General features: G+C 45.6%; 2 protein-coding genes across 23 annotated transcripts in view; both read left to right on the top strand.

The window, feature by feature from the left end:
* The first annotated feature begins 17,290 nt into the window (after positions 1 to 17,290).
* Positions 17,291 to 59,592, top strand: AKAP1 (A-kinase anchoring protein 1). Its single transcript, XM_048824079.2, has 11 exons — positions 17,291 to 17,427; positions 38,883 to 40,611; positions 45,130 to 45,263; positions 46,116 to 46,242; positions 49,212 to 49,339; positions 50,972 to 51,149; positions 53,461 to 53,611; positions 54,920 to 54,987; positions 56,370 to 56,443; positions 57,671 to 57,736; positions 57,885 to 59,592. The coding sequence occupies exons 2-11, from the start codon at positions 38,907 to 38,909 to the stop codon at positions 57,945 to 57,947; spliced, it is 2,694 nt and encodes an 897-aa protein (XP_048680036.1). The 5' UTR covers positions 17,291 to 17,427; positions 38,883 to 38,906; the 3' UTR covers positions 57,948 to 59,592.
* A 38,947-nt stretch (positions 59,593 to 98,539) lies between these two features.
* Positions 98,540 to 121,896, top strand: part of MSI2 (musashi RNA binding protein 2) — a 383,853-nt gene continuing 360,496 nt past the window's right edge. For 13 of the 22 annotated variants that reach the window (XM_048823542.2, XM_075120743.1, XM_048823541.2 and 10 more), the window contains exons 1-5: positions 98,679 to 98,823; positions 99,146 to 99,186; positions 99,576 to 99,657; positions 100,290 to 100,374; positions 104,392 to 104,433. In XM_048823542.2, the coding sequence (XP_048679499.1) occupies positions 98,762 to 98,823; positions 99,146 to 99,186; positions 99,576 to 99,657; positions 100,290 to 100,374; positions 104,392 to 104,433 (312 nt within the window). In that variant the 5' untranslated portion in view covers positions 98,679 to 98,761. Of the gene's footprint in view, positions 98,648 to 98,677; positions 98,824 to 99,145; positions 99,187 to 99,575; positions 99,658 to 100,289; positions 100,375 to 102,181; positions 102,258 to 104,391; positions 104,434 to 104,813; positions 104,862 to 121,896 lie in introns of those variants that run through there. The other 9 variants (XM_048823550.2, XM_048823549.2, XM_048823546.2 and 6 more) reach the window with 5 other exon arrangements.

Here is a 121,896-nt window from a genome sequence, read left to right as displayed (position 1 = left end):
TCCTCACTGCCCCTATACATATAGCCCTCCCTGACCTCAGCCCCCGCCCTGCCCCTATACACACAGCCCCTCTGCCCCATGCCCAGCCCCCCCACCTTAGCCCCGCCCTGCCCTATACACACAGCTCCTCCCTGCCCCTATACACATAGCCTTCCCCGACCTCAGTCCCCCTCCCTGCCCCTGTACGCACAGTCCCCCTCTGCCCAGCCTCCCTGACCTGAGCCCCAGCCCAGCCCCCCCACCGCAGCCCCCCGCCCTGCCCCTATACACACAGCTCTTCACTGCCCCTGTGCCCAGCCCTCCCTGACCTCAGCCCCCTGCCCCTGTGAACACAGCTCCTGCCCACCACAGCCCCCCTGTGAACACAGCTCCCACACCAGAGAACCCTGCCCCATACACACACTTGCCCCTGTACAGCCCACCCTACTAGCACCCCTGCCCTGGTACAGCCCCTTTACCAGCACCCCCTGCCCCTGTACACACAGCACCCCTCCACCAGCACCCCCTGCCCAGCCCCCCAACAAGGGCCCCCCCGCCCCGTATACACGTCTCCCTTACCAGAGCCTCTCTTTCTGTGTACAGTTGCCTCACCGGAGCCCCCTGCTCCTGTACACGAGCCCCCTTACACATGCATCCCTTTCCGTGTACACATCTCCCATCACCAGAGCCCCCCAGGACCTGTGCATATGCACCCCATCACTGGAGACTCCCTGTGTGTATACACACACACACACACCCCGCCCCTGTACACACAGCTCCCCACCACCGCAGCCCCTTGCCCTTGTGTACACACAGTTTGAAAGACAATCATACTAATGGCTGCTTCACTGGGTTTCTTTTTGATGTGCTGTCTAAAAACCTGCTGTGTTTAAATATGTGCGTTATAATCGACATCTTAGGTTTCCTTAGGCATTTATGTTACTGGAGCATCTGGCAATACTTAAATCAAGCCTATTAAGGCCTAAAATGTGCACGAAAAGGAGACATTTGTATGTGGTACATCAAACGTCATTTTTGTAAGAAGGTGTTATGTGAACCACCAAAATTTGGAAACCACTGGTGTAATGAATTCAGGACACCTGGGTTCAAATCCTGCCTCAGCCACAGACTCTGAGAGACCTAGGCCAAGTCACCTAATCTGCACTGTCATAGTCCCCATCTGAAGAGTGGGGGGTTATATTTCCCCAGCACGCAGGTGTGCTGAGGATAAATCCATTAATGGTTCTGAGTTGCTCGGATACTACTGTGATGAGAGCCGTAAAGTACATAGATAGGAATATAGTGTTTGTTTTTATTCACAATTAGGCTTTCAGAAAAGCTACAGCCAATCAGTACTCTGATACTACGGGGAGTGGTAGTAACCGCTCTATTTCAAAGCAATTGTGTTTCTTTCCCCAGCTAACGTTCCTGATTTATAGGTGGTGCGTCCCATAAGTGTTGCAAGATGTGTTTCTTCAGCTGGCTGTCAGTATGTTTCAGAGGCTCACCAATGAAAATAAAGCCCAGGGAAACCGGGCGGTTTGGAGAGTTTAGAATAGTGTTTCTTTTTATGAGACTTGTTAGAACAAATAAAGGTTTGTGCTTCAAAGCTGTAAGGGAGAAAGACGTCTCACGACTGCAACCTTAGGGATATTGAAATGGTATGGGCAATAAGTGGCCAAGAGTAACTCTGTGTGCACCTCATCTGAAATATAAAATTGTATTTTAAATAGCTGTCTTAGATACAGTCCAAAAAAGAAAGCATCAGAGAAACGAGAGAGACTGGTCAGGTTGGGGGAAGAGCCACTGGAAAATTGTTTCCGTATAACAATAAGGGTGAGATTTTCATAATCACTCAAGGTTAGTCTAACTTTGCCATCAACTTCAGTGGGAGCACAGTTAGGGCCAATACTGAGTGCTTCCTTCTGGCTTTGTGCAGCTTGGTTTTAAATGTCTCAAACAATTGTCCGTGCCACAGGCCGTGGGTGTAAGTGAACTCTTGAGCAGCGAGTTCTTTTCCTGAGCTCTAGCGTCAGTAGCTCTCCTTAATGTCCACCTTTTCCTCCTATCATCCTAACTGACGCCTGTGAATGTTCTCCCCAGGCTGGCTCCCCGGGGACCTTGGTTCCATCGATCGCTGCATGAGCTCAAGTCATTTAACTTTGCCGAGTCTCAGTTTCCTCATCTATAAAATGAGGAAGGGTGCTACTTCACCCCCTTTGTTAAAGTGCTTTACAGTCTGTAGAGGGTTAAGTCTGTCTAAGGAATGTGGATGCCCACTATAACTGACTGATTCAAATTAATAGGAATTGAGCATCCCAATCCCCTCCAGGGCTTCGGAAACCCCATATCAGTATAACAGTCAAGTGCAGAAGAGGCAAGGCAGGGCAAAGCCCAGCTGGGGCTCCCTCTCCCAGGATATGTCTGGGGCATAACCCTCTCTCAAGGACCCTCATCTTTGAGGGGTACCAGATCCTAGGTGATCCCAGTAATGGCAACAGTAACAGCTCCAGATGCTAGAGGCGGAAGTAGGACTGCCTTGTCCCATTTAACGATGGGCATCATCCTCTGCCTGAGGACTGGCTGTTTGCTGTGACCTGTCTCCCTCTTGCAACCTTTCTTGCTCCCATCCATGTGTTTCCCACATCCCCCTTCCCCTTTTCTGTGCTGCTCCCCTGCTCACCCCCCTTTTTACTTGCTGCCTCCTGCCATTCCTGAGCCAATGGCTGCCCACATAAGTTAAATAAAGGACACTAAAAAGCCATCAAGTCTTCATCCTCCTCTGTGTTTTTGCCAACCCCTTCTCCCTTGTGTATTCAGCTTGTAAGCTCCTCTGAGTGGGAACCGTGTCTACCTCTGCCCAGGAGTCTTTGGGTGCTGCTGCAATACAAATAACAAAAGGACAATAGAGGAGGATAACTCGAGCCGTGACCCAATCCTGCAGTGAGCTCTGCACTAGCATTCTCTTGCCTGCCCTCTTAAAGCCAGTGGGACTCCCCATTGTGAAGCTCATTGTGCTAAGTAACAGGTCTGCTGAGGCATGGATAGGAAGATGCGGAGCTTCATGCAGCAGTAGACAGCAAGGGGAGGGGTTTTTAAGTTCTCACATAGGGATGTGTGTGCAAGGAAAGCCATGTGAAGAGCTCTTGGTTGTACATGTAAGAGAGACCCACCCACCCTTAGATAAGCGTCTACGTTGGCACACAGAAAGAAGATGGGACAGGAGCAGCAGCATTGTATCAAAAGAGGACACTAGTTCAGTGTTCTGTAGCAATAAAAAAATACTAACTGCCCCCAAAGTCATCTCTGTACAGAGGGTAGCCAAAATGCTGTCTACATAGAGCTAGACCCCTGAAGGCAGTAGGAGTAGATCAGCAAAACTGGGACAGAAAATTAAAACACATGTATTGGATTGACCTGGAGAAACTTAATTTCTAAGACTCCAATTCTGCAAGTGCACCTGCCTGGTTGGACCCCTGCAACCACAGAAAACACACTGCAGAATCAAGGCCTAATCAGGTAACGTGGTCCCTATTTAGCCATATTCACACAATAGAGGCCATCCTAGGGGTTGCATGTTCACCCCAACATTGGGAAGAAGAGAAGCATGCTTTGGCAGTGGGGAGAGAGCAATTGCAGGAAAGAAGGATTAAGTAGGATGAGCAAGGAGGGCACTGGGTGCTAAGACTGTTAGGATCAATACTTAGCTTTGCCACCAGCGGGACCCACATGGGCGACATTTTCAAAAGTATCCACTAACTTTGAGTGTGTGATTTGAGACAGCTAGATGTTGCTTTTCTGAGGTGCTGAGCAGCTGTGACTCCATCTGAAGCCCCAGGGGGGCACTCGAACCCTCTGCAAAGCAGCCACCTGGGAGATGGCCAAATTAGAGATCACACTGAAAAATGTGGGCCCTAGTGCTTTGGTGCATCAGTGGTGCGCTCTCTCTCTCTCTCTCAAAGAGGGGAATTATTGCCTCTGTAGAGGGAGGTTGAATTGTTCTATGTGAAGTGCCTTGTGGAAAGCCATAAATAACGGACTTGAGAGCAGATCTCCTTGGAAAAGGTGCAAGCAATGTTCACAGAAGGCTGTCTCTTTTTTCAGTATCGTGTTGGGTGCAGATTTGTGACCGGCTCTGCTCTGCACAGGAGTATTTGTTTGCCCAATATGTGCAAACAGAGCTGTGATCCCTGCTGCCAGGTGCTAGCTGTCCAGTGCAGCATGTAGGTACGCTCAGTACATATGTTCTAAGGGTTAGCGCAGCTGCCCCCGGGTTCTCTCATATTCTAAAAAGCACCAGTTCTCAGACTCTTTGATCATGGGTGCCGCATCTTAGCAGACGGCTCATCTCATGGGTCATCTCCCTAGCCATTTGATGTCACTTACATCCCTGGGCCAACCTCAGCTTCAGTGAAGTGTATTTAACATCTCGGCCAAATTGTGGACTCCTTATTCACGCTACTGAGCGGTTACTCATACAAGTAAGTCGATGGGATTGCTCATGTGAGCAACTGCTCACCAATGTGAGTAAAGGGGCCGCCGTCTGACGCTGTGTCTTTGCTCTACCTTCCCTTCCCCTCTCTCTGGCCTGCAGCACGTGTGTGTCTGCCACATGGTCTCCTTAGCTTCCTCGAACAAGGAGAGCCAGCACCATGTGATCTGCTGGCTCTCCTGCAACCGCAGCACACAAAGAACTGTGCAGCTATAAAGAAAATCCTCCCAGCTGCAGATACAGCTGTTGGAAGTGACACAATCGTCCCATCTGATCTCATTCCAGCCATGGCTATTCCCTAGGTACCATTAAGTATTCTGAGACAGGAGCCCTTGCTGAAGTTAGAAGATATCCTTCAGCATTCTGAGTAATGACCTGCCCAGACCCATCTGAAGAGCTGCAGAGAGCAGTACCTGCAGGCAGATGAAACCACTCTCACACTGAAAGAAGGGAATTTACTGTGTCAGCTCCAGATTGGAATCACGTGCTCTGCAAGGCAACTCCAGAAATTATTGATCTGATGCTTTTTTTTTTTTGAGATGTTAATAGAGAAATCTGTGCTTTTTCACAAAGGCATGTGAAATCAATAATTAATTGGTCTCAGGGTACTGACAGGAGTTAATCTATCACTGTTTGTTTTTGATTATCCAATTCTTTAGTACCATGTGTCATGGAGTCCCTGGGCAATGCTCTGGAACTGCTCCCCATGAAGCCAGTCAGGACTCTGGGGCAGTCGCCTTTCTGTGAGCAGCCTGTCTTCAGGACACACAGCTCACACAGCTTCCACCTTCCTGGGTCTGACCTCGGAGCATTCAGCATCCTCTGCCCCTCCGTGCGCTTCCCACAGCGAGTCCGCTCAGGCGGGGCTCCTGGGGAAGCCAGAGGGTCCTGCACCCCAACTTCGCAGTCAGACGTGACTCTCAGCCAGCCAGTAAAACAGAAGGTTTATTAGACGACAGGAACATGGTCTAACACAGAGCTTGCAGGTGCAGAGAACGGGACCCCTCAGCTGGGTCCATTTTGGGGGGTAGTGAGCCAGACAACCACGTCTGCACTTCACTCCATGTCCCAGCCAGCCCCAAACTGAAACTCCCTCCAGCCCCTCCTCCTCTGGGCTTTGTTCCTTTCCCGGGCCAGGTGGTCACCTGATTCCTTTGTTCTCCAACCCTTCAGCTCTCACCTTGCAGGGGGGGAAGGGCCCAGGCCATCAGTTGCCAGGAAACAGGGTGTCGGCCATTCTCTGTGTCCAGACTCCTGCACACACATGCCCTCTAGGGCTCTGCAATGATCATACACCCTTACTCCACCCCCTAGATACTTAAGAACTGCCTGGGGGAAACTGAGGCACCCCCACACTATTCAGAGGAAACATTAAGAACAGTCCCACTTCGTCACACCATGCTGGCTTGTTTTACCCAGGAATCTGTGCTTGCTTTGTAAATCATTACTATAATTGAACTAGCAATCAGAGGCCCTTTTCCCTCACTCTCGCAAGATCTCAGAGGCATGTATTAGTTCTGTGAGAAAAATGTCATTTGCCAGGCAGGTATGCAGTTATTCATTTTATTAGCATATTTGATTTGAGGAGAGCAATAACAATGATATAAGGTTTAGAAAACCTGACCTGTGAGGAAAAGTTAAAAAAATGGGGCATGTTTAGTCTTGAGAAAAGACTGAGGGGAAACCTGACAACAGTTTTCAAAGGGCTGTTGTAAAGAGGACAGTGATCAATTGTTCTCCATGTCCACGGAAGTTAGGACAGGAAGTAATTGACTTAATCTGCACAAGGGAGATTTAGGTTAGATATTAGGAACTTTCTAACTATAAGGATAGTTAAGTACTATAATAGGCTTCCAAGGGAGGTTGTGGGAATCCCTGGAGGTTTCAAAGAACATGAGATGTTACACCTGGAGTATTGTCAAGTTTGCTTAATGCTTTTTAAAGCTCTCTGAGATCTTCAGATGAAAGATGCTGGAACGGGAAAGTATTAGCATTGTTGTATTTTCCAGTATATGCAGCATAAATGTATTGTGTGTTTCGTAGCCTTAAAATATTAAAGAAATGTGATCCAGTTGCCTGAATTCTCACAATGCCTCTCTAGGCACTGTGGGCAAAACACCAGCACTGAGACAAAACTGTGCATTTTGAATCCTGCCCCTTTTTTACTCACATTAACAAAAAATAGAAAAACACTTAAGCAAGCGAGCAAAATAAATTCAGTCTGGCTGACCTAACAAGAGCGTAGTCTTCCACCGTCCCAATATGTGTGTGATCAGGACAAGCAATGCTACTCAGACATGGTACTGTGAATCTTCCATACTACTCATTGACACTGACCAACACAATTCATGTTTGCTGTGTTACAGCCGTAGAAATGTGTTACTTAAAAAATAGTTGCATAGTGAAAAACCGCAAGAACCAAATCTTGAATTAGATCTAACATGTGGTATTGCCTTTACAATGAAACATGTCTTACACCCTTTGAATAGGACTTGTTCTCGGGTGCTATGCCTTTAAGAGCTAGGCAGACTAGGAATTCTCTCTAAGGTAGGGTTTCTCACAACAAATTTTTTGATGGCCTCACAATGCGGCCACCAGCTCTTGGTGGCCGCTCTGACAGTTTTTCCTAAAATACTTTAGGAAAACCAAATTAATGTGCACATATGCATGTCCAAATCATAGTAATTTATTTATGTAGGATTTTTTTTACAGACTCAATAATAAAAATAATGTACAGTTGTCTATTCTTTACTGGAACTAAACAAAATAGTAACACAAAGAAGGTGCTTTGCACATTCTTGTCTTTTTTCTTAGTGTTTCTTTTGCCCATTTTTTTTTAGACTTGCTAGCTACTAAGTCTGCAGCGAAAAGTGATACTAACAAACAAACAACTATCACTTTTCACAGCAGACTTACTCAGCCCTGTCAATCCTGGGACATACTGAGCTCTGGATGGGGTGGTGGGTAGGGAGGCAGGGGGACCCGGGGGCAATGGGCTACTAGGAGAGGCAGCGGGGGCCAGAGGTAATGGGAAGAGTGGTGAGCTCAGGAAACAGAGCCCAAAGCCCTGTGGCTGGAGCCTGCCACCTGTACCCCAGGGCTGTCGCCCAACCCCACCACCCTTGGGAAGGTGGGGAACTCACTGGCTGCCTGCTCCTCCAGCTTTTGTTACTCCAGAGAGGGGCCACTGTTTCCCCCCTCCCTCACACCAATAACCACCCAGGAGGCTGTGACTGCAAGAAAAGCCCCTGGCGGCCCCATGTGGCCACGGTGGCTACATTTGAGAAACACTGCAGGTATAAAAGAATTGTCAATTGGAAGGAAGTCTAGTGGCGAATGAAAGACCCGTTAGTATATAACTTTATAACTTGCACATAGAATAAAGGATTCAGGGGTCTAGCCTGGTGATGAACTACAGCTGGTTTCACCCTATGTTTTATGTCAACCCTGTAGCTTAACACAGTTTAAGTTTGAGTAAGGGAGCTCAGTTGGGAGATCCTGGTTGCTAATTAATGGAGATTTGGGCCAGATTTTTAAAGGTATTTGGATGCCTAAAGCTGCAGATAGGGGCTTTGTGTGATTTACAGAATGCTGAACTCTTAGTGGGAGTTAGGTATCTAACCCACCTGGATTTTGTTAATCCCACTACTTGTCTATCTGCATTTTTAGATGCCTAAATAGTATTGAAAATCTGGCACTTGGTTTAGTATCCCATGAGTCCTTAGGCTCTGGAGTCCATATTCTCCTCCTTCATGGTACTCTTTGTCTTAAAGTACTTTACCCTAATTACTTCTTGCAATTCAGCTACCTCTTGGCTAGAGAGTGGTAATCAGCACACAACCTGTTGCATGAGAAGTGAAGGGCCGTGGACATTTTGACCAGGATACCAGCACAAGCCCCTAATCTTATTAAAAAGTGCTTCAGCCGCTGTAATATCCAGCAGACAAGATCAAGGTTGTTCAGGTCTCGGCTGAAAGAGCCACACCGGGAAAAATGCACTGAACTGATGCTTCTCTACCTTGGCAGGATAAAGCAACCATGCTGGAATTCAGACCTGTAGCCCCAGGCTACCTAAGCCTGTCAAACCTGATCCTGACACTGCTCATCTACTTTGGCTGTGAAGCTCCTCTGCTCCATCTGAAAGTTTCAGGTTTCATTTCTCTCTCTAGGCAACTCAGTCCTGCTGAGCCTCATGTGCTATCCATGCACTCTCTCCCATTTTCCTCCCCATTAAACTCTGCCCTCAACTGCAACATTGCCCCACCCTGCCCTTCCTATTTCTTTCCTCCCTCTGGGCACCAGAACAAGCCGGGAGTTGTCTAAGTAGCTTTCTTTGAAAGTCTGCAGCCAATCTCTTTGATCGGGCAGAGAGGCCCAATGACAGGTTACAAGTATTTCCCCGTCCATTGCTCACAAGGTAGCAGCGAATGTTGAAACAGAGAAAGCAAAGCCGGAAAAGTCTCACGGCAGACACAGTTGCTGTGTCGGCATCGGGAGCTGAGCGAGGACTAGCTACCAAGTCCTCTCTCCCTGTTCAGAGCCTGTAGAGAGGGAACATGGCAGTTAAAATGCCATTGGTTGCCAAGTGGGCACCTTACACTAGTTCTTCCACATCATCGGTGTTTGTGCAATGCTGGGAAACGTGAGGAAAAAATGCTCGTGTTGACAAGCCCAGTGCTGTTCGTTCCCAGCTGGAGACCGACCCTCTGTGTCATAGAATGATTCCATTTGACTTTACCGTCATTCCCATCGCTCAATTAACTCCCATTCCCCCCGTCACTGTTCTTCCTGGCTCCCAGACCTGTGCTCGTGTGCAGTAGTGGAGACTAGACTGCGAGGCTGCACCTTAAACTGCTTGCCTCTGAAAGAGTGACGGTCATTGCTGTTCCCATTCCCACTTCCTGTATTATTTGGAGAGGTGTATGAGCACATGTCATTCCCAACCCGCTCCTCAAATGCAGGCCACGCACTGGGTTGAGTCCAAACTCGTCCCCGGCCTCGTATACAGTTTTATGAATAGAGGAATAAACAGCAATCCAACATACAGTTCATATGTATGTTTGGTCCAAGGATCGCTTAGCTCTCACCCTATATTCTCTTTCCCTATCACACCAACATGTTGTGCAAATTTCTGAACTACTTAGATCTTTACATTTTTTTCCTCTGCTCATGGAGTTTCTGGCTTTGCACTTGTCAGTGTGTAAATATGACCCTCAGAGGGGATGCTTCCTGTATTATAAGGCTTTATCCAACATGCTCCTTTAAAAGAGGGCAGTCTAAACCAGGGGGCCAGCTTTGCTGTGTAAACATAGCTCTGGTTTTTCTGCACCTCTTGATAGCCCTTATGAGTATGACACAACTAAGCTGGTAACATATTTAACATAGCTGGTAAATCTGCAGCATTGCTGCAAGCAACATTTGATCAGTCACTAGTGCCATCGTGACAGAGCTGACACTAACAAATAGCTGATTGATCCCCACAATAACCCATAAGGTCCTGTTATTACTGGTATTGTTATTTCCATTTTATAGATAGAAGAACCAAGATGTGGAGTCGGTGCCTTAGGCTGCAGAGGGATTAATAGCTTCATTCATAGTTTTTAAGGCCATAAAGGTCCAGTGTAGTCATCTAGTCCAGGCGTTCTCACAAGAAATTTTTTGGTGGCCTCCGAGTGCGGCCACCAATTGCTGGTGACTGCTCTGACAATTTTTCCTAAAATACTTAATTAACTTTAGGAAAAACAAATAAATATGCACATAGACATGTCCAAATCATTGTAATTTATTTATGTAGGGTTTTTTCACAGACTCAATAATAAAAATGATGTACAGTTTTCTCTATTCTTTGCTGGACATAAACAGAATAGAAACAAATAATGTGTTTTGCATGTTCTAGTCCCTTTTTGTTGTAGTGTCTTTTGCCTTTTTTTTTTTTTTTTTGGTGCTTACTTTTTTTAGACTTGCTAGCTCCTAAGTCTGTTTCAGTGAAAAATGATATTTGTATTTTGTTAATATCACTTTTCACAGCAGCAGACTCGCTAGCTAGCAGGGAGGCACTGAAAAGTGATATTAAACGTACAATTGTCACTTTTCACAACAGACTTATTCAGCCCTGGCAAGCTGGAGGGGGAACTGGGTAGGGAAGCAGCTGAGGGGCCAGGAGAGGGGTGTGTATGGGGGGGGAGGGGGGGGGAAACCAGAACCCTGCAGCTGCACAGCCGGGGACTGGGGCCAGAGGACGCAGTGGGGACCAGGGGCGATGTGGCGGGGGAGGTGAGCTTGGGGCTGGCAGTCACTGCCGCACGGCTGGGGGCCGGATCATGTGTCCCCATGGCAAGAGTCTGAAACCATGTGGCTGGGGGTCAGAGCTCACTGCTGCACAGCTGGAGCCCAGGGCCAGAGGAGGCAGCAGGTGGGGGTTGGAATGTGAGCCTGGGGCCAGGGTCAGGGTTCAAAGCTCATGGCCAGGGGATGGAGCCTGCGGCCCACCACCCCAGGTCTGAAGCCCAAGCCCCACCACCAGAGAGGGACAGGGCCCAAACCCTGCTGGCAGCCCTGGGGGAGGAACTATTGCTTTGTCCCCGCACCCCAAATCAGCACCCAGGAGGCTGTGGCCTCATGAAAAGCCGCTAGTGGTCGCATTTGAAAAATCCTGATATTCTAGTCTGACCTCTTGCATAGCACACGCCAAAGAACCTCACCAAGGAATTGGTGCATCAAGCCCATAACTTGTGTTTGAACTAGAGCATCATGTATTGTAAAAAGAGATCCAGTCTTGATTGAAAGACTTCAAGTGCCCAAGAATCCACCACCGCCTTGGGGAGTTATTGATGGTGCCATAGGTGCTGACTTCCTCTCTACCTGAGGGGTGCTCGACTTCCTCTCCACACCAGGGCCGTCCCAACTCCACCCCTTTTTCCAAGCCCCGACCTCTTCCCCAAGCACACCCTGTCCCCTCTCCTCCTCTGACCTGAACGGCTGTTCTGGGGCAGGCAGGAGGCACTGGGAGGGAGGGGGAGAAAATGATCGGAAGGGCTACCGGTGGGCCGTAGGTGCTGGGTAGAGTGTGTGTGGGGCTGGCTGCCGGAGGGTGCTACTAAGCACCCGCTAATTTTTTCCCCGCATATGGATGATTTAGCCTTCCTAGCTCCAAGGTGGTTTTCCTCCCAATGAAAAAGTCTCTGAGAGTAAAAGGCCACTATTTTATACTTTTCAGAGTAGCAGCCGTGTTAGTCTATGTCCGCAAAAAGAAAAGGAGGACTTGTGGCACCTTAGAGACTAACCAATTTATATGAGCATAAGCTTTTGTAGCTACAGCTCACTTCGTCGGATGCATGCAGTGGAAAATACAGTGGGGAGATTTTATATACACAGAGAACATGGTAACACCCATTGTTTCATACACACTGTAACAAGAGTGATCAGGTAAGGTGAGCTATTACCAGCAGCACAGAAAAAAAACCTTTTGTAGTGATAATCAGGGTGGGCCATTTCCAGCAGTTGACAACAACGTGTGAGGAACAGTAGGGGCAGGGAAATAAACATGGGGAAACGACACATCCACTCCCAGTCTTTATTAAAGCCTCATTTAATGGTGTCCAGTTTGCAAATTAATTCCAATTCAGCAGTCTCTCGTTGGAGTCTGTTTTTGAAGTTTTTTTGTTGAAGACTTGCCACTTTTAGGTCTGTAATCGAGTGACCAGAAAGATTGAAGTGTTCTCCAACTGGTTTTTGAATGTTATAATTCTTGACGTCTGATTTGTTTCCATTTATTCTTTTACGTAGAGACTGTCCGGTTTGGCCAATGTACATGGCAGAGGGGCATTGCTGGCACATATCACAATGGTAGATGTGCAGGTGAACGAGCCTCTGATAGCGTGGCTGATATGATTAGGCCCTATGATGGTGTCCCCTGAATAGATATGTGGACACAGTTGGCAACGGGCTTTGTTGCAAGGATAGGTTCCTGGGTTAGTGTTTTTGTTGTGTCATGTGTGGTTGCTGGTGAGTATTTGCTTCAGGTTGGGGGGCTGTCCGTAGGCAGGGCCTGGCTTGTCTCCCAAGATCTGTGAGAGTGATGGGTCATCCTTCAGGATAGGCTGTAGATCCTTGATGATGCACTGGAGAGGTTTTAGTTGGGGGCTGAAGGTGATGGCTAGTGGCGTTCTGTTATTTTCTTTGTTGGGCCTGTCCTGTAGTAGGTGACTTCTGGGTACTCTTCTGGCTCTGTCAATCTGTTTCCGCCAACATGCACGGGCTGAAATTGTGGAAGAGCAGCATCGCTTGCCCCATAACCTCAGCTGTGGAGAACACAATGCCATCCACAGCCTCAGAAACAACTCTGACATCATAATCAAAAAGGCTGACAAAGAAGGTGCTGTCGTCATCATGCATAGGTCAGAATATGAACAAGAGGCTGCTAGGCAGCTCTCCAACACCACTTTCTACAAGCCATTATCCTCTGATCCCACTAAGGGTTACCAAAAGATCCCACCATCTGTTCAAGAAACTCCCTGAAAAAGCACAAGAACAAATCTGCACAGACACACCCCTAGAATCCCGACCTGGGTTATTCTATCTGCTACCCAAGATCCATAACCCTGGAAATCCTGGACGCCCAATCATCTCAGGCATTGGCACCCTGACAGCATGATTGTCTGGCTATGTAGACTCCCTCCTCAGGCCCTACGCTACCAGCACTCCCAGCTAGCTTCGAGACACCACTGACTTCCTGAGGAAACTACATTCCATCTGTGATCTTCCTGAAAACACCATCCTGGCCACTATGGATGTAGAAGCCCTCTACACCAACATTCCACACAAAGATGGACTACAAGCCGTCAGGAACAGTATCCCCGATAATGTCACAGCAAACCTGGTGGCTGAACTTTGTGACTTTGTCCTCACCCATAACTATTTCACATTTGGGGACAATGTATGCCTTCAAATCAGTGGCACTGCTATGGGTACCTGCATGGCCCCACAGTATGCCAACATTTTTATGGCCAACTTAGAACAACGCTTCCTCAGCTCTCGTCCCCTAATGCCCCTACTCTACTTGTGCTACATTGATGACATCATCATCTGGACCCATGGAAAAGAAGCTCTTGAGGAATTCCACCATGATTTCAACAATTTCCATCCCACCATCAACCTCAGCCTGGACCAGTCCACACAAGAGATCCACTTCCTGGACACTACAGTGCTAATAAGCGATGGTCACATAAACACCATCCTATACCGGAAACCTACTGACGGCTATTCCTACCTACATGCCTCCAGCTTTCATCCAGACCACATCATATGATCCATTGTCTACAGCCAAGCTCTACGATACAACCGCATTTGCTCCAACCCCTCAGACAGAGACGACAACCTACAAGATCTCTGTCAAGCATTCTTACAACTACAATACCCACCTGCTGAAGTGAAGAAACAGATTGACAGAGCCAGAAGAGTACCCAGAAGTCACCTACTACAGGACAGGCCCAACAAAGAAAATAACAGAACGCCACTAGCCATCACCTTCAGTCCCCAACTAAAACCTCTCCAGCGCAACATCAAGGATCTACAGCCTATCCTGAAGGACAACCCATCACTCTCACAGATCTTGGGAGACAGGCCAGGCCCTGCTTACAGACAGCCCCCCAACCTGAAGCAAATACTCACCACAACCACACATGACACAACAAAAACACTAACCCAGGAACCTATCCTTGCAACAAAGCCCGTTGCCAACTGTGTCCACATACCTATTCAGAGGACACCATCATAGGGCCTAATCATATCAGCCACGCTATCAGAGGCTCGTTCACCTGCACATCTACCATTGTGATATGTGCCAGCAATGCCCCTCTGCCATGTACATTGGCCAAACCAGACAGTCTCTACATAAAAGAATAAATGGACACAAATCAGACGTCAAGAAATATAACATTCAAAAACCAGTTGGAGAACACTTCAATCTTTCTGGTCACTCGATTACAGACCTAAAAGTGGCAATTCTTCAACAAAAAAACTTCAGAAACAGACTCCAACGAGAGACTGCTGAATTGGAATTGGCAAACTGGACACCATTAAATGAGGCTTTAATAAAGACTGGGAGTGGATGTATCATTACACAAAGTAAAACTATTTCCCCATGTTTATTCCCCCCCCACCCCCACAGTGTTCCTCACACGTTCTTGTCAACTGCTGGAAATGGCGCACCTTGATTATCACTACAAAAGGTTCCCTCACTCCTTCTACCCCCACCCCCTCCCTGCTGGTAATAGCTCACCTTAAGTGATCACTCTCGTTGCAGTGTGTATGGTAACACCCATTGTTTCATGTTCTCTGTGTATATAAATCTCCCCACTGTATTTTCCACTGCATGCAGCCGATGAAGTGAGCTGTAGCTCACAAAAGCTTATGCTCAAATAAATTTGTTAGTCTCTACCTTGCCACAAGTACTCTCTTTCTTTTATATTTGTTACTGATATGAACCAATGGAAACTTACTAATGTCAGATTTACCAAATAAACGCCTGTGACAACATTAATAATAATTCATATGTAGCATTTTTCAGCCATAGATCTCAGAGTGGGATCTCTATCCCTCTTTTACAATTAAGGAAATTGAAGTACAGACACGTGAAGTGACTTGCCCAGCTTCAGTGGCTGTAGTTGTTGGCTAACATATTTGACTGTTCAAGTTTCTTTACTTTTACAGTGCTTGTTGAAAGTTTTGTAGAACAGCCTCGAGTTGACTGTGATGGCTTGTTTGAAGAGCACAGTCATGTTTGACTGCTGTAGGTGATTGAGTTGTGCAGTCTGTGTAGAATTAGGGTATTTAGTTAGAATACAGACTACAGATAAACAAATAAATTAACATGAAGGAAAACACAATGACAGAGCCATTTTTAGCTCCTCCAAGGAAGTGATTCAGATACCAGTGGCTGTTTAAGAAGGCGACATGGGGGGTTGCACAGAAATTTCTAGTATTACGAGGTGCCTCTGGCATAAAGATCTAAAACAAGCAGCATACGCCCAGTTGTTAAAAGCAGATTGAAACAGCCCATGCACCAGCCAAAAAGAGGACATGCAGGGGAGCATTCCCCCCCAGCCAGGGAGAGGAGATGGGAGCTTCTTTCTTTGAATATCCCCTGAATATCCTTGTTATCCAGGGTGTCAAATGCAATAGGGTGAAGTGAGTAATGACAGTAACCTCTCCAACTCCGCGGTGTCAGAGCGCACACTCTGTGTGTGTTTAGACTTCAAGCTGGGGGTGTAATTCCCAGCTCAAGGATACACAGTGGTGTTGTCATCCAGCTAATGCACTAAAAATAGAAGGTAGCCTTGCCCTTGGCAGCATGAGCTGTGGGACGGGTTGGGTCTCCAATGGGCCTATATGTGAGGCAGACTTAGGAGCTCAGCCCAGGGGCCCGGGGTGAGCAACGCTGTGTGTGTGTGTGTGTGTGTGTGCGCACAGGGCCAGGATTGGGAGTTTAGGGTGGGGGTGGGCCAGTGTACAGGGCCAGGATTGGGTGCCATGGGTGGGTCATAGATAATGGAACTCCGGGTGCTGTTGCACCCCTGGCTTGGTTTCCAGCGTATCTGGGATTTACAGTTTGGTTCAATGGCTCTCAGCACCCCCACTGTACAAATTATTCCATCACCCCTGGAGTGGGGGGCAGGGGGTGATCAGGGCTGGGGAGGGGCGATGGGGGGGCAGGAGCAGGAGCAGGGGCGGTGAAGGGGCGGAGGGAGCTGACGGATAGAATCAGGGGCTGGGGCAGGTGGAGGGGCAGGATCCGGAGCTGGGGGGGGCGGAGTGGGAAGGATCCGGGGCTGGAGGGGGGAAGAGGGGGCCGGGGCGGAGGGGCAGGATCCGGGGCTGAGGGTGGGACGATGGGGCAGGATCAGGGCCGGGGGAAGGCGGAGGGGCAGGATCCGGGGCTGAGGGGGGCGGATCCGGGGCTGGGGGGGGGGCGGAGTGGGAAGGATCTGGGGCTGGGGGGTGGGGGGGACGGAGGGGCAGGATCCGGGGCTGGGGGGGGAAGAGGGGGCCGGGGCGGGGGGGGCGGAGGGGCAGGATCCGGGGCTGGGGGGGGCGGAGTGGGAAGGATCCGGGGGTGGGGGGGACGGAGGGGCAGGATCCGGGGCTGGGGGGGGGAAGAGGGGGCTGGCGCTGGGGGGGGCGGAGTGGGAAGGATCTGGGGCTGGGGGGTGGGCGGAGGGGCAGGATCCAGGGCTGCGGGGGCGGAGTGGGAAGGATCCGGGGCTGGAGGGGGGAAGAGGGGGCCGGGGCGGAGGGGCAGGATCCGGGGCCGGGGGAAGGCGGAGGGGCAGGATCCGGGGCTGGGGGGGGGAAGAGGGGGCCGGGGCTGAGGGGGGGACGATGGGGCAGGATCCGGGGCTGAGGGGGGGACGATGGGGCAGGATCGGGGCCGGGGGAAGGCGGAGGGGCAGGATCGGGGCTGGGGGGGCGGAGTGGGAAGGATCCGGGGCTGGAGGGGGGAAGAGGGGGCCGGGGCGGAGGGGCAGGATCCGGGGCTGAGGGGGGGACGATGGGGCAGGATCGGGGCCGGGGGAAGGCGGAGGGGCAGGATCCGGGGCTGGGGGGGGGAAGAGGGGCAGGATCTTAGGCTTCCTCCACGTGCTCTCTCTCTTCCCTCTCCGCTGTACCCTTGGGGCGGGCGAGGTGGGTTCGAAAGGCGCATGCGCAGCTGCCTCCCCGGCCCGTGGCGTCGGGGCAGGAGAGGCGCTCGCCGGCGGGCAGGTCTCGCGAGCTGTGGCTGTCTCGCGCAGGGGGCGGGGCGTGCGGGCCGTCGTGTATCGGTTGAATGTCTCAGTGTTCGCAAGGGGCCCGCTCGGGCAGCACGTGGGGACAGCGCGGCTCGCGGGGAGCGGCCGGGGGGGGCTGGGCACGGTGCGCACGAGGGCTCTGCACCGGGGGCGGCGAGCACCGGACGGATCGTGAGTATCGGGCCGCGCCGCGCCGCCCCGCCGCGTTCTCCGGGCGATGGTGGGGTGGGGGTGGGCCGGGAGCTGCGGGGGCTCAGCGGCCGAGCGGTGATGGGCAGGCGCCGTCGTGGGAGGGCAGCTGTCAGCTCTCCAGAGGGAGCGCCCCCCCCCCCGGGGTCACCCCTTCCCCGCTGCCCCGTGTGCTGCCAGTCAGCCTTCCCCTCCCCCCTGCCCGGGGTCACCCCTTCCCCACTGCCCTGTGTGCTGCCAGTCAGCCCCCCCTCCCCCTGGCCTGGGGTCACCCCTTCCCCGTGTGCTGCCAGTCAGTCCCCCCCCCCAGGGTCACCCCTTCCCCACTGCCCCATGTGCTGCTAGACAGCCCCCCCTGTCCGGGGTCACCCCTTCCCCGCTGCTCCGTGTGCTGCCAGTCAGCCCCTCCCCCCTGGCCTGGGTCACCCCTTCCCCGTGTGCTGCCAGTCAGTCCCCCCACCCCGGGGTCACCCCTTCCCCACTGCTCCGTGTGCTGCCAGTCAGCCTCTCCCCGGCCTGGGGTCACCCCTTCCCTGTGTGCTGCCAGCCAGTCTCCCCTTCCCCCCCCCCCCGGCCTGGGGTCACCCTTTCCCTGTGTCCTGCCCGGGGTCACCCCTTCCCCGCTGCTCCGTGTGCTGCCAGTCAGCCCCCACCCCTCCCCCCGTCCTGGGGTCACCCCTTCCCCGTGTGCTGCCAGTCAGTCAGTCCCCCCCGGGGTCACCCCTTCCCCACTGCCCTGTGTGCTGCCAGTCAGCCCCCCCCAGTCAGTCCCCTCCACCCCGCCCAGGGTCACCCCTTCCCCACTGCCCACTTGGGATCTCTCCCCCTGATATACCGTCCCATTCTGCTGAATGTCTCCCCATTCTTGGGAGTGCAGCCCCCTAGAGCTCCAGGGTCTCTGGCTTGTTGCTAATGTGTCTCCGGTTGGTTTTGGCAGCTTTTCCCCTAGCTGATCAGCCCTTACTGGCCAGCATGGTGCCTATAAGGGGCATTAAATAGCTCTTTTTCCCCATGGCACCCCTGTTCCCAGTCTCCCCTACATACATACTGAAAGGGAGGGGAATGCGTGATGCCTGGTTGTTCCCATTCCCCTCTGTCCGTGTGGGGGTTGCTTGGCTTTTCCTTTTCTGGACTATTTGCAGCAGGTTTGGCTTTTCCACTGTAAATGGGGCAGGAGGTAGCATGATTGCATGGTGTACTGGTGCTGAGAGTTAATTGCATGGTGCAAGTTTCCCACCCAGGCAGCTGGGTTGTCAGTGAGTCTGGCATTGTTATACCGAGGGTGTATTATTAACTGTCTTTATTTCACTCTAAGAGGGTGAGGTTGGTGTCAGGTTTGAAACCCCCATCCCCTAACAGGCTGTGTGTATAGTGACCCCCTGAACCTTACTATTTATGCGCCTTCTATGTGGGATCGCATACCTGTGACCATGAAAGGGGCTGGCAATGCCTCTTTAAAAAGTTAAGATGAGAGAGCCTCCCCTTACAGTCCCTGCCTTGATCTCTGGGAGCTAGAGGGCATCAAGATGCTTTCTTGACCCCTCACCTGTTGGGATTTGCAGAGAAATGGCCTGAACTCCTTTTTCCCAAGGTCACTCACCCTCCTATAGGTTTACTCTTTCAAAGGTCACGTATACCCAGACTGGAACAGGTAGCGCGCTGCAAGCAACCTGAGCGCCCCAGCAGGCCTAGCTAGCAGAGGGCTTAGTAGTTTGTTCCCTTGTTCTGAACAACTGCTGTAGGTCACCCTTCACCTGCTCCTGAGCAGGGGCTGGTGTTAAATGGTAACTTTAGGAACGTCACTTGTCTTCTCCTTGCCAAGTCTGTGCACTTGGCTCGGGCTCCTTTGGTGCCAGATCAGCTCCCTATACTTGTTTCAACCTGAAAAGGAGTGCTTCTGGGTCTCCTGATGCAGCCTTATTTAGGGAAGATGAGTGACTGGGCAGGCGTGTACCTGCTGCTCTTGTAGATGTGACACAGCTTTCTAACCCACGCTGTCTGGCTTGTTGATTAGGCGAAGGAATCAGTGTGCAATCCCAGTGAGGTCTTGCTTAGCGTGGCTTCATCGATGGCTATTGACCAATGGCTTTTGGGTTTGCTCCTTTAAGAAAAAGAAGGTTTCAGAGTAACAGCTGAGTTAGTCTGTATTCGCAAAAAGAAAAGGAGTACTTGTGGCACCTTAGAGACTAACCAATTTATTTGAGCATAAGCTTTCGTGAGCTACGTAGCTCACGAAAGCTTATGCTCAAATAAATTGGTTAGTGTCTAAGGTGCCCCAAGTACTCCTTTTCTTTTTAAGAAAAAGAAGCAAGTCTTCCCTGCTCAGACTTGCAGTGTGCACAAATGAAATGAGACGTGCACTAGGCCAGAGCACATGGAGATACTTCCCACTGAAAGCCAAAAAACAACCTCCTTTAAACTGAGCATGGCCAAAAGAAATCGGGGGTGAAATCCTGACCCCATTGAAGTCAGTGGTAAAATTCCCATTGGATTCATTAGTCAGGATTTACCCTCTGGTCTCCTTGAGAACTGATTCATATGTGAGTAAATAATAGTGTGGGGTTTTGTTTTAAATCATTGCAGAACTACAACAATTTGTTAAAAGGCAGCTGGAATGCTGTGGTGTAAACTACATTAGTCTCTGATCTGTAAAACTGGTGGGTAGGTAGATGAGAATCAGTTGAGCTGCAACATGCCATAGCTGTCTTAGATGCTGGATTCAGAGTTTCCTGCCACTGTGTAGATCTATTTCTGTAATATACAGAGGGAATCTTTAATTTCTCAGTGTCTGCGTGTTAAGCCAGTTAAAGACAGTAGTTAACTCCACTGAAGTCCTAGCTCTTCATGTTTTGTTGAGGAAATACTAGCTGTAGACTCTCAGAAACACATTGTTGTACAGACCAAGAGTCCTGTGAGAGTCAGGGCTGGATGTGATTTCATGTCGGTTGGGAGCCCTGTTGCAACAACTTGAAAATGAAAGTGAGGGTTGACAGAAGTGTTAGGTGTGGATTTACTAGTGCAGACTAGCCTGTCTCATTTGTTTGTACAGCACCCAGCATAATGGGGCCCTCTAGGCACTACCAGAGGGTAAACAAACTATAATTACCTAACCCTTCTCACACTGGTACAACCTTTACCTGCTTATAAGGCCAATATGTAGCTAGAGGATGCAGTGAGAAAGAGAGGAATTATATTGTAGCACAGTCCAGCAGTATTTTATTAGCCTGCTTGCCATGTTTCTTTCAACTCACAAGTAAAAATATGAACTGGAGTTTTTTCCAGTGTCGTCATGAGCTTTGAACAAGTAGACTTGTGCCTGGAATGGTAAACGTTCATGGCAGTTTTGCAAAGTGTAGGAAGCCGCTGCCCTTCTCAGTAGAGAAGACACGGTATCTGTAGGATGTGTAATTGGGGAATCTCTTCCCACCCTTCCCTCCACAGGAAATCTTCACACCAACCAATCCATAGTGATATGAAATAGCAAAGGATAGGTGTGCTGCACCATAGGCCATATTGTTAAGGAAGAGTCAAGGACAGCCAAATGAAAGTAACTTACATGCTTTGACTTTCAATGTTTCTTGGGCTCGGCTGACTTTATGCTGCCATTCTAACACCTGCTAGGTGTTATCAGAATGCTGTGAACTTTGTCTCGGGGAAAGGAAAGGACTTGTTGCTGAGGAAGGTGGTAGCAAAGATGCTAACTTCACATTTCTCCTGTTTGTTTTGTGTCTGTGAATGATCTACAGAGTTACAGCCATGCAAGCTTGCGGAGTGAAATGGGAAAGAAAGCATATGACCTGCTGGGGCATGGCAGGGTTGCTCCAGGAGGACAGTCTGCCTTTTCCTCAGTAGAGAAAGTGTTTGGGCAATTAAAGCAAGGGATTAAGAGCTGGGAGTTCCAAGGACATGTCTACATGATGGCTGCTGCAGCTATGTCTCTGTAGTGCCCGTAATGTATGTTTCCTATTGCAAAGGAAAGGGGTTTTCCATCGCTGCAGGTAATCCACCTCTCCGAGCAGCTATGGAATCAACCTAGCTGCGTCTGCTTCAGGGGTTCTCAAACTTCATTGCACCGCGACCCCCTTCTGACAACAAAAATTACTACACAATCCCAGGAGGGGGGACTGAAGCCTGAGCCTACCCAAGCCCTGCTGCCTCGGGGATGGCGGGGGGGTGGTATTCCAAAGCCTGGTAGGGCCAGAACTGAAGCCCAAGGGCTTCTGCCCCAGGTGGGGGGCCTGTAACCCAGGGCTGAAGCCCTTGGGCCTTGGCTTTGACCTGGAATGGCAGGCCTTGGGTTTTGGCCCTGGGCTGTGGGGCTCAGACATTGGTTCTGGCCCCGGGCCCCAGCAGTTTGTCAGCCCTGGTGACCCCATTAAAACAGGGTCGCAACCCACTTTGGGGTCCTGACCCACAGTTTGAGAACCATTGGTCTGCATCATCTGGGGTGAGGTTGGCATAGCTACAGCACTCAGGACTGTGAATTTTTCACACCCCTGAGCACCGTTGCTGTGTTGACCTAACTTTTAAGTGTAGACCAGCACTTAGTTCTGTCCATGGTTCTGCGACTAGGTTACTATGGTCCTTGTCACCCCAGTTCCAACCTCTGGCAGGCATTGGTCCTTCCACCCCTTCCCTACGGATTGTGGGGGGGCACCCTGCAGAAGGTTCTGCTTGTTAGCTGGATCAGAAGAGAGGCCCTGAAGCAGATTAAATTTAGGCTATTTATCCAAAAGTCCTGTCTCTGGAGAATCTAGTTTGACCCTAGCGTATGTGAGCCTTTCCAGTGGATGGTGCTTCTCTGGAGGTGTTACAACCTGAGTGAATTTGCCTAATCACCCCGCTCTGTTCTTAGTTCCTGGAGGGCTCTGGTCACCCTCCCCCAGGGAAATCCATACAGGCTCTGGCCCACAATGATACCTAACCGTATCACAGCAAGATCTCCCAAAGATATTGCAGGAAATTGCTGCATCTCCTCACTATCATCTACTCCAGTCTACAGATTTCAAGATACCACTTCCTGTCCCGGAACCAACCCTCTCGGTCTCTAGATAGGTGAAGAGCAGTTTTCGTTTTCTGTGTTGTGTTATTGAGCACTATCGATGCGTTTCTTTGTCATGCTTTTAAAAATTCTCATGTGGTTCTGAAGCTCATGAATGGATCAAGACGGCAGCCCTGGAGACTGAAATCTGTAATCTTAGCACAGGCAGCATGAGGGCAGGCTTCCTCCCAACAAGTCACTATTGCCAATGCTATGCCTCTCCTTTGGCTTTGATGAGTTGAAGGAGATCTCGGACTCCATGTCCGTTCTGTTTCTGGTGTTGGCTCCAGGTGGCCAGTTTGATTGGATAAGCTTCTGGGGGCTGGGACTATTTACTGTGTTTGTACAGCATCTGGCACAATAAGACCTTGGCCTGTTGGCTCTACTACAATATAGCTATTGTCCCAATGAAAACCCAGAGCTCCATTGTGCTGGGTTCTGAGCAAAGATATAAGAGTCAGTCCCAAGCCTTTCTGGACACCCTTTTTCCCTTTAACATTTTGATTCTGTAGGTATTTGGTGCATCACAAAGATTTCAACTCTGTAATGGTTTCTTCTTATGGAATCATAGGACTGGACGGGACCTCGAGAGGTCTTTTAGTCCAGCCCCCTGCACTCAAGGCAGGATGATCTAGACCAGTGCTTCTCAACCCGCGGGCCACATGTGGCCCAATTAGCACACAGATGCGGCCCAGCTGTGTGCTTTTAAAAAAAAAAAAAATGTCTGGGTCCTGGCTGCCCAGCCCTGTGCGTGGCAGGATCCTGGTCCCGTGCTTGGGGCTCTGCTCCTGGCCCCGCTCTTTGGAGAGGCCTCTGGGCAGGGGTTGCTGGACACAGAGGTTTGTCACGGGGTTTAGCAAGACACTGCGGCCCACAACGATAAGTAGGTTGAGAACCACTCATCTTCTAGACCATGCCTGACAGATGTTTGTCTAACCTGTTCTTAAAAATCTCCAGTGATGGAGATTCTGCAGCCTACCTAGGCAATTTATTCCAGTGCTTAACCACCCTGACAGTTAAGAAGTTTCTACTAATGTCCAACTTAAATCTCCCTTGCTGCAATGTAAGCCCATTGCTTCTTGTCCTATCCTCGGATGTTAAGGAGAACAATTTTTCTCCCTCCTCCTTGTAGCAACCTTTCATGTACTTGAAAACTGTTATGTCTCTTCTCAGTCTTCTCTTCTCCAGACTAAAACCCAGGTTTTTTTCAGTCTTCCCTCATAGGTCATGTTTTCTAGACCTTTAATAATTTTTGTTGCTCTTCTCTGGACTTTCTCCAGTTTGTCCACATCTTTCCTGAAATGTGGAGCCCAGAACTGGACACAGTACTCCAGTTGAGACCTAATCAGCGTGGAGTAGAGCGGAAAAATTACTTCTTGTGTCTTGCTTACAACACTTCTGCTAATACATCCCAGAATGACGTTCTCTTTTTTTTTCCAAGAGTGTTACACTGTTGACTCACATTTAGCTTGTGGTCCACTATGAGCCCCAGACCTCTTTCTGCAGTACTCCTTCCTAGGCAATCATTTCCCATTTTGGATGTGTGCAACTGAGTGTTCCTTCCTAAGTGGAGTAATTTGCATTTGTCTTTATTGAATTTCATCCTATTTACTTGAGACAATTTACTTATCAAGGTATTTTTGACATCTCTAAAACTCACAGATAAACAGGTTTGTAGTGTGTACTCTGAAGGACTCTTAACAATCGCCACTAGTAATGAAATAATTAGACTTGAAGCACTACCTTCTAGACCTTCTATTAATAACTGCTGGTCTACCTGTAATCATTCTATGACACTTCTCAGTAATACAGCCAATTAAAATTTCAAAAGTGACTAGCGATATGAGGTGCCCATCTTGAGACAGGATCCAGAGTTTCAGTGTGGGTACTCAGCACTTGCCACGAATGAGGCCCTTTTAACTTGTCTCATGCGGGGAGCCTGGAAATTGAGATTCCCCAAATCACTAGTTGCTTCTGAAAACTTATGCTATTTTTCATATGTGTTTTTTGACAATGATTTAAAAAAAACAAACCAAAACCCTAGGCCTTATTACGTTCCATTATGTAGGTTCTGTTTAATTTTTCACTGCCACAGCAAAATTTCCTGCTGTGCATAGAAGATGGATACTCCTTTAGGGGGCCATGCGTCCCCATTAGCAAGGTTTGAACTTGCCTTTTGGTGACTGATCCAAACCATTCCTCAAAGAACAGATCTGAACAGGTGGGACATGAGACTACCTTTAACCTCTGCTACCACCAGTGCTGAGCTGCCCTTCCTGGCTGTACAGCTGAGAAACGTAACATCCAGTAGAAATGAATGTGATTTCCAATTGCTAAATAGCAGTAGTCTTGTGATCCACATGGGTTGCTTATGTGTGTCCCTCGTGTTCCATAGGTGCTGTTTGTGAATTAGCAACTTGGCATGTCCCTGGAACCTCTTAAAAAGAGTTGAAAATGTATTCCCATCAGTACTGTATCTGTGAAACCTTCTCTTAAAGGGACAACATTTTTAAATGTGATATACTTGCTTTGGAATTCTGGACCCCATTGAAGTAAATGGGAGTTGTGCTATGGACTTCACTGGGGCTTTCAACCCTTCCTATAACTTTGTCCACTGAGATGTTGTTTTTTTGTTGGAACGTAACTAGTAATCTTTCACAGGAGGTGAGGGTGTCTAGCACTCTGCAGGGCGAAAGGATGGCCTGGGATTCAAGAGATCTGGCGCTTCCACAGACTTCCTGTGTGACTGTAGGCAATTGCATAATTGCTTCATGCCTCAACTTCCCTGTCTGTAAAATGGGTGTGATAATACTTTTTCTCCTTGCCTTCATCTTACTCATGTAGATTGCAAGCATCTCAGGGTAGGCAGTGTCTTACTATGTGTCTGTACAGCACCTAGTACAGCAGGACCCCAATCAGGGGTGAGGCCTGTAGTGCTACCATAATACAAGTAATAACAGCAGAGCCCATCCCTTGCTGATTAGATCTCTGAAGCGTGGAATGTTACTTCTTGCAAGGAACCTGTTTCCTCTACAAGTTGTCATCCTCTCCATTGTTCAGTCTCTTTGTTAGATACTGTGACATTTGCTTCCTCTTTATAGCCTGCACGAATACAGCACGCTTGCGTTTCCGCAAGCACTTGGCATCGTTGATGTCCTCTTCCCACTTTCCTGCAGTGCAGCTTTCAGAGAGCAAAGTGCCGATTTTAGCCTTTTCCCTTCTGAAGGGGCTTAGTTGAGTGTTTTTTCAAACAGCAGTTTGTCAAGGACTTGTTGCTGTGCAGTGTGTGTGCGAAGTAGCTCTTGATGTTGATGTTGCTCTTTGCAGATACCTGTTTGCCTAGCAAGGCTGCCACTTGTGATCAAGGCCTCCTACGGCATCCCTTCCCAACATTTGAGTGCGGCGTGAGGGAGCATCTTGTGCTGGTGTTATGCTCCCTGAATGTTGTGCAGTATGCTTTTCTCTTCCTATTTTGCTTTTATTCTTCAGGCTTTATTTGCACAGTAGGGGCAAAGTGCACTGCAGAGACAGAACAGTCTCCGAAGTTGGGTGTAGTGTGTGTGTACCCATGCAGACCCACATTCTGTTTGTGGAAGCTGATACAATAGACACGTGTTTGACTTCCTTGAGAAGTTATTTGTTTAAACCATTCTCCTGTTTGTAAACTAAACATTGTAGTACCTTGAGTGCCCGCCTGAACCAGCATCCGTCAAAGTCAATGGCAGAGCTTAGGTGGGGCAAGGAGCAAGCCAAGTATACTGCACTATATACCTTATATGCACTATAAGGTGGGTAGAAAGCTGGCTAGATTGTCGGGCTCAACGGGTAGTGATCAATGGCTCCATGTCTAGTTGGCAGCCGGTATCAAGTGGAGTGCCCCAAGGGTCGGTCCTGGGGCCGGTTTTGTTCAATATCTTCATAAATGATCTGGAGGATGGTGTGGATTACACTCTCAGCAAATTTGCGGATGATACTAAACTGGGAGGAGTGGTAGATACGCTGGAGGGGAGGGATAGGATACAGAAGGACCTAGACAAATTGGAGGATTGGGCCAAAAGAAATCTGATGAGGTTCAATAAGGATAAGTGCAGGGTCCTGCACTTAGGATGGAAGAATCCAATGCACCGCTACAGACTAGGGACCAAATGGCTAGGCAGCAGTTCTGCGGAAAAGGACCTAGGGGTGACAGTGGACGAGAAGCTGGATATGAGTCAGCAGTGTGCCCTTGTTGCCAAGAAGGCCAATGGCATTTTGGGATGTATAAGTAGGGGCATAGCGAGCAGATCGAGGGACGTGATCGTTCCCCTCTATTCGACATTGGTGAGGCCTCATCTGGAGTACTGTGTCCAGTTTTGGGCCCCACACTACAAGAAGGATGTGGATAAATTGGAGAGAGTCCAGCGAAGGGCAACAAAAATGATTAGGGGTCTAGAACACATGAGTTATGAGGAGAGGCTGAGGGAGCTGGGATTGTTTAGCCTGCAGAAGAGAAGAATGAGGGGGGATTTGATAGCTGCTTTCAACTACCTGAAAGGGGGTTCCAAAGAGGATGGCTCTAGACTGTTCTCAATGGTAGCAGATGACAGGAAAAGGAGTAATGGTCTCAAGTTGCAGTGGGGGAGGTTTAGATTGGATATTAGGAAAAACTTTTTCACTATGAGGGTGGTGAAACAGTGGAATGCGTTACCTAGGGAGGTGGTAGAATCTCCTTCCTTAGAGGTTTTTAAGGTCAGGCTTGACAAAGCCCTGGCTGGGATGATTTAACTGGGAATTGGTCCTGCTTCAAGCAGGGGGTTGGACGAGATGACCTTCTGGGGTCCCTTCCAACCCTGATATTCTATGATTCTAAGTGCATCAGTACTGGAAACTGACTACTCTTCTCCAGGCTGAATGGAAGCGCCAAAAGAAACGGCGTGAGTGGTGGGTTTTAGAAATAGTTTGTCTTAAAGAGTTGTTAGGTTAAAACCATTGCTTTACCAGTATTGCTGTGTAAGCTGCTAGGTGCCAAGCACAATGCCGTTGCCTTAATCTCTTGCAAAGCACTTTAACATGGAGTTAAATTGTGATCTGTAGGCCAGGTCTACGCTAGAGACTTATATCGGTATAACTATGTGGCTCTGGAGTGTGGAAAATCTGTGTAGACCGCGCTATGTTGACAGGACACAAGTACTGCCTCTTGGGGAGATGGATTAACTATGCTGACTGGAGAAGCACTGTATGTGAAGACAAGCCCATAATTACAGCCTTATCTGTTAGAGGCTGTGGGCTGGAGACTGCGGTTACAAAACAAACTCGCCAGGAAATTCTGTCTTGCTGTGATTTGGTGGTGGTTTTTTTAAACTTGTAAGGTACGGAAATGTGTATTTAATGTCACTCCGACAATCTTAGTCTTTCTCATTGCCCTCACCCCAGCCCAGCATCAGGAGCTAGCTTTGCTCAAATCCTCTGCAGTGTCCACTTGGCTTTAACAGTTTAGGCCTGTGCCCCCAAATATGGGACATCTTGCTAACCCGAGTGATCTAATGTCTCTCTTCGTCGGTCATTGATTGCGGTGGTCATGGCATCCAGTCCCAAACAGGGATCTCTTACCAAACTGTAGCTAGCTGTCACTGCTGTGATGTAGTCTGGTGTTCATCCTCATAAAGAAGCCTGAGGCCCTTCAGGCAGCAGAAGGCCCGCAATAGTCTTGAGTAGGGACACAGGTGGAACAGCCAAGTCTGGAGCCTCTGCAATGGCTTTGTTCCAAAGCTAAGCCGGTATAGAAGAGTGGCTAGGGAGGAAGCCCTTTGGACTTGGATCCGCTGGTCAAGAATCTGTGCAGAGGGATGGCACCAACTCACAGGCTAAGTAAGGCCGTTGGAGGGTGCAGTGCTGGGCTGGGCTAGCCCCCTCCAGTCTGAGGGGGGACTTTCATTCCCCAGTTAAGGCACCTGCCTAAAACTGGAGTACTCTGGAATCAAGCAGTTTCTTCGAGGTTTTCCCCCTAATGAAGTTACAGAGAATGCAGAACTCCAAAGATAAAATGGTTTGCGTATGTCTGGGCTCAGCTTGCTTAGGGCAAGTCTACCCTACAAATGCAGCATCTTCCCGGCTGTAGTGCTTTGATGAAGATACTCTCAGCTGACGGACCCATTGGCTTAGTTACTCCACCTCTGAGAGGCGGTAGCTATATTAACGGGAGAAGTTCTCCTGCAGACATAGCGCTGTCTACGCGGGGTTTAAGATCAGTATAACCGTCGTCTAGGGGTGTGGATTTTTCACACCCCTGAGCAACGTCGTTATATCAAACAAGTGTGTAGAGTAGACCTGGGCTTTATCACCTGGAAACTGGAGAAAATTCCGGCTAACCCACTGCAGGACTTTTGTTTTAGGTGTGTTCCACATAGGTTCTAAACAAAGTAGCTGGCAAATTAATGGCCGCACATGTTGGGAGTCATGGAGGGATGTGTGTCTTTCAGATTCACTCCTGTTAAATGACAGGTTTCAGAGTAACAGCCGTGTTAGTCTGTCTTTGCAAAAAGAAAAGGAGTACTTGTGGCACCTTAGAGACTAACCAATTTATTTGAGCATGAGCTTTCGTGAGCTACAGCTCACTTCATCAACGAAAGCTCATGCTCAAATAAATTGGTTAGTCTCTAAGGTGCCACAAGTACTCCTTTTCTTTTTACTCCTGTTAAAGGAGCTCGTGATCCTAAAAACACCTGCCACAATAGCTCTGGCTAAAGCACTGAGGAATTATCTATATTGCCCTTTCATGTCACGACCAGAGTGGCTCTGAATCACCAGCAGAGTTGAGCGAATGAGGGAGTTGTAAATAATGAAGCAATCTGATGAGATCGGATGAAATAGGGACCTCGATAAAGGGGTAGGAAGGTAATACAATCGGTAGAGCAGGAGGGAGCCTGGTGCTATGATGGGGTTAATGTTAATGAGTGTGTGAATTATGAAGTTATTGCATAGGTGGAAGAGTCCACTCACTGATGTGGTTGCATCCACACACGAGCAGGGCATGCTGTAGCAAGTAAGTGGTGAAAGGGTTAATGTTCATGGGGTGCTATTTGCATATGTGTAAGCTTTGTGGCTGGTAAAGACACTTGCAGCATTTGGGCTATGCTGACACTTCACTTTAAACCGGGGTGGGCAAACTGCGGGCCGGATCCAGCCCCTCAGGGCTTTGGATCCGGCCTGCAGGACTGTCCCCCATGGTGCTGCGGGCCCCACGCCACTCTCAGAAGCGGCCGGCACCACGTCCCTGCGGCACGGGGGGAGGGACTGTGGTGCGCACAGTCCTAATTCAGAAGTGCTGATGCTCTGACAGCTGGGGCCATGTCTACACTATGGGTGCTACAGCAGCACTGCTACTGTCTGGCAGCCATGCCGCTGTAGTGTAGACACTGCCTACAGTGACGGAAGGGGTTTTCCCATCACTGCAGTTAATCCACCTCTCTGTGCGGCGACAGAAGCATTCTCCCATCAACGTACCTGTGTCTACGCTGCGGGTTAGGTTGGCGTAACTGCGGCTCTCAGTGGTGTGAATTTTTCACATTCCTGAGCACCTACCGATGTAGATCTAACTTACGTGTAGACCAGGTTGAACTCCCAAATGGGGAGAGATCCTCCGGAAACATGACTACGACTGTGAAATTGCATTTTAATACAGCCATATATACCAGTGTAGCAGATTTAAATGCAGATGAAGGGCGCGGGATGTAATATGATCAGCCCCTGGCGCACGCGGCATCGAGTGAGATAAGAAGGGCTTCTAGGTGGCCAGCTTTATTGCTAAACACAGGACTGCGTTGGTACCTTTAGGGTCCAATTCCAGCTCCGAGATGCTGGTTTAATGTGTTACACTAGGCCAAGTCCCTTCACTTCTCTGTGCCTCGGTTTCTTCCTCTGAAAAATAGGTTTGATAATTCTTACCTACTTCAAGGGTTTGGAGGTTTCTTCTTCACAGAGCACGCTGATTGTTGGATGAAAGGTGCTGTGATGTGTCGATTATTCTTCACAATCTGAACACTGTTGTTGGCTTTGCCACACACTTCATGTTAACAAGGTTTTGGCAAAGGAATGGTGAGGGAATGTCTCTTGCGGCCCTGTTCTGCTAGTACTAAGATTTGGGGATTAAAGTGTATGTGAAGCAGCAATCTTTGGTGCTCCACAGAGATTTGAATTCTGATTCTAACTCTTTTACATTCAGGTAAAATTGAGAGGTTCATCTGAGTGCAATTTATTTTCTTTTTTAAATCCCCTAGTCTGAGGTCTTATCTGCCCAGGCCTTTCCTCCCCTTGAATTTTGTTAGATTGTCAACTCGTGTTTTATGAGCTCACAACTTGGGATGTCTTTTCGCTTTAACTGTATGTAGGAGGATGTACTAGAACAACAGGGGCAGGCAGGATCGGGAGACGAGTCCTGAAGGGGTGGGCATTCTGCAACTGATTCTGTAGTTTGGGGTTCAGAGGGAAGGCATAATTCAAGGTGATGTTGCAACCTGAATCCAGGGATGCTACAGATGCCTGTGTTAGCACCTCGTCCTTCCCTTGATTGTCCTCTGGCCAGTTTCTTGTGCTGCCTGCCTGCATGGGATTGCTTGCCCCTCAGTGTTTAGCCCACCGTAGCAATGCTGTGGTTATGTGCCTCTGAAAGCAGAGGTTAGGCAGTACTTCCTGTGAGAATTTGAATGTACAGATGGTCCCTGTAAGCCAGGAGTAATTTATTTTTGGTCAAGGTCCATACTCTGGAAAAAATAATACACAAATAATAACAGTAATGATAATAAGTAAATAAAAAGACTTCACAGTCCATTCAGAAGCATCTGGCAGGCCGGATTTGGCCTGGGATCCGCCTATTGATTACCCCTGCTGTAAGCCATACCTCTATCCTGGGTACCCAGAGAAAGGGTTGGTACAAATGCCTAGCTCCATGTCATGCTTTGATCTTCTAGGGGAACTGTAACTCCCTGACACTGAAGTGGGGCTGGGCTGAAGTTTTTCTGATGGCGGCTACTTTGTATTAGTCAATCTTGTTGTCTTAATTTACTCTTAGCAACTGTGAGGACTGAAGGCCCCTCCATCAGATTTTGTCATCTGCTGTTCCTGTGTGGCTTATAAGGCAGAGCATGTGCTATTGGCTATTTTTAGTGTGGAAAATTTCAAGAGCCCATGTGAGCCAGTTTAGTGTAACTGTGCCAGTCCTCTCCAGCACTCCTTCACCCGGACAATACTATTTCTTCAGTGGTGTATTCCGCATCTCCGACACTGCAGCACTAGGCAAGAATATAATTGTTCATTTTATAGGGAGGCGTGTCACCTTGCCAATGAAGCATGGGATTCATTCAGGAGATCTGGGTTCTGTTTCCAGCCCTGTGGCTAACTTGCTTTGTGACCGAGGCCAGTCGCTTAATCTGTCTGTGCCTCAGTTTCCTTGCCCCCGCGTTATGGAACATTAATGTCCATAAAATGCTGTGATGGAAAGAGCTCTGAGTACTAAGTGTTGCGAGGCAGAGAATGAACACAGTAGCAGTTCTCCAGAACCTTATTCCGAACTCTGCAGCTATTGAGTCTCTTGGGTGACCCATTTAAAAACAAACGATTTGTAAAGTTTGAAGGAGGCTGGTTAAAGGAAGCTTTGAAAATCAGCTGGAGTAAACTTCTGCTGGGTTTCTCCTTCTCAAACCTTAAGACTGAATTCTCTGGCCTGCCCGTAAACCTTGTACTGTTAACATTTCAAGCCATATAAGGATGTGTATACGAAGGACTGTTTGTTCTGGCTAGGGAGCAGCGCAACTTAAAACATTAATCATGTCTGAGACCCTGACATAAGCAAGTGGAATGAGTTTGTGGTCCTCGACTTATTCTTTAAGATAGAACAATGTTTGTTTACAAATGCCATGCCAAGCCCCCATGGTCCAGCAAACCCACTCTTCTGCTGAGGAGTTAAAAGTGGATTGCTTGTGCATCACAGCTGGCAAACAAGACTCAGGGCACCAAATCCTTCCTTCACTGTCTATTTAAGGTGACATCTGTTGGTGTTACTGTCACCTGGCCAACTCGGTGTTTAAATGCCTGTTTCTATTTTGTGTGGAGCCAGTGTCTTGTATAGAATTCTCTAGACTAGGAAAACTTGGGTCCCTCGTTACTCTGGTTTAACCGGAGTGCCAGCAGACGGCTCTCACTGAAACTAACGGCATGCCAATGAAACTGCACGTCTTCGCAGGGAACATTTGCTAAAGCAGTAGTCCCACTGTGAATGAAAAATCACAGACCAGTTAAGCTCCCGAGTCACTGAAATGATGAAAATATCAATGTGCTCTACCACAACACTTGTATTTTTAGGAGTCTGGTTTACGAGGCCTTGTGCTCAGGATGTTTTCCCTGCAGCTGTTGCTGCTGTCACAAAGCAGTGCAGAATTGCAGGGCACTGTTTTGTGCTTGTGCAGTTGGGCCCACTTCATAGGGAATGGGCTAATAGGGCAGTCGGTTTAATCAGGAAGGCTCACTGGGGACGTACTTATGCAAGAATATGTAACAGCGCTTTAATTTAGGCTTGTGGTGCACCCCAGAGGCAGCTTGTGTGGTGGTTCTACATTTAATTATAATACATAACTTAAGCACACAGCAAATGAATTTCACGGACTGATGGCCATGCACTATTGTGCTGTACAGTGGAAGCTTGAACTTTTCTTCTGAAGAGTATGGAGTCTTTATCCTTTCCACTTAAAAAAGTGCATGGAAAAACTAAAAGCCTGAAACTTATTTTTTTAATGATTTAAAAAAAAAAGTTATTTGAGCCTGCAGAATGTGAATCTACAGCTTGAAAAGATGTGATGTTGGCTGGTTAGCTGGAACATCTTATCTTCAGCAGAGTAAGTCCTGCTAATCAAGCTGTGCTGGGCAACCCGGGAGCCACTGTGATTTCTCTCTTTCTCCCCCCGTCCATGAGGTTTGTAGCTTAAATCAGGCAGGTACAATGCGTGCAGCTAGTTCTACAAAAGAATCTCTTATGTAATTGAAGGAAGCACTTACCACAGCGGCTCGACATAGTGGAGATGTTACTGTGCTGCTTAATTGATGTCTGTAGTCACTTGTGCTTCAGTGGTTTGGAATAAAAAAAAAAAAAAGCATTGTAGGGTTCATTGTCTCGGTCTCCTAAGTGTCACTTCGTGATGATAACAGTGTCCTAACTGCGGAGGCAAAGGCAGGGATTGTACAGTAGGAAAATCCAACTGAAATCCTAACCAGTCTCCAGTTGTGAGCCTGGATAAAGAAGTTTTCAATATAACTTCATGGCATGGGAAGTGTCTTGGAAATCCTGGACCAGATTTTTTTTTTTTTTTTTTGAAGTGGCTGGTGATTTTGTCTAACTTGCTACTTCAAAAGGGCCTGATTAATAGAGTATCTGAGGACCTTACAACTTTAATGTATTTACCTTCTTAGCTTCACTGTGAGGTGCTCTGTGTTTTTTAAAAAGCGGGCCCCTTTAAAGCATCTAACTCCCCAAATCACTAGTCGCTTTTGAATAATCTGTTCCTTGTGCTTACATTAACACCCAACTCTTTTCCGGTTCAGAGTGAGAATGAACATGGCCAGTAGAGACTGCTGTGGTGATTTCCTCTTCTCTAGTTCAAGAAAGTATGTGCTTCTAAAAAGGAGGTAAAACGCCAGTTATTAAGCAACGCGAGCCATTCCCACTGTAGTGAACTTTACAGTCCCTGTAAAAAGTGTTTACTTCTGTCTCTCATTGGCAGAGACTTCTGGGGTCTGTCTAGATAAAAGTTCTTAATGTAGCCAAAGAGACCTTGTCACACTTTAAATCCTGCTCCATGCAAGGGTACAGTGTGAGAACTCTCTGCAGCTAGGCAGTATTGTTGTAATGGACAATGATTTAGCCAGCCCCACCTTCCAGCTGTGTAGATTTTTGTCTGTTAAGGAAAGGCATGTCCGCCCTGCCTTTTTATAACTCAAACAACATTGGCAAAGGAACAGTGTGACAGTTGAAGCATGTGGCATGAGTCTCTCTTTGGACTGTAAGTGTCTGGCATGAAGTCACGAGGCCTCGAATCAGAAAGTGGAGCAAAGGAGAAAGCGGCAGCTCAGCTCTGCAAAAAGTCAGAAGAATAAGAGGCACTACTTGGCTACACCCAAAGCAGCAGGATCGCTATGGGCTGAAAGCTTTTTAAAGAGATAGTTTTATAGGGACAGCGCAAGACTGCTGTCCAGTTTGAAACCCTAAAGCACTGGGGATAGGGAAAAGGTGTTCCCTAGGGTTTCATCCTGTTAGCTCAGAAAAGGCAGTTGGTAACTTTCACTTGAATTAGCAAACCCTTGGCTCCCCTGCGGTCTTTAACTTGATGTGCTAACTTGTGTGAAAACTACAAGCCGCCTTGTCTTCATTTACTTGAGTTAAGCACACACCTCAAGCAATATAGCTGCATTACAGAGGGGTGTCTGGAAGGAGGAGTTAGGAAGCATCACAGGCTTCCCCCGGGGACTTAAGTTCAAGTCCAGGTCTGGCTCACCAGACCCTGGCAGTGTGAAGTAGCTAGAAAGGGAGCAGATTGTCTGAATCGTTGTCCAGTGTCCCTGGTTGGCAGGCCACCCCGCAGTATTACAGTGGGAGGAAGCTGGCTCCCTGTCCAAGCTGCTAAAGGAATTGAAGAGAGAAGGGATGGTAAAAAAACAAACTGCACCCTGCTCAGGCCAGGAAGAATTGTCCTAGTCTCTGTAGTATCCTTTTATAACTGAGCAACCTGTAGGGAGAGGGCAGGGACTTGTGGGAGTTTTGGTTTTTTTGCAGGCCTGAGGTGGTGAGTCGCTTGGAATGTCAAAGCTGTTTATGTCCACTTAAATTTGGTGCACGGATTGAGGTAAATCGTGGTGCTGGAGGGAGTGGTTCAGGGTAGAACTTCCAAGGAAGGGCACTCCTTTAGCGAGAATATCTGGCAGGGCTTTGCAGCACCACAGCTGAGGGACTGACTAGCTGAAAGGGCCATTCAGTGTCTCCCTAGATACCCATGTTGTGATCCCAGCTCAGCAGCCTCTCTGCCTTAACAGCAGGCAGGGGCGGGGGAAATGCCATGACCCTGCTGTGAATGCAGCAGAGTGGATTAGCCACTCACATGACCTTGAAATTTGTTAATGTGCTGAAATGAATCCAGAGCGGAGTCTGCCTTTCTCCAAGTAGCATTCTGATGCGGGGAATAGGAGGCAACCCTCCCCATGCCTTCTTGCTTACCGGTTTCTCTTTATAGACATGAAAGCACACTCCTAAGCCTCTCCTACTCTCAAAAGTAACCCTTTAAAAAAAATTAAGGTAATTAACCAATGCTGTATCTAGCTCAGCAGAAAATGTTTCCTGAATTCCTGCCATGGGGTGTGCGCACAACATCCAAACAATGCGCTACGGAAATAGCTGAATGCAGTGCTAGTAAAAGATGGTTTGTAGCCCAGGAGGCTGATGTCCCGGGTCCCTCCTCAGAAAGAGCAGAGTGACTTTCCCTCCTGCCCACGTGGTGCTTTAAACTTGACCTGGAGGCCCTACCTCTAGGGCTAGAGGGGAGCTGCTTTCCCACATACTGGCCTTATCACTGACACTTCAGTGACCGGGGTGTCTCTTTGTTGGTGGGGCAGACGCTTGTCTTCTGGAAGCAGGCTGAGGCCACCAATGCATGACACTTGGAGCCACCAAACGGCTATCAGCTAGCAACAGCTCTTGGCTGCTACTGGTTTAAACCAGTGACCCAGAGGCAAGAGACTCTGTATCCTATTGCCAAAACTTGGAGCCAGCCAGTTTGCAGAGTGGAGGTCTTGGGGCGGCGTGTCTCTTACTGCTGACATCCCAACTAAATTTGTTTCTCCTTCCTGACCCTCTTGTTAATGGTAGAAAGGCTGTAACTTAGATAAAAGTCAGGATGCACGGAGATCTTACTATTGCTTTGGCCTCAGTCCACTTGGCTGTGGCAAGAAATCCATGCTTCCAGGAGGTGTAGGTGGCTTATGCCTGCTCTTAGGCTCAGGAGGTGAATTAGGGATGCTTGGAGTTGCCTTGATTTTTGTCCCTTTAAATCAGTTTCATGTCACTAATGTAACTAAATATAGCAGGTAATTTTAAAATAAGAAAAAGCTGTACTGTCCCCAGCCTAATCTCAGTCCCTGTTGAGACAGGATAATGAAACTTTTACACTCCTCCCTCCCCCCAAAACACTGTCTTCAAATGTTAACCTCCAAAGCATCAATTCTCCTTCAGGGGCATGGAGAGATACTATATTTCCTGCTAATTTATTCATAGACCAAGCTGTAACCAGGCTTCCAGAGGAGCGTTTCCTTGTGACACAAAGGAAATCTCCTTTGGCTTTTTCAGTCTTATCTGAGTGCTGACTCATCACCAAGCAGGCCAGCCTCACGGGAGCCCTAGGGCATCGTGTTTGGGGTTTTTTTAAGATGTCAGCAAGGAGAACCCAGTCAGAGAGATTCGGATTCCTGCTCTACATTTATTCCTAAAGGGATTTATTCCTACAATCTGATGGGAGGTGGGGGGAAAGATACGTATAACTAAAATGAAGCTATTCGAGGGTGTAAGGGTTTTTTCCCTTCTCCAGTTAAATAACCTGCTTTGTGTTCGAATGTCAGTGAACTACCAGTCTGAAAATGTTAAGTAGATGTTCACTTCCTGGGGAAAATACTTAGGAATTTCCATGCTGGATCAACCAGTGCTCTACTTAGCTATCCTGTCTCTTGACAATGCCCAGTACCCGATGCTCCAGACAAAAGTGCGTGAAACCCAGGTTAGGAAATAACCTGCCATTAGGAAACCCTGAACTCCATTAGAGATTGGTTCAAGTCTTAAAGCATGAGAGTTTATATCCTTTGTGGAACTCTTGTTTTTAAACTGTGGCTTTAACCCTTGCTACCAGACCTCTAGAGGTTCCTGCTAGCCATGCTGATCTTCTGGTAGGACCAAGCTCTTGGCCTCAGTGATAAAGCAGGGCTTCTCCTCTGACAGCATGGACTTTGTTAGCAGCCTTTGCTTCCACATTTTGAAATCCAGTGGTTTAGAAAGGCTTGTTGACTGAATATCCACAATATGGCAGTGTTAAATTAACCAGCCGTGGAATCTGTATGACTCCATCTCCTTCAAGAAGCCAAATATTCCTGAAACTCTTTGCTTCCAGTGGGCTGCCTGAATACCAATCACTTTAATTGAATGGCATTCTGGAAACAGTTTTACTGGTTCTAGAAACCAGTTTCCAGTATTCCTCCCCCTCCCCCAGGGCATGCTGTAGTCTGTGTAACACAGATCTAATATTGTAGGTCCTACTCATTCTCTTGTGGGTTGGTTTCTCTAAAACCAATTTGCCATAATTAAAACGGTGAGCTGATTGACTTGTTTCAGTTCTTGCATTATGTAGCTGCATCCTTCAGGCAAAGACCCAGCTATAGACCGAGAAGAGTAGGGAAGGAGGGGTGTCAACATATGTCTTGCTTAACTTGCAAATTAGCTGATCAGCACAAGGGGTAGAAGGACTCGTAAGTTTCTGGAAATGCTCGGTGTGCGGCATGCCAGGTGTCCGTATCCCATGTGTTGTGATATCCTGCGTACTGTGACCGGTTAGGGAGTTGGGTGTCTTAAAGCATTTGTAGCTTCGGGTATGTGAGCAAGCGTAGTACTTCCACCTCCAATGAATCTAACTATGTCATAAGTAATGGCAGTAAGGTCTTAGGTGAGGGGCTGGGTTGCCTGCTCTGTGTTGTGTTTTTTAGACCAGCTGGCTTTCACTTCAGAGAACAAGCTTTTCAGAGGAATATCTAGATGTGACTTCTGATTGGGCCGCGCACTTGGGATCTGTTAAGCAGAGACACTCTTTCTGTCATTTTTAATTGAGATAAACAGTTTTCTTAAATATCCCGTTCTTTCTTCTTGCTGAACTGCAGAACTAAATCTTGTGTGTCAAAGCAGCTGGGTGTTTCGATGGTACAAATGAGAATATTCACCTGTGTACCCGTGTTTCCTTGAGTTAATATTTCAGTGGTATGTTTATGGATGGGCATATTCATTGTGAAACAACTCAGACATTGTGGCTTCAAAATTTCAGCACTCTGCTCCTTTTTGACAGCAGCTCCTAAGCAGATGGAAACCCGAGATGTGCTTAGGGGGGAGCGAGATTACTTAGCCAGTGATTTGGGAAGAGAGAGAGGTTTAAGCTACACTGAAAGCAGTCAGTACCACTAGCTAGATTTGTCCCAAAATAAATATTCGAGGAATCTGCAGAACCTTGACCCCTCCCTTATCCTTTCCCATCCCATTACAATTCTGCTATATAACTTCTCTCTCTTTCTTAGGAATCATATTATTATTTTTTTAATGCTAGTTACATCTCTCTCTCTTTCCCCTCTCTAGGTATAATTGCTGAGGCTCATTAAAATGGCTTTACGCTTCCGCACTTTCTTCCCGTACGCCTTACCTGGAGTGCTGGCACTTATTGGTTGGTGGTGGTTTTTTTCTCGTAAAAAGGAGCGTACAAGCAATCGCGACTGGCAAGCATTAGCTGGTGTGGAAGATCAGAGGATTGGACCTCCCATAAAGGAACCTCTGTCCAGAGAAGCAGTAAATGCTACTAAAGAACTGCCTGTGCCCTCTGAAGAGGACTGCCCAGAGAATGAAACCTTAACTTCCCAGCTGTCTGTAGGGTTAATGACACCCTCTCTGGCATGTGACGCTCAACAGAGATTAGATTCCTCCAGGGACCATCCTGCCACCACAATAACGACCGTCGCATTGGGCACGTTTGAGGACGACAGTGAAAAACTGGAAAGAGCAGCGTCTCGCGATGAAACCGGGTCCCTTGCACAAGTGTCTCCCCCTTCAGCCCCGAAGAGTGTAGAGTGCTGTGACAATGCTGTGCTTGTTACCAAGCAGGAGTCAGCTTTCAGTGGAACCCCAGACCAGCAGCCATTGGCGTGTTCCGGGGTAGTGTCAGTAGAAGAGTCTTTGGGAAAGATTGGGGAAAGTGGTAAAGCAGATATGACACACGATTCATTGGAGAATCCATCGAAGGAAATCCAGTGCCCAGTGGCTACGTCCTCAAACACTGGCTGCCTGCTGGCCCTTGGCTCTGAACCAGAGGATTCAGCCACTGCCCAGTCTGCCATTATAGATGAAGATGATGTTAAGGAAGTTGAGGACACTGTCCCTTGGAAGAGAGAGTCTGTAGTTGGGAAGCTACTGAATAATTGTGTAGAGTCTGCTGGGTCGGACCTGTCCGGGGAAGAGGAGGTGTCTGAGATGACCGTCAGTACTGTGCCTAAATGTCATGGAAGGGAAGAGAAGTGCTACAGGGATATGCAGTCAAAAGGAGATGGTTTGGAAAGAGAGAGAATTGGAGGAGTGAGTTTGGACAAAGATGAAGTTGAGAAAATTGAGCAAGCAGCCATACAGATTATTTCCAAAGTCATCTTGGCAGCTACTGAGGAAGTGCTGTCTAGTTCAGTAAGTGATGTGTCCAGTAGGATCTGTCAAGTTGCGGTCAGCCGGGTTGATAGACCGCTGGAGAGAGTGAGCATTTCATCCGATGAGATGCTTGCAGTGGAATCTAGCAGGGGCAATGAAGCAGTTACCACAGAGAATGTTGCAACAATACCTGTTCCCCTATCGGAAGAGAAACTCCATCGTTACATGTCGTATTCCAGCTGTTTGAAATACGGGCGCTTATCTAACCCAGTGCAGGTGGACCCAAAAGACCATCGGCCAAAGAAACCTGTGCACAGTGAAACCCAAGGAGATAACCGGACTTTGGTTACGAACAATGGAGAATCGTTGGAAGAATCGCATGCGGTAACGGAGGATTCTGGGTGCAGCGCATGTACGTCTGAAGATGGGACGAATGTCGAGGATCCCTTGCAAAGCACGTCACTGTCTCTCCTATCAGGCCAGCATTCAGACTTGCTGAGCATGTCTGTGATCCAGGACACTTCTGCAGAGCAGTACGTGGCACAGAGTGAGAAACCTCAGACCCCTATATTAGGGGAAGACAAAGTGCCATACAGCAATGGGGTGCTGAAAGGGGATGGTGCAGATCTGAGACACGAGAAGCACTGGACAGCGGAGACAGATGCAGATCACTCGGGAGGTAAGGGTTTACATCTCTTTGAGAGCCTCACACGAGACACATGGGGGAAGGTACATTAGTATAGCACTGAAAAGCCCTGCTCAGCAGACATAACCCCAACCCTCATCACAATTCAGAGGGCCTGCTCATGGGTAAAAATCCTACCCAAGTTGTTAGTAGATGTGTCTTATGCTCAGATGGACAGAATGAACCCACCCTAGGCTGCCAGCTCCTGCATCCCACAGTGATGGGAGCTCTAGGAAAAACGGTAGCGAGGTACGTGGTGTCCAGGAAACTCATCATGCTGGCCCCCATCCAGCAAAGCATTTAAGTGCATGATTAACTTAAATCACGCGAGCTGTCCCATTGGAATCAGTGTTTGTTGGATCAGGGCCAGGAAGCTCAGCACCTTTCAAGCATGAGCCCCAGAAGCGCAAGCTTGTTCCCGCTTGAGTTCAGGCAGCATCTGTTCGGCTGTAAGCATTAGGCTCTTGCCTTCGGTGTGGACCATTCACCAAAGGGCTGCGCTAATGCCAGTTTCTGAGACACATGGACGTGCGGACAGATGGAGCAGGGCAATTGCGTGAGGTCCTAAGACAGCGTCATCTTTGTCGGCACTAACAAGGTCTGTTTGCTTGGAAAGTGGGTGCATGACGAGAGATCTCAGTAGCCCGTGCCCATGTGTAATGTGTTTGGCTTGTGAGGGTTCCTCCGTTTCTTTGCTGTAGCCTCTCTCTAGCTAGTGGGTGGGTAGTGTGAAAGCCGGGGGTTGTTTCCCTAGCGGCTTTATATTAGGCTAAACACAAACTTCAGCCTTAAAAGCTGTATGTAAACATTCTTCATACAACCCTCCAGTGCAAACAGCTCCTAAAGACAGGCTGCATTCTATAGTCACTACAGAGTAACAGGAGAGCTGCCTGCTGCTAGCTAGCAGGCTCTGCAGTTTTTAATAGGAGACCAGGATTAACCATTTTCTAGATGTCCCCTCTGTAAGAAACGCTCCTTACTAAAGGAAGGAATTGCTCTTACCCTGCCGCATACGCTTCTCGGAATGACTAGCGGAAAGAACAAAAGCTCTAATACAGGGGCTGGAGCGAGACCACGCAGGAAAGCGACAAAACTCTCACGCCAGGATGAACTCCGAGGTGATGTAGAGCAGGGATTCTGAACCTTCTTCTTTCCGAGGCCCCCCAACATGCTGTAAAAACTCCACAGCCCACCAGTGCCATAATAACTGGCTTTCTGCATATACAAGCCAGGGGCAGGTGTTAGGGGGGAGCAAGCAGGGGAACTGCCGGGGGCCTTATGGCACAGGCCCCCCCACACAGCTACATTGCTCCGGCTTCGGCTTCAGCCCCAGGTGGAAGGGCTCTGCTTTTTGCCCTGGGCTGCAGGAGGTCTAATGCTGGCCCTGCTTGGTAGCCCCCCCCCCCCCCGAAACCTGCTCGCGGCCCCCCCCCAGGGGGCCTTGGACCCCTGGTGGAGAACCACTGGCGTAGAGGGTGATGTAGGTTACTTGGCATGTGCGAGTTGAATGCTGAAAGGGAAGAAAGGGGGTGTAGCAGGAAAAGCCACCTCCTGCATCCTTGTCACCTCCCTGAAATCCCCACGTGTCACAGCTGCATCTTGATCAGAAAGTCTAAATCGAGACCCGCCAGGCAGATAGCGGACCCAATTGTATCAGAGCTCTGGCCCGACTCAGGAAGTGGCAGAAACAAAGCAGCTGCTAGGGTCCCTTGAGTTTTTGGTGTAGTGGAGCCAGGTGGCCAGAATACAGAAGAGCAAGCGAGGACTGTTGGATCCACGTCCCAGTAATGTGCTAACAGGCAGATTGCTGGGAGCTTATCACCTTTCTCATCCTTTTAATGATCTCCTGGGCCTCTCCCTCACACCGTTCCCCAACCATATTTGAAGTGTTGAGATGCTATTTAAGAAATTGGTGGCTTCCCATAACTGGGACTAACAGATTCTCACCCTTCCATTGCCTGATCTATTGATATGTATTCCCAGTTACCATTCTGAGGTTTGGCAAATTCTAGTCCTCAGATTAGGCCCAGAGTCATTAGAGGTACTGTTAATTTGGGAACTCCCATGTGCAGGGTCGCAACACTCATACTTGAGGAAAAAGCTTCTGAATTTGCAATGGTTTTGCTAACACGGTTAGTAAACACAAACAATCCAACCCAACCACGTAGGCAGCAGTAATACAATATTAACTTCATGTCTGATGTCCTGTCGTACGTACAGTCACACCATCCTTGTCGAGACCTAGGGCTGACGAGAAGTCTGTGATTCAGGAGGGTGATCTCTAGCGCACCAAAACGGTCCAATGGTCGAGGTCTCAACAGTCTAGGCTGTGGTTAGCCCTGCTATAGGGTCTCGTGGCTGCTGTAAATATTCATAAGAATGTTCGGCCTCCTTTGTCCATAACGAAATTCCTCACCCTAATAACGTTGGGGTGTCCTTATGCTATAGGTTAGGTATATTAATTCTCTCAGGCTTGTAAACATATACATCAGTTGGCTACAGTAACAATCATGCGGTTGAACATCTGCTGATGTTCCTATCCTAAAATATCCAGACTGACATCAACTGCGTTCTTGTGGTTAGGTGTCGGTGTATTTTTCACCAGAACAAAGTCTTATGATATCTTGTGACTTAAGTTAGACAGCAGTGACCTCACTTACGCTAAGGCTTGTAGGCCGCATAGCTCATGCAAAGTGCTTAAGCTAATATCTTACAGGCTTGGGCCTGTAGGTTTCTTACATTACTACTTGATATACCTTGTATCTCTCATACCCAAGCAGAAGATGTTGTCCTAGCCTTGCTTCCCAGAGGCCCAAAGCTAGCTAACCCTGGGGAATCATAACCCCAAATCTCAACCCCCCTACCACAAGCAGCTTTTGAGAAGTATTTGGGCTTAATTATTGAGTGTTAAGCATCGGATACATCTGGATTCCCCATTCAAAGGTCAGGGGCCCTTTTCTGCTAGACACTAAGTCCCTGGCCCAGAGAGTTTGCATTCTAAGTAAGTGAGTAAATCAGAAACTGCCTTGGGCTACTAAACAGAATCTCCCTAAATGCTGTGTTGTGTGCTCAACTGAGGAGTAATAGGGAAAGATCTGCTTACTCACACTCCTGTGGTATGAATCTGATTCCCATTAAAGGAACAGCTCCTCTGAACTTCAGCTTGAAGTGATCCCTTCCAGTTTTCAATGAAACTAAATGGAATTCCTTAACAAAGGGCCCCTGTTTTTCACACTTGGAAACTTGCTTTTATCAAATCACATGTGTCAAGATGCATCTCTTGCCAAGAGCCCGGGCGTGTGATCTTTGGCTCGCCATGTGTCTCTAAGTTCCTTGGGCTTTCCCACATCCCATCCCAAAATGACTAAGATCTTTAATATCACCTTGCCCCTCAAAGGCTTCTTCAAGCCTAATAACTGGAATGGGGAGCAGCGTACTTTAGCCTCAGCAGGACCTGCCTCGTTGAGTTGCTTGGGAGATGTCTGGTTCATAGTCTCCTGAAGCCCTTTTAAGATGGGTTTTTTTTGCAGCTGGAATGTTCCATGAGTCTTTGAAGAAGGTCCCTTCAATTGCTCCGAAGATTTTCTCCCCCTTCCAGCCACGGGTGGGAGGATTCAGGAGCATCACAACAATGGCCCTTCCCATTCAAATTGTGGGAAGGGTCTGTGCTTTGCACTGAAGCAGCCACAACCTTCCATAAAGAGCTTTCAATCTATCTTTTATTGATGTTTGCAGGGCCTCTCTCACTGAAGTATCAGGGCCCCTCCTGCTAAGCGGAGGGGTCAGTGATGTGTGGGTGCTCCTCAGTACGGCACATGTGGTCTGCTGCAAAGCCATAGATCTTTGGCGGTGGCTTATCCTTCCCACTGCTTCTACCTTGGTCCAGGGCAGCAGTGATCTGATGACAGGAGGCTTCCAATGGAAAAGACTCCATCTCCCTTTTCCCCAATAACCCATAGCTAGGTTTTGAGTCTCAAGTATGAAGAAGCCTTCTCACGGCTAATATTCCACTGCCAGTCCTAATTAATCCAAGGGGACATAATTCTGATCCTGTGACTGTACGGAGTTTGCATTCCACTAGTAATAGCACCTGGCTTCTGTGTTTAACCCTGCACAAACTCTTGGTGTCTTACATGCTGCCCATTGCATTACACATTATGCTTGTGAACACAGCAGTTCCTAATTAGGTTCAGATTTATATCACAGGTGTGGAATTCTTCAGGAGGTTTTAGGGGACAGAAGTCTGTTTCTAGTGGCCTGTTCCCATAAGTACCACAGAGCAGCCCTTGACACACGTTTTTCCTAGAGGAGCTGAGAATTGAATAGCAGACTCACAATCTAGAGCGTAAAGTGGGAATGTACAGTAGGGCCTACAATCAAGGATGTATGTGAAATGGGAGTTTTGTCAGCCTTCATGCGGTGTCTAAGAGCTTGGATTATGCTGACTGTCTGAATGTCATGGTATGGTGGTGGTGTGGGTTTTTTGTTTGTGTTTTTTTTTTTTTTTTGTAGGTTCAGATGTAAATAGCATGGATTCTGTGGACAGCGGCTGTGCCCTTGGGAAGGCGGAGAGTTGCCAGAACTCCAAGCCAGGAGTAGAATCCAATAAGTCTGAGCTCACTATCTGGGAGATAGAGGTGCCAAAGGTAATGAGCCAAATACTCGGCATCCGTAACTCCCTGCACTGACCTTGGGGAGTGTTGGTTAATGGTTTAAAGGGGGACTGGGAGTCAACTTCTGGGTTCTAGTCCGGGCTCTGCACATGGCCCTTCTGTATCTCCCTCTGTCTATAAAAGGGGTGCTATGCTTTCCTACCCCCTCAGGGTGTTGGGGCTTAACACTCCTTGAAATATCTGCTGAAGGACTCCAAATGCAAAGAATCCTTGTAGGGCTGCCAATTTTCGGTTTTAAGCGATAAACTTCCACCGCACAATGCCATGCGGTGGGGCCCCATTAAACTACGTGAGAAGCTTCTTTTTCTGGGATAGTGTAACCTAGGCACAGGGAATGAGCCCTGCGGTAGAAGAATCCATATCACTGGCCAATGAGGACAGGCTATTAGTATTTCTCCAGAGAAACTTGTAATTAAAGAACTAGAACGTAGGGTTCTTTTCAGTGAAAAGCACAATGGCATAAAAAGAAATGGGGCCAGATTCAGAGATGGGGCAATTCCGTTGATTTCAGGAATCACGCTAACCTCCATCAGGCCTTCATGTCTGTGCTGCACTTGCTGTTTCTGCAGACTAGAAAGATGGACTTAACAAAATGTGAGTAAATCAGAAACTGCCTTGGGCTACTAAACAGACTCTCCCTAAACTCTGCTGGGCCAGTGTCAGTTTACATTTGGTAGAAGCCCAGTCTGCGCTGAGTTCCGATGCGTCCCCAGCGCCCGGTCAGACCCTGTGGCATTTCTTGTAGGTGAAATTAATCATTTAAAAATTAAAGATCCAAGGTGCTGTTCTTGTTCCTCACTGTGACTTCTCCATCTTTCCATCAAGCACTTGGTTGGTCGGCTGATTGGCAAGCAGGGGAGGTATGTGAGTTTTCTGAAGCAAACTTCTGGTGCCAAAATTTATATTTCAACGCTACCTTACACCCAAGATGTCCAGATTTGTCACATAGAAGGTGAGTGAGATGATTCCCATTTGTGGGGTTTTTTTAGTCTGTGTTGTCTGAAATCTAATCTCTGGGTGCTTAGATAAAGGGATGAAGACCTGACTGCAGTTTGGATACTTAACTTTGAGTCCTGTGCTCAAAATACTACCACGGGTGTTTCAAATAGCATCAGTGGTCGGCCATGTCTATGCTAGGAAGGCAGGTGAATTTTTAGTGCAGTAAAATCGTGGGGGGAGCATATGATTCATAGATTCATAGATATTTAGGTCAGAAGGGACCATTATGATCATCTAATCTGACCTCCTGCACAACGCAGGCCACAGAATTTCACCCACCACTCCTACAAAAAAAAACCTCACACCTATATCTGTGCTATTGAAGTCCTCAAATTGTAGTTTAAAGACTTCAAGGAGCAGAGAATCCTCCAGCAAGTGACCCGTGCCCCATGCTACAGAGGAAGGCGAAAAACCTCCAGGGCCTCTTCCAATCTGCCCTGGAGGAAAATTCCTTCCCGACCCCAAATATGGCGATCAGCTAAACCCTGAGCATATGGGCAAGATTCATCAGCCAGATACTACAGAAAATTCTTTCCTGGGTAACTCGGATCTCACCCCATCTAATAGCCCATCACAGGCCATTGGGCCTATTTACCATGAATATTTAATTACCAAAACAGTGTTATCCCATCATACCATCTCCTCCATAAACTTATCGAGTTTATGGCTTACCTCAACCAGCTCATGGGTGTTAACACACAGCTGTCTTGTCCACACTAGGATTTTAAAATGTCCATATTTCCCTAGTTTGGACAAGGTTTATGGGATACCATTTTCCCAAACTCGCCTTACAGAGATGTGAGAGAGAGAGGTTGTTCTATATCTGTTTCCCTAACCATATGTCTGCACATACAGTGATATGGAGACACCAAGAGTTCCTCTGAGGCTACGTCTACACTGCAGCTGGGGTTGTGATTTGCAGTGCACGTAGGCATACCCGCGCTAGCTGTACGCTAGCTAGTTCGCTAAGAAATAGCAGCGAGGACGCCAAGGTGCGGGCTTCAGCGCCGGCTGCATGAGCCTGCCTGACTCCCCCCGCCCCCCGGATACATACCGTCTTGTGCTGCGTGCCATGGCACCATGGGCTCACTGCTGTTTTCAGCAAGCTAGCTAGAGCGTGGCTAGCGCAGGTATGTAGCCTATAATGTGGTAGCCTCTAGCTAATCCCCTGCTAACAACCCCGCTGATCGGATTTAGGTAAAAACGAAAACAAAGAAAAGTGGAACTAACATGTTTGCGGCCATTGGATTGTTCACGTCACCTGTATTTTAGATCCCACTTGCCTCATAGGTTTAGACTGTAAACTCTATAGGGCAGGGACTCTCTCAGGCTTGGCCTACGCTGGAGGGTTATACTGGCATAGCTGCGTCAGTCAGGCATGTATTTAAAAACAACAACCACCACACCCCTGAAGGACACATCCATGCTGACAAAAAACCCCAGTGTAGGTGTTGGTGGAAGAGCGATCTGCGGTCGATTTAGTCGGTCTTCACTATACCTGCTAAATTGACTCTCCAGTGCATCAATTGCTGCAGCGTTGATCCCCGGTAAGTGTAGACATGCCCATAGTTAATTTGTTCAGGGATGTGGTGTTCCTGTGTCTACTCTCCCGGGCCCTGCTGTGCTGGCATAGTCTCTGTAGTGGGAGGCATACCCTTATGCTGTGCCTGTTCCAGCACAATGGAACCCATTCTTGGCTGTAACCTCGTCACCACTGTAATCAACATAAATAAGTTGCTGTAGATTTTGATAAGAGAAATCACTGAAAATAAACTTGTGCTAAAATATTTTTGTAAATGATGTGGGGAGCTGGGAAAATATTCCATTTGCCAGAATCTTTAAAGAGCCACTGTACAAAGAAATATCACTTAAAAAAAAATCTTTATCTTGGTTACTCAGACACTATAGACACTATATTAAAACTGAATGGTTTTAAAAGTATGTGTTGCCATTTATGCTTCACATAACGCACAGCCAACCTGTGGAACTCCTTGCCAGAGGATGTTGTGAAGGCCAAGAACATAACAGGGTTCAAAAAAGAACTAGATAAATTGATGGAGGATAGGTCCATCAATGGCTATTAGCCAGGATGGGCAGGGATGGTGTCCCTAGCCTCTGTTTGCCAGAAGCTGGGAATGGGCAATAGGATGGATCACTTGATGATTATCTGTTCTGTTCATTCCCTTTGGGGCACCTGTCATTGGCCACTGTCGGAAGACAAAATACTGGGCTACATGGACATTTGGTCTGACCCAGTATGGCCATTCTTATATTAATCTCTGTGCTTGGCTCATCATGGACAGATGCTGTGCTGGTTGGTTGTTTCCTCAGATTGAGGGATGTTCCTTGCACTAGCAAAATAGCGTTTTGGGTCACGGAGTGTGGTTGAGACTTTCAAAGCAGGATATAACCATGCATCTTTCACTAAAGTTAATAGCAGGGATGTAGCTGGATCTTCTGCATGGCTTTGAAAATATCAGCTGTCAAGACTCTGTCACTGAAACTTAAACACACACACAACCCCGCCACACTGTGGATTTTGTTTTAGCTATCTAATGTGGGGTTTAGCACTCATTGAATAGCCCTCTTCGGTGAAGCAGAAACCAGCACACAGTGATTGCATGGCAGGAGATATCTTGGCCCAGTTTTATTTACAGCTGTGCTGGTATAGACAGGAAAGATCTGTATGTAATCGTATCACTCAGGAGGAGTTAAAAGGTACTGCCAGTCAGAGGCGCTGGGACAATTTGTACAGTCGCAGGAGGTGCTGAGGGTCCTTGAACCAAACCGTAAACCCTGTGTATATGATAGAAAGCACTTCAAGCCAGGGGGAGAGTGGCGGCACCCCTCGTTCCAGCACCTGGGGCTCAAGTGTGTGCCCAACATATCCACGCGATTTGACTCGGTCTTTTTGTCTTCCAGGCTCTCAGCATCATGTGGACAAAGCGCTGAGTCTGATTGGTAAGAAGTTCAAGGAACTGAGCCTCACCAACATTTACGCTCCTCCAGCCCCATCACTGATGCTGCATTCCCTCCCTATGACTTCCTGGGTAAGCCCCAAGGCAGCATGCCAGCTGTGTTTATATAGACAGACTCCATGGACATGCGTAGGAGATGTATCCATAAAGCCACATTGCATTCTCCCTTCATTTTGAGTGTCCAATATCAAGGATGGCCTTATTGAGTAGGCCTATCGTACAATGACTAGGCATCATCAGTTCCATAGATGGATGTGCTGGAAAGACCGGGCATGTACGGAGTAAACGTGCTCCTTGCCTGAGAACAAAGACCACTTCTTGTTCCATAGCAGCCACTGTGCAAGCAAGCAGCCCCACAAAGATTCCTTCAAGAATGTCCTTTGCTTTTCTTGATCAGCACAGATGCGGTTGTTGCATGTCAGACTGTTTCCATCTGTCGTCATGCTGCCCTGTGTTTAATTTCCCGGAACACACTCAGAAAATGTACCCAAACCTTCAACCCAAACATGCTTAATCTCTGCCAGTTACACGTCTGACATAATGGGCTTTTGCCTACGGTCTAGACATGTTTGCTCAAGGAAATAACTCTTTTTGGGTTTTTGGTTTGTGAGTGAGGAGATATTCTGGTTCTGTTCTTACAGTCCATTTGCCACATGGTCAAAGATTGAGACAATCAGTGTCTGTATATATTGGTTGTCATGTGACTGGTAGAATCATACTGAATTGTTACTTTCCAGTAGCATCACATTCCCTTTAAGCGTCTTATTGCAGTTATTCAGATCTGGCATTGTAATCAACCTCCGCTCTGTCCACACAATATTTCACATCTGTTTCCCTTTCCAGATGTTGTCTATAACTGACAGTCCATTTGGTGACAGATCCTACTGGTTACACCATGGACTCCAACATCCATTAAATAGCTGAATATAGCTTAGGAATATATACCTATATCTGCATCCACAAGCAGCAAGGGGGCTGAATGTTTCTAATTCTTTGAGCCTTCTCCTTTAGGTTTCTGTTTATAACCTTAAAGGGAAACTCCAATACAGCTCAGGTTGTGGTAGGTGCCTTTAGGTTCTGCTAAGTTACAGCATACCATCAAAAGTCTGATGGCTGCGCAATGGCCTATGTGAAATGACTTGGGAGGGAAATCTGTGAAAGTGTCTTCATCTCCGAAACCACCATCACAAACTACTACTTATTTGGCAGTCTCAGGAGAGAGGCTAGGAGCTCAGATGAGCATGGATTTAAACTACTTTCTCCAACAAGTGATTCTGCCAGATCAGAGTTGAGGAATTTTGGCACGATGGCACAAAATGAGCCTGCAATGTTGTTGCCTATAGTCTCCCTGCCCTACTGATAAATAGCATCCTTTAGTGTTGTCATTGTGCGTGGTGCTGCGCAACATACACAATTGCTTCCCCAAAGAATTTACACTCATCTGATCCCCCTTCATGAGACCATATGTGAACAGTGACGCTCCGTCAGCTAGTCCTAGGTTCAAACTAGTCTCCTAGAGGTGAAGATCTAAAGAGCCCACTTCTAAATTCCTGAATCACGTAGCGCCCCCCCCCCTTTTTTTTTTTGTAGTAGAGTAGATAAGGTATCAGTGAAACTGAGTATATTACTAACCTTTGGAATGAGTGAAGCTCACGTTGCAATAGTACATTAACGGAAACGTAATGCTAACTCTCTCTGTGGCAGCTCATGCTACCGGATGGAGTCACCGTAGAAGTAATTGTTGTTAACCAAATCGACGCAGGACACATGTTTGTACAGCAGCACACGCACCCCACGTTCCATGTGCTGCGCGGTCTGGACCAGCAGATGTATGTCTGCTATTCTCAGCCTGGAATTCCAACTCTGCCAACTCCAGTAGAAGGCAAGTCAATTTGTTCCTCGTGAATTGTCAAGCAGAAAGTCTCCTCCTGGGATCTGTCCCTGGTCTGTCCTAGTAGCATCTAGCAGACTTTCTCCTCTGCTCTTCAGAGTAACTTGAGTCTAGAGTTCACTGAAAGGTATTTTTTCAGTGTCTTTCCCCTGCACTCCCTGAGAAATCAAACTACAAGCTTTCCATGTTCTCAAGTTTGCCCTGCCCTCCAGAGATGAGGGTCTATGACAGAATTTGTCATGGGTCAGACCATAGAAAACCTATGTAAAAATGAGATGCAATCATTCTTCACATAACATTATTTACAAATTAATTAAGCTATGTGAGTTTCCTCTAAGGAGACTTAACTTGGGAAAATAACGTGCAAAATAAATGGGTGTTTGTAGCTCCTAAACATTGGGCAGGGCGCTGTGGAAGATCAATGTAAAAGCTGTGTTTAAAACTACTAGCGAGCCCCCTGTAATAGACTTTGTGGAAGGGGTATTAAAGCTCACGCTTCAGGTCTTCAGCAAAGGTCAAAGCATTAGAGGTCAGGATGAGCCCTAATGTGGGCGGAAGACTACTCCACGTCTGGCTATTGCAGAGTTTTTCCATTTTCCTTTGAAGCCTCTGCTGCAGGCCAGTGTCAGAGATGGGATATTGAACTAGACGGGGCTTGGTTCTGATCCCGTCTGGCAATTCCTATCTTCCTACCAAGGTAAATTCAAACCAGAGCTACTCTGGCCAGTTATAAACTACTCCAAAACCTTTGAATGTAAATCTTGCCACAGCATGAGCTAGCATGAATATAAGCATGAACTTGAGTATTTTTTTTGCATACAACGCACAGTCAACCTATGGAACTCCTTGCCAGAGGATCTTGTGAAGGCCAAGACTATAACAGCGTTCAAAAAAGAACTAGATAAACTGATGGAAGATAGGTCCATCAATGGCTATTAGCCAGGATGGGCAGGGATGGTGTCCCTAGCCTCTGTTTGCCAGAAGCTGGGAATGGGCAATGGGATGGATCACTTCATGATTACCTACCTGTTCTGTTCATTCCCTCTGAGGGACCTGGCACTGTCGGAAGACAGGATACAAAGGGCTAGATGGACCTTTGGTCTTACCTAGTATGGCCGTTCTTATGAGCGGTATTGCTACAAGAAGCACGTGTTACCAGTTTCTCGGTGGGAGCGGAGGGGCGTTTTTTATTTGCCTTTCCCATAGCTGGTGTTTTCATCTCTCTCTCTAGCCTTGTCAGTCAGGGAGCAGCATTGATGCACATTCCTGAAGATGTTTGCTGCCAGCACCCTAATTATAACATCAGGATTATTTTCTTTGCTATCAAACACCGTCATTTTCTCCTTTATAGAGGTATAATTTCTGGCAATGCCTCCAGATTGCTGGTGTGCACTGTAGGGTGGGGGAGAAGTGTTCCCGACATGGCTGTTTCTGCTGTATGTGTGTCTCTCTCACTAAAGCAGTTCAGCATGGTGTATGGGTCCAGCATGGTGTACCCATTTTTAAACAAGGGGGTGTTTAATTGAGCAGGGGGTGGGTCTGTGTGTGGCTGTTCCTTGGTGGTTCAGAAAGGTCGCAGCTCAACTGAATCTTTTCTTTTCAAGGCACCTTCCGGAGAACAGATGTTTGTCCACTTTATACAGCGTCACTCAGACTCACCATGCCCCCGTAGAGGACTATTCAGTTGGTTGTGAACGCTCTGAATACTTCCCTTGCTCAAGTTACTCATGTTGAGCTGCTACTTTAAAACAAACAAAAGTGCAAAATTGAACATGCTAAGTACGTTTAGAGAGTTTAAAAGCCTCTTATTATTTCAGGTGGGGTTAGTCCTACGTCGACTTAATATCACTATACAGGGCAAGGCAGAGCTAAAAGTGTACTGTTACTGCAGCTGCTAGTGGCGCCGACCATACTTGTGCTTGGCGCTGTACGTTCATACAGCAAGAAACAGCCCTTCCCTAAGAGCATGTGATCAGAATAATCAAGACAAGAGGTGGGAGGGGAAACTGAGGCACAAAGAGGTGCATTGACTTGCCCAAGGTCATCCAGGAGGTCATTGGCAGAGTCAGCAATAGAACCCGGGATTCCTAAATCCTGATCCAGTGCTCTGTCTGCTGGATCCTGCTGGCTTCCTGCTGCAGGGTGCTAGGTGTCTCGTCTGAAAGCAGCGTGGGTAGGTAGCCGCGTGTTCTCCCCTGCGCTGCTCTTCTTCCTCAGCAGACACAGGAGCCTGTTCCAATGGGACTTCTAGAAACAGGCACTAATGCTGAATCTTCCCGCTCCGCCCTATTTTGCTTTGCAGTCGGTGTGATCTGTGCTGCTCCAGGCTTGGATGGCGCTTGGTGGCGGGCTCAGGTTGTCGACTACTTCAAAGATAACAATGAAGTGGAGATCAGATATGTGGACTACGGAGGATACGAGAGAGTTAAAATCGACACACTCAGGCAAATCAGGTCAGGAACTACGTTTTTCCTCCCTTGACTGGAAAAAAAAATGAACTTTCATAACTGAGTGTAATGGCTTGATAGGTGTAGGTGTCTCCGCAGTATGATGAAAGCATTAGGGGGGAGTGGTTCTCTCAGCAACGTACAACCATGTTGGACACCTGGCTTCCTCACAGACTCCCCTGCCTCTTACATCATGCTTTCATCCATAGATGTCTAAGCGCTCCACAGAGGAGGGCAAATGTAATCCTCATTTAAGTAGTGGGTAAACTGAGGAACAAAAAAGTGATGTACCTAAGGGCACCCAGCAGCAAAGTCAGGGATAGACCTTCGGCCTACGTGCTGCATCCAATACCCCATCCGCTGGGCTGGGCTGCGTCACGAAAACTGTGTCCCTGTGTAGTGACATGCTGGGTGTGTTTGGGGACTGACGCCCTTGTTGTTCTCTTCCTGGTGGGAAGTGATGAGGCACTGCATACGTAGCATGTGCCCAGCTGCACCAGGGAGAGACATTGCCCTTTCAGAGCGGGTTCCCCCAGTCCCAGTGGTGCACCATTTGCATGGCTGCGTTGTGGTATGGAATAATGAGGTTGTGCAGAACCAGGGCAGGGGAAGACAACTTAGGGGGAGAACAAATGGAGAAGCACTCGTAATCCCTGCACGTGGGTCTAACTTCCAGCTTCCTACCTCGGCATGGTGTAGGTTCTTCTAAAATTTCCTGCCATTGCTTTGCTGCTGGTAGACAAGGTACCAGTGACTGTTAACACTTACAGTGCTTGAAACGTGTGCCTGCCACTGGCCTGGTCTGTACGCCTGCTCCAAGTGGAGAAGCTTGAATGAGTGGTAGGAAGGATGAGGAAGCTCTGGCTTTGTACGATGGAGTGGTGGGCAAGATGAGGAAGCAATCTCATGATTGTAGTGGTGCCTAGAGGACCTGGGTGAGGTCAGGGCCCCAGTATGCTAGGCACTCTGTGTAACAAGCACATAGTAAGCGATGTCCCTTCACCAGAGTTGACGAAGGACGGGAGAAAAGGAGTACTCTATCTTCATTTTGCTCATTGAGAACTGAGACTAGGTGGAAGAGCCCAGAGCTTGAACCCAAATCTCTCATTCCCATGTCTTAGCCACAAGATGATCGCTCCTCTCGTACGAATTTTGCTCAAACCCTTGTTATGCGTACCGTGTCTATTCTTTTAGCTGTAACTAATCTGAAGCAAATGAATTCCTGCTATATCAGCCATCATCAGTTTAAAGAGTAATAAGGAATTAGGGCAGAGGTGTGTTCTTCTATTCAAGTTGATTCTCTTTTCTTTTAAGGTCTGATTTTGTAACACTACCCTTCCAAGGAGCAGAAGTTTTATTAGACAATGTGGTGCCGCTTTCAGGTAACACAAATCACTGGAGAGAAACTAATGATGGGTGCTCATGGTGCTTGGTTAAACAGGATGGCATCCGTTCAGAAGCCAGAGTTGTCTAGACTTTCTCCATACCATTTTGTGTACAATATCTGAGATGACTAGAAAGTGGATGAGAAAATTATTTTTTTTCTTGCTTGGTTTTTGCCTTTGCCAGCACTGTGGAACTAGTTCCACTATCTTTCCTGTCTACTTGCTGTGCAGGTTTTTCACACGGCTGTGGTGGAAAGAGAAAGAGAGTTAGGGGAAAAATAAGAATATAACTTAAAACCATAAATTGGCAGAACTACCAGAGGGCAGCTGGAGGACCTAGAACTACTCTTTCAACCCCCTCTTTGCCAATGGACTAGATAGATAGCAAGTGTACTGTCCCTTTAAGGTAACTAAATAAACACCTGCAGATTAATTCCCAGATCTACTAGACAAACCTCTGACATTCCCGTACTGAAATTGATGGTATGTACCATTCTGAGTGTTCTTAAAAACTGCCTCAGTGCTCAAAGAGGAGGGGAAATTCATGGTGTCCACGAACGTTTCCTATGTTGTTGCCGATAGAAATCCAGCCATGTTTTGCAGGTGCCTAAAAGGCTTTTCAGTTCTCAATATTGAAGGATGTTAGCCCGACCCACTGATAGCACCCTTTGATGTCAGGACTCTGGGTATCAGGAGAGGAAACCTGCACGGGCAGAAGGCACAGGGTTTGCCTCTGGCGAGGCTGTAGATGGATGGCAAAGGTCGAAAGTCATTCCATCCCAAGCTACCAGCAGCAGAGTTCACTGTTGGCATGCGCTCTGCAATAAGGCACCTCTTGCAACATCTGCAGCAGCATAGGGAGTGTCATTGAAGAATACGCAGGCAGTATTAACGAAGAGTGCAGCTTGCAATGTTAAAATTCCACCCATCCTGCAAGGGACTTCTTATCCTGTCGATTAAATTCCATTAAATAGTGCTGAGTTCCTGTTCACTAAACTCCCTGCAGGACAAGGGAGGTCCTGAGCTTCCTTGGCTCAAGAGTGCCACATTGAAAACTGAAACGTGAATGTAAACTACTATATGTGAAAACACCAAGTGTCCTTAGCAATTACTTTGAATCCATTTATGCACATGTGGCTACTGAGCTAGGATCCTTTTAAAAAGAGAAGTGTTCATCATCTCCCCTCTGTAATACGCATTTCAGTGTGGTCTCGTTCAGCTTCATATACTGTAGATGCCCGTAGCAATGATGAGTGAGGTGAGGTTTTTTGGTCTGTGTTATGCAGGAGGTCAGCCTAGATTATTGTAATAGTCTCTTCTGGCCTTAAAACCTATGAGCCTGTGAATGTCTGACTTGTTTTCTCCTTTTCTTTCCAAAGATGAGGATCACTTTTCATCAGAAGCGGACTCATCCGTTAGTGAAATGACCAGAGGTACACCTCTGCTTGCACAGGTTTGTATATTATTCTTCATTTGGCACTAGTGCAATGGCTGCTGGAATAGTGTGTCCAGTGCTGGTGTCAGTAATTCAAGAAGGATGTTGATAAATCAGAGAGGGCTCAGAGACGAGCCATGAGAATAATTAAATGATTGGAAACCATGCCTTAAAGTGACAGACTCCAGGAACTCAATCTATTTTGCCCATCAAAGAGATGGTTTAGGGGCTGACTTGATCATGATCTGTAAGTACCTAGATGGGGGAACAGAGATTTGATAGCAGGCTCTTCGATCTAGCAGACAAAGGTATAACAAGATCCAATGGCTGGAAGTTGAAGCTAGACAAATTCAGCCTAGAAATAAGGCTAACTTTTTTTTAATGACAGGTTTCAGAGTAACAGCCATGTTAGTCTGTATTCGCAAAAAGAAAAGGAGTACTTGTGGCACCTTAGAGACTAACCAGTTTATTTGAGCATAAGCTTTCGTGAGCTACAGCTCACCGATGAAGTGAGCTGTAGCTCACGAAAGCTTATGCTCAAATAAATTGGTTAGTCTCTAAGGTGCCACAAGTACTCCTTTTTTTTTAATGGTGAGGGTAGTAAAGCATTGGACCAGTTTACTAATGGTTGTGGTAGATTCTCCATCACTGGCAATTGTTAGATCAGGATTGGCCGTTTTTTTTAAAAGATATGCTCTGGTTCAAATTGGAATGAATTCAGGGAAGTTCTAGGCTCTGTGATATACATGAGGACCGACCAGATGATCACAATAGTCCCTTCTTGTATTTCATAGATTATAATGCTATGAAATGTCTAGAAAACGGTCAGTGCTGCTTATGCTTGGGCAGGATTCTCTTATCCTAAAGTAACTTAGTACTATGTTAAATCAAAATCCATAGTACTATGATAAATCAAAAGTTAAGTGAAACCCTCTGGAGATGGGAAACACTCAGCTCTTACCTGCTACTAGGACTCATGCTAGTGAAATCTTATCTCCCAAGCATGGACCAAGTGTTCTCTTGAGTAATAACACCGAGCTCTCTCATGCTGCTCTTGATCTGTAGTTCTTAAAGCAGTGGTCAAAGGAGGCAACTATCTTTATTTTATAGATGGGGAGACTGTGCCACTGTTTTCCCTCTCAGCCCCAAGAAGTGAGAGCTTAACAGCAGCAAAGCTATGTCTCAGCTCACTGACGCACCAGCTTGTCTGCTGCGCTATATATTAACACGTATGTCTGTTTCCAGGTCACAAACTATGACAGTGCAACGGGCCTGCCTCTTATCCAGCTGTGGAGTATGATGGGAGATGAGGTGCGTACACTTGCAGAAATGTAGTGCTCTGGTTTGTATAGACTCCAGACGTGGGTTTAAAAACCTCTGCTTGAGTTATGGGGATTTCTTTTACTGTTGCTTTTAGGCTGGTATTTCCTTCATCTGTGTCTCTCTCATTTTTCCTTAGGTGGTGTCAATAAACAGAGCTTTGGTGGAAAGAGGATTTGCTCAGTGGATTGACAGTTACTAGTAAACTCTGAGAGGCCCCAAGTGACCCTTTTTTTCTAAAAAAAAAAACAACAAAAAAAAAACCTTTTTTTGCACTGTATTAGAATTGGGTTTGGCAATCCTGTAGGGAAGACGTGTCTGTTTACACCACTGCGCAAAACCCTGTGGTCCATTGAGACTTGTTTGCTTGACTGTTACCATTTCACTTGAAATACATACCTCATTTCAGTGAAAGGCAGGGAGTTACTAAAAGCCATAAAAAAGATACCGTAGCTTTAAAACAAAACCTGTCCCTGGCCTAGTTCTAAGAGTTATTTTAAAAAAAAAAAGTGGGGTTTGCTTGAAGCTAACAAAACACCCCTACCATGTGTTTACTGTGGCTGCAGGTCTATTGCACAGATGCCCCAGAGGTTCAGTGGCTGCTTTTTCTGAAAGTGATGTTGGCTGTTTCTTAGAAATAGGTTTGCTGCCTAGAAAGCCAACATCAAATATGTAAGGGATTTAAAGTTCAGTTGTCTATTGACTTTTCCATGTTGTGCCACCAACTTGCACAAGCTTTGTTAGTCTGATCCATTACTGATGCTGGGAGACAAATGAATTGCATTCATGGCACTTACCCTGGCACATGTCTCCTGGTAGAAATGTTTTAGGCTTGAGCTGCATGGGAAGAAAACTTCATCTGTGCAGACCTTTGAAATGTAGGATGAATTACCCCTACAACTATAGATTGTAAATCTGCTAAGTTCCAGATCATGTATTTAAAAAAAAAAAGATTGCCAAACCCGATTGTAATTTGTAACCATTTTCTAGCTGTGCAAGTCTGTGTAAATATATATAAAATCATTGTAATATTTTGTAAAAGAGAAACACTGGAAATCACGAAGGGAACTTAAAAAGAATTTTTTTCCACACCAAAATGTCCTCTGTAAGTAGAAACGGTTTGGAATCCGTCAGTACAGCTGACGTACTTGGTACATCCGAATGTGGGAGTGTTTCTGCTCTGCTGTGTACAGGATTAGCGTTGCTCTAGATCGCTGTATGGTATGATTTGTGATCACTGACTCCTTTGCTGTACAGATCTGTTTAAAAAAAAAATGTAACAATTTGGAATTGATATTGCAGTGGTGTTCTTTCTCTCTCTTGATTTATGTTGGTCCCTTTTAGATTGATATCAAATGTGGAATTTAAAATTTTGTTCAAATAATTTAAGATAACTTAATACTATTAAAAAAAATATTGTAATGTACCTGCATTTAGACATGTGTATTGAGTTGAGGTTTGTTGCTGGCTGGGAAGACATTTGACAGGAAAACACTGGTATAATCAAGCCTTGGAAAATGAGAATCTTTCGGACCAATCCAGAGACTCTTTTTTTTTTTTTTTTTTTTTTTTTTTACTTTTGGTGAGCTGCCATGCTGGTCCACCGTGCAGACATGAATGTAGCTGCCTACACCAGGATTTGATCAGATCCATTCAGATATGGTTTGAATGTATTCTCTTTTTTATGAATTCTCTCTATTCGGGGGTGTACAGTTTAATGTTAGCAATAATGATGTCCAATGAAAACAAAATTGATAGGTTGGTTAAATCCAAAAAAAGAAAAAATCCTCTTGGAATGTGTTTCCCATTTCAATTAAAGCTCCAGTTTTAAGCCATCTTAATCAAAATGTGATGAGTAAGAGCCTTCATTTCCAGGCCTCTGGTGGTATAGGTGTGGGTGGGAAGGGATCTTTACTTGTTAGAGTGGCAGGTGAGACCAAATAGTGATGGGCTTTAAATGGGGGACACAAAGGTGAACCTTCAAACCCCCTGTTCATTGAATTCTTTGATCGCTACATCAAGTTTTGTGAAAGACCTTGGATACAGCATTTATACACTCCTTTTTTAAAAATAAATTCTTTGCAAAAACCTTGCGGTGCAGTCTAGTAAGCACTGGTGCATTGGGGGAAGAGTATATTACATGCAGATGAAATATGAGCTACGCCGCAGTTTGAAAGAGGTGACCTCATGTCACAGCAAAGGAGTTCCTTACCTTGAGTTTTGTGAAGATTCAAGTCCCAAGCATACCGGTTCTAGTTTTGCAGGCTATGTGGTTTCTTCTGAAATTAGCAGGTGTACTCTTCTTGTGTGCTGAGCAATACGATAATGTGCCCTTCACTGTCTAGGCGCTTGCGTGGCCCTCATAGTGTCTGAGAACCACACGCTCATTAGTGGATTTCATCCTTGCAATGCCCCAGTGAGTATGGCAATGCTGTTAGCTGCACATCTGTAACATGGAGCTGAAGCAGAGTAAATAAGTGACTTGCCTGTGGTCGCACAGGGAGTCTGTGGCTGATCTGGGAGTTGAACTCTTAACTCTTGAGTCCTAGTGTCCTGTCCTCTAGGCCAGCTTTTCCTTCTCCAAGACAGATCTCTCTCCTGTGGAGAGCTTTCTGATCTTCTGCATCTCAGCAGGGCAAGGATGTGTGTGGTCCTTGCTGAGATCCGTCCCAGTTAGCGTACGGACTGGTGGTATTTTTACAGCACTTGAAGTTATGGTTGCTGCCCTCAAGATCACACCCACTGTTTCTCTTCACTGAGAAACTCCCCTGCCACCAGCACTTTGTGAGTTACAAGCCGGTGTGAGAGTCTGTGCAGCTTGTCGTCCATTTGTAGGATCCTCATCAGCTTTCACTGTGTGTGCCCAGAGTAGCTGCTTTTAATTTAATAAATATCTTTGTACAGAGGATGTACACAAGGAATCCTGCTCGCTTTCTCAGGTCTGCAAATTTCCCTTTGCGTAGTTCTCAGGCTAGGTATTAAAAAATAGTTGCCGAAAGCAGCTGCCCTACGAAGTTAATTTCCCGGGTCCAGACCCACTGAGTGAAGGGATGTCCTACTTTTGAAATGGGGCAAGGGCCCAGCCGTAGTGTCGACACATACTACAGCAAGGTAGTAAATCCATCTCTGCAAGAGGCAGTAGCTACGTCAAGGGAAGAAATATTCCATTGACCTCACCATGTCTACACAGGGGCTGCGGTCAGCTTAAGGACATTACAATGTAGTTAAGCCCACCTAACTTTGTAGTGTAGACCAACCCTGAGAAGGGGCCAGTTCTTAGTTATACTCAAGACCCCTTCAGAATAGACACAATGCAACCTCCTTCTCTACAAGCTACTCTTCCCATAGCACGGTTATTGGGCACAGCTACTCTGACTCCCAACAACAATTTGCACCTTACGCTGCACTGAAACAATCTTGCTATTTCTCTGTCTGCATTTTCCGTTGCCTCTGTGCACGATGAAACCTTTCTACTGTCTCCCCATGGCACTAGAAATGTAAGGCTGAGGAGGCTAGCTTGACGAGCTGCAGCAAAAACAAAGAGTAAATGTGGTTGAGGCTGCTAAGAGTTCACCAGAGGTGGGAGCTGATTCTTTAAACAAGCTGGATGCTTAATTATTTAAAATAAAAACTTCACTCCTGAGGGGACACTTTTTTTTTTCCTCTCCTCTTTCCCAAAATCCAGTTAATGGTCGTCAGAGCCTTGTCAAACAAGCCAATGGGTGATTTTTAGTTCTAAAAGCTCAGGGTAGGATCCCAGAGTTCCTAGCATGTGTCTCTGGGGAGGAACTCTTTCTATGCTGTAATTGTTCATTACGAAGCTTAGCCATTCATCTTAATGCCTGTGTTTTCCCTGGCTGCTGCAATAATGTGCTAAAAGTTTGTAGTCCCCAACAGCTATTGGCAGCTTAATAGGGGGGGAAGTTCCTATCTTGTTTTGTGCCCTCATTCTCCAGGAGAGAGAACTGTAAGGGGAATCCTCCTTTGCCTTAATTGGAACTTGGGCAGGGGGAATTTCCACCATTTAAATCTGTAGTAACTGGGACACTGAGGACAAAACTAGACTCCTCAATGTCATTGAAGTACAGAGGGGAAGATGGGAAAATACTTCACTTTTAACCTCATATGGGCCTAATGAAGGCTTCTGCAGCACTAATAAGGATTAGAAATTGCTTTCTGAGCTGTTTTTGAATGCCAGCTGATTAGTATGTAGCCCTTTTTTTTTTTTAATGTGCAGTGACACCTGCCTGAGCAACAGCACTTCAGTGCCTGGCCTATGCCCCAGATACAATACATGTAGAAGCAGCCTGCTCACTATTGCCTAGGAGGACAATTGGGTCCCCTGCTGTAAGCCTGGAATTCAGAGGATTTACTAGATGGAAAGTGCTGCTTGATCCCAGCACTGATACAATTGAGTAGCAAGGTCCAAGCAGTAAGTAGGGGCAGCTGTGAAGAGTGTCAGGAAGCAGGGGCAGCTGTCTGCAATCAGTGGGAAATGTGGCCAACAGGAGGTGGCTGAGACCAGGGGAGCTCAGCCAAGCCAAAGAAAGAAAGGTGACTTGAGAAGGGAAGGGGGAAAGACTAAAGGACAGGGAGGGGAGATGGAGAGGTTACTAAATATTGTGGACAATTTAGGTGTAGAGAGAGAGACACACACTGCAAATAAATGAATGGAAAGGCCATGATCTGCCCTGGACTGAAGGAGCCTGAGAGGAAAAGAACTGTAAAGGAGCAGCATCCAGGCAACTGGAGCAGAGGAAGGTTTTGTTTTCTTTACAGGAGTGCATGGCTGCGTATTCCAGTAATGGGTTTCATGCTGTGGAAACATCCTGCTAACTCTTGAGCTGTAAGTGACTAGGGGCCCAACTAATGACTTTGTGAGGGATCCCATCTTTTGGCTGCTAAAGGGGGCTGGCAAATGACTGTCTAGTTCTTGGCTTTGAACCTCGGTCTGAGTGTTATGTATGCCTTAGCCGAGGCTTAGACTGGTGAGCCATCCCAGCAAGGTTACTTTGACTGTCCCTTCAAAGGGCTTCCCCTTTAAAGAGAAGCAGTGTTTGTATGATGGGTGAAATGAGTGAGGCCTCTGGAGAGACCTAATTTTACGACTTCCGTCTGGATAGCTTCATACTCGCAGCAAGTGAAACAGGGCAGGCACTGGCTTTTCTCTGCAGACAGCGATGGCTGGTGTGCAACAAGACCAGAATGCAGCGCTCTTCAGGAGGCGGCAGTTTTTCTGCCTGGCCTCCTGCCGAACTTGCATGCTGCAAGTTCTTGTGACGGACTTCGGCCCCAGAGCTCTTTCTGCCCAGGTGTAACTCTTGACTCCTGTGAAGTTACAATAGGGAGGAATTTGGCTCTTTCCAACAAATCCTCAGTGTAACGGAGCCAGTTCTCAGCCACAGTGGCAGGGGCAGTAGAGTCAGCCTCCTGGAGCAGGAAAAAATAAAGGAAAATGGGTGGCGCACAATAGCTCCCTGTCTCATATTGGCTTCCTGGGATGTGACCCCTGGCGTTAGAAACTAAAAGCACAAAAGAGCATTTCAGCTCCTTGGCTTGCCGTGGCTGCATTCACAGCAGTCTCACAGAGCAGCAAGAAACTGAACCGTTGCTTGAAGATGGAAACTTTATTGGCAGTGTTTGCCTTTTAAAAAAAAAAAAAAAAATTCCATTCTGCCCCCAGGAGGCACAATACAAGCACATCCTGTCCTGCCACTGTTGCCAAAACATCTGCCCCACAGCCAGCCCTGGTGAGGCTTTTCAAGTGTTCACCTACACACCAGTTAGGAGTGAGGCCATTTCGAGCTAGAGAGCATGCTGAAAAGAACATAAGTAATGCCCTGTCCTGCCCTTATCTCCACAAGTACTGCGTTCAGCTTCCGTCGCCTCTTCTCTTAGAAGCAGAAAAGGGCAAAAATGGAACGGGTTTTGAAAGCTGGGATTGTTTGCCTTGGAAAGAGGAAGAATAAAGAAGTCTGAGAGGTATTTGGAATGAGCAGTACAGGGAAGGCAGCTGTAATATGGGAGTGCTTGATGGCCCAATGAACATGCTATTTTACAGAACACTGAAAACAGGGAGCCATTTGCTTTAACTCACACATACTGCTATATGCCACGATGGGTTAAATACAAGGGGGACTCCGCAGTGTTTTTAGACTGACGTAGGTTAAAAGGAAACAGTTAAAATGCCTAATGATGCTGCCTCCCTTTTCTTGAGTGTCGAATCTGTGTGTGGAACTCACTCGTCCAGGTGTTGGTTGAGGCAAATATCTTGGTGTCAAAAATAAGAATCAGATGTTTATATCGAAAAGCAGTAGTCTCTCCAGTTGCACAGACTTGGGTGAAATGTCAAGCGTTGTTACGTCTCATGCTTCTAGCCGTATTGTGCTTTTGCAAGAGACTTAAGGCTTCCTCTGAATCGTCCATCAGGGGAGAGGAGGTTGCACTAAATGGATTGTTGATCGGTTCAGTTATGGCAATTTTTATTTCTAAGTACAAAACTGTATTTGTCATACTGCTCATTTTTGATACTCAGCTTGACTGTCTCCTTGATTTAAGGACTTTGAACTACTGTCTCATGCTGTTCCGATTTTTGAGGTCCTCTCATTTCTGGAAAATAACCTGCTTTCAACATAATTTGTGGATCCTGAAGTCTCTTTTCCCATGTGCTGTTTGGGTCTGGATGCAGGAGGCTGCTAGAAATCCAGCCTCTTTCTGAAGTGTATCCTTAGGTATAGTTTGACTTCTATATTTGGGGGGGCAGCTCCTGTCAGGTCAATGGGGCTGCATGTGGGGGTGGGGGCAAATTCCACGCCTGCCTGTGGCTTACGGTTTGGGGCGGAAATGCCCCATCTACTCTGCCCCAAACTATACCCGTGAATGCACCTAAATCCTTTCCCACAACCACTCACGGACCTGCTCCTGTCAAAATATCCTCTTTCATTTCAGGTGCAGGCACAGCCGGTTGTGTAAACGTGGGCGGTAGGTATGCTGGTGCCCTTGCACTCTGGCTTGTACTGGGGTAGGTAAAGGCAGAGTTCAGTGCAGGCCTCTCACAGTTTGTTGGAAACAGTCACCCAGGGAACCAGGTTAGAAAAAAACATGTCAGAGCAAAGGAGTGAAATGATCCCCCCTCCCAAACACAGCCCACTTCCTGTGGGTTTGTGTCAAGCAGGTCTCTGCTTGACCAGGATATAGACCAGGATACCCACAAGGGAGTGCCACGGAGCTGCGGAGTGAATTTGGTCCAATGGCTGCACTTATCTACCTCTTTCCCCTCTATTTAGGCCTTTCCTAAAGGGCTTACAATTGCCCTCTGTCTCACTGTCATACAAGGCCTAACATAATAGGGCCCTGATCTCAGCATCTCTAAGTGCTACAGATAAACCTGTCATAATGACCCAGGGTGGGCAAAGGAGAGCGACGTCTGTATCGCTCACACACACGCTGTCCTGCAAGCATGGATTATGAAGGAGAAATTGAGTGATTTTTTTTTTTTAAAAGGGAAATGAGCCCTTCCCCCTTTCCTTATACATCCCCAGGGCTGGGGGCTCAGCATTCTGAGCAAAGAACCTTCAACTCTGAGACTTGCTTCACCTCTTTGTCTGATAGTGCCCTGGTTTGCTGACCGTTCGGCCACATTGCAAATTCCATTTCTTCAGGTGTTTCCTGAGGGCTTGATATTCATGGTAGCATCTATAGGCTCAGGGCCTCTTTGTGCCAGATGCCATATGCACAATAACAAGGCAATCCCTGTCCCAAAGGCCTGTCTCTCTTAGCAGGAGGATTATATCCTTGCAGGGTGGGGAGAGATGTTGCTCAGTGAGCTGATTTGGATGTGGGTCTCAAAGCATGCAGGTGAAAAGAGACCCTGTATTGTTTCAAAAGTCTAAACAAAACTCTTGGAACTAACCAGGTGTATTCCCCATCACTGCAATGGGCTTGCTGTTCTAACCCTTCCCTTCTCTGGGTTGTCGTCTTCAGCTGAAGGCTCTTTGGGGTAGGGACTTTGTCTTCTTCCAGCCTGAAAAGGACTGTGCCTACCAATTGTTCTCAGCTCAATAATACAAACTAAAAGTTGTGTTGTTTTGCCTGAAGGACTGGGACTCTCGCGCTACCTTCAACAGCTGACCCTTCCTAATCATCTTGAAATGGCCAGATAGTTTCAGTAGATGGCGCTGTAGAACAAGCTACCAAGCAGCTCCATTGCTGTCCTTGCAGCGAGATGGTAGCAAGTTGGCAATATTTTAGCCTACAGAGTATAATGGAAACTCAGCTATTCAAGTTGCCTGGACTTGGGTGAAGAAACATAATCATGAATGATAGGAGCCCAGTGATTTCCATCTGCAGGACTGGATCAGATCCCTTGACTGGCAGAGTTCTTTGCAGGGATTAAAGTTGCATTACCACACTTAGGTTCAGATTCTGCTTTAAAGGTGCATGGTCTCGTGCCCTTTATTTGTTTTTTTAGGATCTGACACAGGTTAGTTTGACTTGTTTTTGTCAGAGAAACTTAAAAGTTAATATTTCAGAGTAAGGTACTCCTCAAGATGAGCAGCAAAGGGACAATCTAGCCTGAGGTAAAGCTAGGAAAATCGTCTAGAGGGTTTTGTCAGACTATGGGCGAGATCCTCAGTCGCTGTCAACTGGTGAGGATCCAAAGCCCGTGTAGCTATGCCAAGTTCGACCCGCTGAGGTTCTGGCCTTGTACTTTTCAACGTATGCTGCATATTTACCCTTGAGATCGCCGTCACTTCTGTCTTCAGAAACATGTTAGAAAACCTCTGAACGTTGTTAGGTCTCGGGGCCAGATCTGCTCCTGGTGTAAAGGGGCAGAACTCCACTGAAGCCAACGCTGCTACATGTATCCCAGCTCACCAGCTGAAGAGCTGGCCTTCAATGTTATGTTTAACAGTTTACTGCAGTGGGGCCCTGTGAGTAATGAAACTAATCCTTTGCAGAGCTCCTAGTGGGGGGGGGGGAGGGGGGACTAGAAATATAAAGGAGAATCTCAGCTTTTGTTACCAAAAAAAAAGGGGGGGAGGGGAGGGGCCTGATTCCTATTGCTGTAATGCCCAGGGGCGGCAGATATAATAGGCCAAGGGAGGCTAAGCCTCCCCTGGCGTAGCTGCCGCCGACCCACCACCAGACACCTGGGCTGTGGTGGCCCCGCCTCTTCCCCTCCCTTCTCCACCCCTTCTCTGAGGCCCCCATCGCCGGCCACTGTTGCCTGGTGAGTCTTCCCCCTCTCCTCCACCCCACCCCCCCCTGCTCCGCCAGAGGTCCCTGCCTCTTGCCGTGTCCCTCCTCCTCAGCCCCCCTCACCTGAGGGGGTGAGGGGGGACGTGGCGAGCGACAGGTGAGGCGGCGGGCGGGGGTGGGTCTCCGGTCTCGCAGTGGGCAGGCGGGGGAATGAGGAGGGAGGTGGCGGGAGAGTCAAGTGGGGCAGGGCCTGGGGCAGAGCGGGGGGTGCAGTGTGGGGGGGGCCATGGGCAGAAGAGGCAAGACAGGGAGCTAGCCTCCCCCAGGGGGGGCTTTACCCGCTGCCCATGTTAACGCCCCTTTATGCTGCTCTGACCCTAGGTTTCTAACACCCCCTAGAAAGTGCTAAACCCATCACGAGGGCTGTAATCTCATCACTTATCTTTCCTCCAAGGTCGCTGGTTATTCCCGCTCGCCTCCCAGCCACTCAGGACTGAGCTGTGGGGTCTGGAGTTTTGGAAAGTCCCCAGCTCATGTCACATTTATAGAGGACAGTGCTGCTAACCTACTGTTGTTGGCAGGAGCGCCTTACCAGCCGGCCGCCATGCAGCTTAGCCAGCTCCTCTGCTGAGCTGCCAGCGTGACCTCTGCCCACCAGGGCAGCTACTCGGGGTGTGAGTGGGGTCTGAGCAGACTATGCAAGGGAATGAGAGCAAGGGACTAATCCCAGCTCTGACATTTACTCCCTCTACGGCCTGGGTCAGGTCACATAGGCCATAATTTTCAAACCCAGCTGCCTAAAGTTAAGCACCTGAATCTAGAAATGCCCAGAACCCCCCGCCCCGATGTCAATCGGGCGCTGTTGTTTAAGTCCCTAGATTTAGGCGCGTAACGTCACACGCACAGGTTTGGAAATGTTTGCCTGGCCAGCTCTGTGTCTCAGTTTCCACATGTGTGAAATGAGGATGAGCAGAGCTGCCTCGCAGCAGGCTTGGGCGGGCTCAGGTTTGAGAAGCGCGCTGTGAAATCGTAAAGCTGGCGAGAATGTGCAAAAAAGCCCTGCAGTGGCCAAGAACCTTCCCTCTCTTTATTGGGACACGGGGTGGGGGACAATTGCACCCTGGGAAACCTCTTGTCAATATTGACAACTAGGCAGAGACCCCAGCAGGAGCTCTTAGGCCTGGTCTACACACTTTTATGGAACTATTTCACTTCAGAGTGTGATTTTTAATTCAGAAAAAAACCAAACAATTGCAAATTCCATTCTGGCCTATTCTGTTCTTTACTTTGTCTTTGATTTTACATTGTTGAGGTTTTTGTTTTGGCAGCTCCTCTTCCTTTTTGATATAAATAGAAACATGGAAAACATTATACAATCAAACAACCCCAAATCCAGACCACTGGGCACACCCTTATGATGTACAGCCGTTTTCAAGATCATATGGATTTTGGATTACTTACAGGAAAAAACCCTACAATTCAACAGTAAGAAATCTTATGTCTACACTGCAAAAATAGGTGTGTTCTTAACTCAGGTTAGTGAACCCATGTTGGCTAACTTGGGTTAAAATGGTAGTGAAGAGACAGCAACTCAGCATTTAACTTGGGTTAGCAGGTTGAGGTCAAGCCTATAGAACAGATCTTCACTGTTACTTTAACTCAAGTGGGTTAACGCTGCTATTGTAGGCCCTGTCAACAATGGGGAAACTTTCTAAAGCTTTCAGCATCACCAGTGTTAGCGTAGCTAGGTTGCCGAATGCTTTTGGACATGGAGCTGATTAGACGTCCTTTAAAAATGGGTAAAGGGAGACAGTGTTATGCTTCTGGGAGCTGGCAGCCAATTTATACTAGGAGTCCCAATGTTGCTAACACCAGCTGAGCTGAAAATTTCCCTAATGCAATCAGGGCCACAGAGCAGTTACGTGAATGTTCTTCTCCCGGTTCTGCCACAAACTCATTGTGCGACCTTGGACAAATCCTTTAAAATGGATTTTCAGATTCACAAAACCCAGCCTTAATCTCTCTCCACCTCAGATCACCCACCTGGAACTGCCTTTGCAGGACTGCTGAGAGACTCAGTTTGTATTTTGTGGGAAAGGTGACGTATAAATGCACGTTTGCATTAGTAATATGACCTCTTGGCTAGTATTTCCTCTTTTGTTAGAAATAGGTGCCTTCATCCCTCTGCTTGCCCATCTTCTGTGTAACAGAAGGGATAGTGCTTATTGCTCTATTTATATCCTTTTACAGCTGTCAGTCAAATATGTCTGGGTTTAGGGGGTTTGTTTTGTTTTTTAGGTTGGTATGTTTGTTTTTTTTCTGTCACTATTCAGGAGGTCCTATCTGTCTGTAATTACTGGTCTATCATTGTCTTGGCATGAAAACATCTGCTGTCTCCCAGCAATGCCCACTTCTCCCCAAAGCTCCTATTTCTTTTGAGTTTCATGGATCATGTTGACCTTCTGTTTTCCATAACGTCTCATGCATCTCCGTGTACACAGCTGTTTCTCTCACATTCCCATCTCTCGCCATCCACCTCTTTTTCCATCAGCAGCTCCAATGCATTCAAAATTTCGCTCATCTGCTTATGAAATCAATATCTTGCCTGCCACCTCCTCTGTGTCACTAATCACTGTAAACATACTGGCTTTGCATCTAGCTGCCAAGCCTGTTTTCTCCTGTCACCGGAATCCATTTTCCAGCTCACATCTGAAGTCTTTGTTCTTCTAATTTTAACATTTTTAAGTTATTTTTCCAAGGCTTTTTATTTTGATTATGTTGCACTCTCTGCTAGCCTTCGATTTAGATCTCTCCATCCTGTGACTCTCTTTCTATATTGTGCTGGCAATACAGCATTTTGGGAGAAGTGTAGAAAGTTAGCATTCAAGGTGACATCGCTTCTGTTTGCTTTGCTGTGTGGCTCCTTCATTTCCAGAGTTTTCCTGGAACACACAGTCAAGATTTTTAGCCTCTGATTGATATCAACAAACCATTATAGCCCAGTTAAAAAGTACAGTTTCCAAAAGGAAGGATGGTCTTATAGCTAGGGCACGGGATGGAAACTACTGGAAGGTGCTCAGAGAAATAGGGGTTCAAATCCCAGATGTGCCACAGATTTCCTGTGACCGTGGGCAAGTCACTTATAAGGTCTCGTCTACACCCACTAGCTCTGCTGCTTTAACTGTATCTGTGTAGTTCCCTGACTGTGGAAACAGTTATATCAGTACTAAAAGTGCTTATTCCCATACAGCACCTTTATACCAGTATAACAACACCCAGACTCTTGGGCTTCTATTGGTTTTAAAAAAAAATCACACACACCCCCACCAAAATAATTATCAATTAAACTTCCAAATGTAGAGTAGGCCTTACACCTCTGTGTCTTATTTTCCCCAGCTGCAAAACATGGATAATGATACTGCCGTTCTCCCACCCTTTGTCTGTCTTGTCTATTTAGACGGTAAGCTCTTTGTGACAGGGGTTGTCTTTCACTCTGCATTTATACAGTTTCTAGTACAATGCAGCCCGGATCCGGTTGGGAGCTCTAGATGCTACTCTAATAAAACGAATAAACAGAAAGTAAAAGACTTTTATTCATATTAAATCCATGGTCTTTGTACTGCTGAGAATGTCTGTGGTGTGCCCATTCCTTGAATATTACATGCCCTTGTGGTCTCCCCATCTCAAAAAAGAATTGGAAAGAGTACAGAGAAGGGCAATAAAAATGATGAGGGGGTACGGAACAACTTCCATATGAGGAAAGATTTGAAAGATTGGGACTGTTCCTCTCAGAAAATGACGACGGCAGGTGTGGTGAGGATATGACACACCTCTATAAAATCATGACGGGTGTGGAGAAAGTGAATAGAGAAGTGTTATTTACTCCTCCACATAACACAAGAACTAGGGGTTGCCAAATGAAATGAACAGGCAGCAGGTTTAAAACAAACATAAGGAAGTACTTCTTCACACAGTGCAGCATCAGGGAATGATTGTTAAGGCCAAAAATATAACTGGGTTCAAAAAAAGAACTGGATAAGTTCATGGAGGATGGGTCCACCAATGGCTATTAGCCAAGATTGTCAGGGATGCAGCCCTATGCTCTGGGTGTTCCTAAATCTCTGACCGCCAGAAGCTAGGACTGGCCGGTGGCATGGATCACTTGATAGTCGCTCTGTTCTGTTCACTGACTGAAGCCTCTGGCACCAGCTACTGTCAGAAACAGGATTCTGAGTAAATGGTCCATTGGTCTGACCCAGTATGGCTATTCTTATGTTCTGATATTAATGTCCTGTTCTTGAATGACTTTGCAGAAGTTTGGTACCCGGAGTGTGTGACTGAGAAATGGCTGTTGATATGTTGACAAGACAGAGGGGGTGGCTTTTGGTAGGGAATAGAGGAGGGGATTAATGAATCATGCAATAATTTTTTAGATGGGAGAAAAAGCCCCCCATGTACATCATATTTTTCCCTCTCAGGAGTATAATATTTATGCACAAATGGATCAGGTATTTTTATACAGATATACGCTGTATGTGGATACGTGTGTATGTATATATATATGTGTGTGTGTGTGTGTGTATATATATATATATATATATGTGTGTGTGTATATAATATAAAAATAGGGCTGTAAAATCCTAGGTTAAGGGATCTATTCATCTAAAAAAGAGTTGTGTCTGACAGAGTGCATAATGACTGCCTGATTCAGAGACACAAAACGCCCTTACACACAAAGCAACGTCAGGCTAAGGATTTAGCACTCAAATCCCAACGTCCTTGTGCAGGCAAAGCTCCCACTGAAGTTACCGTGGGCCTACTGAGCTGACCGGCTCTTCTCTTGACTTGCACCTGCGTGGGTAACAAAATAGCAAAGCCAGCATGCTGTGCGTTGTGGGAATGTGCACTGATTTGCTGAAAGCTCTGAGAGGCTCATGAAGGAGATGGTCCCACATCTGCCTACTGTGGGGTTTTAATACCTGCCTCTGAAGTACCTGGGTAGGCATGATGCTGGACTAGATGGATCTTGGTTCTGAGCAGTCTGGCAGCTCCTGTGTTCCTAAGACAGTGAGAGTCTTGCCTGAACGTTGACTGAGACTAGTGGGGGAAAAGCCAGGTAGGAATGGGGTTTGCAGTGTTCTGTGCATAGGGAGAGAATGAGTGTGGGGGAGGGTAACTAATATTTAAACACAGGGTTTCCCCCAGTGCAGAAAAATATACCAGAGAAATTCAGTGGGGGAAAGCAAAGGCCACAAGTTTCCCTTCCCAGATTGTTCCCTGGGGGGCAGAGGGTTTGCCCAGCTGCCCCTTCCCCACCCACTGGAACACACATGGTGGAGGTGGATTGACCCAATCTCTGAATCCCCCAAGATCTGTTGGAAGTTAGGGTCATCTGCACAAAGGCCCTGCGTGTCTCCCCAGCAGCCCTGTCAGCTCAGCTCAGATGGAGATATGCTGACTGACTGTCCCCCAACCCTGTCCCCCCACCCTCCCGACTGCTCTCCTGAATCTCTGAGGTAGAGAAGTAAATACAGGCTCAGCTGTTTTAACTTGGAACCAGCCTGGCGTTTGGGTCAGCGAGGGCTCCCCTAGTGGAGGACTCGTGGTATGGAGACAGTACCATCTGTAGAGAGAGGATGGATGACAATCCAGCCCCAGTGAGGACTATCAGCCGGCTGTATGGGTGTGTTTGTTGGACCTTTCATAGACATCTTTCTTGAATAGATTGGTAAGAATAGACAGGCTATCATGCAAAACAAGCCAGTGACCCATCTAGTTCTCCATCCTGATGCTAACGGAGGTCTTGGCAGGAGTTTTCCAAAGAATGCTAAAGCCCTTGGGAAGCACCTACAGCAGAGTCCAGTGGACTAGGTACTGGGCAGGGAGTCAGGAGATTTGGGGATCTAGTTTCAGCTGTGGCACTGGTACCTGCTGTGTGACTTTGGACAAATCATTTTACCTCTGTGTGTTTCAGTTGCCACATCTCTAAAATGGGTGACGTGCTTTGAGATCCTTGGAGGACACGTGATATAAAAGCACGGCATCGTTATCATTACCATTATTATTGCATGCAGTCGGGGGAGGGGTGTGTGAATTCTTCCGTTTAGCTAGCGATGCGGCTTGGTTTGTCTTCAGTCTGTTCTTTGGGTTATTGATGTCTGTCTGGGACAGGCCAACCGTGAGCCAAGAAAATGGAAACGCATGGGGAAACATATTTTTATGAATATTTTCCCTCCAATAAATTCTAATGAGTTTGAAATAATTGCAAGTTTTCCTGAAAACATCCAGTCCACCAGAACAACATTCTCTCCTGGTTGTGTTTTATAGCTCTGATAGTGCAGAGACCAGTTCTCCCTTTCTCCTGGCTTCTTAATTCCACCCCCCCTCAAATATCCATTTGAGTTTACATTTTCCCCCAACAATGTCTCCAAAGAATCACAAATATGTAATATGTGTCCCGACGCCTGTATTTTAATAGTGTGGAGCAAAACCACATCAGCACAGTCAATTTCACAGTCAACCCATTATTGCTATTTAAAGCGCAGAGGTATAAAAATGATTGGCAATCCAGCTCTTCCAGAAATCACAGGCTGCTGCTGCTTGCCAGATTGTGATTTTTTAATATGGGCTGCTTTGTGCAGTCATCCCCTCACCTTTGACTTGTAGATTTCTCGACCTCAAAACAGCAAAATCTTTTTTGGTCATAATGCTGAAAAGAAGTAATTACCATTTGAAAAACCTAAATCTGCTGAGTGGTTGGTCAGTTTGCTCCAGGCTGAGCAGCCGTTTGCATTTCCCCAGCCTTGCAAAATCCTTTTCACCTGGGGCGAGCTCCTTTTTTTGATGGGCAAATAAAATATCATTAGTTTTCTCTTCCCCCCCCTCCCCCCCCCGGCGTTATCATTGTGGTAAAGGGACAAGAAGTTGATTTTTGGCCCTGGGCTGCTAGCTTACAAATATGATTAAAGATTTTGCTTCCTCTTTGGTATAGCTGAGATCCACATCTTGGGTGCTCAGCTGAGCTGCAAGGTGTTAGGAATGGGTCAGGGCTGGCTACATGAGAAAGTTGAACTGGTCTAATGCATGGTGTGATTTTAATCAGATATAGCTAAACCTTTGCAAGGCCCTATGTGGATACACTTATTTCTATTTAAACCAGGCTTATTTTGGCTTAGTTCAAGTTGATTAGGAATCAGTTTGAGCTGAATAGAAGCAGCCACTTTCCCACCAAAATAAGGCACTGTCTTCACTGCAGAAAAGATGTGTTTATACTCTGAGATAGCCAGCTCATGTAAAATCCTCGTGGAGACAAGGCACAGATCGCTTTTACCACGATGCCTCTAGTCAAGGTGACTCCATACCCTTAACCTGGGAGTTGCAAGGACTAGCTACATCAAGATAAAAACTACAGAGCCTGCTATCTTGATGTAAAAAACACACCTATTTCTGCAATGAAGATCCAGACTAAGAACATCCATACAGGAGTTTGTACTTGCTTTATTAAATCAGTTGAAAATGACACCTTTAGTGAAACCAGTGCAACTTTCCCAGGTTGACAAGGCTTCCCTGCTTTCCTCTTCCTGGGAGAAGAAAAAAATCTGAGTTGTTTCAACAGTGACACCTGTTGCTCAAGGAGGCTCATAGCCGGGAAAACAAATGCTCTCCAAAATAGTCTGTTATTGTATAATGACCATTATCTTTATCTTCACTGGGGGATCGAACCCGAGACCTCCCAAGCTAAAGCATGAGCCAGTAAGTCCCTTAGCAGGCAGGTCTCGCAGATTCATATTCTTTGTGGATTGGGTACATAGAGGGTCTTGCCTAGTCTCCTTATACACAGACATGGTCCATAGTGGGGTTACCATTGGAAATATCAGCTTCCAAGATGCCAGGAACTAAATCTTGCCATATCCCTGCGTCAAAGGTCCCCAGTATCTATCTGCATGGCTATGAAAGCTGTCCTCATCTGAAAGGCAGGCAGAGAGACAGTGCGGTCCATGATAGCTGGGTTGGATTCCCGGCTCTGTCACTGATTCACTCCGTGATCTTGCACAAGTCACTTTGCTGCCAAATGCCTCAGTTTCCCCATCTAGAATATGAGCATAATGACGTTGACTCTCAAATTTGAAGAGTACTTTGGCTGAAGGGAGGCATTTAGTTTGTCAGTGTTGTTCATTTCTTATTTCAGGGGCCCTGCTATGAAGCACCAGTGGGAAGGGAGCAGTTGGGTGAGGTTAGGGAGGCCTGATGCTAAAAAGGAAGTGCCCCCCGGCTCCTAACACACTGAGGTTGTTTGTAAAAACTATTGAGAAAAAGAGGTGTTTTTCTGCCTGTGCTGTCGATCCATGTTTACTGCAGGGAGCCCTGGGACTGAGCGAACAGACTTTGCAAAGTGACATTAAACAGCGGCCTTTTCCTTTTCTAAAAATACCTTTTCTCTTTTGTTTCCAATGAACAACAAAGGAGACAGCGAGACGTAGCCAAGAGCTGCAGGATGGGATTTGCTTGCTCTCACTGAAAGCCAGAAAGCGTGGTCCCTGTTAGCGTACTTAACGATGCCCCCCACTCCCTCCTTAGAGCTCAAACTCCCATGCAGCTTGTCAGGGTTCTGCTCCTGTCTGGTGTATGCCCAGCTCATGGGAGCCTTTCACACTTCTAAAGTGGGTTAAACTAATTCAGAGCAAAGCAATCTTATTCCAGAAGAGTGTCCACACATGCAGCTGTTCTGAAATAGCTATTACGGAATAACTCGTGTAAACAAGCCCTGATAGATGAGTTTTCGAGCCAGGCCCCAGGGCGCCCCTGCTCTCATGGCGCGTGCAATGTCCTGCGAGTGCAAGACAAAGATATGGAGCAGTCCAAACAACACTATGGTTAGATGCGCAGCTGAATGGGAAGCAGCGGGCACTGCCTGGCCCAGCTGAAGGCTTGGTCTGTGGGTAAATTGGTACCATTACCCACAGAGGTTGGGAACCACATTTTCAGAGTGAAGCCACGGACAACTGAAACATCAGTTTCTTTAGCATTATTGCATCAGGGCATGTGTGTGTGTGTATTTCCCCAGTGGGGCTTCCATTGCCAAACCCTGCAGATTCACTGCGGCTCAAACAAGGACAATCTATGCAGTAGCCCCTTGTCTGTGCACGGCTGCCTGACTGCCTGCCCACCCCCTGCTCCTTTAAGTCCCTGCCGAGGGATCCCCCAGCTACAACTGCTCCTGGGGAGGAGGTGCAGGGGGGACATTGTTCCCTGAGCCAGAGGGGATGCCACAAATTACTGCAGACTCTGAGCCTGAATGTCCTGTCACTTGCTTCTATAAATGGGGAATAACCTCCCCTGGAGCTTGTGGAGTTATGCTCATGTAAGTGAGAGCAGAGGCAGCCTTCTCTCTGCAGTAACTTGCTCGGGTTTGCCCCATATACCTGGGGTGGGGAAGGCAACACCTTATGGGTCACGGCTGCTCCTACTTCTTTGTCCCTAAAGATGGATTTGGATTCCTGCAGAGCCCCCGCAGAAGGCTGCCCGTGAGGCTGAAGGCGGGTTGGATGGAGAGTCTGGTGGAGGTAGCTGTCCCCACATTTGCACTTCTCCTGGCCTGCTCTGAAGGGTTGGCTCCTCTCCACTTGCGGAAAGGATTAGCTACTTCATAACATCCAGACAAGATAATCTCTCCAATTTTGCCTGGGAAAAGTCCCTGACAAAGAGCAGCAAAGCTACAATAATGCCAGATGAAACTCTAATCAAGTTTGCCGTCTTATTTACTTCTCAGCGAAGTGTGGGTTGGGGTTCTTTTCTACAGTTCATTTTTGTTGGGACATGAAGGCTAAATTTTGCCTCCATATTGCTCTAAGTCAGCAGCCTTGCATCTATAATAAACTACAGCGGCAGGGGAAGGTCAGAAAAGGAGGGTGGAGGTGGGGAATTTGTTTTTATAAAGGTTTTTGAAACTTTTCCCTTTAAACTTTTTTTAAGTGAAAAGTCCTTCATTTTCAGCAGTGCTGAGCACCGGCAGCTACTGTTGACTTCAACCTGACTGGTGGGCTCTCAGCCCTGGTTATCAGGGCCATATTGGTTGGAGATGTCAGAGTGATCATCAAAATAGTCCAAACACAAAGGGCCCGTGGTGGGCTTCTGATTCTTCACTATTGTAGAATTATTATTTTTAATAGAGTCCCCAGAGAGCTAGGTGCTGTACAAACACATAGCAAGAAACAGTCTCTGCCCCCAAAGAACTTAGAGCCTAAATAGACAAGACAGACACAGGACGAGAGGGGAAAACAGAGATGAAGTGACTTCCCCAGTGTCATGTAACAATTAAGTGCCCCTAACAGAGTCCAGGTCTCCTGACTCCTAGTCCAGTGCCCCTATCCATTGGATCACACTGCCTCTCATTTCTGCCCTGTTTCTAGGATTCTCTCTCAGTTCATGCATTGCTTTGCAACTGGCCTTTGCAGCCAGGCTGTTTGTGGTATTCACATGTGGGTGACTATTTCTGTTAGGTTATGCCTTTGGGGGCCCTAAAAGCCTTTTATTCCCAGATCCCAACTTTTAGGCCACAGAACGTTGGGTTGGGTGGTTCTGACAGCAAAGGGGCAACACCACTACTACTGATGGGTATAACAGCGCTGGGAATGGACGCTCAGCCCTTCAGAGAGACAGGGCTGCCCCCACCCCCCAGAATAAGAACTCTCATTCAGGTCAGATGAGGGGTTACTTGGAGGAGAGATTCCATCTTTCTGAGTCAGAAGCTGCATTATCCATACAGCCCTGTGAGGAGATGAGGTGGATCTTCTAACAGGAAAATCAGTACCAGGAAATATTTGGAGTGGATCGGTATGAGCAAGGCGAAAGCCCCATCTTTGAACAGCCACCAAGACTCTTTTCAGACGGGCAGCCGTGTTAGTCTGTATCAGCAAAAATAACAAGGAGTCCCTGTGGCACCTTAGAGACTAACGAATTTACTTGGGCTATAGCCCACAAAAGCTTATGCCCCAAAAAATTTGTTAGTCTCTAAGGTGCCACAAGGACTCCTCGTTGTTTTCACCGAGACACTGTTGCTCTAGATTAGAATGTCTGGGTGGTAATAGAAAGGTGGCCTCTTTGTCAATTTTTTAGACAGGGACTCCTTGCCACAAGAGGCCATTGAAGGCAAGAGCTTAACAGGATTCTGAAAAGCTTTGGAAATGTATAGAGGCAACAGAATATCTGGAAAAAGAAAAGGAGTACTTGTGGCACCTTAGAGACTAACCAATTTATTTATGCTCAAATAAATTGGTTCGTCTCTAAGGTGCCACAAATACTCCTTTTCTTTTTGCGAATACAGATTAACACGGCTGTTACTCTGAAACCTGTCAGAATATCTGGGTTACTGCAGTAAGGGTTAAAATAATGCAAGCCATTCAGAAAGGATAGAAACCCTCAAGCGCCACCTCTAAATAACTGTGGAGAAGAAAGTTTCTCTGTGGACAGGTCATCCCATTAGTGCCTATTGCAGGGTTTCTTGCTCCTTCCTCTGCATTGGCCACTGTTGGAGACTGCATAATGCACTAGATGGGCCAGTGGTCTGATCTGGTAAGGCAATTGCTAGGTTTCTTTTATTTTACCCTAGCACAGCACCTAGCTCAATGGGGCCCCAGTCCTTATTGGGACCGCTGAGTCCTATTGTTGTTATGGTACCAGAAGGGATTAGAGATCAGAAAGAACTCAGGAAATACACCTCACTCCTTAACTACAGCAAGCCTAGTCTTCTCTAAAAGCTATCCCTCTACCCAACAAGAAAGGTGAATCAAATCCACTGAACCACACTTTAGTCACCTACCAAATACTTCTTGGCTACCACATATTGCTGATTCAATAGTAAGAGTGTGGGTCAGATATATATTGTAAGGAGGAAGGGAAAGTTCAGAGATTTGCCTCAAAAATACCGTGATGGGGTTGGTATTATTAATCTTCCAAGTGAAATTTCCCAGACAGATTGAACTTAAAATAGTCTATCCAGTATCTTCACTGTAGCCTATTTACCCGATAATAGATACATGAAGAAATCCCATAGATGCCTCAATGCCTGCATAGACCTCAATATGTTTGTAATGCTTCCTTCACACAGGTGATTAAACTATTTTTCAGCAGGGTGGATATCACTGGCCTTCGAGCCTCAAGAGAGATGAGCGATAGTGGTGGGTCAGTACAATACAAATCATTTTTACATGCTGTCCTTCATTCAAAGCAGATGTGTAACAAAGGGTCAGAAATGAGAGGGTGATTTGGGGTAAAGAGCTTTACTAACAAAGCGAAAGCTCGAAGATCTCCCTTGGCTTCAGGAGGAATAAAAGATGCCATGAGAGAAAGATCCTCTTCTTTAGCATCAGTGAGCAGCAACAGCGTGAAGGTTATTGACAAGCCAAGAAGCTGGTGGTCGAGGATGCTGCAACTCTGTCTTTAAAATGATACAGCCCTCCATTCCATCCACTTTGCACTGCCCTTGTGGGCACAAAGCGGATGGATTCCATTTGGAAATGACCCATAGAGACTATCTACTGCTGGTATCAGATCCTGCACTAGTCACCCTTCCCAACATGGTGAGGTATGGGACAGGCTGGGAGAAAGAGAGACATGGGCAGGAAGCCGGAGCAGGGAGGGGGAAAGGAGGAGGATTGACAGATGCTCTAACCACCAGTGGGGAAGACAGTGCAAGATCAGGGAGCTGTAACTAGTTGCCTGACAGTCCCCCGTCTCCCTGCGCTAGAGAAATGAGGCATGATTTTGGAGCAGAGATATCGGATTGCCCTTCATGGGCTACAGGTGTGTCTGACCCCTATCCACTGCTGCACCTTTTTGGAGGCACAAGATCAGTTGCTCCAATTGCCCAGGATACTGGGTGACAACTGTCCTGTACCCTTTCTGTGGCCAGGAATACTCTGCTGACCCGTTGGCCAGAGCCCGTTCCACCTGGAGGTGCCTGTGACGTCACTCATTCTGGGACACGCAGAATCCAGTGCTGGCACTTGCCATGAAGCAAACGGGGTTTTGCGTGGGTGATCTGCCTGCTGCGATCAGTGGTTCTTTATTTTCATAACGGAAATTGATGACAAGATAGGTTTGGAGAGATCGTTGTTTTGTTGTTTAACTTGTACTTGAATGTACTTTGTACATTATCAAAGGCTGGGCAATTTAGGTGATTCCACCTTTCGACAGTTAAAAGCCCGGAAGAAAGCAGTGACTTTTTGGTGGCAGAATGATAAGGCATCATGAGGGCATTTTCTGCCTTGGTGACCAGTGCAACTGAATCTCTCAAGTGCTCCTCAAGTTGTTCCTGGACTGCAGTTGTTTAGATCTAGGTGGAAAACTAATACTCCTTGCTCCAGGTGAAAGTCATTCCAGTGCAGCGGCTCAGAACCAAGCAGGATTTAAGTCGTGCATAAGCTTTGTGCTGTAGCTCTGGACAGGGGTGAATTTCAAACAGCTACCCACATACTCCTAGATACACATGGACACACTGCGATAGGTGGTCGGTGTAGTTCCTCGTGGACCGGTGTTAAATGACAACCTGGTGGCTGTTCAGCAGAGAGACCAAGAACGGAACAGGCCTTGGAGAGTGAGGCCAAGATTGAAAAACTAGGACCCGAAAGTTAGAGTCCTAAATCTGTATGTGGGCACTTTGGCCCTAATCTAGCTAAGCACTTAATGTTTAATTTATTGGTCAGTGGGGACAACTCATGGGCTTAAAGTTAAGCATGTGCTTAAGTATGTACCTGCATTTGGGCCCTGACTAAATGGCCAAAGTGCTGAGCATCCGGCAGCTCCCATTGCAATCCCATGGTATGCTCACACTTTTGAAAATGTGCCTCTTGCTTAGGCCCCTAAATCCATATTTGGGCACCTAATTTTAGGCTCCTATTTTTGAAAATTTTGGCCTGAGCTTTCTAGGCAACACATGTCCCCATTGGCACGGTGGTGTGTTGAGAGACATTTGCGCTCTTGCAGTCCGTACCTCACCTGTTCTGTGGATAAACAGAGGTCATCCGTTTTCTAGGAGGCCAGTCCCAGGGCTGTACTTATGCTACAAAATGTAAGACACCCCGGTGAGCATTCCCTTGTCTTCAATCTGCTCCGGAGATCATCCCCCACTTTTGCCTAACACAACGCGGTGAAGCTTGCCAAGTCTTCCAGGCGAATAACACCCGGTCCCCAGAGTTCTAATAACTACACAGCTGATCCTAGCCATGTGTGGGGGGAGAGGGGGGAGGGGAGGGGGAAGGAAATCCACCAAGTTTGAAAATAAATAGGGTAAGTTTCCAAAACTTTTAAAAATAATAAATTCAAATGTACTGGCTGTCCTGAACATGTTCTTGCTGGCTGACGTTACGATAGTGATTGGCTGACATTATGAGAGAAGAGCAATGCATCATCGGAGCACCGCTGCACCGATGCTGCACTGGGCTAATACATCACCAGAGCAACAGAGCTTTAATGATGTATTACTCGAAAATGGCCCCAGCCCAGAAGAAGAAGTCCAACAGACTGTCCATTTCCATTTATTATTTTACAAAACTTTCAAAGGCTTTCTCTACTTTTTCCCCTGAAAGAGCACTGCCGAGCAGCAGGGAGCTGAAGAATGGCATCCTGCGGCGTGGATCTTAAATGATATGGAGACTTGGATCTGGGAAAAACCTCTGCATGCGGAGAGTGTCATCTTCGGCAGACGCTTATCCCAGTCTATGCACACGAGTTGCACTGGTTTAATTTAAGGGAGTTTGCAAACCAATTGAGTTAACCTGGGTGAAAAGCCTGTATAGACACACCTGTATTGCCAAACCCAAGCATTCAAAAACCATGAGTCAGGTCTCAAAAAACCATGAGATTGGTTTAAAGTCATGTCCTTTAAAATGTCCTTCACATTCCTTTTATTTGTCTTCTAGTGCCGTAGCCTTTGGGGTTTGCATTTTCAAGCTTCTCTCCGCAACCACAAGGACTAGAAACGTACGTTTAAAAAAATGACTGCTGAGATTTTCACATAATAACTTGACTCCAGGCAACAGGGCTTTGTGAGAAACACCAAATATCACAAGACTCAGAATCAAATCTTGAGAGTTGGCAACACTGAAATTTGGTTTAAGCGTGGCTTATTTTAGTTTAGTTTTAACCTGTTCCTAAGGGTTTGTCTAAACACAGAAGCTGTTTAAATCAGTTTAACTTAAACCTGGTTTTTAAAAAATCAATCTTGGTCTACACTTAATGTCGGCTGTATGTACCTGTCACAGGTGCATGTCAATGCAGAGATACACAGAGGACCTAGGTTTTGGTGTTGGATCAGAAGCCCCAAGTTTAGCAATGCACTAAATTACCATCAATAAGTTTTCCTTTAAAATAAAACAATTACAATTATTTCTATCGCTTGATTAAAAAACCTCTAATTACTCCAGCTGAACTTTGGCCAAGAAGGTACAGATATGTTATGCCCGGTTGCTTAATTATCTTTACATCTAAATTACTGCTGTAGATCTTTGCTTTCTTGAAATTGATTTCCCTCTCCCATTTAATTTCATAGAACAATATGAAAGAAATGAATCTTCGTGAAAGTCTCCGGGTTCCCTAATGCAGCAGAGACTCCATAATGTTAGCTACAGTTGTTTTTATCACAGAGAACCCCAGGGGAGGGTTAAGGTAGGATCTTTACCATCTCAGGTTTATAATCTCAGGAAGCCAAATACTGCAGTAAGTCAGCAAGGTCCCAATTCAGAATGTGTTCAATCAGCTGTCACTGAAATTTTAACCCCTACATCAGAGCTGGGGCTCTGGAATAAAAGAGTTGATCATTTGCTAGCCCAAAAGTCTAAGTGAGATCAGGGTTCTGGGACAATGAGGGTTTAAACGTCTAAGTTTTAAAACTGAGAAATGGAAATTATTTTTAAAATAATGATGTTAGACAGAATTGAGGAGGAGGAGGAGAGGAAGGATTGTCCAGTGGTTAGGGCACTGCCCCAGGACTTGAGAGCTTGTGTTCAAGTCACTGTTCTGCCACCGAGTTCCTGTGTGACCTTAGGCAAATCACTTAGGCCTAGATCCTCAAAGGTATTGAGGCATTTAACTCTCATTGATTTTGAAAACATGTACCTGTGAGGATCTTGGCCTTCGTCTTTCTGAGGTACTCAAATACTGGGGTGATGGGGGGGACAGATACAGGTAGGTAAAGGGTGCCAGAGACAATGAACAAGGATTTTCCAAGATTCCTGCTGGGAAAATGTAGAGTAATGGGTAAGGTTTCAAAGGGGCAGAGGATATGCAAACAGAATGTAGAGCAGCCATTCCATAGACCACATTCTGACAGATTCTGTCCATAGGCAGCTGCCATAAAAATCACACCCCTCCAATTCTGATGCCAAACCCTCCCCAATGAGCAGAGAGACCAATCTACTGTCCACCTACAACAAGTGTTGCTGAGGGGTTTTCTGGGATAGGGCCTAGGTGTCAAGGGGTGGGACCTCTACTTTTATGGGTGTATATCTCTGACCTAGCACAAACCCTCACCCTGGCAGGAAAACTCAATGTGGGGGTTGCTGCAGCCCAAACCAGGGGTGCACACGGGCATGGCTAGCACACTTGGGGTGCTATAGAATAAATAATAGTAGCAGGTTGCCCACTGTAGGAGCCATTGCATCCTGAGCCTCAGTCAATGTTGGGGCCGAGTGACAGGAAAGATTTACGACTTAGACGGAATGGGAGCATTGCTTAGACACACTCCAAGGCTTGAAGGGAAAAGGCCTGAAATGCTTAAAGCATGAAACCAAATTAAGTTTTGTGGGTGCTTTGCTGCCCAGGCTGGGTACTTGGTATCTTCTGAGCTGGGAACTGTACATGAATAGGGCACGAATAATGTAGCCATGGTGGGTAAACACTGGGGATTTGTCTCTACACAGCTCTTATTGCTTATCTAATCTACATTTTTATAATGATGTGCTTAGAATTAAGTTATGGTGTTTTAATCTAGTTATAGCTGCATTTACCAGGCATATTTCATCTTGACTTATAATGCTGGGATTTAAAATATGGCCGGAGGCCGTGTGTGCCTTCTTGTCTCACGGGCTCCTTGCAGCCTTTCCGTTTATTTACTACCCCATGCCTGTTGACATAGAAAATCTGAGGAGCCAAATCCATCCCTGGCGGTGGAACTCCATTGACTCCATGGAGTTAGAGGAGGGGGGAATTTGCCCTAGTAGCTCCTGCATGCTTGATTCTTCTGGGTCCTTCTCTCCATTACACCAGTGTAAAGGAGAAGCAACTACACTGAAACCAACTCCATTTACATGGTGTAAATAAGGCGCTTTATATCATTATCAATTATTTCACTGTGCTGAACCAAGCCATGCGAGTCTTCGGCTACGTCTACACTTAAAATACGAAAGCACCGTAGCTGCAGCTGCACCACTGTAGCACATCAGGGCACATCTACACAACAAAATTAAGTCAACCTAACTTGCTTTGGCATACAGCTGCAGCAGCACGTACATCACCTGTGCGTGTCTACGCTTTGATCCTTGTGCCGGCGGTGTATGTCCTCACCCGGAGAACGTGCACCAATTGAACTGTCAGCGCGGAGCATTGTGGGATGGCTCTTGAACTCCAGCAGTCACTGTAAGCAGCCAGGGTCTCTGGTGGTACTGCGTTGACCTAATGACATCAGTTGTGACTGTATGCTGCTCAGGGAGGTGATGTTACTAAATAGGCGCAGAGGGGCACTTATGTTGGTGGGAGTCAAATTTAAATAAAGCTAAAGGCCCCAGCTAGTGTCAAGGGACCTAGAGTAAATAAGAATCAGGCCCATTGTGTGGTTTGCAGGATCAGGCCCCTCTTCTATTTGCTTCTGAGTTGCATGGAAAGACAATGGGACTATGACCGTTTACAGCAGCTGAGGCCCTGCCTCTAGAAGTTCTAAAACACCATGGGCGATTTCATGGTGACGTTTCCTTTGATGTGGATGTCCTGGGGTTGTGGAGTGTGCTGGATCAGCAACAGAAAAGATGCATGGAAATGTTTAATTAACAAAAGAGAAGTAAATAAGTTAGTTAAACTCTCCAAGCTCATTCAGTAAATACCCGTCATTAATGCTGTGGTCATTTCTATAGTGCTTGAGGTGGGAGTGCCTCTTCACAGGCTAAAATATGAAGACCAGGACGTTGCCCTGAGGAGCTTACAATCTGAATTAGATGGCTAACATAACAAGCAATGGCAGCAAACTTCCTCCCACTCTTCATGTGTCATCTCTATTTTGTGAGCTCGTCAGGGCAGGGAACGCTTGTGGAGTAAAGCTCTACTCAGGGTGATTAAGGGTATCAGAGTCTGGCCCTTTGTGATTTAAATTAAACATGGGTGGGGTAGTCTGCAAAAGTCTCACCTTTCCCTCCCCAGCTGACCGACTAGAAACAAAAGAAAAGATATTTCCTTTTACTCCAAATCCCAATGAGAATTGAGTCCCGATTCCCATTTAGCCTTGATTCCCTCCCTATTGCCTGAGGAGAATCTAATCCCAATTCCCATGTGCTCCTGATTCCCTCCATATTTCCCAATGAGAATATTTCTGATTGTGAAACCATGTGGCTGGATGAGACCCCTTTAACTTTATTTCTCTGACTTGCCGTAATTCTCAACTCTCCCTCATTTCCAGGAACATAACTCATTTTAGTCCCATAGTTTCCTACTTTCTACACAAATGTGGTGTCACCCTCACTTTCACGGTTGACAATTATTTACATAACAAATAAAGAATGATGAAACAAGGCATAAAGAGAGAGATTTACACTAACTGAATGGCCCCCACAGCATTTTAAGTTTCCTGCATGATTAATTGTATTTTTGCAGCCCTTATTTTGGGCCTCTCTCACACATACTATCCCACCTTTTGGCTCTGGCAGCTTGAGTGGTATGTCTGAAGCTCATTACAGACCATCTCACTCCCCAGCCAGTCTCATTAGCAGAGGAGAGCTTGCATAACTGCTAGGACCCCAACAACCTGCCAAGTGTTATTCTTGGTTATGAACCTTTCAGGATGTCTCACGTCTCTTTTGATCCGACTGTTGGAAAAACGTTCTGATGATGGCCACTAGGGATTGACTAATTTTTTCCTCCCTAACACACCTCCAGGCTTGTAAATTAAAAAAAAATCTACACATACAAATGTGTGTGTTTATATATAGATATTGCATGTACACACACTCACATACATTTTTCAAAAATCCATTATAGAGGCTCTCGCCTTTGCTTGCATTCAATTTTTAGAATGACATCAGGCTGATAATGAATGTGACTTCAGTACCAGATGATTGGACTCGCTCATTTCATTCCAGCTTCCTAAGGCCGGTTTTGAGCAAGAATGTGAAACTTGCTGTATCTATTTTAGATTCCATCATGGAAGGAATAATTGAGATTGAGATTCTTAGTCACTTGATGCAGAAGGTCAGGGAATTAATGCTGTGTTGTATCCACACCATTTGTTTACCAGGCCTTATTTTTTTGCTGTCTGTAGGGGAAAACAAATGTGCCCTGGAGAAGGTAACACATCTTCAATGCTGCACACATCATCTGGGCTGTGAGTACAAACATTATTTGTCTTTATTTTGGGGGTGTTCCAGGGTAGTTTTGTCATCGTAATGGATTGGTAGCAATAGAAAAATCAGTATTAATATGGAAAAATAATTCCAGTGAATCCATTGACTGAGTGGTATCATTAGTCTGATTTTGAGGAGAACTTAAAGTAGAAGATCCTTAACTAATTGTATTAGTTCGCACTCCTGGAGCATCCAAGGCTCTCAAAGAGCTTTGCTAACGTTAATTAACAAGGTGGATAAGCGAGGCAGATAAGTATTGGTATTCCCACTTTGGAGAGATGGGAGACAATGAGACTCCTGACATAAATGCTACCCACAAATAATTTGGGTAAAAAAACGCATCTCCATCACTGGTAGCAATTGTGAGTGTGCTAATATAGGCCCCGAACTATCAATTCACTTAAGCACATGCCTTCAGTGGGATTACGCATGTGCTTAAAGTTACCTGTGTGCTTAAATGCTTCATTGGATCGAGCCCATAGACAGGGTACAGAAAGCCAGTTCACCCCCTTGTTGTCTAGAACTGAGCAGGGTATTGGTTAAAATAATAATAATAACACCTACTTCTTATATGGTGCTTTTCACCAGCAGATCCTCAGCGTTCTATATGGAGGAGGTCAGTATCATCATCCCCATTTTATAGATGGCCCAGGGAGAGTAAGTGACTTGCCTAAACACACTCAGTAGGCCAATGGCAGACCTGGGAATAGGAGCCAGGTCTTCCGATTCTCAGTCCAGTGCTATGTATGCTACACAACATTGCCTCATAATACCAGCAGCGTGTCTGCATTTGCCATCTTATTACTGCACTATTGGTAGTAGCAGTGGAAATATTTTAAGAAGCAAAGGTCTAGCATCCAGGGCTCTGTCTAGCTGCAACATCATACTCACACACTGCACCTTCTGTAGTCATTTCCACTGGTGCAAGGTGGGCATGCAACTGTGCCAGATTGGGACAGCAGCACTTTGCGCTCAGGTAGGTCAGCTGCCTTCACAAGGTGCAAGGAAAAGGAAGCTTTGTCCTCTCAGTTTAGTCAATAACTTCTCAAAGATTTTTAGCTTAATATAAGAGGCCAGATCCTCATCTGGTGTAAACTGTCCCTGTAAACAAAAAAACTTCCTGAAACCCTCGGGAAGATTGAACATATATGCCTGTGAGATGGTCACCTGAACCTAATCAAATGGCAAGGTCTGAGAAGCCACACAGCAAAACAAACAACCCTCCCTTCCTTCCCCCTGTTTTTTAATTTCATTGATCTGCATCCTGAAATCCTACCCTGAGGAGAAATGACACATTTGAGGAAAGCAGGAGGATCTGTTTAAAGGGTTTGTAAAAAAAATACAGAATTGCCTGAAAGTAGTAAATAGAATTATGCACTGTAGTTCTGAAAAACAAAATTACCAGGGCTGTGTGTTGATTTCAAAGCCGATGAAAACAAAGCAGGCTTTGAAATCTTTCCTCACAGGGTTTTTCCCCGCTTATCTTCTAAGAGATGGTCCTGATACTGTTTATTTTAGTCTTCTTTTTGAAAGAATTGAAAGTGCTGTTTTCTCAATTAAAACAGAAATCCTGATTTTTAATAAGATCAAGATAAAGTATCCATTGGGGTATTCTGAAATTTTCTGACACAGATGATCGCAAACCTTCTATTAGGACAAACTTCAGTGTCCAAATAAATAAAAAATAGGGTCAGGTCCTCAGCAAATCTAAGTCAGCATGGCTCCATTGAAGTCCATGGCTCTGTGTCAATTTATTACAGCTATGGATCTGGCCTGTATATTCTTCAATTACCTCCTTGTTATCCACTACCAAATCCAGGGAGTTCTTTTCAAATTGACATGGGAGAGCTGGATATACAATAAGGCCAGATTCTGATCTCAGCTATGTTGCTGTAAATCCCGTATAACTCCACTGGAATTAGAATTGACTGTACTTGTAATGTCTTTTAATGTGATTTAGCAACTGGAAATGAGGACAAGAACCAGCAACCTGGGAAGATTTTCAAAAGTGCTCAAGTGCGCGCAATTGGGTTGAGATATTCAAAAGAGACCAATGCATTAAGTGCACATTGAGCGCTTAGCTCTTTTGAAAATCTGCCCGTACTTTCACCGTGGGAACTGTTAGGTGCTGAGCACTTGAAATTCTAGTCCCGAGCTCTTTTGAAAATTTTGCCCTGTGCAGCCAGACAACTCTCTGCAAACCATCATCAAAGATTCTATAACCGCGGCCCTGGACCATGACACTCTGAATAGTGCATCTGCCTTGAAACACAGTTGGCAGAGCTCATCTCATACTGTGCCTTGGCAGATAGTAAACACTGATGGTGACACCAAAGGTGTTCCATCAACAAGACCAATTGTTCAGAATAATAAACTGCTTGTTTTAAAAGATCTTTGATTTCTCTGGAGCTCCTTGATATATTGTTCCTTACTGAAACTAGCTAAATAATATTTGTCCGGTGAAACTGCAGCTGAGAACAGGCAAGCCAGTCCACAGCTCAGTGTTGGTGATCAGGGATTTCTGAAAGCCACCAGCCAATCAATCTCAAGAACTTACTAAGTGAGAGATGGAATATAATGGAAGTCATTATTTCTTTCTTATGCATGAAAATGAATTATTCAGTAAAGATTTAGACCTCTTTTTATTACAATGTTGAATTTATACAGCATACAAAACGTAAATGCAGATTTCTTTATGACTCTTGCACCAGAAAGACGAAGTCTCACTCTCCAGGCAGTTCCCGTTAGATTGGTTTGAACAGCAGACAGCAGATGTGGCTGTGGATACAATAGGATGATCTAGTATAGGGCACTGAACTAGAACTCAGGAGTCCTGGGAGCTATTCCCAGCTCAGCTACAGACTTCCTGTGTGACCTTGGGCAAATCACTTAGGGCAACATTTTCAGGAGCACCTAAGTCCCTCTTTCAAAAATGATTTAGGCACTTAGGGGCCATTGACAGCCCCTAGGTCACTTTGGCTCCTAGGTCACTTAGGTGCTTTTATGAATTTTGCCCTTAAACTAGTCTGTGTCTCAGTTCCCCCTCTGTAAAATGGGAATGACTCTTTCAAGGCTCACGGGGATGTGTGGGGCTAAAACCAATTAAAGACAGCGAGGGGCTCAGATAATGAGGTGATGAGAGACATGTCACAGATACTCAGGTGTACATTTCCCCAAAGTTCTGCAGTGCTCAGATGCAGGGTTTGGGTTGCGTCAATTTCAGGAACTTCCCTCTTCATTGGACTCAATGCTCTGGCTTTTGTCTTAGGGTGACTAGGGAAAATATGACCATTGAGTAGAGGTCCCAACTTCACAGTTTGTTAAATTTTTCCTTGAAGTCCATTGTGACTTCTGATTTTTTTAACCTGAACATTAAAAGTCCATGGAGACGAGAACAAAACACATTGCTAAAGGCAACCCTCTTGCCATTAGCTGGGTTGCAGGGGCGTGTGGTTTGAGATAGGAGACTGGGGTATTGGATTGTGAAACAAAGTGTCATTTCAGTGGGGGGTGCTGCCTATCTCCAGCTCCAGGGGAGGCAGGTGGTACTGTGTGGGGGCTGTGGCTGCATTAAAAGTTGCGGGGGTTAGATAACATGATCTTGCCTCGTTCCTTTGGATACCCCAGATTCTGTAACATCATTTCTTTCCAGTTTTGTGCGTCAGACAAGCGTGATTAATCTTCTGAACTGTATTCACACGTAACAACATTATAATGCTATACCAGGGGCATGCACAAAGAAGGGGGCAAACAGGGGCATGACCCCCCCCCAATAATCACTGGGGGCACAGAACTCCTCCAGCCCCAGGGCTGCAATGGGGACGTGGGGATGGAGCAAGCTCCTCTGGCCACGGCGGGGCACAGAATGTGCCCCTTGAAAAGTGATCAAATTTAAATTCCTGCACATGCCCCTGCACTATACTATTGGTATCATAGTGGGCCTTTCCATACGGGCTTGACAACTGAACTGTGCAGAAGTATAGCTTAAATGTAGATGTGATGAAACCGATTCCAACACAGGATGGTTGGAGAACAGGGATCAAAGTATTTTGGCCCAGGTTAGATCTCATCTCATTTGAACTGGCTCATAACATGGGTTAGCCTCCTCAGCGCTGGCTGACCAAAGGCTGTTAGAACCTGTTTGGGCCACAACTGTGTTTAAATCATCTTTAAGAGCAGTTGTGTAAGTTATAAGGCCTGTAGAAATAGAGTCTAAGGAATTGACACTTTGTCCTTGTGTCATCCATGGATCTTAATCAATTAACAACCCTCAAAACATCCCTGTGAGGTAGATGAGTATTGTTCTCCCTCTCTGGGACATGGAAGTGCAGAGAGGTGAAGTGGCTTTTTTAAGGTCATGCAGCAAGTCCATGGAAGATTTAGGAATAAAACCCAGGAGTCTTGACTCCTGCTCTAAATGCTTCTTCCTGCCCTGCTCTGTACACCCAGATCCGGGGTCGCTAAGGCAGAGAGATGTTGGTGCACCTTGACTGCAAACTAGAGAGCAGAGAAGCTCATCACTTCTGAAAACAATCCTAACATTTTACTGCCTTGTTGTTTTCCCCCATTAAAAACAAAAACAACCCAAGAACAAACAAACAAATACACAAAAAACTGTTTTTAAACTGTACACAATCATTCCTCTGTACTACAGCACTTGCCATCCCACCTTAAACATGAATAACTAATCAACTAAACACAGATCCAGTGACGGGAAAAAAGCCATATTGAACATAGTATGTTGGATAGATAAAAGAGAGGTGCTAATTTCGCTAGTATGCACCCGTATTGAGAGACAATGTCACATGGTAGCTGGGCCCTCTGGATAGATTCAGCCCAGTGTCCCTGGATCAGATCAGGTGTGTCCAATCTAGCCAATTAAAGAGGGCTGGGCTACACCTGGCCCTGTTAAGGCCTGCTAGACAGAGGGTGGTGGGAGGAGGAGTTTAGTGAGATAGGCTGTGCTCTAGGGAGGAAAGCTATACGGGAGAGGAGTTAACTCTTGTGGTGGGGTCTCTGGAGCAAGGGTGTCTAGCGAGACAGCCCTGAGGCTGCTGCCCTAGAGAGGGAACAGAGCTGGTCAGAACTGGGAACCTGCCAGAGGCCCCTGAGAGCGGAGAGCAGAAATCTGAATGTAAGGACTGAGTTAAGACTGTTTTTCTGTTTGTTTACTGGCTTCTGTTAAGAAAATAAACCTCTTCCCAAGAGGCTGGGCATGACAGTACATGCTTTGGAGCAGGGAAGAAGCCTTGCCCAGTGACATGCATTTTAACTTTCCAAATTAAGGAGATAAGAGTTTGCTTTAAAATACACCTCAAAGGGGGTAACTGGCTGTGGTCTTGCAGGAGGCAAACATCCTTTGTACAGTGGAGGCCATTCATTCTGCTTTTTGGGTACACTGGGGATCTGAGTCTTGTTTGCCCAGCACCTTATGTAGTCATTTATCCCCATGTAAAATGCTACCATCCTCTTTGCTGCATTCTAACCTCATGTTGGGCCATCATGAGTTCATAGATTTTTTTTTTTTTTTAAGCCAGAAGGGAGCCTCAGATCATCTAGTTTGACCTTCAGTAGAATATCACGGGCCATTACATTTCACCCAATGACCCCGTGTTGAGTGATCAAGAAAGGTACCCAGTCTTGACTTGAAGGTATCAAGTGATGGAGAATCCACCACTTCCTTTGGTAGCTTGGTCCATGGCTAATCACCCCTCAATATTAATTTTTTTCTCTATTTCCAATTTAAATGTGGCTGGTTTTCGGTTCCAGCTATTGGATGGGGAACTGAGGCATAGAGAGGCTAAGTGACCTGCTCAAGGACACACAAGCACTCTGTGGCAGAGCAGGGAATTAAACTGGGGTCTCCCCTGACCCTGGCTAGTGCTATTACCATTGCATGCTGTCAGCTAAAGAAGAATAAGCATTCAGATGAATTGTGTGACGTTTGTTTTTAACCTCTCTGTATTTGTTTACACTGTATCTTGTCCTGAGTATAGGAGGAGGCATCTTCCTTTATCTCCCAACTAGGGGGGGATATTTTTACTCGTTTGTCTGAGTACTGCATTTCCTCCACCCTCATCCAATTTCTCGTCTAAATGTCTTTGTTAGCCACAGTATTACAGTCGACTCCCCATTATACTATTATTACAGGGCTCAGTTTAGCGTTTAGTGTTTACACAGTTGTACAGACACCCACATGTATGGCTTCTTTGAATTCAGTCTTTCAATATCTGATTTATCTAGCTCTTCTTTCTTCTCCTGGGTGAGTTAATTCATTGTGTCGTAGACGCTGTCTAAGGCTGCATACATACAGGCACCATGGCTGCCACCTCACCATGTACATCCAATATGAGGATTAGAGCTAATATGGCTGTCAGCTGTAAAAACTTATCAGCTGAGCAAAGGAGCAGCTTGATTAGCTCAGCCAGTAGAGATCACTAGTGCGCACATGAGCACGTCCAGTAGAGGGCAGTGGTCTTCATAAACACGCACATTCGTTCATCGCACTCTGGGCCAAATTCTTCTCTGGTTGATGTCAGTGTGTTTGTGAAGGGGCAAAGGGCAGGACAAAATTTGGCAGAGTGAGTGGTGATCTAAGTAGTGATGTAGCTTACACATCCAGGGTGTAAGCTGGTCAGGAAATGGGTATAAGAGGCACAGAGGTGTCATCTGCACCAGTGTGGTGTGAAAAGGGTGTAACTGGTACTGGACTGGTATTCTGTGGGAACCAAATTGAACCCTTTGAATCTGCATTTGTAGTTAATACACACCATATCACTGCAGTGCTGAATTTGTTCCTAGGAATGTTGAGAGTGGTATGGGTATAACCTAAAATAGAGGTGAGGGTTGACTTATCTAACACCGTCCTTGTAGTTGCTTTCTCTGCTGCAATCTCCTGGTCTTCTACCCGCTGGGTATGCAAGCTACTCATTTTGTACACACAGGAGCAGGTTCTGCTCCCATTTACACAGGGGTAAATCTGGAGTAATACCATTCACTTCTGTAGAGTTATTCTAGATTTAATGTGGGGTAAATATGGGCAGAATTTGTCTTGGTGGCACTACGGTCCCCAGTCCTGCAGTTTTCCTAGCTGCCATTGTATTGTGATTCTTTAAGGACAGTGGGAGTTTTGCTTGACTATGTACTGCAGAATAGAACCCTGTATGCCTGTCAGTGAATTCCCTATCTAGACATTTTATCATCTTAGGCCTGGGCTACACACACAAATTGTATCACTTTAACCATAATGGGATAGTTAAAGCAGTGCAACTCCCAAGTGTGGACACAGTTATACTGCTCTAAAGGTGATTATGTCAATGTCGTAGCTATTCCCATGTGGGAAGGAGAATAAACTAAATACTGATGTAAGGCACTTTTATACTGATACAACCATGTCCACGCTAAGAGTTACACTCATATAATTATTATATGAGTGTAAAAATCATGCCCCTTACAGGTGTTCTACCAGGACAAAAAATGTGTGTTGACCCAGCCATTAGGGTTCTCTCTCACCTTTATCTGTATTAACCCTGTAACAAGTACACAAAAGCAGGAGGGGAGAGAGGGAAAAATCATGGATTCACAGATTTTAAGGCCAGAAGGGACCATCTGATCATCTATTCCAACTTCTTGTATAAGACAGGCCTTAGAATTTCAGCCCATTACCCCTGTGTTGAGCCCTGTAACTGGAAAAAAACCAAGCCTCCTGCAAACACACAGGAAATTAATGTGACAGTTGTAATAATGTTTGGCGATCATGGAAATACAAATGTCCATGCCTTCGTCTGAGGGTGCAGCAACATCATGAAGAGATTATGGAAAATCTTATGCACAATGGGAAACTGGGAGACTATTCCTTTGTAACTGACGTGGCTTACACTTGATAATGAGACAGGCAGTTTAGGGGCAGGCTCAGGTGCCCAGATCCCATTGACTTTCAGTGGGAATTTCATACCTAGTCTTAGACAGGTATCAAATAAAGGAAGGTATTTTCAATCATATGAACTGGTCAAGAATTTGGACTTGTGGCACCATGAGCAGTTCGGGTGTGGCTTGGCGATGGCTGTCACTTCAGCAGGAGTTGTCCTCACCAGCCCCACCAATGGCCCTACAGAGACGATGAACAACACGAGCCTTCTGGGACTCTAGCTGAGGAGCATCTGGAGATGGAAGGATGGTGGTTGGGAACAACCCTTCAGGCTCAGTCGAAGAGGGGATATTGCACCATTTCAGAGCATTTCCATTCACTGCCCCTTTTTCTTGGAGCAGTGATTTCAAATGCCACTGAGAGGTTCAATGAGTATGGCTGTATTTGTCCATCCTCTATGGCATCCAGGTACCAGAGCAGCAAGTGGTGTCACTGTACCATGCCCTGGTGAGAACCCTGACTGACAGGGAGCCAGGCAGCTGCCAGGTGGCACTGGAGATTGGTTTTGGCTTGCTTAGAAAAGGGAGGATGGCTCTTTTAGCTAGCATTTTTCATTGTACCTCTTTAGTGCCTTACAAAGGAGGGTACATATCAACGTCCACATTTGACCATTGTGGTAAGCTGAGGCACAGAGCGGGGTGTGACTTTGCCTGAGGTTATGCAGCAGAGTTGGGAGGAGAACTCAGATTTTCTAACTTCTGGCTCAGTTTTCTATCCAGTATAAACCATGCTTCCTCACTGAACAGTGATTTTAGAGGTCACTAACATCCAGGGATGGTGTTTTGAGTATGGGTAGCGAGTGAACCTGTGAACATGAGCAATTTTGTCTCTGAAATAAAATAACCATTCAATTGCAGAGAGACATGTGCCACCACTCAGCATACAGTGTGTCCTGGCCCACAACAAAACCACATAGCCCTTAGGGGAGCGTAAGGCAGCATCTGGCAGGGAGACAGAGCAGAGTCATAATTCCTCAACTCTCTGGCCTTAGTGCACCTACCCTTCTGCCAGTTCCATGTGGAACAAAACCCGCAGCTGACGAGACAACACAGTAGAAATACCAGGATACTTTTCTGTTTGGATACATGATACAGGGTTTTTCCCCACCTAACAGACATTCTAGCTTTTAAAGTTCATAAAGCACTTTGAAGACGAAAAACGCTCCTAGCTCCTGTTCCCTTTAAAGGGAATAGAGGTTTGCTTAACGTTAGATGTGTTGTTTCAGAGTAGGAGCCATGTTAGTCTGTAGCCACAAAAAGAAAAGGAGGACTTGCGGCACCTTAGAGACTAACCAATTTATTTGAGCATCAGCTTTCGTGAGCTACAGCTCACTTCAGATGTGTTGTAGCTGGAAACCTAAATACAAAAGTGCTGTTCCAGTGCAGGAGAACCCGACAGAAAAAATTACTATCGACAGCGTGAAACTGACCTGTCTACTTAAATCACCCGAGCTGAATAAACTGCAAAAAGGAAACAAGCAGCACAGATGAACCCTATATTTTACAAATAATTTGACTTTTGATTTTCTATGATATTATTGGTAACACAGGTAAGATACTTTTTAAATACACGAGTCCAAATTCTTTTCTTAGTTATGACTGGCTTCATTGGAGTGACTTATATCTGCGTGCAGAATTTGTCCCAGAATTTTTAGCTTGACAGACAGCATCCCTTAAAAAATTTTGCATCATGGTCAGAAAGATTAAAGGGGCAATGTCATCTTGAGAATCATGTTTCTGTCTGGTAATTTCCCTGGGATTATTATGAAGAATATCTAAAATCTGAAAGAGGTTTAGAGAAAAAATGATTTTACTCTATTCCCCCCCACTTTCCCCCTGCCCCTCTCTGCTTTACTTTGTGCATTTGACAACTCTGTGTTTGTCAGTTTCTTTGTTTTGCTGATAGTCCATTTCAATTCCTCCCTCTCACAATGGCAACTTGGAGTTGTTCCTGTCAGCCTCCCCCTCCCCGCCCCCCATTTTTCCTTGCTGTAAAGACCCTTATAAATATGAGCAGGGGAGCAGAAAAACAGTGGTACAAATATATTTTAAGAAAGAATTTACAGTATACAAAATTCAGGACATATTGTATCATATAAAGGGTGTTGTATCAGAAGTTTGATTTTTTTTTAAATGAGTCAGTATCACAATACAAAAATTAATAGTGTTTCTTTAATACAGCAATGTGAGTTTTGGGTCCTCATACTGCAAAGGCTCATGCTTAAATATGCACACTCTTAGTGAGTCAATAAGACTATTCACAATGTGTAAAGTTAGGCATATTCATACAAGTCTTTGCAGGATCAGGGCTTCTGTTTCTTCAGTGAGAACGTGTTTCAAGTACCTCTAGGTGAAACTTGATGGAAACATTATGCATATTTTAAAAAATAGTTACTAAATAATTGCTAACAAAACATCTAAAAATTTTACTACTCACAGGTGTATATTTTCAAACGTGTCTTCTGATTTTGGGACCCTGAGGTATGCTGTGCCCATTTTAAGACCGAGTGAGGCACTCAAAATCAATGGACATTTCTGACAACGTAGACCCTAGTGATGCAAGCAAAATAGCCTGCATTCATACTACACTGTTCTCACTTTAGGTGGAACTGATTGCTTTAACCTTATATACTTATGATAATAGTTGGCATTTCTAGAGCATTTTCCATCTGAGTCTGTCAAAGTGCTTTGAAACACACTGTGTCAAATCTGGGCACAATGGGACACAAATGGGTCTGCCTGAGTAAAGAGCTGAATTAGGCTACACGAGATGCCTTTTGAGGTAGTTGTTGTTATCCCCATCGTCAGGATAGGAAGCTGAAGCACAGAGAGGTCAAATAGCTTGACCAAGGTCAAACAGTGAGACAGTGGCAGACTAGGGAAAAGAACCCAGACTTCCAGCCTTGTGATTTAATCACTAGACAATGCTTCCTTTTGATTTATGAATTCCATGCAGAATCCTGCTGTAAAGAAGTTAGAAACTAGCTCTGCGTGTGTGTGCCTGTGTGTGTATTTAGCATGAAGACCCTGATTCTGCAAACACGCATGTGCTTAACTTTGGTACCATGAACAGACTGGGGCCATGGGTTGCATACACATGTTCGGCACTATGTTTCACATCTTCTCGCTTGACAATGAAATATAATTTATTTGAAGAGGTCACAAACTTTTTTTCCCACGTCCTCACCCAATTATTTCCTTCAGGTCAGTAAGATTCTTTATTAAAGGAGAGAATAGAAAGAGTGATGCTGGGAAGAGCAGGAAGCCCTCATCCAAGTCTCCCTCATTTTGGGGCGGGGGGGGGGGGGGTTGATCTTGCAGTGGCAAGCAAAACTGGCCCTGTAGCAGATAGAGATTTCGACTGAGAACAGACTCCAGCATTAGGCCTTTGGGGATGAATTGAGAGTGATGATGATGATGATGATGTGTTGTTTCTATTTCATTAACAGCAGAATCCCGACCCAGTGTGCCAAGTGCTGCATGAACTGATGCAAAGACAGGACACTTGCCTTGAAAGATCTTGTTACAGGAAGCTATTTATAAAGCTTATTTGTCATTTTTTGGGGTGTGTAGACTATCCTCTTCTTTTAAAATGTCTCAGACTGACCCTTGCGTCAGTGGGGTTTTTTTTGTTGTTTTTTTTTTTTTGTGGGGGGGCTGTCACTCTGATTAGCAAAGGCTCCAAGACAGGTTGCTTTAGCTGCAAGGTTGTTCTTATTTATTATAGACTCCAAGAGGATGAACAGCGGCTCCTCCTGTATTCCCCCCACAACCGCTTTGCAGGCAGCTGGGCTCCCTGGCATAGATGGACCATGCCTACAGTCGAGCGAGGTTAGCAGCCTTCTCTCCAGCCCTGCGAAGAGGCAGCTGAAGGATCCGGGTCACGGTCAGAGACTGTGAGAGCCGTTTGGGGGGCTGGGGCGGGGGGGAGAGAGAGGGGCAGTGCTGAGACTGATGACGTCCTCCGAATGGGTTACATTACGTTCTAGAACTCCGCCCCATGTGCGTTCAGGGGAGGGGAGGGGAGGGGAGGGGGGAGAGAAGGAGGAGGGAGCAGGAGATGGAGGGAGGAGAGGATGGTAGATGGGGGGGAGGGAAGGAGCTGAGCTAAGCTGATCCCACGTGTGACGGATCTGGCTGCTTCCCCGGCTCCTCTCTCCAGTAATATTCTCTGGTAGGAGAAGGAAAAAAAAAAAGAAAAAGAAAAAAAAGGGGGGGGAGGGTGGTGGGGGTTTCTTCAGGGGCTTTCGCTCTGCGCTGCTCAGGATCACTGTGGGTTTTTGCAGACATGGAGGCAGATGGGAGCCAAGCTACCTCTGGAAGCCCAAACGACTCCCAGCACGACCCTGGGTAAGTTTACCAGCCCGCCACCATCCCCACTTGATATGATTTCCTTGGCTAGGTGTTGGGGTGGGGGTGACGAGGGGCAGAGAAGAGAGCCCCGAAGGCAGAGCCATGCCGGCGCTTCTGGTGCCCCCCTGTCCCTGAGTTGCTCACCTTGGGTGGGTTGCATTGAACTGCCCCCCTCCCTCACCCCTCCTCCCCTCCCTTCTTCCCCCCCCCAGCGCACTCTCTCTCTCTCTCTCTCTCTTCCTTTTAGCTTTTGTAAGTTACACGTCAAAATGGCCGATCTGACATCTGTGCTTAACTCTGTTCTGTTTTCTTCTTCCAGTAAAATGTTTATTGGAGGCCTGAGCTGGCAAACCTCACCAGGTAAGGGACAGGGTATGTGTGTGTGGGGGTGGGGTGGGGCCCAACCCCCCACCCACCCTCAACCCTGGCTGCTTTATTGCTCTTTGTTATCCCCGTTCAGTTACCTCTCGTCATTGGGGTCCCCCCCCCTCACACCACACACACTTCTTCTCCTGAACAAGGTTGTAGATCTGTATTCCCCCCCCCCATAGCAAAGCCTTTGTCGAGTCCTCTATTCGACCTTAAATTGTGTGTGCGCGCGCGCCTTTAAAAAGAAATGCAAAACACCCCCACTCCATCCCACCACAAATTAAAACTCCTTGAGTGATCAGAATTGCATTTGCTTTTATTTCTCTTCTTCCCCCCCTTCTCTCTCTCTCTCTCCCCTCTCTTTCCTTCTCTCTCTACAGATAGCCTTAGAGACTATTTTAGCAAATTTGGAGAAATTAGAGAATGTATGGTCATGAGGGACCCTACCACAAAACGTTCCAGGTAAATTCTCCTTCTCTTTTTAATTTCATTTGTTTTACAATCAAAGTTTTAAAGTTATCTCTTTGTGTGTATGTGTATATATTGTCCAAAAGTACCAAGGACTTTGTTTATACATTTTTAGCTGAAAATGATTTTTTTAATAAACTTTCCTATCCCCTAAACAAAACGCTGAAGACTATTGATTGTGACCTGTTTATTTGATTGCCCCCCCTTTGCACTGTCATTTTAATTGCCCTTTCATCTTTGATTAATTGTGGGGTACTCTAAAAAGAACACAAATATACCAATTTTTGCTGGGTTCACTTTGCAAAGAGTTGTATTTGTTGTTTTTTTGTTTTTTAAGTATCTTTGGTTTCCCCTCTCTCTGACGGTGATCACAACACCCCAGTCCTGTGTGCTCCAGTTTAAAACAAAGCATGAAGAGGGGGTTGAAAGGTGAAGGGGAGGTGGGATTGGAGAGACCTACATTATCTCCTCCCTTCTGAATCTGAGATATTTTTCAGTGGGAGGGGGCAGATGGGGAAAGGAAGAAACTGTTATTTATTTTTCTTAGGCTTTTTTTTTGTTTGTTTGTTTTTTGGTCTAGCTCTTATGTTCTCTTCCCCCACACCTTGTTCTTTGTCTCATTTCAGAGGCTTCGGTTTCGTTACGTTTGCTGATCCGGCAAGTGTAGATAAAGTATTAGCTCAGCCCCATCATGAATTAGATTCCAAGACGGTATGTTATGTGTGTTGTTGTTTTAATGTGTCCTTTATTTCCTGCAATGTTATGACTGTGACAGGCTTATTTAAAGGGACAGTGCCCTTTTTGTTTGGTTTGCTGGAGCTGCAGTTTTTGTTGTTTTTTTTTTAAACTCAACATAAAACTGTCCCTGAGCAAGATGTTCATTCTGATCGTTTTTCAGATTTCACTTTTAACTTTGAAAAGCTGTCACTTTTTTTAAAAAAAACAACTTTTTTTTACCATCACTGCAAATCCAGATCATGATCCTCCAGCCTCACAGTGAAATTAACAATATCATAGAGTGAAAAACTAACTTTTTTGAGGGGTGGAGTGGGAAGAGGAACGGTGTATAAGTAAAAAAGAGGCCACTCTTGGTAGGAACTTTTTTTTTTTTTTTTAACACCTTATCGTGGGAGTTGATGGTTTACCCTTGAATGACACACGTTTCTGAAGTTCTTCCAATCTCCCCTTTCTCAAAGTAGATTTTTTTGGAGGCAAGGGGGAGGAGGGTGTTGTGAGACTTACAAGATAGTGTAGTAAAACGGTTGGGGCTCTTTGGAGGAAAGGTGCTACAGAAGCAAAAATAATAGATTATCATTTTTGCCAAGCTTTTCACTGTAATAAGTCCCCAGTGGATCATGCAGGAAAATGCACAAAAGAGTCAGCCAATTTGTTACTTTTTTTCGTATGTAAATTACATGACTTGCCCCACATGTTACATTTTCAGTATTGGATCTGGCAGTGGACACTAAGTGTTTATGCAGATAGACCCTAGTTTTAATTCTTCTCTCAGTGCTATGCCAAAAAGTGGCGTTTGGGTCTTGTTACTTGGTTTCAGTTATAAGCCTCAGCAAACTTAGAAAAAAGAACACTAGTAAAGGTCATTATTGCTTTTGGTACAGTGCTGTCTGAAAGGGACAGAACTTTGGGAAGGGACGAATCTTCTTGGTTTAAGTGTCTGGCAGAACATCTGCTAAATGTGTCAAGTGGTTTTCGTTGTTCGTAACTGTCTTTTATGGTACATGTTTTGGATCTTAAATGTTTTCTTTCAACATGAGTGTTGATGGTTGGCGGGATTATGTTTTAATGCTGTTAAAGACTTATTTTGTGACGAATATAGCTAAATAAAGAACAGAACTGAACCCGACATGAGTGCATGATATTTTCTTTTTTTTTTTTTAACTTGCATTTTAAAAAATAACCCTACAGAAGCAGGTGGAAAGTAGTGTTTTAATTTGCCCAGCAAATTCTGCTGGGCTTGTCTGAACACGTAGCTCATGCTTTCACATTCCTTAATAATTTGATTTTAGGTTTAATCAGATATGGCAAGATAACTGATTCAACTGAACTCTGAGATTAAGCTCTCACCAGATTTCTGCTGTACAACTGTATCTGGATTTTTTTTTTTTTTTTTTAACAAAAAGAATAAGTTTAGATAAGATAAGGCAGGCAACATTTCTTGAACTAGATTAAAAAACAACTACAACCTAGAAGCTCACCCAGAATTATTATTGATGATTTCTTACCTCCTTCCCTTAGCCCTACGTTGCAGTTTAGTCACTGGAATGTATTTAATTTGCTCCTGGGCAGGGGAAGGGCAAAGAAATAGACAAAAATAAACTTACATCAGATTTGATTATGCTGCAGTGATTGATTCTACTTAAACAGAACCCACCCATGAAAACAACAGCATTTTTCAAAAAGTAAGACCAGCCAAGTTCTCACTCAACCATTTATCTGTAGACATATGATAGTAACTGTTCTTTAGTATAACATAGCATTTGACTCTGTTTCAACGTTCAGCACAGGAGGCAGATCAGATCGGTTGGGTATTGGCATGGAAACGGCGCTCTTGTTGCGTTAAAAGCTTTGTTTAGGTAATGGCCATTCATATCAGAAATAGTATTATAGTCATTTCATAGAGGACTTGTAGATACAGTAAGTAGAATTGTATCTAACTAACTAATTTTTTTTTTTGGTAGAAGTTTTACTTTGTTTTTGCTGGTGGTTTCAATAGTTGACAGGGATGTGCAAAAGGTACGGATTTGCCATGCTGATTGTGTGTTCCCTTAAACATGTAATGACGTTAGACCAAAAGTTTCCCAACGAGAAAAATTAAGTTATTTGAACCTAATATTTTCCTTGTGGTGTAAAGACCCCTTTGAGAACTGGCCTCCGTAAACTGAGTATTTGTGCTTCAGAATTTGGTGGCTGATACAACTTTTTGCCAGTGCCAGACTTTACAATAATGCCATTGTGGTGTGATTGGAGTCTCTTTAATTATCTTTCTCTTTTTGCTAACTTGTTTTTAAAAACAAACAGTATAACTTTGGAGGCTGATACAGAAATGTGCGTAGCTGTTTCTGCCTTTGGGTATCTCAATGGAAAATCCACACCTGTTGTATTTCCCTGGTAGACAAGTACCTAGTCAGTGCTGAATATATTTGTAGATAATAATCTCTGTGAAAAAGGGTAGCTTTCTAGATAAAGGATTTGACTTTTTTATATTTTTTGAACAATAAAGTGGCATGTAATCACTCATTTCTCAGGTATATGTTTAAAAAAACCCACTTCTATATAACATAGAGAAATTAATTTATCAATTGAGTATTAAATGATTGTACCATTTACAATTTTGACATTTTAGTTGACTAAAACTACTGGTACATAGAGTGACGTGGTGGGTTACCTGTCAGTGACATCACCATAAGCAACATCTGATAGCATTCGTTTAAAAACCCTCAACTCCTTGTCCACAAAAAAATCTTAAATTAATATTCCCTTAAAATAGTTTTTATTTCAAAATATCCTTTGTCAAAGCCAGGATCTAAGTTGGATATATTAAAAAAAAAAAAGTAACACTGGAAGCTGTTAAATGTTACTGCAGGTATACACATGGTTTTTCCCCTTAAATCATCCATTTTTCAAAACTTTTTATTAAGGATGTGTTTATGAGCAAATGCTGCTGAAAGAAGAGGAGGAAATTCAACAGCATATAGACCTTTCATTAGTTTTTTTTCTTTTTCTTTAAAGGTAGCAGTTTGAGGCATTATTTTGTTTACAACAAGCCATGAATCTGGTGGTGTATATTTTTTTGTTTAACACCTTGAATGGCAGGAAACAGTGGTCATTTAAAGCCATCTTATTTTTAAGTTGCTTTAAAATTGCCAGACTGGCTTGTTGAACTGGGGACCTGCTTTTTTTTTTTTTTTTTTTTTGTAACTTATGAAGTAAAACAGACAGTAAACCCTGCATCTAAAAATAAGGTATCAAGGGATGAAACCATGTTTTTTATTTCTGTGGCAGTCAGCTTTCCCTTTAAGATTAGTTTAGTTAGCTCCTTCATAGAAAGTCTGCATAAATCTTTTAAGAATGTAGTTTCTTCTAGGTTTAGCACTCATGTGGTGTGCTTTTTTTTTTTTTTTTTTTACCCTTCACGGTTTTTTTTTTTTTACTGCCCACCTGTGTCCTTTGATGTCAACTGTAAAGCAAATCAGTTAGGAATGCAATTTATAAAAAGTAATCTTTGCAGTTGTTTTAGCAAGATAGTTCTAATAATTTAAAAGTAAATAATTTGGATCAGTGTTTTGTATCTTTTTATTGTGGGGGGATGGGGAGCTTTTTTTTTTTTTTTAAGAGAACCCCCAGGGGCATGTGTTTGAAAGCTGAACAAACTTGCAGATTAAGATTGTGATCCAAAATGGAGTCCATCTCTATACAAATCTACAGAATATGCTGGTAATATTTAACATCCAGCTCTTGTTGGAGAGGCACCAGCCCAAAAAGTAGTACAGAGCATCTTGTATACCATGTAAGTTATAGTATAGAATGCACTAGATATCATTTACAGACCAGATCAATTCAGTCCCACTCTAAATCTGACCATAGTCCATTAGCTCCTAAATTGCTCTAGAAGGTCCAGTGTGCTGAATTTTAAGCCTGAGAAATGAGGGATTAATAATTCAATGGTTTAAAAAAATTAACATGATTTTCCCCATTCTTTTCCCTCAGATTGACCCGAAAGTTGCATTTCCCCGACGAGCACAGCCTAAGGTAAGTAGGAGGATCAATAATAGGATTTTAGGCACACAGAGTCATTGTTGCCAGGCAGTTCAGGTTTCAAACAGGGAATTGGCAATGAAAGCTTTTAAAGCTGGAGCGCATGGCGTCTTAAGGGTATCAGCATATGGCTGTGAAACTACAGGAGAGCTGCTTTGTGCGATATTACATGTCTCCAGTTTAACTATCTCCTTACGGAGTCCCAGTCATTTGTGCTAGTCTGAAGGAGTCTTAGCTTTTTCTCATTGTAATGGTAGAGCATTGCTGTGTTACTTACAATTGTTACAGTATTTTGTACTGTATCTTGCTACAGTATTTATGAAGAGTTTTTGGTTTAAGTGCAGGGTTTCTTGCTCGTTTCAGGCTGAGCTTTGAGCTCCTTGGCTTTGATGGATGGGAATAAATCTCTGCCCTCATGCTTTGTGAGTTTTCTTTTGTATAACTTTTGAGAGGTGTTTGGGCACTAATAAGTGGTGGGTAATGAGTTCTTGATTGGTATGAAGCTCTGAACTTTTATGAGCATTGGGTATGCCTTTCCAAGAAGGATGAACAAAGAGCTGTAAGTCTTTTATCGTACTAGTCTTATTGGATAGTGACCTGCTCCTTATAGGGCATACTTTGTTATAATGTGGTCAGTTTCCATGTTGGGACAGACACTTTAGCCATGTGCAGAGAAGCTTTCATCTGTATGCTATCTCTGAAATATATCTTGGTACCATTGGTGCTGGAGGACCTGTTTGTGGAATTGAAACAGTTCTTACTATTTAAAACTCTGTTTTGCAAAAGCAGTAGATCAGTTTTTCAAATTCCAATATGCAATCAGTTAACTTGACTTTCGAAGTCTGAGTCTGAAAAAGAGTTTCTACAGTTAACTTTCCTCTCTTTTGCTTTGTCTCCACTGCAAAAACTTAATTCAAATGGTATACACCATTGATGTATATTAAAATCAACCTGGATTGCTTCTGTATTCTGTTCTAGTCCTGCCCCCTCATTAAGAAGTGGGGGTTGGGAGGGAGGCGAATAGGAAGCTGTAGACACAGGCGAAAAGGGAATAGTGGTTGAAATTGGTGGGTAGAGACTGCCTAAACAAGTTTAACTGAATATTTTTATTGTACATAATCCCACATGAGAGCGAGCAATTTAATAGTGCATGATGTTATAACATTATATACTGTATAAAGCACACATCCAGAAGAAAATTGTGTAAATTTAACAACTCTGGGCATATAGCAAGAGGAGTAATAGCAATTTAAAAAAAAAATCTACATGCAGAAATTAAAACTAAACAAATGTACTTAAACCTTTCCTTGAGGGCTCTTACTTTCTTAAGATGTAGCTAATGCTAATTAATGACAAAAGAGGGGGCTGGCTTATTTCTGTACTAAGCAAAGAGTTTTGTGTTATGTAGGGTTTGATAGCTTTGGGATTATGTTGTTGAGTAGTGCTGTGTTTCACACAGTGCATTCCTTAAAGCTATAGAAGTCCTAACTAGTCTTGAAATTAAATTATGAAGGTCGTCTTGCCTCGTAATATGTTTCCCCTGCACCTTTTCTTTTTTAAACCATCTTTCAATTTCTAATGGTCTTCTGTTACCAAAGCTGTCTGTACTGTCAGTATTGTTTGTTTGCAAAAGCTTGTAATGATGATAAATGAGTATTATGGATCTGAGTGAGTTAATTTTTGATTGTTGCCAAAAATATTCTTCCACATTAAAGATCTGAATGCAAAATCAGGTCATCTTTGCTAAGTGGATTTTTTAAAAAAAATCTTGATAGTAAACATCTCTAAATTATGGGGCAAATGATGGAACATATGTAGGCTTCCACTCTCAGCATGAAGCCACCCTGTATGGAAAGCTAAGCATATTTTGCTTACATCTAATCCTGATTTTTATTCAGTCCTCTTTAATAATGGATTCAAATTTTTATTTAGCAGGTTGTGTTTTTTAGTTTTTCTTTAAAAAAAAAAAGGCTTAAAATTGGAAGGAAACACACAGTAAATTAGTTGCAATAAAGAACAGATTTAATATTAGTGCTGTCATAATATTCTTTAATACATCTTATAAATAAAAACCTGTTTTGACCTGTTTTTTTTTAAATTAGCTGTTGAATTAAGGCTTTAGAGTATAGCAGTTCGCCTGTCCTAGTTGAGCAGTAAATGTTCAGTGTTAAAATGCAACTGTGCTTCAATCGAATTAACTAGTTGATGCTTGAGTCCATAGAGATTAATGCCATTAATGAAATGTCTACCTTTTTGAGAGTTTTTTCTCAGTAGTTCATCTTCCTGTTATGTTCAGTATCATATCAATTCTTTTTTGAAACAGGAGCTTTTTGCGCTCTAAAGTGATTGTTGTTGAACTATATTGGTGGAAGTTGGTGGAACATTCCGCGTTCTCAGTCACAAGTAACATGCTTCAGTGCTTTCCTCACCTCTCTGGCAGTAGGCCTTTTGACCTGCCGAGCCAACCTTCAGAGGTGGCGTGTTGGGCTGTTCAAAGAGTGAATTTACTGTTGACGTTCTGTCAGCGCAGAGATGGAATATGGTAACATTAGGATTATGTGCGGCCCTTTGCCAGTTCACGTACTTAGCTTATTTCTGCACTTAAATTATTTTTGCGTCTACAAATTATTTTTTAAAAAGGTTTTTTTTTTTCCCTCCCCTTGTGGTGCTCCAATCAAACGAATGTTTAGAGGTGGCCAACTGCTGTCTTTCAAACAGGGTTGTGATAACACATTTTCCTTTGGGCTCCCTTACCTGTGTCTTCAGGATTTGACACCTCAGTGATGATGCAGATCAGTTACTGAGCAAGAAGTGGCAGGCTGTAACAGCTGAGAATTCTTCCCCTCTTTTGTAGAATGACCGTAGCAGATCTCTAGGCATTTGCTTCTAATGGATTACACCATAATGTGTAATCCTACTCTTCTTGTGAAGGCTAGGGCAACTTGCAGCCATTGTTTTAAGAAATTTTGCTGCCGGGGTTTAAAACTTGTTGAGTCTATAGAATCTGGCTAATACTGAGATGAAGGAAATAGACAAATACAGTCTTGCAGTTGCTGCTGTTACCTGGTAAAAATTCTGATTAACTTCCAGCTTCTGAAAGGAACGTTGAAATAATGGAGCATTTATAGCATTACTAACCTGAAAATCTTTTAAAAAGAAAACAATATGTACCTGGGAGAAAAAAGACCAAATTCTTTCATTCCCATTGTTAACAATAAGGACACTAACAGTTGAGGGTTTTTTAGAGAGAGAGAGAGAAAAACCCTATTATCCCAACCTCCGCATTATCCGAATCTCTTCCTTGTTCCCCGACAGGCCTGTCCACAAGACAAATGCCTGTGTGCAACCCCCCAGTTTGCCACCCTGCCCAGCTGTCAGCATGCAGTTCCCTGACACCTGTGCCCAGTTGCCTGCATGCCCATCTCCTGCCCACACCTTACCTCTTGGTCTGTTCGGTGTCATATTTTAGGCTCTGGCTGCTGCAGCAGCCCCCCGAGTGCCCTGGGGACTGCAGCACTGAGGTGCCCAGCTCCCTTTTCAGCAGGACCTCTGTGCTCCCCAGGCAGCCTGCAAGAGCCAGTGCTGGGGCGTGCACTGAGCTGGGCAGCTGCAGGAGGAGCCTGGGTGCTAGGGAGTCTGTTGCCTTGCTGTTACTGCACATGTATAGTGACAGCAGGGAAGTCCAGCTGTTTCTTGTTGAAAGGCAGAGCTTGTTCGATGCCCTCTTGATTATCCAAATGCCTGTTTATCTGAATAGCACAGGGGATGTAGATTTTATTCAGATAAACAGGAATAAACTCTGTGTGTGTGTGTGTGTGTACACATTTGCAGATATTACTTAACTTTATTAAGTGGCAGGGGAGAAGATAACGATCTCATTTAATTTGCTTCTTCTGTATTTTCCAATGTCTGGGTCCTTCTTTGTCTCTCTTGGAAAATGTGAAAAGCATTGTATGAAAAAGAGGCAGACCAGTTTCCAGTGGAAGCTTGACATCAGTGGGGCTACTCATGGCAGTCATGTTATGTGCCCAAGTGTTCACAGGATCAGGCCTTAGGGTACAAACACTTGATATCAGGGTCCAGTGCTGCTTGTTGTGAACAGTCCTAGCAGGTGGAGTAGATCGGACCACTCGCCATAAGGAAGATTACATATCAAAACACTGTTGAGTGTAACCTGCTGACTTAAAAGTGTGATGTTTTTCTCCAGTAGATGGCCTACACAAAGGACAAGCCTACTGTTGCTGCCAGCTAGTGGAGTTACCCCTTCAGCTCAAATAGTAGAGGCCTGCGCTCTTGGTGCTGAATATCCTGGGTTCTGCGCCTGTTGTCAATCCAGAGTGGAGGTCATTACATTTTCAGGATTGTATTTCAAATTAAATAATGCCATCCACAGATGACCTGGGCACATCATCCCAGATGACAGTTCAGTTGCAAAACAGTGAAAAGATTTTAACCTGAGAGGATTTTGTGTGTTGGTCTGGATGCGCCAGGGAAGCATGTCTCATTTCAACCTTTTAAGAGAGCGTTGAGCTTTATTTAAAATAACCTGACAGAGCCTTATTTCAACCTTGGATGCTATTCAGTGGACAGATTGTCAGCTGATTTCTTGCTTTGAATTACTGTGTGCAAATGGGCATACAGGCTTCTGCGTGGGTAGGTAGTCTCCCAGCTAGCCATGTAAGCAGGCAGATCGCTGTCTGGGCATGTGGAACATAAGCGTGTAATCACATACACCCTCCCCTCCCCTCCATTCTGATTGAAAAGCAGAATTTTGTAGCCTTCCCTTTCATTTGGATCATGCATTATTAAACTCTAATATATTTACTAGTTATTGCAAAGCAGTAAGCAGAGAGCATGTCCTGCCAGAATAAATATACAGGCTAGATTGTCAAGCTATCTAGGGGGTTTGGATGCCTACCCCCCTTTAATTTTAATGGAAATCAGGTGTCTAAGTCCCTTGGACAGCTGTGTAAATCCAAGCCGGATTGTCTGTTTTCTTATACAGCATTCAACTTGCAGTGGCATTCTGATAGCCAAGCATTTGGTGGTGGTTCCTGTTGCACTGTTCCTCTGTTCTGTACGCCCTGTGATTTGCCCCACTGCTTCCCAGGGTTACTGAAGTAAAGGGTGAGAGGTGGAATTTGCTGTATTTTTCACAAGAATGGGAATTAAACACACGAGCAGAACTCAAGACTCTTCTCCCTTTCTTCCCCACCAGCCTAGTAGTAGTGGAGCAGCGCAGTCAGACTTGTTCCTTGTGACTTTCTTCCTGTTTGTAAATGGATGAGAGGGAAACAATTCCTTTTTTTTGGGTCACCTTTTTTTTTTTAAAGTAATAAAACTAGTACTCCTTCTCCAGCTGTTCCTTGTGCATGCTGAGTAGTGTGAAGTTGGTGCTCAGTAAAGCTGGTAGGGACTACTTTAGGCTGCTAGTGACCAGTTCCTACATAGCCTGTTCAATGAATGCTTGTGTAATCCACTTACTCTGGGTAACCCAGATGAATTTCCCCAGCCAGTGGGTGCTTGTAGCCCATACCCATGAAGCATGGTGCTCTGTCTCCCTCTATTGACAGCTGGGCCACACACAGTGGTGGATAAGCCTGCTACAGCCTTGCCGGACGGAGCTAGATCTTTTCGCTCCAGCAGTTGAGGCTCACAGTTTAAGATCCAGAAGTCCCAGGTTCAAATTCAGTTGCTGATGACCCATCCAGGATGCAGCATCAGCCATTCTCTTTAATACTTTTTCCCTCTGGTTGAATGAAACTGAGCAATGCACGTTGAAGCTTTACATTAGGCAAAATGTCCTGGGCTTTATCAAGGGTAGGGTTTTTGAGCTGGGCATGTGGCTTTTTTTGTTTTGAGAAATAAACATTTCTTTCTTCTCCCTAGGCACAAAGTAAAACACTCCAATTGTCTATAATACCAAGAGACTGTTGTGAATTTGGGTATAATAGATGTCTCCCCGTTATCACTGCCTAGGGATGTCTTTTGTGTTTGTTTAGATTGTAAGCTCTTGGGAGCAGGGACTGGCTTTTTGTTCTGTTTGTACAGCACCTAACAAAATGAAGTCCATGCCTAGGGCTCCTATTTGCAGTGATGATGACAATGTACTTATGTTCCCTTTGACTTGCTGCTGACCAGTTGGAGATGACTGGATTGGGTTCCTTTTTGGTGGGCTTATTCCTTTCCTGCCCTTTTCTATACCTTCTTCCCCCTCCCCCATAGTTTCTTCCAAGACACTTTTTTTTCCCCCCCTGCACCAACCTTTGGTGAGGGTGAGTTGGGGACAGGGTGCATTGGACTGCTAAACCCAGGGTCGTGAGTTCAATCCTTGAGGGGGCCATTTAGGGATCTGGGGAAAAAATTGGGGATTGATCCTGCTTTCAGCAGGGGTTGGACTAGATGACCTCCTGAGGTCCCTTCCAACCTTGATATTCTATGATTCTATAAGAGGGAGAGGTGAAGAGAAGTAGGGTGGCCAATACCCTGGTGTGTTTCACTCTGTCTCCAAATTGAGTACGTGTTGTCTGCAAAGTGCTCAGCCTTTTACAGCCTGAGGGCAGATCCAGTAATGACTGATCTATAATCATCAAATTCATTTATTTGTCACTGCCAGTGACAGGCCAGTTAATGTAATGGATTTTTTTTTTTTTTGGCTGTTGACTCTGGTGATTTTCTCCCAAATGTTGTGAAATCCAAGACATTAGGGGAATTTGTGACTCTTTTTTTTAAGAGGAAAGTTATTGAAAAAGCATAACAGTGTATGTAGAAGATAGAGGTATATGATGAAGGGGGGAAAAAAAACAAGCTCTTTGCCCAATTACTGTATATCTAGATGCCCTTTCAGTTCCTAATAGTTAGTTATTTATTATTCTTTTACTAGATTTCAGCTTTTACTGCTTTTAAATAGGAAGGTATTCTGAGTCATATAGTAAGGGGAGGAAAGGCACTTAAACAGAGTCCATCAGCTTAGAAAATCACACTTCTGGCTGAAAATGTTTTACGTGCTGTTACAAGTAACTACTAAGATTTCTATGGCCTAAATCAGCAGTCTGTCCCTATTTAGTGAAGAAATTGAGCACATGCATAAGTCCCATTTAAATCTGTCAAGCACGTGCATAAGTACTTTGCTGAATCGGGGTGGATTTAAAGAGCATTCTTAAATGGATTTATTGAACTGGGGAACCTAGAACAGGGATTAGAAGATTACTTTATGCAGTTAACAGTACTTTGTGTATAGTCAGTTTCATGACTTCTCTTGTAAAGTTGCCATCAGTTTCACTTGTTTTCTGTGGGTCTCACCCAGAGGGAGACGTTCATTTAAGGGGGGGGGAAGTGTTGTAAAACTGCAAAAACTGGCAATCTGATGCAGGGGTAGATGTAGTTTCTGACACTCTGTTTAATTTTTTAAAATAATTGACAGACTCTCTTTTAGCCTCCAATCCTGCAGATGCATCCCATCGTGCTAAGCGCTGTACAAACACAGAACTAAGAGACGGTCCCTGCCCCAAAGGGCTTCCAATCTAAGTGTGAGACAAGAAATGGATCCAGGCAGATGGGGGAGTGTGAGGAAACAATGAAACAATAGCGATCAGCATGACAGGCAGCACACTGTAATCGCTTGAGTAGTTCCATTGACTTCAATGGGACTATTCATGTGGTTGAAAGGAGGCACAGGCTTAGCTTGTTTGCAGGGATTGGCGTTTGAGAATGTAAACTGTTTGGGGCAAGGACTATTCTGTTACTAATGTATGTACAGTGCCTAGCCCCATCCTGACTGAGGTCTCTAAGGTACTATTGCAGTACATAGTCTCAGGTAGACCCGTGTCCCTTTAATCCAATCAATTTGCAATATCGATAAATGCACTTCACACCCTGGGATTTCACTGCTTCCCCTCTCTCCCGAATTCTTTATTGTCTGAAGTGTTGCCTTTATTTTTCTTGATTGTAGAGAAGGTTTCAAGAATGTACTAAATCACTCCTATCCTGCTCAGTGTTGTTGGGCTTTCCTAGATATCTACACATGGCTATATTGTTGCAATCCAGTAGCTTTCATTTTTATTTAAGACCATGCTTTGTAAACTAATTACAAAGCAAGGCCCTGATCCTACAAAGATTTGTGCGCATACTTCGCTTTACAGTCTCTGAATAATCCCATAGAACGCAGTGCATAAAGTTAAACGTAAGTCAGTGTTTGCAGGATGGTGGGTTAAGTGTGTGTAGGCAAGGATGTGGGGGGGAAGGAAGGGGTGGAATAACAGAGCTGGAATGCATCTACCCTCTCCATCCCCCAAGCAAAGACTTGCATTAATTTCCCAAAGACTCCTGTGTACAATAGAGAAGAGGCTTCAAGCTGACTGAAGGGGCAAAGGTCCAAGAAAACTACTGTAGCAAAAACTGATGCTGAGTGACGGTAATGAGGGGACCAAGCAGGTGGGAGGGAAAATGGCGTGGGGGGGGGGGGCAGAGACGAATACCTAGTGAATTAAGTAGTTCCCATGGTTTAAAGTTGTGAAGGCTTGCTGGGTTTGTTTTTCTCTGCGTGTGTGAATGATCTGAGATGGGACTGACCTCATTTCCACTGCTGGATCCAAATGCCGCAGAACTTGGGCAGAGTTCTGGTATGGATCCCGGCTTTGAGTCAGATCCATGTGTACTGATAGGAAAGTTTGCATTCTTTAGCTAGGGCTTTTGGTTGATTGAAGCACAAAATCTTGGACAACTCCCTTCAGTTGCCTCCTCTTAGACTTGCTAATAAGATTCCCCGCCTCCTCCAAAAGCCTTGGTCACAAAATCCATAGGCATTTTCCCATCTATATTTTATATCCCCACTACCTGTCTTAGCTTGAGTTTGTTCTATGCGTCACTTTTGCATCAGGGAGGAGGATGAGGGACACGAGACAAAAAAGAGGCTCTGAAAATCCCAATTTCATATCCAAACCAAAAGGCCTGACAGATTTTTCAGCTCTTTAAATGCTGAAGCAAACAGAATGCCTCTTAAATAGAGAACTACTAGGAGACTTTGTAACAATTGCTGTATAAATATTTAGTTTTTCGGAAACTTCCTGAAGGACTATTTCAGATCATGTGTAACTGTGCAAAGAGGTTAAAAGAAACCAACCAAGCTGAGCTTTCACTCTGTGTCTGTGGATGTCTCAAGCCTGTGTTGTGAGTTAGAGATAGTGTCTGGGGCCTGCTTTGTTGAAAAAGCTTGTCAGTTTAAAATCCTTAGCAATAACAAATGTTTTTTTTCATTGGTCACACTAGTGGAATAGGCCAGTGCTGGGGAACATGTCATTAGCAGTTTTTCTGTTGCTTTTGCTAAAAGAATGGAAAGTTCTTGGGAGAATAAGCCCTTCTCAGGCACAGTATACCATGCAGCTTGCCTTTTGGGCATGGGCATGTTATGAACCACTTGTCTCTCTCCACCCTGAATCTGTGGTATGTAACAATAGTATGCTGGTATTCTCCTCCTCCGTTTATACAGCATATCTCGTGCAGGAGGATTCCAGAGTGCCGCAGATGAATAGAGGAAATGCTTCCCTTGCCAATGAAATGCCACCACTTCTGGGGTTGGGCATAGCAGATATTCCAGGGCCCCTAGCTACACTACACACATGGTGAAGCCAGGAAAGGAAGGAAAAACAAAATAAAACTGAAGTTGGAATTGAAAGTTGTACGCCGTGCAAGTTGTACTCTGTGAAAAGCTCTTTTGTGGGTTTGTGGAAATCAGCTGCACTGTCTGCTGAGGAACACACATTTTGCATATAGTGTCTTGACCCTGGGATTCTCTAGAGGGCTTAGCATTCAGTGGGAAGGAAAGTTCTATTTAAGTATATTACAGTAGCATATGGAGATCCCAACTGAGATCAGGCCCTATTGTATCATACAGACATAGTAAGAGACGGTCCTTGTCCCAAAGGCAAAAGATTGGAGGGGAAACAGGCCTGCAGGCAGTTAGGAGTCTAAATACCTTTGAGGATCTAAGCCTAAGTGTCTTGCTCAGGGTCGCATGGCGTAGCTGGGAAAAGAACTCTCGTCTCTTGAATGCCAGTTGAGTGCTCTAGCATGCTCTGTCTTTTTCTGTATGGTATGTTTGATACAGGCCATGCTTATGGGGAGATCCTGTGTCCATGAGCAATGGACAAGAAATGCATTAAAGAAAACCGCACCAAACTTAAGCTATTTCTATCGTTACTATGGTGCTGCATTGATTGAAATACTCAGTTTAAAAAAAATCAGAAATTTATACTTAGGGCCCAAACTGTTGCCGGTGTTGTGTTGGGCTGTGACTTGTAACTGCTAGAATCACGAGGTTGGTGGTACAACGGGGTTTCTGAACAGCTGCAGCGGTAGTGAGACGTAGGGGGGGAAATTAGATAAGGGTAGGGTAGACCAGAGCAGTGTGAAAGGTAGTTTGTGGTATGAGTTATGGCTAATGCTTGTCACATGGTACAAGCTAGTGTGGTGACTGGGGAGACAGGCTTGCACCAGTTGAACTGGAAGAGTGGGTGGAGAATAACTCAAGTAGTGTATTGTGATGTGGGGAAATCCAGTTCCCCACCTGAGTAACCGTGGCGGGGGGGTAATGTCTACACTGAAGTCATGGGGCGGCTGTAGACACATCTGTGCTAGCTGTAATCTGGTTAGTTTGGGTACCAGAGCAGTGAAGCTAAGGCAGCAGGGTCTTCAGCATGGGCTTGCTGCCTGGGTAATTACCTAAGGTTTTGGGCAAGCTTGTACAGAAGTCCATGAAGCCCCTTACTGCTCCAGTACCGGAGCTAGCTAGATTAAAGCTATCTTGTGTACGTCCACGGTGTGACTGCAGAGTAGATGTACCCTAAGGTGAGCGCTAGAGAGACAGCATGCCTCCTCCTTTCCAAGTGGTGCTGGGTTCTCTGACCATGCTATGCCCCCTATGGAACTGAGCTGTGTGCCACATGGGGCCATGCCTTCTACCCCTATCTCCACATAGGCTGACTTCTGGAGTCCAGCTTTTTCCCTTGTCCAGCAGGACCACACCACTTTCACTGCATGGTGCCTTGTCATCTCCACATGCTCCACCCATGGAGGGTGGCTGTAGTCTCCTGTTTTATGCAAACCAGAGGTATCCCCTAGCCGGCCTGAGTTTGGGTATCTTGATGCACTTCTACAATGATGCACGGAGCACTGGAGACAGATGACATCATAGTTGTTTGTCCTAGTTTCCCTTTTGGGTATTAGAGTGGGGATTTCCTGGCATAGTCAGTCCAAGAATCTGGTGGGTGGACGGGTGGTGGTGGTGGAAGGGAGAGAGATTTTCTTGCCATGCTATTCGTATGTTTTTAATTCCTGACTCAATTAGTTTCATGAACTGTGATCAAAGTGGGAGGTTACTACAGCGGTGCATTAAGCCCAGCAAGTTATTGACCAAGGAACAGTTGTCATCTTCTTGTATAATGGATTTTTTCCTTTGGCCAAATCGGCAATGCCATTAATTCTCCCCATGAAGTAAAAGGCTAGCTGAAAGTCCTCCATAGCGAAGATTCCCCCAAAGTTTTGTGAATGTGGCTTTGATTTCATTGGAGTTACAATTTAATTAAAAGGCAGCTTAGATCTCTGAATCTCAGTTTGACAGGTGTCTCCAGCAGTTACTTTCTTTTCCCTCTCCGTCTTACGTCTATTTAAAAAAAATGCTTTAGTAAAAAAAAAAAATATCAATGAGCAGTTACCCATCCAAAGGCTTTAATGCTAAAGAACCTAAGACTTGATGGGAACTTTAATTACAGACATAAACTGTGACTGTCTATCTTAGATGCTTTTATGGCCTCTCTCGCTGTAGTATCGAAGTACCTGATACTTCAGAGAACATGTATAGAACTTTATTTAGCTGATGCCACATGTTAAAGATCTCTTGTAATGTGTGGAAAGTAAAATTAAAATAACAAGGCAAATAATTACAAAATGATGGCAAAGCAAAATATATGTATCCTTGTAGAAAAAGTAACCTTATTGGGTCCTATCCACAACTCAAGGAACTTGGTTTACAGGGTAAGCATCTCATGCAGAGACGATCAAAGAAAATTTTGCTGTTTCATAATGTTCTTAAGTATCTTTGGCAGGTGCAATTTTTCTGCTGTTGTGGGTGTGTCTCCCTTCGTTTCCTTGAAATGTTTTAAGTTTATTCCAAATGAGAGGAGGACCTGTTTGTTTTACATTCTCTAGAACTGGGGATCATTGGAATCCAGGCAGATATATGCACACCAAGCACTCCTTGAAGTGGAACAGAGACTAGAGCAAGTCCTAGCTTGCATGGTTTGCCTACTAGTGTGGATTAGGCAGTTAATGCTCCTGTGTGTGGAGGAAGCTTGTTGGCTTTATGCATGAGTTCTTCCTGGTGCCTGGCAGGGTTAAAGGTCTAAAATACTCAGTACTAGCTAATGGTTTGAATATCTTGCCTGTATGCTGCAAAGTTGCCTGTATGTGACTATGTGCTGGCCCTGCACTGGTGGAACTCTCAGTACAAGGATTGCCTAGATGTGTATTTAAGTCTCTCACGCGGCAGTCTTGGACTCTAAACTCTCGCCTGTTTTTTCAGAAAACTTTTAGGCCTTGTCTGCTCTCAGAAAGTTTGGATGTGTAATTCTCCACAGCGTGGAAACAGTAGATATAACCAGGGCTTAGTCTTGCATTACAACTCCAATGTTGTTACCTCTGAGAGAAAAGCATTTAAGTTCCTCAGGGTGGTTTTTGAAAATCTTACCCTTAATCTCTCTGTGTGCGAGCAAGACAGGTGGTTACCCCCCTTTCACAGATTGGAAAATTGGAGGCACAGAGGTGTCTGTTTAGTCAGGCCTGGAAGTTTAGCGCTTGCCAAATACTTTGAGATTCTCTCATGAAACATGGCCAAAAATATTTCTCATTTTGGAAAAGGGTGATTCCAAACCCTTAATTGCCACTTTATGTAATTTCCCTGTCTATTAATCATGTACCTCTGAGATTGCTCAGCTGTGTGTGTGTGTGTTCTGGGACTTCTTTTTGGTCAAAAGGGGCTGAGAAGCAGACATACTGGAAGTGTGATGACCGCTGTGGTGTATCTTTGCCTTTTTGTTGAGTATTTGTAGATAACTTCGCTTCATTCTCTACAAAGAGACTTGAACTTTCCATTAAGGATTGCCTTAAAATTGTCTCAGTGGGGCTTGTGGGGAGCTGAGAGATCAATTTGATTCATTGTTGGTGCAAAACCTCTGCAGAATGTTTGTTTTTAATACTAGCTTGTTAAAAATGGTATTCCTAAAATGCCAGGTTTCGGTCTGCATTTGAATCTGCTTAAGAATGATGCTTGCAGCATTTAGACTGGGGGCAGGGAAGAAGAGGACTAATAGGGGAGAAGCATGCCAAAAGCTAAAATGTTTCACTTTACAGAAACATGCTCAAGGGACAAGGTTCATGAATGCCCAAAGAAACTGATTCTCTAGAGCAGACCTACCTGATCAGCCTGCTCAGTGCACCAGGCTACCATAAAATTGGCCTTTTAATAGTAATGTGATTAGAGCAAATGAGAACAGTGAAAAATTCAAAGCAACACTTAGCAGTTCTTAAATTTTTTGGGGGGGGGGTGAGTGGAAAGGGCAAGAGAGGCATAGTGTGCTAAAGCTGTAATGAGCATTAATGAGAAATGGGGTTTGTTATTTAGCACATGCTTCTGGTAAACATGTGAACTAAGAAAATCTCTTGTCTACTTTGTAGCATGCAGCATATTATTTTATAGCAAGTCAGCTGTTAGAGGCAGGTTATAGGAGTCAAGACTCTTCGGTTTTATTCCTGGAACCTTGGGACATGTCTCAATCTCTGTCTCTGATTACTTACCTTTAAAAATAATAATTTTATGGCCACTATTACTGTATTTCTGAGCACCTCACAATCTTTTAATGTGTTTATTCTCACAATGCCCCTGTGAGTTAGGTGGGGTAAAGGTGTTATCCCCCCTGTTACAGATTGGGGATTGAGGCATAGGGAGATGGAAGGTGTGGGTGATGGGGTGTACAAACCCCATAGCAGGCAACAAAGCGTTAAGGGATTATTTTGGGCTCAGCGTGCCTCGCCCTGCCATGCCACACCTGCAGCAAATGCTCTTTCTGCTGGAGGAATTAAAAGACAGGGCATTAGCTCATTTGGGTAGCAGAAGGGGAGTTAAGCAGACCTGCAGCCCACAGCTCCAGCAGCCCAGAGAAGAGGGAAGCCTAAAGGCTCTGACACAGCTGTCCAAAGGAGCCCTCCCTGAGGGAAGGGAGGACCCACCCCAGAGACGGAAATATCCCTCCCTCCCCCACCTGTGGAGCCTGGACATTGGTAACCTTCTCTTATTTATTTGGTTTGGACTTCCCCAACAGGGGGAAAGCCTTGGACTAAGCTGACCCGGGGGGAGGATGAGAGGAAGTGGCCCAGGGAGGAGAGCCTGAAGCAGCTTTGGTTGCCGGACAACTGGTAGCCCAAAGGGCCCGGATCTGAGCCCAGTGGAGTGGGCGGGCCCAGGCTCCCCCACCACAATCCCCTTAACAGTTAGGGGTTGTGGTCATGACCACTAGGCCACGCTCCCCACCAAGACCGGGTGAGGGCCATTACAATATGATTATACAGCATACTAAGCCTTGAGACCAAGCCTTCCTTCTGTCCACACACCACCAATCTGGCTTGGGTCAGCAAGCACTGGGGACCCAGGATCCTACTAGGGGGGTGAGTCCGAATCCCACTGAAAGTTTGGTTCAAGCTCTGTCACTTTACAGTGTGGACGCAACTCAAGCTGTGGACCTGAGTTAGCGTAGTGAGGGCATATTGGCATTGCTGTGAGACCTGGCTCCAGCAACTGTCAGCCCCGTTTTTCGTGTGCTGTGGAGGCTCAAGTCCACAAGCCCAGGACCTGGACACCTGGGTTTACAATGCAGTGTAGACATACCCTGAGTGACTTGCCCAAGGTCACACAAGAAGCAGATTAGGGAGCTGAACCCAGGTCTCCTGGATCCCACCCTAGGGCCCTAATGACTGGAACCTCATGCCTTCCTACTTTGTTCTTCCCCCATCCACATGCTGGGAGCCTTAAGTCATGAGCTTTGGCATCCATTGCATTTTACTGGGACTCCTAAGAACACAGCATGTTGAGATTCGGGGGATTCCTATGGGCTTTGTTTTCACTAGGCCTAAGCTGTTCTTCAGTAGAGCTTTCCAGGAGCGTGATCTAGTTCTGCCTATTAGGAGAGGGAGCCGGGCCTCACTGATTCCTGCTCCCTGCTGCATAATAAATCGGGTACTAAAATTAGTGCTGGTCTCCCTAGGCCATAATTCTTGCTGAGATTATAGAGAATTGTGTGTGTAGGGAGGAATCATGGTTTTTTTGTTTTGTTTTTTGTTTTTTTTCTTTATAACCTTGAGTGTCCAGTTTCCAGCTTGTTTGTTTTATTTTTTTACTCCCCCACTCTTTCCCACCCCCCCCTTCCCTTTCTTTTGGGTAGGGCTTAGCCTTTCTCTGTATTTTGGCTGTTTTAAGCCTCTGTCACTGCAGGCAGATGAGTTCCTTGGGAGCTCTTCTGAAGGTTTTGTAATTGAGTCTTTTACCACGGCGACAGGATATTATTAACCTTCAGTAAAGCAATTTATTTCATACTCCTTTGTGGGGATAAGCTTTTTTTTCTTCTCCCCTCAAGAAAGTATGTACGTGGAGAATGGCTTTTACATATAGGGATAGTTGGACCTGAAGCAGCAATTATGACTTTAAAAAATAATTTATATGAAAAATGGGCACTTCTGTTTCTGTCAGCCTGAAACAAACCTTTGGTCCTGACTGACTTTTTTTTTCCCCCCCCTTGTGTGTTTTTATTTTTAAAAACGTACCTTTGACTATAAGTGGCTCTGAAAAGGGGTCACGTTTCATTTTAGAACGCTACATGTTTAACAACCCCAGCTACTTTAAGCAATAAAACATCTTGTTTTCATCTCTTGCAGCTGCTTAGAAAAAACAACTGAGAACTTGAGGGAGCTGGCTTTGCTCTTGTTGTCTCCTTTGCCTTTCAATCAAATGCAGACTTCTCTAGAGGCCATTAAAGATTGGCTACTGGAATGGGCTAGGAAACACTGGAAAAATAACTAGACTTGTTGGAGAGTCCATCTCTGTTTTCTGTTGGGTCTGAGGGCTTTGTGGCTAAGGCACTGGACTGGGACTAAGAAGATATGGGTTTGATTCCTGGGTCTCCCATCAACTCCTCGTGTGACCTTCAGCAAGTCATCTCACCTTTCTGTGCCTAAATTCACCATCTGTAATGGGGATGATGATAATACTTGCTTTGTCCAGCTTGTCTGTTTAGACTACGCTCTTTGGGGCAGAGAATCTCTCATTACTATGCATGTGTATGGATCCTTGCATAAAGGGGCCCCTATCTCTGTTGGGGTCATCAGGTACTATTGTACTAAAAATAAAATATACTTTAAAATGTAGCATTAATAATAATCATGCCTAGCTTTTGTATAGCACCGTTCATCAGTAGACCTCAAAGCAAGGTCAGTATCATTTCCCCATTTTACAGATGGGGAAACTGAGGCACAGAGAGGGCAGTAACAAGGTCACTCAGCAGACCAAGGCAGAGCCAGGTCTCCTGCATACCAGTCCAGGGCTCTATCCATTAGGCTACAGTGCAGATTTACATGCAAATTTACCTTGCACCTAGGGTTGCCAATTTTGGTTGGATGTATTCCTGGAGATTTCATCACATGACATAATCTTTAATTCCTGGAGACTCCAGGCAAATCCTGGAGGGGTTAGCAACCCTATCTACACCTCAGATAAGGTGCCTGGCTGACAGCCTAGAAGGCTGATGTCCCTATCCACAGAATGGGTACAGTGCTGTCCATAGTGGTGCTAGTATTACCAATCTGTTCTAGTACTCCTCAGAGAGGACTGTTCTTCGGGGTGCTAGGATAATTCAGATCTGTTACGTCTGGCTTCCCGGGTGATGGGGACATGGGTCCGCTATGAACTGTACTGAAACCAAGTCACTTCGTGTAATCCATTTTGTTTGTTTGTTTTGTTTTTAAATTGGTAATAAGTTTCTTTGTTCTCCTTTTAATACTTTGTGCTCTTATAGAGCCTGCTTTCCAAGGAGTTCAGTGTGCCCGGTAAATATTAATTTCCCTCCCAGTACCCAAATCAGGAATGGAGGTGGTGGTATCCCCAAATTATGAATGCGAACTCAGGTTGAGAGGTAAAGTGACTTACCTGAAGTTGCATGTTCTGTAGCATAGGCAGAATTACGGCACGTTAGTGTCTGTAATTGTTGAAATAAGCTTAAGATACTCACCCCAAGCCCTCTGGGGGAGAGGTTTGGCCTTCTTGGGTCTAAAGCTCCATATCTGCCTCTCTGTGAAACAGTTCCATGGACTGGATCACTGTTCCAGTGTTTTGGAAGCCATCCCACAGATGCAATAGAG

Source organism: Caretta caretta, chromosome 17, assembly GCF_965140235.1.
Source record: "Caretta caretta isolate rCarCar2 chromosome 17, rCarCar1.hap1, whole genome shotgun sequence".
NCBI classification, from domain to species: Eukaryota; Metazoa; Chordata; order Testudines; family Cheloniidae; genus Caretta; species Caretta caretta.
The sequence above is the reverse complement of the archived record's forward strand: the minus strand, read 5'-3'. Positions and strand labels throughout refer to the sequence as shown.

What these genes read in the sequence shown, in the direction of transcription:
- AKAP1 (XM_048824079.2), top strand. Translation starts at nt 38,907, where the DNA reads ATGGCTTTACGCTTCCGCACTTTCTTCCCGTACGCCTTACCTGGAGTG. An exon ending in AGATGCAGATCACTCGGGAG is followed by an intron (nt 40,612 to 45,129) that starts GTAAGGGTTTAC and finishes TTTTTTTTGTAG; the next exon opens with GTTCAGATGTAAATAGCATG. An exon ending in CAATGTGGTGCCGCTTTCAG is followed by an intron (nt 54,988 to 56,369) that starts GTAACACAAATC and finishes TTCTTTCCAAAG; the next exon opens with ATGAGGATCACTTTTCATCA.